This window comes from Toxotes jaculatrix, chromosome 9, assembly GCF_017976425.1.
Source record: "Toxotes jaculatrix isolate fToxJac2 chromosome 9, fToxJac2.pri, whole genome shotgun sequence".
NCBI lineage: Eukaryota > Metazoa > Chordata > Actinopteri > Toxotidae > Toxotes > Toxotes jaculatrix.
The window spans coordinates 7,699,443-7,843,158 of record NC_054402.1 but is presented as its reverse complement, the minus strand read 5'-3'; the positions used below and the strand labels follow the sequence as shown (position 1 = coordinate 7,843,158).

Genomic DNA, 143,716 nt, shown 5'->3' with positions numbered 1-143,716 from the left:
TGAACAGCTACTGTGAGAAGGAGAAGGAGAGCAAGAAAAAGAGATGGAGAAAGAGAGGGGAAGGACACAGAGAGGTGCACAGAAAGCAAAATTAGGTGAAAGGTGAAACAAGCCCGAAATAGAGTTTAAGTCTGAGAGCACTGGAAATAATACTGTAGCAACCTAAAAGGAGAAGGGCAGACAAGGAGAAGTGAGTTCATCCTGAGAATGGATGAAGGGTGAAGGAGAAAGACAGAGCAGAGTGTTGGAGAAAAAAAAGACAGCCTATGGTGCACAAGCTACGTTTCGCTGCTCTCTGACTCCAAACACCCTCGTGGTGGTGTTGGTGGGGGTTTGAGGGACTGTATGTTGAACAAAAATAGCTGCCAGGCTGAATGAGCGCATTACAGTGTTGCAAGAGTGGTCTGCACTTTAGGTGATCAATCAACCCAGAGGAAGAGATGTCCACTTTATAACCATCAGTGGCCGGAAATGTGAGCAATGAAGAGCAAGACAGCATTCTAAAAACCATTACACAAGGCTCTTGTCCATACTGAAAAGGCCTGGCTTTCTCCTCTCAAACATATGGGCCGGTGCTATCTCATTAGTTTTATGCAATGCCTACATGGCAGATGAGACAGTGTAGTTCATCATCATCACATCAAACTGGCAGGCCTGCGAGGAGTAAGGAATACAGATAAGGTTTTGGAAGTAAAAGGATAAAACGGCACGTCAGGGAATATTTACCCATCGCCCCGGAAATGTCTTGTGATCCGACACCATTAACAATGACTGTCAAGAGACACGTTTCCTGACAGAATATTCCCCTGGAAACATGAGCTCTTCATCCCAAAGCCTTCCTCATATGGATGCGATTTCATTTTGTTGTACCTCTTGAAAATGAGAGCTAGTGGCGAAAGGGGAGTGGAAGCACACATTCTGGGACTGGGGGAGATCCAGCTGGCAAGAACTCACAAAGCCGACACAAGGACAAAGCTCCTGGCTGCGCTGGTATGGCTTTCAAACAGGACAACACACTCCTGTGCCAAACAGCCCTTGGCAACATTTTGGAAACCACAATGGCAGCCCATTTGTAATTTATTTACATGTCTTTAAATTTATTGTTCATGCGTATGCCCTTGACATACACTTTAAGCTACAGAGGTAGTGGAGGCAGATGTGGTAAATTCAATTTCATTAAGCCTGGACGACCAGGATACTGTATTACATGTTGTGTGTTACAGGTCACCTCTGAGAGAACAACAGAGTTACTCAAGGAAGTGGTGAACTTAAAATGGAGGCAAACTTAACTGAAATAGGCCCAGAGTTGAACGTATTTCATGTGTGTATCCTCTTTGTGGCTTCATATTGTTCATTTACTGACATTCCACACCAGTGTGGGCAAACAAGATGCTGGCACAGAGGTGTAAACAGAGCCAATCAACCAGAAAACGAAATGGAGAAACTTTCCCAGAAGGCAACGGAGCCAATTATTTGATATTTCAGATCAACTGCAGCTTCAGTGGAGGCTGGTGTGGGAAGTATTCAACCAGCGTGGCCAACAAGCTGGTGTACACTGCGGAGGATAGAGCCAATGTGTTGCATTGTTATTGTTTCCCCCACAAACATGTCCTTTAGTTCAGACAAACCAGCTTAATACGGTTTCATCCACCTAAATTCTGTTTCTGCTTTCACTGTCTTTAAAGCTTTAGCTATTTCTTCAGTTCTGCTTTGAAGAAATAAAAAAAAATCCAAACCAAAAGCTTTGCACCTGGTCAAAAGATGAATGCATGTCAAATAAATTATAAGTTTGTCATCTCACTCTGAAAGACCTCATGGGGGAGCATCAGAAAACAGAGAAAACAGAGAAGCATGTGAAAACCCACATTTTTCTGATCTCATTTCATCAAAGAAATGTCAGAACCCGGGGTAATGTTTAATGTAGTACACATTAAATGTCCCTATAATAAATGCTCTTAGCCCATCGTGCAGTGATGACATCAAGTTTTGCTCCGAAAACTGTAAAGAGTTCTTGGTACTTGTCCCTACAATGACAGACAAAATTAGACTCTATAGATCCCCTGCTGACCACAACCTTCCCTTATGGCAATGAATTATGCTGCGTTGAGCTGTTTCAAACCATTTTTTTTTACATCCCTCGGGTACACTACACCTCATAGGCCCACGCCTCCTCTGAAACAGCAGCAGCTACCTTCTTGTACACTACATACTGTCTCAACAAACTCCCAGGAACAGTCAAAGTACAGGCCTGTCGTGCATCATATTGTTTCTCCTGTTATTTCACCTTGAGTTTCAAGGACACAGCCGCTCAACGCCTTCTCAATAAAGTATAGCCTATATCCTCCGGCCTCGAGTAGCTGTATCTCTTGACATTTTTATCAAGAGTTAAAATGATTTCAATCCGCCTGACATTCTCTGTGGGTCAAAGCAATATTTTTGAGAGATTTCAGGCTTGTTTTGGAGCTATGCTTCATCACTGCTTCTCCTAATGTGACTAGTGACGTTATTTTGGCTTCAAATGCTGCAAATCAACCTTTAGTACCTTTGTTTCTTGGATCACAGCAGTTCTATTTGATTGATTGTCTTGAAAGGGCAAAAGGCTACAGTTGTCAGTGACATAAACTGGGCCCACATTTGCAATTCATGTTACTAAATGGACAAAAGGTCACGGTCTACTATTCATAGTTTTTGGCCCTAACAAAGTGATGAATCTGAGTCCTCAAAAACCACTTCTTGTCATCAAATTTTCCAGCTTTTATTCTCCAACAAAAGCATTACTGAAATTCAGCTGCTCTTTTGTTGGTGATGTAGAAAAACATCCCTTTATCTTCTCCTATTTTGAAAATAACACTATACTAATTGGTCCTTTGAAAATAGAGCACCAAGGTTTTTATCAGGTATAAGTGAAATTAGATCACACTATTCTGCTTTTGGCATCTTTACATTGTTTTCCTTCCAGTGTTTAAATGATTTTGAGATTTCATTTTTAAGCTACCATTGGCTTGGCAGCTGGCTGTATCATAAGCCTATTAATCCCTTAAAGTCAGTCGCACAGTGTGTGAATTAGACTGCCTCAGACAAGGTTCTGAGATCCGAAACAAAATCCTGGTGTCAGAGCCAACTCAGTGCACACGGCCATCACTGAAATCTGTAAGTTCAATCGGGTCAGTGAGACAGCCTGAGCCAGGAACTGAGCCCTTTCTGACATCTGCAGATTTCAAACATATTTGTAGTTCAGTGTAGAGGCTGCAGTGCTTTTGCGGTATGCGAATGAGATATAAGGCAGATTTGGAGAACAATGAGCAAAGCCAACGAGGGTTGGCAAGATAATAAGAACATGAAACAGTACACAATCTATGTATAGCCATGTTAATGGGACTTATTATTATGGGACTAGTAATCAATATCTGTTTTTTCTTTGTAGTAAACACAACCATTGCAACCTGCATTTCCAAATCTGGCGTCTTGCCTTTATTGTCTGAGTTCACACAAAGTCTAACTGCTGTGATCTACTCTTCTTTCTCAAGCTCCAAATGCATCACAGTGACATGAGAAAGTTAGATGTTAGGTTAGTTTCTGTGTAATGTACCAAACATTTCTTGAACCGTCCCATACGCAGATCAGGCGTCTCACTTTTGTAAGCAGAAGTCTCTCGGTTTGAAAAAGTCCATTACAACTGACTGGAAGAGGCCCCAGGCTTCCATCACTATCCCTAATATTTAACTGGTGCTGGAGCCAACCAGTTACCCAGTCACAGGGCCTGTCAAAACAAATGTCAGAACATAACTGCCTGTCAGGTGCAGAGAAGAAAGAGAGAATAAACGAGGACACAAAAAGCATAAATTAAGAGCACATTATTGTGGTTTCGGGAAATACAAAATATGTAAAAAGGTACATAAAGTTCTTGAATCATGCCTGTTTAAAACAAACGTTTGATTTCTTAGGGTTTCCTGCTCTGCTTGGGGGAACCCAAAAAAGATAAGGCAAGGCTCAGCAGGGGGGGAGGGGATCAAAATCCCTAACAACCAAATCCAAGTCAAGAATCTTTTAATGTGTGAACCTCCCGTCTGTGCCACAGTCATTTAGAGTCCGCACCGCTGCATAACTAAGACAAGAAACTACAGCGAAGGCAGTTGTTTAATGTAAGCAGCACAGAGATCTCAGGCTTTTGATTTATGAGCCAGAACAGTCTCATACTCTCATACTCAGACGCTAACTCTCTGGCCTGTGGAGAAAATCTGGGTCTTTGCCATTAGCAATTAACCAGCTCTAGAGCGACTTGTCCGTAGTAAACAGGGAGGAAAACAGCATTATAATTGGCAAACAACAACACTAACAACAATAATAGTTATTGTGAAAACTTATTCTTTCAGTCAGGTCTGCAGCTAATGAGATAAAGCGCTGATAAATCCTTTCAGCTCTAATCTATTTCATGAGACTGAGGTAAATTACAGGGAGATATTAAGTGGATGTTTTATTTGAGGCAGTTCAAAAGCCCTGGCTGCTCTGGCCAGACACTCTTCATTAGTGGACAACAATAGGAGCAGAGAAAACACAAAAGGAGGATGATACTGAAATCAGACGGTGAACCATGAGGCTCCTTTGCATCTGGTGAATTTGCATGCATTGCCCCACCAACTGTATGCCTCATTTGCTTGAGATTCGGTGAGATTTGATCATATCTCTCGGCACACATTTCGGTTTTCCCCCCACAGATCTTTATTTCTCAGCAAGGTTCTCGGTTAATAAGAAGCGAACGCTGAACGTTTCAATTATCAGGTGTTTTTTTTTCTTTCCTCTCTCAACTTCCCCTGCCTGCCTTGACATTTCTTTTCTCGTTGTAAGTGATAGAAGACAATACACTGAACAGCCCACTGAGCTTCCCAATTGTGTCACTTCCAATTAGCCCTTCAGAGACATCTCTGCCCTTTGGCTCACCAGCATTCAAGTTAAAGGATCTGAGCGGTGCCCCTTGTATTGTACCCCGCCTTCCCTTTGCGCTCCCTCCATCTACATTCATGTGTGTCTGGATTTGTGAGTCTACGAAAGAGAGAAATCACAAGAAAGATAGACAGGGATTTTTTAATCCCATAACCAAAAATAGCAGCTTGCTGTAATGCTCTATGTATGGGGCTGCTGTGAGCTTAAAAGGAGCTCTCCTTACATAAAAGTGCAGATTTCTGAATAAACCAGGCTGCCTTCACCTTAATCATCCTCCATATTTTACATCATTAATACTGATGTTCCTAAGTAGCTAAGCCTTTTAGAACTAGGACATGGCACGTTGTGGTGGTCCTCTGAAGATTCATCCTTCTGAAAAACCTGGCAGCTCTGTCAAATCTGCCTACAACCTGCTTTTCTGTCACATCACTTTTTAAAGCCAAACTGAAGTGATGGGGATTGTAAATAGCAGAGTGGTGAGCCACAGTATGCAAGCAAACGTTTTCGAGTTAATGAGAGGGCTGGAGCGCCGCAGCTTCTTAAACTAGGGCAGAGAAACTTGCAGCTTCAATGGAAGCATTCCCTCAGACCTCACGTCCCAGGAGAACACATGTGCAAAACCAACAGTACACATAAACAAAGCTTGTGTCGTGCAGAGCTGTGTCCACTTACTATAATCAAACAAACAAAGAAAAAGACATTTCCATGGCCAGAGCTGCAGCATATACAGAACTCTATTTTTACAAAGAGAAAGAGAAAGGGCGTGGGTTTCTTTTCAACTTTTAAGAGGCGCATTCTGGATCAAACCCAGAGCAGAAAATTGCACTGGCATATTTTGGGCATGCTTATAGCCCAAATGGAGCTCAATTTTCCATCATTTCATCAAACACACTTAAAACAAAAGATATGAATTGATGCCAAAAAGTCTGCTGCACATACGAAAGACAGAGTGATGAAAATTGTTGGTCAGGGTAAAACAGACAAAGGTATTATGAAACTCTGAAGCGCTGCCCTGAAGAATTTCTTCTTCAACAAATTTAATGTTCATCTATATTTACAATATGTGAGCCCATTTAAGTTTGTTTGTTTTAGTGGGAGCAAAGCCTTAATTGACCGGAAATGTGCACAAAATGTTGATATGTTGTGAAATGTACGTGCAGAACTTTTTCAGACATCTTATAATAAATGCACTGTATTCCATTCCGCAGCGAGCAGAATGCTGTGAGTGTTGCGTGAACCTCAGTCATGAGTTACAATAAAAAATGTAAACATCATTCCAACATCATTAAATGAGTAACATGACCAACATCTTACTGCAAGACTTTTCATTTCCTGTGGAGACTGGGTATCTGACAAAACAATGGCTTTTCTGGGACAACAGCAAGTTTGTTGCCAAAGAAAGCTTGGCCAGAGGTTAAATTTGCAAGATTATCAAGATTTCTATGTTTCCTCATTCCATCACCAATGAGATTTTGTTTCATGAACAACACTTCTGTCGAAGAGTTCAAGGCAAATTTGATGAGAAGTTAATTACAGTCATTAAAACCTCCCAAAATCTATACAAACATCTGTGTCTTAAGAGTTAGAGAGAATCTGTATTCATTCAATGCAAAGCAAGGAATATTGAATATGTAATCTGACTGTTAAAAACTTCAGATCCTCTGCACTGTACTCCCACCAGTCAGATAGAAACTACCCACTGACCACACTGAGAAGGCAGTGTTAGGGCTGGTTGGATGCACAAACATACACAGAACAACACAAAAAACGTAATCTTACCTCCAACAAACTGGATGCCTCCAGCCACACGGCCAATAGTACGTGAGATGAGGTCAGAGATGCAGCAGCCCATGAGAGCTGTGAGCGCCACCAGCAGGAGAAGGCCGCATCCCACCCCCGTCACCACCGTGCAGATCCTCCACTCTGGACTTGGGATGCCGCTGAAGGATGCGTAGCGCCCACACTGCTCCAGCATCACAGTGGCCTGCCTCTCTTCATCCCTCACCGGGTAGGAGCACCGCCGAAACGTGCCAAAGGACACGGGCTTGTCCATCTGTGTCCCCAGTAGCCAATAGGGCATGAAGAAGCCAACACAGGAGGCAGCAGCACACAGGAGGGACAGCAGGGCCCAGATAACACCCGTACATGTGAGACTAGATGCCATGGTAAACAGTCTGTGAACGGTTCACACACTCACTGAACTAACAGCAGTTATATGAGCAGTCGCTGTGTTGTGGGAAGCCTTGCAGTGAGCATTTAACACTAGCAGCCTTCACCTTCTCAGTGACTCCGAGTCCCTGTCAGGAGGAAGAGAAACATCCAGACTGAGCACTGACAGGAACATCATCTGTGGGAACAAGTTGTTGGCTTTTGGAATGATGTGAAAAATCACAGATGGAAACCAGAAACCTGTTCCCTATAAATGCAGCATTAACACAAAAACTCAAGAACCACAGATATGAAAGAATCCAAGTAAGAGGGACCTTCAGTAATAACATGATCAGTCACTTATGGCTTTATGTGGTTTTGTGACTGGTTGTTGCTTAGTTAAATCTGTTTTTCTGTTAAGTCCTTTAAGACTTTTCCTGAATGATGAAGAAAGCAGATTAATAGACAAACGAAAACTGCATATGGTTCAATAACAGGCATGTTCATTCAGCACAGATTCAATACAGTTATGATTTGATTAATATGTAATATTACAGAAATTAACTGGATTGATTAATAATTAAGTCAAGTTTGATGGGTTGAGGGACATGATCTCCATCTTACTTATTTCTTTAACGTCTTTATTTTTATTAGTATATAGAAATGTTAACATATTCAAAAAATTCTGCATCGTAAATGCAGCAGTGAATATGCCTAATAACAACTAGTATATTCTGTATAGGCAGCCTATTATTGGAACAACGGATATTATTAAGTATTGCTGCTGGGAAATTAGTTTAATTTCGAGAGCAATGTTAACTCTTCAACAAACCAGCACTAATGATGACACACCACAGCAAAACTTCAAACAATACAGCCTATGGCAGGGTGTGGGTCTATGATACCATATGAAATATCCATGAAGTACCACAAAACCAATGCAACATGGACATTTAGTTCAGGAAACTCACTATAAGTCGCCGCAGAAACAACCACAACAGGAACACGTAGTGATTTTTCGTTAGGGGTGACCTCAAGGAACACGCCGTATCATCGCAGTGTTCCCACTGTCGGAATGTGCATAATGTAAACAGGGCAAAGAAAATGAAAGAAAAGAAGAAAGCTTACATGTTGGGAGAGCCTCGGAATGAGGTGCGCTCGGTGTGCACTGAGAGGATATTTCCATCTGCGGACTCCAGCTATGTTGGGTCTCAACGCAAACTTTTCTTCAGTCGAAGAACAGAGCAAAGAAATGCGCCCGACCAAAGAATGTAAATCGAAAAAGTGACTGCGGAATCCGTTCACAAATCACTTCCTGCTCATCAATATATTTAACCGAGGCGATGATCAATTATTCACTCCTGTGCGGTGCAGGGACGCGCGGCGCTGCCTGACTGGACTCCTGTTTCCACATTCCTGCTCAGAGAGAGAGAGAGAGAGAGAGAGAGAGAGAGAGAGAGAGAGAGAGAGAGAGAGAGGAGGGAGAGGGAGAGAGAGAGGGAGAGAGAGAGAGAGTGAGAGATGGGCGGGGAGGGGGCGAGTCCATGAAACACTCTCGGGAGGTGACCATCAATCACACAAATCCCCACCCAGGGGCTGGACTCAACGCTACTATCATTCCCTGCATGCTCCTGATGCATTCATGGACGCCTCGTAAACTGCGAAAGTAGTTTTGGAAATGCCAATCCGGAGTCTAGTAAACACCAACTGAGTTGCTTTAGCCATGACAGTGAAGGGCATTAAGTGATGGAAGTATTAATGAAGTATAGTATCAGTGTATGGTAAACAATACTATCATTAATCTTTTACTTACAAGACACTGAGATGACTCAAATACAAATTACATGTCATGTCATTTGAAATTGAAATTTAAGATGAACCTTTAGAGATCAAGTCATGGGTTTTTTATGGAGCAAAGTGAAAGGATTGGTATTGCTGTAATTTAACATGGAAATTTGTTTTGGGGTTTTGTTTGTGCTGATGTAATATGGGATTCAAAGATTTTGCAGATTTTATGGTATGTTATCTGTCTTTGTATTTAACATCTTGAGACAATATTGGAAATAATCCATACTGTGTTAGAGTGTTGATTAAACAAGTTGTTATTGTCTTTTCCTGTTATAAACTGAATGACTCAAAACCACTACAATCTGTAAATTTATGATGTATTCGTCATACCCTGAGTTTGGATCAAATTTGTGTTAGGTCAAAAGCATATATTAGAAATCAACTATCTTTGAATGTTCACATTTTTTTAATACAGTTCTCCAAATGTCAGTTACTCATTTTGTCCCTTTTTTGGTGTGCACTGTCAGCATGGTTTCTGTAAGTAAATTATGATTAGACAGGCAATTTGTTATTTGGGAAATCACAGCTCTAAGTATTCCCTCTTGCATGACTGTATAGAACTAAAGGATCACCTGGAAATAGTATATTATATGAAAAACAGATGCAGTTACAAATTTTGACAGAAAGTTGCAATTATTGAGTCATTGAGCAACTGATGAATTTCCAAGATATAAGTGATATACTACTGGCTTAATTAAAAAGCAGTAATTTATAACAATAATTTTAAAGGAATATTTCCAACAGCAAGTGAACGCAGCATTGCTCTCTGCCCTCTCTCTCTCTCACACACACCCTCTGTTTTAAATATTTTCCTGAGAGAAGACAGAAGTAGTAAAAAATTAGTCAGTTTGGCCTGTAAATGCTGTAATCTGGAGATCTCATTAAGTTATTCGTCTCTCTTATCTTATATCTTATAAAAGTTAATCTGACACATATGCCGAATTTATAAACTATAATTAAATGAGCCACTTGAGCATATCTGAGCTCTGTGTGGAGAATGTGACCTGTAAAGCCATTAACATGGCGATGTGCGGTATTGAAAACTCAGAGGAACTCATAGTAAAATATTAACTCAAAGGAATAAAATCATTTTAATGTTTGGTTTACTGTTTTTCCAGTTGGCTAAAGGAATGAGCTGGAAACCAATGAGAAAATATATTTGTGAGATATCATTACCATCATCATCGTCGTCAGCATCATCATGATCAGTCATCGGTGGCCCCGTACCTATCAACAAAAAAAAAAAAATAATAATAATAAAAATAACAACTTATTTGAGCAGACGTAAATAACGCTGTAGCGGAACGTTGTATCTTCCCCTTTCAGTAAGCGCGCTGGCCGGACGTTGATTTCAGACGGACCAAAACATCTTTCAGAAAAGTTGACGTGGACGTGTTTGTCTACAATGGCTGATATTAAAGTAGAAATGTCCACTGATAGCTCGATTGCAATTCAGAATCCAAATGCGCCTTCTCAACCTAATAACCCGCTGTCAAGGAAGCTTAACAAGATACTGGAGACGAGGCTTGACAATGACAAGGTAATGTGGAAGAGGTTAGCTTCTTGCTAGCTAGCTGGCCGTAGCTAAATCTGTATGCTGGCCGTGTTTCATCTGGAGAATCAAACTCCCAGTAACGACAACTAGAACAAAATGTTAATGTTATTAGCAGGTAACAGGTTGATGCAGTTGATTAAGTGTGTACTGTGTAGATCCGATGCCGACTTTTATTTGTAGCCCCCATCAGGAACAGTTTACCCTGCTAAAACACGGGTGGTTTAATTTAAGGGAACGTATGCTACAAATGAGAAATGTGGGCTTTATAGACTGACCAACATCACAATGTCCTTTTCGTGCTTTCAGGAGATGCTGGAGGCTCTGAAGGCTCTGTCGGTGTTCTTCAATGAAAACAGTTTGCGCACCAGGAGAAACCTTCGCGGTGACATAGAGAGACGAAGCTTGGCAATCAATGAGGAGTTTGCACGGATATTTAAAGAAGTTAAAGAGGTAAGACATAGCTTTGCCAGAAAATACAGTTTATTACCGTTTACCAGTTTATTACAAAAACGAAACATGGTGAGTGGGAAAACATTTATAGACTATTCATAAGGTGCATCTTTAAATTCCTGATTATAATCATAGACTGTATAAGACATGGACGTAGCACCCGTGACGTCACCCATTGGTTTCGGGGAGTCGGTTTTGTGACCAATTGGCATTTGAGCTGCGCCATCTTGGATTTTAATGGGAGTACTCTACGGGTCAGCCGGGGTCAGCCGGCCGAGAACCCGGCCACTTAGCTCGGAGCAATATTTAATATTTACCGGCTTTCACCGCTGCCTCCATCCACTATCCACTTACAGCAGCAGGCAAACAACAGCAGCCGCTTACTGACGGAGCTGCTCTGTCCATGCAATGTCGGACTTTTTAAACAGAAAAATGAGACGAAATAAAATTGTAGCCGAGTATTCCCGCAATAAACGGACTCTGAGAACACGGAACACACCGCAACAGCGTTCCTAACATTAGCTGCTCCGGTCTTCTATCTGTATCAGCAGCGAACATAAATCGGCAATTAAGTAATAAGCCAGCGGCAAAATATGCTAATACATGCTAATTAGTGCAAACATCCAGGCAGACTAGTGAGAAACTTACTTACCGAAAAAAAACAGACTCCTTCGACGGTCGGTTAGTACAGTGTACACTAGGGGTGTCCAAACTGTTCCACAAAGGGCCGTGTGGCTGCAGGTTTTTGTTCCAACCAATGAAGAGCACACAGTTTGACCAATCAACTGTCTGAAGACTGAGATCAGTTGATTAAATGAGTCAAGTCAGGTGTGCTGCTGCTTAGTTGGAACAAAAACCTGCAGCCACACGGCCCTTTGTGGAACAGTTTGGACACTCCTGGTCTACACTACAACAAGCTATACTGTCACAAAAACCTTTCCGAACATTGGCAAACAAACACGGACACTGCAGCCCCGGTCAACCGCTGGAGGTAGCCGGAGGCCTCTGGATGTAGCCGCCTAGCCCAGCCGATGCTTTAGCAAAGAGCTAACTGCCAGTGCCTGTCTATGGGTCTGTCACTAAAGGTAACCACGCCCTAATTTATATAAGAATTTTAAGCCTAAATAACACTAAAATGGTTGTGGTACAAAAAAATCACAGCGGTAAATATGCCTTTTTAGGCTGTAAAGTTGACTATTTAAACATAAGGGTCAATGGAGAATTGCTCACTTCTGGAGCCAGCTCCCAGCGGCAGCCGAGGAACTGCAGCTTTTTGAACGCGGAAGTGATCCTCACTGCTGAAACCTACAACTCCCCCCTTGATTATAATGTACGAAACAGCACAGTCTAAAGGGTTGTGGTGTTTAAAAAAACAAAAAAAAAAAAAAAAAAACATTAAAGTGTACATTTCCTACCAGCAACTCTGATAGTGTGCTTTTCTGGTGACATCCACCCTCTGATCCACGCTAGTATAAGTTTTTTGAGAGTGGCGTGTAGGATATTTGCAAAATCAAATGGCTGTAACAATCCCAGTACAAACATTGTTGTGTAAAGCATGGTTTGCCGTATTACAATAGGACTGCTTTATCTATTAATTCACATTTTCCACAGGAGCTTGAAAGTGTTCATGAGGATGTCCAGGCGATGAGCACATGTTGTGAAGAAATGACAAACAGATTAAAGGTATGGTAATCATCTCCACGTCATTAGAGAATTCTCCTGTACATGTAATTATTTAATAAAGCCAAGTACACTGAGAGCTTTTTAGCAGAGTATTCAAAACAGCAGTAGAGGGTATTTTTGGGAGTATATTTGTGTAGTCTTCGTATTAGCATTAGTGTGGATCAAATGTGGGATGTTTATCACTTAATTTAGGAGATTTTTTTTAAATGTCTTGAGAATTTTATGTTTGCCAGCCAGCTTTTACAAAACAAAGTAACCTTTCCTCAACAGGCTGCAAAGGAGCAAACTCAAGACCTCATAGTAAAAACCAACAAGCTGCAAGGAGAAAAGTGAGTTAAATCTAAATCTAATATCTAAAAATGTGTGTGTGTATTTACGTGGGGCCTGGATGTTAAGCTTGAAACTTCACATGTACATTTGAAATAAGACTGACAAGTCATAACATAACAAGTAGGTTAGGAAATCTCATTAAGATTAAAACACCAATTCCTGGCAACGCAACCATAATCTGCTGTTGCTATAAAAAGTTGTTCCTCAGTCTGACTGTAACTAAATTGTCACCAAACTGTAAAATAAGACCATATGACAAGGGTGCCACCCTGAACTTTTAAACTGGCATTTCAGAATGTCAGGGAGATCACAGAGATAGAATGGTGACTTTATTCTGAATTATCTGGAAAAATTTCATACCACCATTTCTACCCTTATCTGTTCTGAAGCTACAAGTCATTTTTGAAACATGTCACATACGTTGCTGATAGGCATCTTTGTCAGTCCAAAGCTTGATATCATCATTTTACTCTGCCTGGTGTCTCATTTACACAGATAAATGATACTTTTTTCTATTCAGGCAAGTGCCCAGACAAATATCATGTCAAGCAAAGCACAAGGCAGGAACAGCATGGTTCACTTTGCAAGTGATAAGCTTTTTATTGCACTCATGTTGTTTTATGAAAATGAGGCCTGGCTGAATGTGTTAGCACTTGTTCGTCAGTCGAAGGAGATTTTTCCATTTCATCATAACCAAGCCTTTGAGATAAAAACGGTATACCGATACTGATAAAATATTTGCACTAAAAACAACATAACCCACCAAGTTAAAACGCTAACTGAAGAATAGATTTCTAACCTGTGAAATGCTGCTTCTCTTTAGTGTCAGAAGTTGGAGAGATTCGGTGCAGGGCAGGAGGAGCCTGCAAGCACATCTTTATTTTTGATGAAGATGGATGAATGATTCATGTAGTTGATGAATATTTCTCTTGCAGTTGTCTATTTGCATAAGGGGGGCCAGCAATCATCTTTAATGGAGTTTGTTTGTTTTATTTGTCATGTCCTATGATGTTTTACCTAAGATACACATCAAAGTGGTTCCTGTTGACACGGCAATACTCCCTGATCTTATTACGGCCAGATTATTACAACTGGAAGGCAACTCATCAGGGTTTTCTTATATTTGAGTGTGTGCATTGAGATTTGCTGACAGCACAAATTAAGAGCCATCAGATATGCAGATCCAATATATACAGCGCACCATGACTTAAAATCATGAGTGGAGTCAGTGTATCTTGGGGACTCACCCATTCACAACTCTTGGAATACTGATGGATGCCTTTTTTTTTTCTTTCTTCTTTTTTTTTTTTGATCGAGAGCCTGCCACTAAATTTAATCTAGGTATCATTAATCTATGAATTTGGCTGGCAGAGTGTTGACAGGGATATGAAAATAAAACACCCGCTCCTGTTCACTGATGGCTGGGGGTTGGGGTGTGGCGTTCATTAGCATTTCTGGCGGCTGTGACATCAGTGCTCAGTGACCTATGCGAGTTGACATGGAGGCAGGGGCACGGGCAAAGATAATGTAGATTTCTGGCAAAAGACACTGCTGACAGCTGTGATGTACCACAGCAATTCCATGCTCTGCTGGTCCATCTTCAGGACCTCCTTGACAAAAAGGTGACATAGGAGGGGAGGCAGTGAGACTGAAGTGTTTCGAATCTGAGAGCAGTGAAAGATACCAGTGGAGATAAAGCTACCAGTGAACATGTGCAGGCAATGAATTAATAAAAGTCATATAGCTTTGTGCCGTTGTCTTGTTGAAGGTAAGTGCTCAGAGGTTTTACATGAATGCCCTTCTGAATGGCCTCCCGCCTTGTCTTTTTCTTTGCATAGTGGTCCCATCGGGACCTGCTGTCCGTCTGTGTGACATTTTCATTCGCAGAACCACAATGACCCCACACCCAGATGGGATAGTGTCTGCACGCTGGGCTTTGACCTTGTCTTTAGCAATTTTGTCTCAGATGAGCTGCCAGGGGAAGTGTGCACTCAAGCTGTCCTGCTTCAGCCACCTACTAGTCAGCCCACTGCACCACACCATTCCAGTCTTCTAGGTCATATCTATTTCAGGTCACACAATCCTCTGCAGCCACAAGCCACTGTCTCTTGTTTTTATTTGTCTGCTGTTGACACTTCTTATGGTCAGGCTAAGATTTGCAGCATAATCTCACATTTTGTGCTTATAGGGCAGCTTTGCTGAGAGAGTAGAGTCATTTTCAAAGCTCTGCAGGTTCCTGATGCGTATTTACCTGGCAGAGTAGACCTGTCCTGAACTGTTTGCTACGTTATCTGCCAGTGGCACTGTGTCATTTGTCAGCTTTAATGAAACTGAAAGGAAAGGCGTTTAGCTTACAGTGTGCAGAAGCAAAGGTTGAAGGGGCGAGCCAAAGAGAGCAGACGACCTGTAATTGTCCGCCGGATTTCAGACGTGCTGCTCTTTTGTTTTGGGCTGGCGCTGTTCAAAGCCTCTGTCAGCAAGAGCATTGAATAGGTGTTGTGTGTTGTTCCATAATGAAGTGTAATACTACCCACCTGTCCTGCTCTGTGTGATCTTTGCATTAGCGTGACATGTTATCACGGTGAACAAGTTGAGACATCTCACAAACGGATGTTTCTGTGGACTTTGACCTCATGAACAGCTGCAGCTGAAGGGATTGGACTGTTTAATTCTACAGCTACAGTATTACTGAGCTGCTCAGGCAGCTACATTAGGCCTACATGGCTGCTTTCCAAAGTGCAATGTAGATAAATTTAGTAACCACAACTAAGATTTACTTGTGACTGCCCTTCATTTCACACATTAAATCCTACAGCTTATGATGAATAGTCAGGCATGAAGTGCAGTGTTAACATTCAGACTATTTATCCTGAAAATGAAGCAAATGTTTTCAGTATGACTTTTGTGTTGGTCATTAACCAATCAAGAGCTCTGAAACCCTTGAGAGAATGATCCTAGACATCAGAGTGTAAATGACAAACCTGTGTAAAATGACACTTGAGCCTTATTAACACTCAGCTGGCCGTTAATGAGGGTATGGCTGCGAGTACGCCTTTGTGCTGTCTGATGTGACTGGCTGCGACTGCACTCTGTGATCACTGGTGCGTGGCTAACTAACAGCATTGTGAATGCCAAATTTCCACGCAAGTCTTTGAAATGGCCCCTAATAGGTTCTAATGAATAATCGACCCACATGGTTTACAACTTATGAGAGGGTTGGACATTTGTTTGTTACAAAGAGCTGTTATCTCCTTATCATTTGTTCTGTATAATCAACAGCCAGTTTTCAAAATAAAAAATGAAAGATGTACTGTAAATCCCTTCAGTGAGGTCAAATGTTTAAGTCTGCTATTTTTACACTGTATAATAAGTAGCGAGCTTGGTTGATGTTCACTGATCAAGCTCTCAGTTTTTCTACACTTGGTGCTGCACTATTGACTCGGCTCTGTGAGGTAATTAAGTAGGTACTGGTAATTTCAGTGTTTTCAGTTTGACAAAGCTGTTTATGAGACTGTGCTGTGTTATATTGCTTTAACGATTTCTGTGCTTGAACGGACAAAATCGCACAGTGGGTCTTGTTGGGAAATCTGAGCACACATGCAGACAACACACAAACAAAGAGACAGATCGCTGACACTGTGACTTGTCTTCAGCCCATCATGTAACATTATGAAACCAGGATGTAATTACCAGCTGAAACAGCGTGACTAGTGTTGTTTTCACCTGTCTCTATGTATATGTGTGTGTCATCAATGTGGTCCTGGAGACACCCACTGTAGCAGGAACTATCACAGTGGTGGTTTTAAGTACTTTGGCAGGTGTTTATATATGTGTCTGTCTTTTTGTGGACAGACTTTGTCACCATGTTAGCATTTCACCAGTGCAATGTGTACTCAGTACCCACGAGTACTGAGTACTCATCGGTTGAAGTATCAGCATTTTGACTGGCGGGCTGGTTTTAGTAATGCCATCGCAAGATGGTCTCTAGTTTATCTTGGCACTTACTTGAAGTTCATCAAGAAAAGCTTACATCTTGACAGCTTACACCAGGAGTTTATTTTCCTTTGAACCACTAGCCCAGAGCCTCTACATGTTTGCCTTTATAGTATGAGGTTGCCATACTCACTGAAGTATGTTGTCTCTCTGGAATTTGGTAATTGCAGTCTTGAGAAGAATGTGTCATGTCCTGACAGTGCTGTAGACGACGTTCCTGCTGCTCCATCGTTCCTTTGCTCTGTTTTGCTCTGCTGCTGCAGCTCCAACAAACCCCCTGTCTTCATTTTGTACAGGCATGTGCAGCCTGTCTCGTTGTTGTCATTTACATCAGGGAGGAACAGGTCTGTCACTCTTGGCCTGGACATGAAAAATTGGGGGTATTTCTTATCTTCTTGAGGTGAATACGTTGGACAGTTTGCCATGTGAGAAATAGTGGTGCCAGGTGCTCCCGTGTCTTTGTCAACATGTCCATAGACAGAAACTTTAATTACTAAGGGATTGCGAACAATTGCTGCCTTAAAATGAAACTCACAAGGTCATGTTTTTGACATGAGAAGTTGAATAAATTATATAACTCCCGGTCAAGTGGTTTAACTTTTGGACTCCAGAGTTTGAAGTTTCTCTTATGAGGTCATGAACACACCATCAGTGTCAATTCTAGTCAACTTGTCTAATAAATAGTGACCAGGACCTCATTTGATACCACTGGGGCTTAAACGCTTCATCAGTGGCATGTTAAATGTGATATGTCATACAGTTTGAGGCCTTTAAGACTATTAGGACCATCGGGTGGCCAATCAGTTTTATGTCCCTTCGAAATGGTATGTGGGAACTTTTTCCCCCCAAGATTCAATATTGTGCATGTGTGTGTTTCTGCCTTTTTTCCTTCCTCTTCTAAAGATAATAACTCAACAACCTTTGATGATAGAAATTCCACAGTCTCTCTCCATAGAACAGATGATCCAATTAGATTTTTGTTAAAGTTTTGTGAAGAAAGTCTTAGATACAGGCCAGGACCCAAATGCAGACGGGGGAGCAGTGATAAACAGTTTATTTCAAAAAAAGGTGAAGACAAAAAAGGAATGAATGAGAGCAGGTGATTTCCCAGGCGGTGAAACAGCGTCAGCTGGGCGGTGGCGGATGAGCACGAAGGGGATGAAACCAGAGGATTCACGGAGAATGATGGAACGATCTGGCGATTATAGATGGGAAAGCGGAGCCTCTTATAGTCAGGAGGTAGGACTGATTGCGTCCTGATTGCACACAGGTGAGAGCAATCAGCCTGAAGGTGAGGAGGAGCCGCCCTAGAATCCTCGCCTGTGGAACACTCCCACACCAATGACACACACCCACACCGACACATCAGAGAAAAGAAAAGAGAAAACCCCAGAGAAAGCCGAACTGCCTCATGACAGTACCCACCCCTCAACGACCGCCTCCAGGCGGTCCAACCAGTTTGTCAGGGTGCGCAGCGTGGACGTCCCTGATTAGGTGTGGGTCCAGGATGAGGGACTTAGATATCCAGGAACGCTCCTCCAGACCATAACCTTCCCAGTCCACCAGATATTGCAGGCCCTGGCCCCTGCGGTGGACATCCAGCAACCGGTGAACAGTGAAGGCCGGCGAGTTATCCACCATGCGGGGGGGTGGCGGGGGAGCAGTTGGAGGGCTCAGAGGACTGGAAGAGACAGGCTTCAACAGGGAAACATGGAATGTGGGATGGATGCGCAGAGATTTGGGGAGTTTAAGACGAACAGAAACAGTCACTCCCAAACAATCTGGGAGACAGTTTTTTTTTGAGTCTACTTTGAGTGGAATGTCCTTTGTGGATAAACAAACCTTTTGACCAGGGATGTATTCTGGAGCTGGGGTCGGGGACGGTCAGCTTGGCGTTTGTAGATGGATGTGGATTTGAGTAGCGCTCTGCGAACATCCTTCCAGATGCGCCGGCATCGGTCATACTGAGCCTGGACTGATGGAACTGCCAGGTCTTTTTCACCGTCGGGGAAGAGGGGAGGCTGATAACCTAAGGAGCATTGGAAGGGTGACATACCTTTTGCAGAGGAAACCAGGGTGTTATGTGCGTACTCAATCCAGGGGAGGTGTGTAGACCAGGTGGAGGGGTGATGGGAGCAGAGACAACGAAGAGCAGTTTCCAGATCCTGATTGGCACGTTCAGTTTGGCCATTTGACTGGGGGTGAAACCCGGAGGTGAGACTGGATGTGGCACCAAGGGAGCGGCAGAAGGCTTTCCAAACTTGTGATGTGAACTGGGGCCTCCTGTCTGAAACAATGTCCGAAGGGATGCCGTGGAACCGGAAAACGTGGGAGATCAATGTGTCAGCAGTTTCTCTGGCGGAGGGGAGTTTGGGTAGAGGGATGAAGTGGGCAGATTTGGAGAACCGATCTACAACTGTGAGGATGGTGGTATGGCCGTTGGAGGGAGGTAACCTGTTGGAGGGAGGTAAATCCCAAATAGCTATAGACTTTGTCTATAGCTATTTGGGACCATGGATGTTGAGGGATGGACAAGGGGAGCAGTTCGCCAGCAGAAGACCGGTGGGATGACTTGTTCTGGGAGCAGGCAGAGCAGGCGGCTATGTATTCACGAGTGTCTGTTTCCATGGAGGGCCACCAGAAGTGACTACGGAGACGGAGAGGGTTCTTTTGAGACCAGGATGACAGAAAAGTTTGGAATCATGGAACCACTGGAGGACGGAGGATCGGACAGTCTGTGGGACAAAGAGTTTGCCGGGAGGACCAGTTCCAGGGTCAGGCTCCTCCAGCAGAGCGGCACGCAACTCAGTCATGAAAGGCCAGGTCAATGCTCCTACGACGCAGGAAGCTGGCAAAATGGTGTCAGGAGTGGAAGGTTTGGCTTCGGAGTCAAACTGGCGGGACAGAGCATCGGGTTTGATATTTTTAGAGCCAGGTCGATAAGTGATAGTAAACCTGAATCGACCAAAGAATAGCGCCCATCTAGCCTGGCGAGAGTTTAGTTAGACCGTAGGTATGCTAAGTTTTTATGGTCAGTCCATACCACAAATGGCTGCTCGGCGCCTTCCAACCAATGTCTCCACTCCTCCAATGCCAACTTCACTGCCAGGAGTTCTCTGTTGCCAACATCATAGTTGCGCTCAGCTGGGGAGAGACGCCTGGAGAAAAAGGCACATGGGTGAAGTTTCTGGTCTGTGGGAGAGCGTTGAGAAAGAACAGCCCCGACCCCCACATCAGAGGCATCCACCTCTACCACGAACTGGCGGATGGGATCGGGTTGGATCAGGATAGGCGGGGAGGTGAATCTCCTCTTGAGCTCCGTGAATGCCTCCTCCGCCCCGGACGTCCACTGGAAGGGGATGGAGGAAGATGTTAGTTTGGTTAATGGTGCTGCTATGGTGCTGTAGTTCCGTATAAAGCAACGGTAAAAGTTAGCAAACCCCAAAAACCTCTGTAATTGCTTCCGGCTAGACGGGACAGGCCACTCCAACACAGCCTGCACCTTGGTGGGATCTGCTTGTACCTGGCCCCTCTTGATTATGAATCCCAGGAAGGAGATGGTATCTGTGTGAAACTCACACTTCTCAGCCTTGACGTAGAGACGATTCTCCAAGAGTCTCTGGAGGACCAGGCGAACATGCTGATGATGCTGGAAAGGATCCTTGGAGAAGATGAGAATGTCATCCAAATATATAAAAACAAAATGGTTAAGAAAATCTCTCAGCACATCATTAACAAGGGCCTGGAAAACTGCAGGTGCATTCGTTAAACCAAATGGCATGACTAGGTACTCGAAATGGCCAAGAATGGCCAAGCTCTACCATCTTCTCCAGTTTGGAGAAGATGGTGGAGCCACTGAGTGAGTCAGGGTCTGTGAGGTGGAAGGGACAGGGCTTTGGCTTTGCTGAAAACTTCGCTGAGATCATGATACTCAGTGGGGACGGACGAAAGATCTGGAGGTGGAATGGTGGCAGGAACAGGGAGACTTCCTGAGGGGGGTGGGGGGAGTTAAGACAATGTTGATGACAGTGAACCGACCAGTTTATTATTTTACCCGCTGCCCAATCAATGTGAGGGTTATGGAGCTTGAGCCAGGGAAAACCAAGGACCAGTGGTGTAAGGGGAGCAGAAAAAACCGGGAAACTCACATGTTCGTGATGGTTACCTGAGAGTATCAGGTGAAGTGGCTCGGTCTGATGAGTTATTTTGGCCAGTTGTTTACCATTTAAGGCACAGACAGGGATGGAACCGGGGATAGGATGAACCTTAATACCGGCCTGGCGAACCAGCTCAGAGTCCAAGAAGTTTTGTTCTGCCCCGGAATCGATCAAGGCACAGAGGGGGATTGAGTGGTCTAGTTGAAGAGAAGTCTAGGGAGATTCTGCTCGGAGGTGTTGTTGCCCACCAGACTCCCTCTTTGTACTGGTGGGCTACGGCGTTTGGGCGAGTGGGACAAGAGGAGATCACATGACCGGACTTTCCACAGTATAGGCACTCACCTGCCTTTAAACGCCGCTGTCACTCTTCAGGAATGAGACGAGATCGGCCCAGCTGCATGGGTTCCTCAGAGGAGATGGTAGGAAGCAGAGAAGAGGGAGAGGTGTAAACAGGTTGATCCATATTGGTTGACTGACTAGGAACGGGTATCCGTTTGGCTCGGGAAGGAGGATTAGAGGCTCGCTCGCGTCTTCTCTCTCGGCGCCGGGAGTCTAGGCGAATAACTAGAGAAACCAGTTTGTTAAGAGAGTCAGGTTCATCCCTCGCTGCTAATTCGTCCTTCAATTCCTCATTCAAACCAAAAATGAATCCGGCATGGAGTGCCGCCTCGTTCCACCCCGCCTCCGCTGCCAGAGTCCGGAACTCGATGGCGTAGTCAGCAGCTGGCCGAGAATCCTGACGGAGAGTAAGAAGCCTCTTGGAGGCGTTAGCGGGAGCATTGGGATGGCAAAAAACCAATTTGAATTCTGTTAAGAACTGTGAGAAGGTATACCTGGCCGCTCCTGTTTCCCCCAGGAAAGCCTGAGCCCATACTAGCGCTCTCTCCCTCAGCAGACCGACGAAGAAAGCAATCTTACTCAGGTCCGTGTGATATGCCACAGGCTGCATCAAAAAGAACTGCTGGCATTGTAAAAGAAAACCCTTACTTTTATCGGGATCACCGGTGAATGGTTCAGGCATGGGAACCGGAACATCTACCGGAGCCGGGCTGTCGGGGAGCGAGGAAGCGCCAGCTGGAGTTGAAGACGGAGACTGAGGATGAATCTGTAGAGCTAGGGACTCGACCTGGTGTGCTATCTGGGAGAGTTGATGTCCAAGGGTTTGTTGTTTTTCCATGAGATCTTGTAGAATCTGGCTGTGGTGTCCAATGAGGACGCCCTGGCTGGAAAGCGCCAGCGGAAGCTGCTCCATGGCCGCTGGGTCCATTTCTCTGGCCAGATTGTTCTGTGAAGAAAGTCTTAGATACAGGCCAGGACCCAAATGCAGACAGGGGAGCAGTGATAAACAGTTTATTTCAAAAAAAGGTGAAGACAAAAAAGGAATGAATGAGAGCAGGTGATTTCCCGGGCGGTGAAACAGCGTCAGCTGGGCGGTGGCAGATGAGCACGAAGGGGATGAAACCAGAGGATTCACGGAGAATGACGGAACGATCTGGCGAGGATAGATGGGAAAGCGGAGCTTCTTATAGTCAGGAGGTAGGACTGATTGCGTCCTGATTGCACACAGGTGAGAGCAATCAGCCTGAAGGTGAGGAGGAGCCACCCTGGAATCCTCACCTGTGGAACACTCCCACACCAATGACACACACCCACACCTACACATCAGAGAAAAGAAAAGAGAAAACCCCAGAGACAGCCGAGCTGCCTCATGACAAGTTTGCTGCATAAATTTGCATATTACTGATAAAATCTCCTTTCTTGAGACAACTGTAGCTCGTCCCTCTACAAGAGTTTACAGACTTCGTAATGATATTTGTCTATCTAATTTGTGTGAATACACGCATGTTCAAATGAAAATAGTATCTAATTTATGCATCACTCAGTTTAATTAAGTAACCTCATTAGCATAGCTTGTTATTTTTTATATATCATTGTAATTGTGTTGGGATATCAGGTACCCAAGTGCCTCTTGTTTTAATTTGTTATCCCTCAGTAGTGTGATGTGTTTTCTCTTTCTCCAATCAGTGCAATTCATCCTATCAGCTCATTCAATTTTCACCTCTCTGTTTTTGAAGTTCGGTGTGTTTTTGTACACACATGTTCAGGGTTTAGCAGTAACAGGCAGCTCTAATAAAAAAAAAGTAATTGTCTTCTGTTACATTAACTACATAATCTAGTGAAATGAACCTCAGAAGGTGTTTTTTCGGTGAAAGCAGGGGTGTTGTGTCTCTAAAGAATGAAAAATGTAAGTTGTTGTCATTATTGTTACTGTTTACTGTTGTGATGATGAAGTGAGGTTGCTGTAGTGAAGTAAATGTTTAAAGTAAGTTACCCAAGCTAGGCTGTCCTCTTTGTGTGTTGCAACAAAAACTCACTTTACAAAACACGTAAAGGGCAAAGACGCCTCGAGGTCCTGTGCATGAGGCTCAGTGAGTTGTGCAGAGAAATACTAAATCATAGAATCCTGTAACAGATTTACAGCACTTTACTTTCAGCTGACTGAGCACTGGTAATAGCTGCGTGAGAGACAATGGTTAGATAATCTTGGGTTCTTCTCCTCCACCAAAACATCCTGGTGATTTACTGATCCTGCCTTGCCTTCACATGGAGGGAGAGAATATAGACGAGGCGGTTTGGATGGAGGGATTGGGACAGGGGGAGGACTCGCTGTTGTTCTGCTATCCCATGACAGAGTTCCCCATTTGACTGGGGCTGTTGCCATGGTCACTATTGTGCTGAGACGTTTATAGTGACACCGATAGTGATCACTCTGCTGTTATTGATAGTGACAAAGCCTGGCCAGTATCCGGCTCTGTATTCTTTTTGTTTGTCTTGTCTTCTTCTCTTCATTTTCTGACTGCTGCACATGATATCTTTTTTCGGTGTCCCACCCTGCTGTCTCACTCTCAAAGGTGTGTGTGTGTGTGTGGATATATGTATGTTTGTATGTGTGTGAAAGGAGTATGACTGCCATCTGCTGTAGGACCTCGAACATTACAGCTTATCAGATTATTGACAACATGCATTATTTTTAAAAGTTACAATAAGAAAACACAGGGGGATGACAACATACAGTATTAAAACTCAATAATAAAAGACAGAAGGAAAAATCTGGACACTTTTGTGAGATAAAAGTCCATGAGGGCTTTGAAGACAGTCAAATCACATCACGATGACTTGACGGTAACTGAGAAAAAAAAAAAAAAAAAACTAAATGGCAAAGAATTATAATGAGAAAACGATTCTTTATTAAAAAAAAAAAATTAATGGGCAATAATGACTAGTGAAAGAAATGACTATATTTATATCTTTCTGCTCAGTCACCGCCTGGAGGTGAGAGCTCAGGTTGCTCAGGCATTCCTTGCCAAGTTCCAGCTATCTCATGAGGAGATGGCCACACTGCGAGGGGCTCGGGATGCAGCCATTACTGAGGTAATTTCCATTATAATGTATGCTAATGAATGAAATCTTGTAAAGAGGGGTACAGTGCATTTTTGATCTTTTGCCTAAAATATATGTTGCCTTCTGTATACCTGCTTCCTGTACACCAGTATATTCATTTATGTGCCATTCAATTTCCTAGGATTTCTTCAAAGCCCTCAGCCGAGTGAAGCACATCCATGAGGATGTGAAAATTCTCCTGCGAACCAACCAGCAAACTGCAGGGTAAGGTGCATATATGACTACGTAGTTTTCCTCTGTGCTCCCCATGCTCTGATAGAACAAAAAGAAAAAACGTGTATCTTTCATGGTGATTCTATTCTTCTTGTTAAATTCATGGAGTTTATTTTGAACCAGAAAAGTGAAACAGTCAAGTAGGAAAAAAAAACATCCAGGTCTGGTAGGTCATGAGTATGTAATGTGTGGTTTGTGTGCTTGTTCCAGGTTAGAGATCATGGAGCAGATGGCGGTGTTACAGGAGACATCATATGAGCAGCTCTACCGCTGGGCTCAGAGTGAGTACAGTACACAGAGTTAATACCACGAGTACACTGAAAGATAAAACTGACTTACTATGACCTTCTTTGCGCAAGGCCTCCACACTGAACTTGGTTGACTAAGCTACCGTATTTTGTCAAGTTTACTCGCATTTGTCCCCAATAGATTGCTAGTGTTGGATGATTTGTTTTTGTTGTGTTTTTTTTTCATTGGATAGAACCAAATACAAAACTTTCAAGTGGGCATGAATATCCAGTAATTGCGTGTATAAGAGTCATTTGAGAACACATGTGACTCATAACCTCTGACTGAGTTTTGTCAAAAGAATGCAGGAAACCAAAGTTATTGTTAATGTTTTGTCATCGAAAATGAGAATGGAAATATACCATTTAGATCACAGAAACCTCATTTGTGTAATTATACAAGAGCAAAATATAGAGCATTTACTAAATTATGAGTTTCTCTATAGACTCTTATTTTGCTGTGATTTAGATTTGCCAAAAGACCCAATTCCATAAATTTGTCAAGCAAAAGTTTGGTATCGGTGAAATGAGAAAGTTGTAAGTTATGATGTTGTTTTGTATTTTCTCTGCATGTAGTAAAAGTTAATTTATTTAGTCAAGTGTCTTTTTTTATATGCATTTGCCAGTTGTTTATGAGAAAGAACTACATTTTCACAGAAATATTACTGCACATTGTTTAGGGAGGACAGGCTCTTGTATTTCCAGCATTAAGTAAGATCCAACAAGAGTGGAGTGTGTTTAGCCATTTTCTCCACTGTCTGGAAGATTGGCCACTACCTGTTCATTGTTTGTATTGTCTGAAGTACAAGTTAAGTGACTTTCTAAGGAAAAGCTCATAGGAAAATATGGTTGAAAATGTTCTTGGTGCTTTGATCTGCTTCTTGCCAACAGTCAAAAACATTTAGTAACAGTGAATGGAGCGTAACACAAACATACTTACTAAAAAGTTATTATTTTGCTAGTTAGATGAACGTCCTACTCCTATACACATTACATTGACTGTATTTCCTATGCTGTTTTCTGTCTTTCCACATAGATGAATGCAGGGGACTGACCCAAGAGACGTGTGATATCAGCCCTGTTCTGACTCAAGCCATGGAGGCCTTACAGGACCGACCTGTCCTTTACAAGTAACATATAAACACACACTCACAAACAGAAACTTATTTATCTGCATAAAATACTGTATGGTCTGTCCCCTCATTTATCTTTCTGTCCATGTCAGTCAGTGTTCACATTTTTCCGAAGAGCACTAACAGCAAAAAGTAGAAGTCAACTTGTGTAGTAGTGGATGTTTTTAAATGGGCCGTAAAAAGCTACAGGCATTACACTTCACTGATACAGAAGTACATGCTTGTTAAATTCAAAATGAAGTGACAGTTATAAGGCTTTATATTTCACTGTGCTGCTGTCTTCAGTGGTTACTTGCAGGTGAATTGTGAGAGTTTAAGGCTGAGGAGATTCTTGTCTCAGATGAAGAAAAGAAAGAGGTTCTTGATTAGAAAACATCAGAAAACAGCCTGAAGCTACAGAAAATGTCATCACCACCCAGCCATCAGTAGAAATTACAGATCCACAAAAAAATCACTGTCAAAATACATCCCCAACAATCAGTATTGTAACAAACCGCGACCGCAGGTTTCTGGCAAATACTGTATAAGGAGCACAGCTTGTAGGTGTATATTTATCATGAATTGAAAGTCTTTAATTACTTTGAAATGCCTGAAGTACATATCAAGTACTACTAATCCCCTTTACTCACAGTCGTTTTAAGGTAAGCACAGTCTGAAATATAAAACATATAATGAAGAGAAGAAATAAAAATGTTTTTTTATTTGTGCACATGTAGAACAAAGAATTGCAATGGACTCCCAGATTTCCTGAAGCTTACTGTGAGTTTAACTTAACAAAACAAAATAACAGTGGAGCGTTTCACACGTTACCCCAAAATGTGTTTTCATGGCAAACCCTCCTTCTGTCAGTCTGCATTCTCGGAAATGCACCTGTCTCTGTGCCCAGAAAGTGTCCAAGGTCATTTGCTGGCTGGGGATGTTTAGGCTGAGAGAGTGGAGACCAGCATTCCTGGAATCTTAATTCAGCACTATCTTCTGTTTAGTCTGTCACAGAGCCTGCCACCGCCAAGTAATCAAAACAACCTCAAACTCTTTCCTTTTGGAAAAGCACCCTTCATTGTTGATGTATGACAGGGACTGACCTCCGACACACAGTTTGCACAAAAACACTGTGACTGCCATCTTTTCACATGAGGTTGAATGTTGCCTTCTTTCTCCCCTGTTTGGTCAGGTACACTCTGGATGAGTTTGGGACTGCGCGCAGGTGTGCGGTGGTACGAGGCTTCATCGACGCCCTCACCCGTGGTGGGCCAGGAGGAACTCCCCGCCCCATAGAGATGCATTCACATGACCCCATGAGGTAATCAGTTCTGTTATAATGTGACATTTCCTTTCTTAAATCATACCTCAGAGCTGAATATTGACATTGCTTAATGTAATAAACATAGCCAGAGCTGGAGAAATTCATGGTTGCTTCTTTTATGTTTTTCCATTAAGTTTGAGGGTATGCTGAATAATGAGTTCAGTGTAGTGTAGCTCAATTAATGAATGTCTGCAAAATCAAAGAGAATCCCCACTTAAAAATAGGAACATCTACATTTATGCATTTCAAAAGACAAATGGCTTGTCAAACTTAACAAGTAGTAATTTATCTATTTATAGAATCATTAGTTTCACTTTTAACAAAAAAATTAGATTATATCAAACTTTCAACTTGCTTCCTGTTTGCATGTGCCTACAATTAGAGCTGATGAGTACAAATACTGTATATATATTTTGTAAAAAGTAGTTCCAGACAGTTTTGCAATTATTATTGGATTTGTGTAACTCTGCATTTTACAGGAAATATTGTTAAATTCCTCAAAAACATTACTATCCCTCCAATAGATACATCAGAGTGTTCTACTTCACATCTGTTGTATGATTGTAATGATCATATTTGATGTCATGATTGTCACGATCCCCAAACCATAAATCAGTCAGATTTAATTTCATACTCCTGAGAGTATTACATTCGAAAACTCAATTCAAGATCATGTTACATGTCTGTTTTGTCAAGGAGTGCCTGAGTGTGAGTCTGTGTTTCCTGTTGGACCACATTCTCTTTCCTCTTCCTCCTATGCCCGGGAGCCAAATGGGAGATTTTCCATCCAGCCATGTGTGGAACACAAAATCACCTCCACTTTACAGGAGGCATCAGCAGTTCTGAGAACATCAAGTTCTTTCTCACCTCCCTATGTCCTCACTCACACACTCACAAACACACACACTCAGGCTTACACATAATAATTCAAGTTTAACCTTGCTGTTTTCCACCGTTATGTAACACCAAAAGCTGCGTGTGTGTTTGTGTGCGAGGGGAGTGAAACACGATGACCCATGCCTCAGTGTAGCTGTGGTCATGGAATGGTAAGATTAGCCCTCGGGTTGGCCCCACAGCGGCGTAGTGTTTAGTACGGACTGTTTTGTCGCTCTTTCAGGTATGTTGGGGACATGCTGGCCTGGTTGCACCAAGCCACTGCTTCAGAGAAAGAGCATCTAGAAGCTCTGCTGAAACAAGTCACTCTGCAAGGTATGATGCTTCCTAAATGCTAATTACACAGTGTGCAAGGCTCCATCGTCTGCAGTTCATTCCATGCATTAAATTGCAAATAGTGTGATTGCACCTATAGTTTTTTTTCTCCTTGTTTTTTTCTTCTTCTTTTTTTTAATCTTACCCTTATTCAAAATGTTTGCTTTGTTGCATCTTTTGATTTGGTGTATTTTAGGTGAACCAGGGCATGTAAACAAATATCACATGGACTCACAAGTCTTTGTTTATTGGAATGAGTTTGGATAACCTCATTCACTTGGCAACAATTGGAGAGCGTGAACAAATCCAATTCTAGTACATTTAGTTCAGGCCGATGGAGTAATCCTGTGCTTGTTTCCTTAATTTAACTTCTTCGGTTCTCAGAGCAGTTAAGAATTAAGACAGCTCAGTAGGGGCATCATTTGAAACCAGGGTTTGCCCCTGGGGCATTTTGTTATCTAAGATATAACCAGACTCTCAGATGTCATCATTCATCTCCCTTGTAGTAGTTTTCTGTAGTAAATTTTTACTATCTTCTTACTCCTGATAAAATGTGCAGTGAATGATGGCATTGCTGCCACCTGCCTAAACTAAAAATAAATGATATTCTCAAAACAGTTGGTGTAAAATAGTCCTGACTGTTTGTTTGTGTGTGTTTCTCCTTATGTCAGGTGTGGAGGACAACATGCAGGAAGTGGTTGGACACATCACTGAAGGAGTGTGCAGGCCGCTGAAAGTGAGCAACCAAATTAGTTTAAGAAGTAAAAAAAAAAAAAAAAAAAACATAAACACTGAACAGCTTTGTTTCGTGTATACTGAGGCCTGTCATGTTCTTTGGATCTGTCTCACAGGTTCGGATAGAACAGGTTATTGTTGCTGAGCCAGGTGCTGTCCTACTTTACAAACTGTCCAACCTGCTTAAGTTTTACCACCACACCATCAGGTATTTTAGCTCATGGGGTAACAATAATTCACAATGATTTGAGTGGTTGATTCATTGAAAAATTGATTATCTAAATAATCTCTATATGCAGCCTTGTTGACTAGCCTCGTCGATCTTTTTCTAGCTCTATTATTGGGACCAGTGTGGCCTCCTTGCTTATCACCATTGAGGAAATGCACGTCCTCAGCAAAAATATGTTTTTCAACAGCCTGAGCCTTCATGCAAGCAGACTCATGGACAAGGTACAGTGTGAGGATTTTTATTCCTCAGTATTGCTCTTGTCCCTTCTCTGCTGTCCACCTGGTGCCATTTGCTCGTGCAATTTATTTAGAGTTGGTTTATAATTTATGTGTAAACATTTAGTTGTCCTTCTTATCTGTCTTATTCAGACAAAGTGATTCAGTAGAAAATTCTTTAAATCCTTGACAAACAAAAATGAGAATAAATCAGACCTGAGCTGAGTGTCCCTAATAAAATCCACATAAACAATGAAAGATCACGTCAAAGTAAGTGACTGCAAACAATACGCCATCACCTAGGGAAAGAGATCGAAGAGGAAGCATTGTTTTTAAAATAGAGAAGGTTCGCAATGTTCTTTCATAAAAACGCTTAAATGACAGTGCAGAAGTTCAGTATTGCACCCTGTGGACACACACTGTGTATTTCAGCTCTGCATCTAAACCCTCAAAGACAACAAGGCTATTTCTGAAGCACTTATGCTTGTAAACAGTTTCGGCCTGCTGGCCACAGCATCGAAATGGCGCTAGCTGCCAAAAAACACCAGACTTGTTACCGTTTAGTTAAATTGGCATCCAAATATACCTCAGCACGAGCAGGAGCTCTTCCACATTACATGCTTGCTGTTTACTGATCAATAGCAGTTACAAGAATTATCCCTGTAGCTCGGTGTTAATCAAATTGGAGGCCCTCAGGGTTTTGGTGTCAATTCCAGCTAATGCCAGGAACACAGCCTTCTCATAATTTGTTCTATTAGGTGGACAAAGGTGGCCGGGCTCAGTTCTGTGTTGTATATCCAGAAGCCAATGAAATCAAAACCCTCTTCATTAAAAAGCTCTACTGACTCTGAACAAGCTGAGGCTCAGAGTAGCAGCAGGAAGCAGTTGTATATTCAGTCCTATCATGCTGCTCATTGGAGATGTTTAAGGCGTTGATAATGTTATGAGGACCGTTTGTCTTTGTGAAGATTGCAGCCCACAGACTACTAATCTCTGCAAGAATAACTGTGCTATTTTGCTCCATCTCCAATGCCTTGTCTTCTTATGACCCTGACTGCCTGAGCAGGTGGAGCTGCCACCTGCAGACCTTGGACCTACAGCCTCTCTCACTCAGACGCTGTCCCTCCTCAGGGAGGTGCTAGCCTCCCATGACTCCTCAGTCGTACCTCTGGATGCCCGCCAGGCTGACTTTGCTCAGGTAAACACACATTTCCACAATATGATCAGATTGAGAGAAAGGATGGTCCGTTACCGTTTCTGTTAAAACTATAAATGTGTTCATTTTTGTTTTATCGCCTGCTCTTAAAAGCCACTGCTGTTCACTCATCTCTTAAGGCTCTGTCTCACTTTGTCTCTCCCAGGTGCTCTCTTGCATCTTGGATCCTCTCCTACAGTTGTGCACTGTGTCAGCCAGTAACCTCGGCACAGCTGACATGGCTACCTACATGGTCAACTCGCTGTATGTCATGAAGACAACACTGGCACTCTTTGAGTTCACTGACAAGAGGCTTGAGATGCTTGAGTTCCAGGTTTGCCTTAATTGCAAAAATCTAGTAATAACACACAACACCTTAGTGGGAGAAGACAAACTGAATCATGAAACACTATTGTTATCCAACATGAATGTTCAGCTTACAGTCATCACATTGTCTGTGCACAGGGGTATTGTTCATTAAAAACAGTTAATTGTTCTTTTTCTTTTCATTAAAACCCACAGGGCCCAAATCTTTTATTAAAAAGATTTAATTTGCTGTTTCATAGAAGGGTGCGCATCATGTATTGTTGTTCATGCTCAAATGCGCCATCTATTCCTCTATTTTTAGCACGTCTTTTGTAATTGAGCACCACAAGAGCTCCTGTGGAAGTTTCATTATCAATAGCGCAGTGATTCTCCATTAACCACAAGTACCATTGGCTCACAATGCAGGCTTGGACCGGATTTTAAGCCGCTCTCTCCCACATTTTCTAGATCGAGGCTCACCTTGACACTCTGATCAACGAGCAGGCGTCCTACGTGCTGACCAGAGCCGGCCTGAGTTATATCTACAGCTGTGTCCAGCAGCACAGTGCTGAACAGGTCTCACATGGCACATTTAACCACACTTTCACATTCACTCACTCGTGAAGTTACAGAACTGTGCATTTTATCCTCACATCTCTCCTGTTAGACCCCATAATTGCCCTCTTTATATATCATACAGGCCCTGAGACTATTGTTTGCACTACCTATTTGGGCTTTACAATGGCTATTGCTATGGTTACCACATGACTAATTTCTTTATTAGGGCATAATAGCATTTCTGTCAGATTTTCAGATGAGAAAAGGACAGAGGGAGGCAGATCATATTATGTTCTATTAGAATATATTAGCTTGTGCAGAAGTGTCCTGTGCTGATGCCCTGCAGCCTTCCTCTCTCTTTGTAACACACTTTGCCACTGGGCTGACTGAGACCCATAGTTGTGGTTTAGCATGTGAGTCCTGAAACCCCGGGTCATGTCAGGACAAACCACACCCTGCTGCTGCTGCAGCTCAATTCAAAGCTCAATCAAGAACCGTCATTCTCCTGCAGACTACTTCTCTCCTCGGGTGGTCTGTCTTGGGTTTTCCTTAAATAGTCTTCTGCGTGAAAAGATTAAGTCTGGCTGTCTACACTCAACAGCATCCCAGATGTCAGCGACTGACAAGGATCCCCAAGTTTATTTTAGGCTTTTCAGGTTTACTTTCACTATCCGCATAACATTTTATCCCTGTAATTTTCTGTGATACATCAGATGAACAAGTCAGAAACGAGAAAACAGTGATTAAAACAATGCTGTTCACTGGCTAGCAGCTAGCAGATGAGTTTGTAGGCTCATAGTGTGTTTGTTAATGTGCCCATATCCCTATAAAATCACTCCAGGCACTGCAAAGTTGCTTTGACCCTTGCACTGCCTTCTGTTTGCAGCTTTTAATGTTGGCAATTTAGACGCTTAAGCTTGACTTAATGTTGTCATTCTGGATAATCAGTGTCAGCTAATTGCCTTAAAGGTACCTGCTGTTGTGTTCACAAAGTCAGTCACGTATTTACTCTGTCTAGTTAACATCAAGATTGAGGGAGGGAATTTCTCTTGTTCACAAGTCAAAGCTCACGTGTCCAAGCTCAGTTATTGAAAAAAGTTCAATTATATTATTTTTTTTCCCCAGTAAATCCTGTCAGTTCTTTTAATTTATGCTGATTTATAAACCAAAGTCACCAAATCACAAGCATCATGAATCTCTTACTCTCTTACTGACTTCAATTTACTTTACAAGAAAGGAAGTGTCATGTATTTATTAAGTAAAATGTGACATCATGATACAGATCTTAGATCACCTCGTTTGTTTAATTGAGGCTAGGAAAGAGTGAACACTGGGACCTTCAGGTAGATTCTAAGTTGACATTCACTTCTCTGTCAGGGTCCTCTGTCCCTCCTCCCCAGCATGGACAGCTCTTCTGTGAAAGCAGCAATGGTGAGTTACACCACATGCATTAATAAAGCAAATTTTCCCGCAGGGAACAATAAACTGTCACTTACTTGCTGCAAAGATGCTTCTTTGACTTATCACGCCCTCAGGTCCAGTTTGATCGGTACCTGTCGTCACCTGACACCCTTGTGATGCCACAGCTCAACTTCCTGCTCAGTGCAGCCATCAAGTGAGTTCTTCTCCCTAATGGCGAAAGTAGCTCTCTCTCTCTCTGTTCGGGGAAAGTATAGCGTATATGCAATACTCAGGCTTCAAGTTAAATGTTTACCACATCGCATGGTGTTTCAACAGGGTAAAGGCCATATTTAGAGTGATTAAAAATAGAACGGGAGCGTTGACCGAATAATGTTGAACAGTCATTAGTTTCCCAGATGTAATATGATCATTACTGCATTCCAAACAAAACACTCGACTAAATGCACAGTGAGTTTGGATGCTAAATTGCTAAAGCCACCAACACATTGAGAGAGCGGGCGGCAGGACCGCCTGTATTTGTCTTACTGATCAGAAAATGCACATGCTTTTAGCTCAATCCAGCTGCTACATTGGAGGGCTCTTTCTATGAGTCACGTTTACTGGGAAGTGCAGCAGGCTTGAGGAGCACTCTGTACCTCAGGTTAATGTTCCCTATTAATGGACATGGGAGGACTGATGGGCAGGACGCCATTAATTAGCTTCTGGTCCATTTCTCACTCACACTCATTCCCTGAAATCATTCCTCCTCTTTGTCTTTTTCTCTCTCTCCCACCATCTCTCACGTCTGCTTCTCTGCTCACCTAAATACACAAAAACACCCGCCAGCACTCTGAAAACACTCCTGGAGAACACAAATAATGGGAACCTACTCTTAGACTCCCTTTGTTTCACATTTTGTGTTAGTGCACTTGGTGTGGAGTAAGGTGTTATACACAGCACTGTGGTTCTGTGTTCTCTGTGGGCCAATTAAAAATATGGATCTCAAGAGCCTGAGTGGGATACGGCCGAGGCGCTCCCACTGTGTCGTTGAGTCCTCTCACTGGGATCTTCTGGTCCGACTGTTGCATCCTCCATTCGTATGACACTGCAAGAAACAGTCGCATTATATCCTTTTCTTAACTTTATGGTAGTTCTTTATGACAAAACGTTAAAAAAATTCAACAAAGAAAATAGAGCTGCAACTATAATAGAATGTGATTTTTCATTTGTTAAATTTTTTTATTTATTTATTTTAATGGATTAAGGGTTTAGAGCACCAAGTGACTTCTTCAGATGTTGTCTTTTGTCTGACAAAGGGTTGCAGCTGTAAAAGAAAACAACGAAAATCCAAATGAAAAACAAAGATGCACCGTGATTGCGTAATTAAAACTTCTGTGGAACGGGATCCAGAAACCCATAGAATCAGATGCCCACTTTACATGTTTAAGGTGGTTGAAAGGTGGTTGGTTGATTAAAGGGAAAGCAGTTGTGTCATCTTGCTAAATCGTCATGTGCTGCTGAGGCTGACACCTGATGCTTGTGCATTAATGCTGTAATATGTATCCATAGATGGCAGTGTGCACCACAAACTGACACTCTTTGTTTTTACTCAGCAGGGGCACACAATGGTCACTGAACAAAAAAAAGTAATTAGGACAAATTCTTACTCATGGCTGAATTATTTCAGCTCTTCACTGGTGACTAATTACAGTATTGCTCTGCTTGTCTGATTAAGGCTCAAAATGCTGGTATTTAAAAGGCCCGTTCACTGTTGTTACTTTGTTGTGTGTGTATTAAAATCTGAAGGGTTTCATCTGTTTGTGCAGGGAGCAGATTTTCCGACAGTCAACAGAGCTGGTGTGCAGAGCCTATGGAGAGGTTTACACAGCACTGACCAGCCCAGCTAATGCCTACAAAGACCCAGAGAATCTGGTGCCCAGATCCCCTCAGCAGGTTCAGACCTTGTTGTCCTGAGAGACGCTTTTGTCACACCTGGTTGATCTCAGAAGCACCAGGCGAGCTCCAGCACTGGACAGCCTGCAGGTTATTTAGAGCGCTGTGTAATTTGTACAGTATAATAACACAAATGTATATAAAAGAGGTTGTTAAGGTGGGGTTCTTTGTGGGAACTGTGGGATGTTGGTCACTGACCTCAAAGAGAGACATGTCTGTATATAGAGCCTCCTGTGTGCCAGGAGGAAAGAACATTATATGTATATTATCCTTTTACTTTCTGTGCTGCAGGCAGTCGGCTTGTTTTTCCCTCTGAAAAGCACATATGTCTCCTCCTTTCTGTCTGTTTTCACATCGTGTTTCCTGTTTGGGGTCCATAATTGTACAAATGCACAGTTGTGCAAATGTACAATTGTCTTTTCATCGAAAATATTGAACTGTATATAAAACAAAGGGATACACTGAATTAAAGATCCTTGTCTTATTTTTCCACACTTAAAAGTGGTCAGGAAAAATTCATCCACAATGCCAAGTGGAACCTCAGAACCTTCAGCACAAACGTTATGTTTATTTTAATCTCAACTGTTTTGAGCTGTAGGGATAAAATGGAAAATCTGTCTTACCATTTCGTTTTGGCTTTTCAAACAATGTCTACCATGCTGACTAAGATGTGAAAATAAGACTATAATGAGACTGGATTTAGCCATTTACCATAAAATCTACCTTTAAATGAATCTTTGGCCATTTAAAACCCATTATGGTGTCAGGAGGGGGAAATGTTTTTCTTCACTATTACCACACTCTTAAACCCCACAGTAATTTTTCACTGTGTCCACATATCCATACAACCTTTCTCACCATGTGCTGTCTTTTGTACCGAATAGGCTTAGTCTGTTCTTTAGATAATGCAGTGGTGACTTGGATATAAGTAATATAGCATTAGCCACTGGCCTATTCCTTTACAATAAAGGTATGCATAAATTGCTTAAAAAAGCTTTGGCTTCACAAGTACATACTACACAGTAGATCCCAATTGTTTTTTTTTTTCATCCATCTCAAAAATAAACTCCACAGCACTGGACAGTTGTGACATGATGGTGTATAATATATCAGTGAAAATCTGACAACACACAGCCCACGTAATCCCCAGTAAAGCACTGCTGAAACAGTAAAGATAAAGTGAATATTGATCCGGTCTGTTGTAATGGTCTCAGGCCTGAGAGGCAGCATTTCATTTCTGCTATCTGACATCAAGGTTCATGGCAGCAGGCCTGATCCTGGCAGCACTGCCAGCACTGAGTCCCAGGATTTCCCCAGCTCACCGGATGTTACTCAGATATCATTGGCCAGGACATTGAGTACTGGGAATAAATGGAATTCCACAAAGTTCAGCATCTGGACGGCACTCTTAAGTCCTTTAAATAGACCGCCTCTCTCTTCCAGTTCTGCTTGGCTCCGGTCTGATACAAGCTGGATTCTTGAGTGTTTTTACTCAGCACTCTTTGGCAGAAAGTGGGATGATGTTTGAAAAGCAGGATTATTGAATAACAACACACTGTTCTTGTGTGACAATACACACAGGCCGCACCTTCAGAAACTCGGCTGCACATCAGTCGTGTGTGAATACATGCGGACCTGCACAGTTCAGCAGGTGAGGGCTTTTTCCTGCCGGTGGCTGTATTAATGAGTTAGCAGATGCGAGAGGTGATGGAGTCACCACTTAGAGGCAGGTAGTGGTGAGCAGGGTGGCAAACATTCATCCCATCATTCGCTCCATATGACAGCGGTCACCAAGCTTTTGCCCGCTGAAGCATGAGACCAGCAGGAATCTGGGTTAAAGGATAATAGCAGCAATATTGAGTTTTTTTTCCCCTCTTGCACTCCAGTAACTGGTGGTAAATGTTGATCCACAGCTGACAGCTTGAGTCTTGTCTATTGCCTCAGCAGAAACTTTGAAAGGAAAATTACTCAAATGAATGCACAGCCATTGTGGAAATGGCACAATCATACTGCGTGCTCACTGCGCTGATTTTGCTCTTTCTCCTCGTTTTTGCCTAGAAATGTCATGTGTTGCTTCCGCGCTTTGAAATGACTCATCGTTTCCTCAAAGTAGGCTTTGGTAACTAGTAGGAGGGAGGGTTGTGTGTCACAACATAGTGACGATGTTCTACTGCATCACATTTAAGACAAATTTTTTTCTCAGATACCCAGTAAAGGATAAATTCAGGGTGAATGCAGGGTGTACACAGCCTCTGAGTTCTGCTGAGGTACATCTAAAACTTTTTTTTTTTTTTTTTTTTTTAATTGTAGTAATGAAGTTGGCACCGTCAGCATTTTCTGAAAACTAGACTGTGGATATGCAAAGATTCAAATTAAGTAGTAACCCTTTTATTGTGATAGAAAGATAAGCTTCACTAAATGCCAGCATGAGAAAGTGCCTGTCCTATAGATTCCACTCCGAGTAACTGAGTCAGAAAATCCTGAAACTAGTTTTTATGAGCCTGGATGTACCGACAACACTGCATTTAACATTGGGAAATTTATTTAAGTTATGAAAACTCAAAATACTTTTTTTTAAAGCGTACCTTCCAGTCCATTTTTCATGAAGTTACATGTTAACTAATGTATTTGCAGTGTGAAATGGTTGTTGAAGTGTTTCTGATCATCTCCAAATGCATTCAGTATCTAACATATCTAACTAAATTTTGAACAGTAATCAAGCACAAGACTTTTAAATTTGATTTATCAGCTTCTGGCAAGTACCCACCCCAAAATCAAAAGCATGTTCTCACAGTTATAAAATCTTCTGTTGTGGTAGACATGAGCTCTTCCAGCTTTGCAGTTACAGATTGTCGATGCTCTGTGACAGTTATGCGGAAACAGAGGAAATTTACAGATACACGTGTATGTATTTTCTGGATACATCTGGGAAACTGCTTCATGCCACATAAAGGCGGACATTACGGTGCTCATTCTGTGGAGCTCCCAGGTCAACCGTCCCTCAAGTTAACTTCCATTTTGAATAATTTTACGTCTCTGAAATAGCAAAATACTCTGGACAAGCAGTATCTTATAAATGAAATGGTAGTTTGTTTTTTTTAAGAAAGAAATTTAGAATGAGCAGTACAAACATCTAGATTTGTTACCTTGGATGGACAAAAACAGCAACCTCTGGAATTTGGAAAATTCTAAGCTTAGAAAAAAAAAAACCTTTATCACTACCGGTATGTTGTTCTACCAGAGACACCATGGTTTAGGCAAAATGCCTACTTCTACTTTCCAGCTGTAATCTTCCCTCTCGGATAACATCCTGTCCGATAGGACAGGAAGTTGTTAGGAAATCAGTGACGAAGTAATGGACTTTGTGCCACTAAACTATAAAGTGAGAACACTGTAAGGTGTATAGTGTTAATGTGTTATCTGTTTTGATTTGGCTCTTCATTTCACAAACTGTGCTGTACTTGCAGATTATGGACAGTTGCATCATTCCTTGCCCCCTTGTTAAACATTGACAACAAAAACTTTCTGCAAGAGGAGATGTGTTTACCCTTGGAAACGGAATTATTGTTGTCGTTACGTGGTCTTAGTCAATACTTGGAGAACTCTTTGCTACTGAATTTCATCACTTCAGCCAAATTCTTGGTTTTAATTAAGCCACTCATCCCCCCTCACACCTAATATCTCTTATTAGGCCCATTAGAAAAATTAGACGTTAGTTATGTAACATGCTCTCCATGCAAGGTGCATTAGTTGCTTCAAGCACAGGGCATGGCCATCTATCTTATTATGAAGCCGAAATATCTCCTGCCTCATATCAGACCTACTCATAATTATTTCTCCACGTTGCTTTTGTTATTTGGAGAGGTTACCTTATGTCAGACCTCACTCTCTTTGGAGGCTATTATGTAATTTGTCTATTAGCACAGGAAGGGAGACACTGTGAAGTACTGACCTGAAACACAAGAGCACAGTAATTAATTTTCTTTTCTGATTCTCTGCTGTTGCCAGCGTCCTAATCAGCATTTCATTCAGTGCACTCAGCACAACACAGGGCTTCACAAACTTCAAAACTGCCTCAAAAATCAGCATTTGCTGCTCGTGATTTTGACACATAAGACAGTTATTAATGCACGTCCATCTGACACTGCTATTGACAGGCATACTCCCTGGCTGACCAGATGCATGTCCAGGTGGCCTGATAAACAAAGCATATCAGAGACGCTAACAACACAGTGTTTGGATAGTTGTGGGATGAGAGGAGCGCACTGAGATGACTGGCTCTCTCCGGCCAAAGATTAGCCAATGATGAAGCTGCTTTGCCCTCACACTGTTGGAAAAGGTTGGACCCCCCGATGGTGCCCCAGAATGCTGGTACAGTATTGCGTGTGGCTGCAATACTTCATTGTGTAAGCTTTTCCTCCCAGCAGAAACATGTTTGCGTTTGCTGGTATGAACACTTTGTACAGAGTCCTGGGCCGAACACAAGCACATTCAGTAATTTCCGAATTGTGTCACTAATGGCCAGATTTGTCCTGTGTTGTTGTTGTTGGATTTTAGTCACCCATGAAAAATGTCATGCTGTTTTTTGTTTTGTTTTGTTTTTTTCCTGCATAAACATGAAATCTTATACAAAGTTGTCTGCAGCACAAAAGTGAGAATTTTGAATATGATAAAGTTTTATTGGAGCCTAGTGGCAATCAGAGATGTGCATTTAATTCACTTGTGCATGTATTTACTATGTTTATGAATGAATATTTTAAACTGCAGAACATTTACATGCTTTTTTTGCCAAACCTGTTAAAGATTGCCAGGTTGGCCACCAACACACGATCAAATCCATGAACCTGAGAGACAGACAGACCTATTCACACTAACAGAATAGAGAACAAGAACATGTAACAAATTCACCATGACTAATGCCTATGTGAGTAATCCAACATGCTGTCAATCATTACTCACACAGAGAGCACTGTCTCCACTCTCATTGGTCTGAATGCGGCCGTGCTGTGCGCTTCTTCAAAGCACAGTCCCGTGACTCCCATCCTGAGGAGGAAGAACAGGGCCGAGTTGTGTGTGTGTTTGTGTATGGTGTACAGGAGAGGAAGAAAGGCAGTGATAATATGGACGGGAGTTGCTCTTGTTGCCAGGGTCACGGCCAAAGACCCGGTCACCCCACTTTCATGTGTCCCTGCTCAGGGACAGTAAACAAACACGACTGTGAGCACAGGCTATGGCTGCGTTACACACAGCTCTGTTTTGAAGTCATAATGCCTGGATGGTGATGCAACGCCAAGAGGCTGCGATCCAGTCACAGGTGGCACCGTCCGCACTGCTTCTGCACGCCCATCGCTGTAGTGTCACTTTAAAGTTGAGCATCTATTTTTCTCATCCTTAGATCAGTTACACCACCCTTATATTTATATTTATGATAAACAGATGAAATCAATGATTTGTATAATGTCACATCAGCAATGTTAACTCTTTCTTAAAATGTTCCTGAGAAGTGACCCCTTCAACCTTGTAGAGGGAAACTGCTTCACTGTACTTTTATTTCAGAGCACCCTAGAAGCAGGTAGCATTCACACAGCAGCTAAGGGAGTGGCCTAAACTGTCATGTATCCTGTTTAAAATGCAGGTTTGAGGCCATAGAGCCAGTTTTTAATTTATTTGGTTAAGACTTACTGAGCGAAAAGGGACCTGTTTTGGTTTTCTATACGCACAGAACTTTCAGGTTTAACAACGAGGAAATGAATATGAGAACTACAGGCGTATTGTTTCAATATTTCTGCTTTCAGAGAAAGAACACAAGGAAAGAGAGAACACAGACATACAGCTGTAGTGTGTGTGTATGTGTGTGTGGTGGGAGGTGTCAGGGTGGTTGCACAGAAACAGCACTAGAGGCCTGAGAGGGGAAGGAGAGAGCCCCAGTTACTGAGTAACCCAGAGCAGCAGTTCCATACTCACCTTTCCCCTAATAGCCCTTCACCTTCCGAACCACGTGAAGTGGGCCTGTATGCTGACTCCCCATAGTGTGCACTCTTAACACACACGCACCAAGAAAGCTTAGCCAGTGACAGAGAATCTCAGCACACACACACACACACACGAGCATTAAGTAGAAGTTTCCCCTGACAGCAGAACAAGTAAAACAGCAACAATTTAAAGGCAGCATGTGTGTGATGACATGACCACAGTATGCTGCATCTGTCAAGATTTGACTCGTTGGTCAGTACTAATGACTCTTACCATGACCATACTGTGCTGAGATTACTGCGTTTTAAAACTCACTTTCACAGGCTTCAGGGCCCTGACACACCAAAGCATTGGGCGCCATGGGGCCGTGTGTAGTCGATTGTAGTGTTTGCTGTGTGATCAGCACAACCGGCTTTAGTCAGCCACTGGCAGATTGAGCATTTTGAATGGAAGTAGGGGCAGTTGCTGTTAGCATTTAGTGAAGTTTCTCCATGTTATGCCTTCACCTTTACTTTTTCCACAAGCAAAAGGCCGCGGGCACCACAACACCATTACAGAACAAAACTTTATGCTGCCAGATGCACCTTTTTTATCAGATGGATTTGCTATTTGTGTTCTATGCTCAGAACACAAATTGCAAATCTGTCACGACTGTTTAATCAGATTGACTGTGGTTTGCTGTTTGCTTTGTTCATCTCCCTGCAATGTTTTTTGGAGAACACGTGCAGAGTACTGAAAAGTGATTTCCTTTTATGCAGGAACAGAATGCACATGCATATAGGGCAGTCAACGGCTGTAGCATTTGCTGCGTGTTCAAGTTCAACTTTTAGCAGAAGATTTGTAGCGATGCGTCCTATCTCGGCTGGTGTTTGTCAGTGCTTGGTCTTGCAGGTTTGCTGCATCTCAGGGTTGAAAAACAAAGCCCAAACTTCCAGCTCCAGGTACTCCCATGTTCACTGACAGATTACCATTAGAGACCAAAACCACAAAACATTACAGTTGTGAATGCTAATAAACCTGACAGACAGGGTTATCATTACTGTGACTGTGTTTTGTTTGGGTTTTTTTTTTTTTGCTATGTTTCTTCTTCACTTTCTGGATTGACTTTCTCATTAGTTGTCTAATCTGTATTTTCAACATGTTACTTTACTATTTGTTTCACTTACATGTCATCTTAAGCTATAGAGACAAAATTGTTCTGTTGCAATACATTAGTGAGTGGTAGAGTTTTCAGAAAGGCTCATGCTGCTTTTAAAGTAAAACCCAACTGAACTTTTGGGAGCACAGACTACAGTTGAATATGGTTGGATGTGTGTGGGAATGTGTGTACCACTGTGTCAGCAGAAAGCCACTCCTTCCCATTGTAGCAGCTGAATGAGTAAGATGTCAATGGAAAGTATGAGTCACTAGACCTACAACTCACAACAATAATATTTAGCATGAGTAGGGAACTCAGAGCAGTCTGCAGAAGGTAGATTGGTGATTAGTGGCTTTATACGCAGACTGGGAGTGGCAGTGACAAAACTGCTGGCCTGACATCATTAATCCATCCCAACCCACACACTCTCCATGCCAGACTGGTAAGGGAGGTACCGACTGAAAGACGGGCTGCTAATTCTGTCCAGGATGAGGAGCAGAACCAGAGTGATCCAGATCAGCCACACTGAAACCTTTGCCCGTTCCCTCATCGCATGGGTGTGACTGGAAGCTTTTCTGGTAATGCCCTGTCTCAAAGAAAAAAAAAAAAAGAAAAAAGAAAAAAAGGAGTGTGCTTTCTCACACTGCGGATCGCATTCTTCTTAGTCATTACATACTTTCTTTTAAGCTATTCAGAGAGCAATGAGTGACAAAATTGTATTTGTCAAAATACAGCAGAAATATTAAATATATATATATATATATATATATGTTTCAGCAATTTGGCTAACAGGTTTTACAAAAGAGCCCAGTCGTTGTTAAGACAGTATCAGATGACTTCTGTTCTGTTTTTATGGAAAACTGGATAAACTAGCCTTGTTGAACAGAACGGTGGAAATGAGTAGTCTGGATGAGGAACTTCATTATGTGACCGCTGAAAGCTCTAAAACTTTGAGTTATATTGTAATAATATAGTAATAGTTTGAAGTTTGGAGAAAAAAACTGGAGGTTAGGTTTTGCATAATCATTATGTCAAATTACAACATTTGTGTCAAAAGACTTCAGTAGTTTTCACATGAGTATTGTGGAAGCTATGAAGAAACTGGATAGTGGCTTGAATTATTACACAAAATATGAGACTTTTAGAAGTATCTGAAATCTTTTCCTTTATGTCGAGCCATTCTTTTGGTGGTTTATGAACCTGCTGTCATTTATACATACAGACTTTTTCCCCTTAGAGATGTGAAGTGCAAAAACAGCACAGCAGCAATTTTTTTTTTTCCAGCAAAAGTGAAAAACAAAACAAACCAAAAACAAAAAAACCTTCACAGATGACCAGTTTATAGTTAATGGGACTCACATGCAAGACTGTCAGCTGTAGCAGTGGTTCAGCTCCTCTCCTCTTGTCGTCACAAGAAAAGAGCAGCAATAATTATTCACCAAACACAGCAGAGAATTCCTTACTATCTCAAAATAATTTGTAAAACTCAAATCCCATGACAACAAACAAGCAGCAAAATTTGCCTTGAGGGCCAGTTGGAACATGGCAGAAAAGAGAGAAAACTTCTATCTTTGTTTTTAATTTATCAAAGCTATACAGTGTTCTTGTTTTGGAAAAATTACAGAATGCTTTTATTGGCCTTTCTTACACGCTCTTTGTGAGATAAACACTTAAGAATTTAAGCTGCACACATCAAATTGAGCAATCATTTAAATTTACAAATCTGCCCATGAATCACGACTGCATCGGGGCTGAAGCTCAAGTTCGTGGTGTTGACTCAGAAAATGAATCATGGAACCTGTGGAGAGCCCAGATCATCTGAGCAGCTGTCCCAACAAGCCGGGGGCCGGGGCCAGGGCTGGGGCCAGATTGGGCACTGTTTTCACTGAGGAGGGGGCGGGGGGGGGGGGGGGGGGGGGGTCTGAAAACTTTCCACAGAATGCTTTTTTAAACCGTCACTTTCAAATCGTGGAAGCAAATCTAATCCATTCAGAGAAAACAAGCTTTGGTATTTAACCTGAGAGCACAGAGGCAAAGAACGGGTGTTATTTTGGAATGACTGGCATGGTGGGTAAACTCTCCAGCCATTTCCTCCCATTCATATGCCTAAAGGTCTTGACTTTCTCTTAAGTGATATCTTGGCTCCGACATATGAAATGCTCCAGATTGATCAAGAAGTAGGAAGCTGTGTTTGACCTGAAATAGGAAATCGCAGTAGGAAGTTAGATAAAATTCAAGAATGGAGGATCAAGCTTTCTCAAAACACTTTTCCACTTGTCTTGCGGTTTGATTTATGTGGATTTGTGCTGTTCTTGCCCTCAACATCCTCAAAGGCAACATGCCCAATTATTTAAAAGATCTGTTTTCAAAGGTTTTGTTTCACAACCCTCACTTTCATTAGAGTTTAGTTAACCTGTTAGGCAAAGTCTAGTCTTCTCTCAGAATGGAACATGATCGCTATGTTATTCTTATTTTGCTGAAACTCTGCAAAAATCCTGTATTTGACATTGTGAGTCTAGAAGCTAGTTTCTAATTACATTTTTTGTGTGAGATGAAAGAAAAAGTTGTTTTGAAGGTATAAATTATGGTTGTCGTGGAAACAGTGTGTGATTTTAGCTTGGCGCTCTCATACGTGGGTGGCCCAAACATGTGAGTCAGCGAAACAGACCACTCAGATTGCATCTGCTGTCACGATATGAGAGAGATCGTGAACTCTATCTATTTTTTATTCCCTGAAGAGCGGGCCATATGGTCGAGCCTCCTCTCTGCTGGTGCAACCCTCAAACTGGGTTGTTCGCTTCTATTTTGTCCAGGTTACAGCTCAAAGATGGAGAAACATACTGAGTCAAATGAATCAGGAGCAGGAATATGCTGCCTTATGCGACAACAATAAACAATGTAATCACCCGAAAACGGCGGCATTTGCTGCATCGGTGATCTGATAATTCAACTGATCTGTGAAAGAAGCTGAGGAGGTGGGTCCCAGTTGAAGCTTCAGATTTCACCTGTTAAAGTCACTTCAGTTCTGACGAGTAGACAGAGTTGAATATGAGGAGATTTTCCTCTTGACTGGTTCTGCACAGCAGGGTGCAATTCAACAGCAGGAAATATTTTTCATGTAGTAAAACATTGTTTTTTTTATACAGTTGTGACAAAGCTTCAACACAGAAACGTCTGCTGAAGTGTAGTACTCTTCATCTTGTCATTATTCTTTGGATACGGCTGAAAGCCTAGATAACCTAAGATAATTATAGGCTCTCAATTTAACATTTGCAGGTACAGGTATAGTCATCAGAGGATTCACTTAATATGTGGATGGAAATTGGCTATGGTGATTGACTTCTCACTTCCTTTTCGAAGCACAGGTTTGAAATTGGGTACTTCAAGAGCATGAAAGTCTTCAAAGTGGCTTTAAAAGTGATCAATATTTTACGAAATGTTCTTCACATTCTTTAATCAATCATAATAAGTTCTATTTAAAATCTCCATCAAGGAAACGTCTTGGGTGAAAGAATGTGAAGGAAACACAAACCTGTTGGAAGGCCTGCTATGGAGGCAAGTCACCTTTCACTTCTTTTCTCTAGACAGTGAAACGACTGGGCCGCTGATGAGCTCAGGGAGTCAAACAGGCACCTAGGCCTTCCACCTGCTCCCTGGCTCAGGCACCTATGGGAGCAGGTCTGGATCACACCTTGCATGCAGAGCTTTGGCCCCAGGAGATGCCAGGCTACAGAAGGCCTTGTCCAGACTTGCCAGCTTACATTCAAACTGACTCCCACTGTACAGGTCAGGCCTGTTTTCTTCTGTCTAGCCCGGAGCCTTGTATGGGATAATTAGCAAACTTTCAAGGATGAGTATAACATTGGATTAACTGTAACACCTGAGCCACCACCACACTGTATGTGATCTTGTGTAAAGTGTAGGTGAAACCGGTCTGTTTAAAGAGCAGAGTATTCTACTACTTGGTGGTTTCTATTTGATTGTTGTCAAGTAAACACTGTAAGTGCTCATGTGATAGTAGTCACATGATAGTGGATAGTAAAGTGTATTAATTTAGATAATTCTGTCTTTGAAATTAGGGTGAAAACATCACAACTTTTCAAAATAAAATTTTCTTCTAAGCGCCATCAGGCAGGGTTTCTATACTATTACTAATGGTTATTAAATAATGCTTTGATGGCTAAATAAATGAGTAAATGGGCATAACTTTATACTTTTTAAATCCATCAGGTCTGCAGTTATAATAGCAAATAGGATTTACATCAGCCAAAAAGATTCCTCACAGCCTGGGAATTTGAAATGTCGCTTTTAATGGTTTATTACTGATCTATATATAACCCCTTTATAAATATCTAACATTAATAAAGCTGTTTGTTGGATAAAGTTATAACATTTTTTGGAGTTGCAGGTGTCACATAAAGCAATTTATAACATTACATCCAGTTGCCATCCCCATCACAACATAGAATACTATGAGTTGCTCATCCAACAGCCACTTATGACCAAAAAGCCATAAAGCAGCCCCCACATGTCCTCCTGGATCCTGTGTGGCAGCGTGCAGCGTACAGCCTCCCACTCTTTCAAAATCCACCTGATGCTGCATTACTGTGTTGTATTGTAGCTCCTCAGGAGGCTCAGGCCTCTGGGGACTAATAATGTCTGTCATGCATACTGTAATAGCCTCACAAATCCAAAGGTGAGAGGCATTAGTGAACCGCCCTGACAGATCCTCGCACAGCTCGTGCAAGAGTGTGGCTGCGTTACACCAGGCCTGTGGGCATCAGCTGGGAAAACAAGCTGAGACTGATAACAGATCAGGCTCACATTCCATCCTGGGCTGTGCTGAGGGACAAAGCAGACCACCAATTCTCACACACAGTGATAGCGGTTAGCGTGGGAGTAAGGGCGAGGCCTAAAGAGGCGCAGGGTTGACGGGGTTTCACAGAGCTCCTCTGCTTTGATATGTATCTCATGTCATGGACAGGTTGCAAGCGGCCGTGTGAATGCCTCTGTGAGAGGAGAAAACAAAAACATAAACCTCACTGGCTTTATTCGGTGTCAATTTTAGTCTGTTTTTAATAATGTGCGGAATGGTTTGACACTGCAAGGCCCAGGTGCTGACAGCTCTCCCGCCGTGCTGAGCAGGCTCTCTGGGTCCATGCTGCGCAGGCCTGGCTGGGCCAGGCTGGACGGCTGAGTGCAGGTTGCCCAGCAGGCTGTGTTGTCTCAGCCTTCAGCCAGGGATGATAGATGGAGCTGGAAATGCTCCCAGAGAGGGGGTGAGCACATGTGTGGCAAAACGTGGCAGGTGGTGAGCGCTGACTTGACAGCAATTAAATGTACAAATCTTTGATTAAGCTCATGGGAAGGCAGTCATTAGCAACACTGAATCGGCTCTCCCACAACACATAACACACACATGCACAGCCTCCCTTTTTCTCACGAACATACACACACAGTTACACTTTTTTCATCCTGAGTAACACTCACGCTTTCTGATGTGCTCTTGAGCAAGGCACTCAAATTGTCAAAATTCAGAGATTAGTTAAGAGCAAATAAGTATTTTTTTTTTTTTTGTCAAAATCATCAAATTCAAAGATGTGCTTTTAAATTGAAGAGAAAGTTTGTGTTGCTTAAGATGTACAATCTTTAAAAAGCTTTTCTCTCTTCATTATGCACCACAGAATAATAGCTTTCATGCTTGCTGAAGTATCAGTGACAGAGCCAAACATAAAGAGCTTTACAGAAGAGTTCAGTGGGGCAACAAGAGTGGTTTGACAGCCAGTTTCAAACAATTATCTAGGCCACTTGTTAGGAACCCGAAACCAAAAATGAAATTTTATTTTCATCTATTGCATTGTAATAGATGAAAGAATTATTAGAATTAGAATTATGCACACGGCTATGATGAGTACTGCAGGTCAACATTACACATAACTTCCAAAGACTTTAGGGGTTAAAATGTCCATGTATGTTTTTGTATGTTGCCACAGACATGTAATAAATGCTGTACCATTCAACCATCACAGCACTTTGGGTGGATATAGTATATATAGAGAGCTGTGTGCTCTCCACAGTGTCCTTAGAACTGTTCCCTTGAAATGTATGTATGAGGTCATATGAGGTCCATGGCCACGTGTGCGCACACACAGTTTTGTAAGTTTTATAATGTGGCTTCAATCCAGTTTCGTCATGGCACAACCGTTACTATCCCACATTACTGGTTTTGGAAGTTGATGGGTTGTGAATGAAAGTGAAAGCAGAGATTCTTTCGCTATGATAAATTGGCTCGTGGCCCAGCTGCTCCTCTTTGGTGTAGAACTTCAGTTGGCTCAATGTTTAAATCCTATTACCTCGTACTTGGGTTTATGCCAAATTATTGATTGTTTTATACAGACAAACAAATAAATAAATAAGTTGTTAAGTCATAATTGATCTCTCCTGGATAAACTTCTAATCCCTGATTCAGTTGTCTCTGGTAACACGGTTAAATCAATCCACATATGACTTGGTGAATTATAACTGAGAACTCAGATTTAAAGAAATGTAAGTTCTGTGAGAGGCTAAATTCTCTTGAGTTACGCTCTAGTTGGCAAATCTCTTTACCAGGAAAAGGTACATCCATACAGCACTCTCTCATATGAGGAAAAGGTGTCACCTTTACGTACAGTGTATCACACACCTAACAAATCCCTTTAGAGTTGTTTTCCTGTGGGGCTTAGAGTGGTAATTGCCATCCTCTCCCTGGCTCACTAATGAGAGCAAGGTCATTCCCTATACCCAGGCTGCCTATCTCACTGTCTATATCCCATAGTCTCATTGTCTAGGAAACAGAGGAATGCTTAAAGCTTTGCACCTGACAAGCCTCCACTGAATTCGATCGGCTCTCAGTTGCAACACAGGATTACTGTGTAAGTATAAATCACAGCTCAGAGCGATGTAAAGGCTTTTAAACGTCACAGACCAACTCAACATATCTTTTACAAAAACAGTGCACAGTTTCTATATTTTGGTGGAAAATCAACCATTTGAAGCTTATTAGAATACTGTCTAGATAGTGGACTAATTTCTTTTTAATTTAAACTTAAAATTGCCCGACATTTTCTGCTACAGATTTCTGATTTGGTTGAATCTTTGAGGCCTTTTCCTCTTGATCCTAGATGCCACATTTTAGAATAAAGCTATTCATCTTCAGTGGCTGTCGAGTGTGCTGCTCTGCTCCTTTCACGGGAATCTGTCGCCGTGGTGATGTGAAGGTGCTCCCTCCCTGCCAGAGTCAGGAGAGACAGAAGCACATCCCACTGGACCAAATCCATCCTCAGAATTACACCAGTTGACTCTTCGTGATACGATAATGAGAGACACAGAGCTCAGTGTGACACTGTTACAGGACAGGTATACCATACCTGCTTCTGATTTAAAAATAAAAATAAAAAAATAAAAAAAATGAAAAATAAAAATGATGTTCCATGTTGTTGACATGTTAAAGCCAAATGTTTTTACAGAGCAAATTTTAGAAATCTAATTTTATAACCCTGATAAATCAGAAGATATTAATAATAAAACTGGAAAGTTTGACAAAGACATGTTATGGAAGCAAAATAGCCCAATATCTCAAAATTGACCAGTACATGAAAAAACCTATAGTGTATCCGTCACCATCACCAATGACAATATTCTAAACACTTGTGATAGGATCCCTTTGTGCGAGGATAAATGCTTTCCTGCAGGATGCAGAGTAGATTTTATGTTTCCAGAAGCAGCAACACTTGGGAGAAGAAATATTGTTGCCATCTACACTGAGTAACATTATTTCAACATGTTAAACCTTTTATTAGCTACAAAGGTGCAAAACCATGAGAAATAAAATTCTGCAACACAAAAAAAGAAGTAGATTATCACTCTAAAGCAGCCATAACTGATAAATTATTATAAATTATAATAGCCCTGTGTCAAATGGCTGCAAAAATGTGACAATGTGGAAGAGGTTGCTTGTAGTGATGCACCTATAGAGAATGAATTTTATGATGGTGATGATATTTTGATTATATTTTTGTTTTGATGGAGTCAGGATGTTGCTCTAAGTCCTAGTCACACCATCATATTGAGACACTTCTTGTCGTATCAAACAATCAATAGCATTTCCTGGGTCTCTCTTTATTTCCCCATGTTTTCCTGCTCCTCCCCTCTTCTAAGAATACGCTAGCTGGCCTAATCACAGGAACCGACCCAGGCTGGAGGTGCATGCCTTTGCACATGGCAGCACAAATTAAAATGTCTCCTGCCGCCCGCCTCTCTAATTCCCTGGCACTATGCCCTGGCCTGTCCCACGAATTACAACCAGACCTCTCCATATGGTGCAGTCAGCATGGGGCAGGCCAGCTTATTGACATGAGCTCCTCCCTGAACTCTCTAAGTCAATAACTGAGTTGCTCAGAACACACACATTTGGCCAGCCACAGAGAGCTAACTCCATAACATTATCAGGAGCAATAGTTGAGGGATTTGGAGAGGATTTTTTGTCCCTTAGCTAAAGGAGCCTACCGGTCGATACCACAACACATGCGTTATATAGAGAAAGAATCAAGAGTTTATCCAATCCTGGACCGTTTAATCCCCTATGAGCTGCACAGTGTGATTCTTGGGCAAGGGTCTCTGGGTCATTCCCAAGTTTAGACTGAAAACAAAAAGAGGCTGGATTATTTCCAATGTGCTCTTTGGCTTTTAAATCTCAATTTGATTGTCTTGCTCACAGTTAATGGTTTCAAAGAGTTGCGCCCCCACTCCTTTTCCCTTGCTATAAGCTTGGTTATTGAGAATTATTATCTCTCAGACACTGAAAGAAGTGTAGGTTACACATAGATGAACTGTAATGATTCCGATTTTTTGGAATTGGCAACTTGCACAACGCTGTAAATAATATGTTTACATTCACCACAGTCATATCTATATTTATAGCAAGATTCATATGTACATCTACCACATGTAAATTCCTATCCTTAGTGCCCCTCTAATTTATATTATATTTATATTTAGACTATACTTTCTTTTTTTGAGCATCTCACACAGCCAAAACAAAATCTCGTTGCACTGTTCTTCTTCTTCTTCTTCTTCTTCTTCTTCTTCTTCTTCTTCTTCTTCTATTTTCTTTTCAAGCCTTAATCAATCCATACAGGGGAATTTCCCATTTTGATTTGGTCATTTTGGTTATAGCTATTTTGGTCAAATCAGAGTCAGTTTGAAAGCAGATGTAATATTACCATAGCAACAGTTCAGAGTAGGTGGCATTACCTGTATTATAACAGCAGATGGTTAGTTAACAAGCGCCATTATAGAATTAAGAATTTAGAACTGTTTTAGGCAACAAATTGATACTTTAGTGACAATGTCCTGATGTGGGCAACAATAGAATCAGAAAACAGACAAAGAGCAAAGGCCAAATTAAACAGATCAGATAACTGTGACTCCAAACTACACATATTCATACATTTTGTGGTTGTAAACATTTTGTCTTTGAACATTTTTAACTGAGAGCAGTTAGTTTCAGTGTTCATGTCTGTAACAAAACATAAACAAATTTTATAGCCTCTTTATCCATGTAAAACCTTCAAAAATAAAAGTTTAGACAATAAATTTGAGGATGAAAGAAGTGAGGGGAGGTTACAGACCGAGCATTTAAACTTAAATAATTGATAACTTGGAATAAAAGCGTTTACCACAACAAAGCTGAGCCAAAACAAAAAAATTTGGTTGCTTAAAAGATGGAAAAAGAATCTATGCTATAAATTTGAAAAAGAGGGTTTTGGTTGCCATTTCCTTTGCTTTGTTCTCTGCTGGGTGTATCACTGGTTGATTTTTTTCACTTCTGTTATGTCTGCTTCTCAGCCATGTGCAGATGAAGAAATTAGACAAAAAAAACTGAGATTCAGACCATTTCTGTTTACTGCCTGAAATACAGTCACATTGGAATATTTCTCTTATTGTATGAGAAATTGTATTGAAAAAACAATAAGCTGAAATCCTGATGTGTAAATTCAAAAGAATGATTCAACAGACTGTGGAGTAAATACAGTGAAGAGAAACCTAGAGGCCGAGGTGACACCCCCAAACCAAAAACCAGACAATGATGCTGTTGTTGACTCTATTATCAGAAGACAAATCTTTGACCGCAACAGCAATGAGACAGCTCCTGCGGTTGGAACACAGACACAGACTGCCTCCACCTGCAACTCAGTGCCAGACTTTTCCAAACACACATGCTGCTTTGTTAGGATGCGCGATCTGTGTTTGTCAGCCGCATTGAGTGTTGTTGATGGTGTTGTTTTCAAATGTCCTGCTAATACTTGGTTCTCACCCACACGTGCTCTGGATGCAGATTATTAGGCTGGGGCTCAGGTAACCGATATGTTCCTGGATAAAACGTAAACAAGCATGAAACACCTTATGACACACATGAGTAGAGGGGACACACAAATACACTAATGAATAATTTCATCACGGGTTGAATGAGCACTGCTGCAGCAGGATACCATATCCTATTCCCTGCCATTGATGAGTAACACTTTAAAACTCATGACTTATGGCAAGCTAAAGCCAGCCAGTGATGAATACTAACATGTGTGTCCATTTGCTGCACAGATAAAACCGAACGAAACTCTTTCACTAAAAAAATCTGACATCTTGATAACAACAAACTCAAAAAAGTGTCATTCTCAGGAGCTAAACAGGCCAGTCAGCATTAGTTAGGATGAACAGCTTTCTCATTGGAAAACCAGAGAACCGCAACCAATAGTTGTCAGTCATAAAAATATCCTGGGGTAGCTCCATCCACAAAAGAGAGCAGACAATCTCTGTGGGTATTAAAATGGGACTGAAACATGCAAATGAGTGCCATTGTTCCAAAACCAGAAAACGTATGGGACCCTGAGCCACAACCCAGCAGAAAATAGTTACAGCATCCTGTTGTTTCTGAATTTTAGTCTCTGTGGAAGTGTACAGCTGCAGTCTGTTCAGAGAAATTTTGAATTCACTGCTGGATACACACACACACTGTTGCCGATAAAGTTGGCATTATTTTGTTTTCAGATACATTCCTCTTTTTATTCCTATTTTTACATATCAGTAATCACATTGTTACAATCATTTCATGAGAAGAGGTAAAATATATTTTATTCCAACTTAATGGGCAACAGTATATATTAGAAATGGGACAAATGTTTTTCTTTTGGTTCTCTTGTAAGATGGACTGCATGCTGTAGTTCTTGGGAAAAGAAATGGTAGATTTAATAGGTGAAAGTCAAAGAATGATGGTTCTTTCCACTGGTTAAAGAGATGGCTGCCTTAGTGAATCCCTGGCATAATGCACAGTTATTAAAAGCTATTGCCTCTGTGTCTGAAAGGTGCTACACAAATAAACCTGCCTCACCTAACGCTTTCTTTCTTCTTTCTGGTGTTTTACTTTATCCATGTTTTTTTTTTTTTACTTTTCCTCTTTTCTCTCCCCTTTCCTTTCTTTGTTGTCTTAATTTTACCATAGAAACTTCAATGTTTACATCCTGTGTGTCTTTCAAGAAGACCTTGTTTATTCTTGAGAGTGCCGGTGTGTGACTCTCTTACTATCATTCTGGAGGAAATACCATGAGTCGCGTGTCAGTCGCAGCTAACCACAAACCCAAGCTGGGTGGAGAGGGGCATTTTTCATATAAATCATGGAATATGGCTGTGGGCGAGCCATTGCCAGGCTGAGTGAACAGCCATAAATAGACTCCCATTGCATGTAGTAACAGCTTTGAGCAACACAAAGGCAGACTGTAGTAACCATTGCCTGTGGTATAGCCGGGAAAAAGGGCTCTTATTGTTTCTGTGTGTTGCCGAGTTGGTCGTAAGATATTACCAGGCTGTCAAGTTTAATCCATGAAGCATTAGAAGTGAACCTTTGAATCTATTTTGAATGCTTGAAATTCCCCGAATTTTCATTTCAGTCCTCTCCTCCCAGCGTCAGACAGTATGACAGAAAACTCCCTTAATGAACCCCACTTGAGATGTCAGGGACCGGCAGCTCTGGCACACTTTGGTCTTCAGCAAAACACTTACTCACAGACCCTGCTCTGTCTAGCTCCATTTCCCACGATTTCTTACATCACATGACACAAATGGAGCTCGCGGGGATATACATCTAGTGCTGCAATGATAGATACTAAAATAATGTCAGAGGTGGTTAACGAGGGCTCCTAGAGCAGGAAAATGTGACAGTACAAAGGCTGCAAGGAGCAGAGACTGATGTGGAATGTAACTAACCTAGAAACTAAAGTCATATGGGGCTAATCGGTTCCAGCAATGCATAAATTACAAAGGGAGCAACAGTGATGGTCAGCAGCGCGATCAGAAACAGTAAAGATAAAACAGAGAGTGAGAGAGAAAGAAACGCTTAAGTGTGTGTGTGTGTGTCATGCCGGTTGGGTGTCTTATCAGTGCTGCTGGAGAGGTCAAGTCAGGACACAAATCACACCCCCAGGCTGGGCTGTCTCCTCTCAACTTACACAACAGTTGAGCTACATCTGTTTCTCTTTTACTCTCTCTGTCTATCTGCGTCTTTCTCTCTTTGTCTCTCTCCCCACTCCTCAAATGTGGTGTTTCATAATGACGTTAGTTGGCCCTAAAGTGGAGTTACTTCGGTACAGTATGATGTGATGTAGTGCACTGGAGTGCAACTCCAATTCACAGGCTTTCCGTGGAACAAGGAGGAAAAATGAAGCAGGCTTATGTTTAGCTTTATGGGTTATTTAGCACAAAGGTCACTTTAGATTAGCACCCAGAGATAGCACTTGGGATCATCAAAAGGGCACTCATTCCAACCATAGGGTTACTTGGGGGCTTACCTGTGGGGCACATGGAGCAACCAAATCAGCACTTGGCCTTGAAGAGCTCCTATGCCAACTAGAGGGGGACTAAGGCCAACCAACGGTGGATTTGGGTCAACCGGGACCAACGAGAAGGACACTTGGATACTAGAGAGGCATGTGGGCAAACTGTGAGCACTGTGCACAACTGCAAGGACAATGAAAGGATTTGGATCAACCAGGAGTTCCAACCAGAAGGTCACAGAAGCAGCACTTGAGCTTGTCGAAGGAGCAACTGGAGCAACCAAAATGGAACAAGACTGGAAGAACACTTGGGCCAGGCAGAGCAGCACTTCGGCCAACTTAAAGTTTTAAGAGGCACTTTGGCACATAGAGCCACACATTTCACTGCATCTGACTTAAGACAATGTTAGTCTCATTCTGTCTCATGGATCCAGCAACAAAACTTGATGACTGAACTGTCCAAATAGATTTTTCTTAGATTTGTAACCCTCTGTTCAAGCTGAGACTTTTCTGTTTACAGGGTATTTAGCTATAAAAAGAATAATTGGTCATCAAATAAGACTAAGAATATGGGTAAAACAAACAGGTAAACAAATAAAAAAAACATAACAGATAAACTGTCAAATAAATGAAAATATGTTAAATTCTGCTGGGTGTGCACTGGGCAGGCTCAGCCGAGGCTGGTAACTACCCAGGGATTCTGTCATCCACGTCGGCACTTCACTAGTTACAGGCCCCATTGCTTGATGTCTTTTGGGCCCAAAGTCTCTCTGAGACTTATTTGTGCCACACACAAAGCCCTGGAGACACACCTCCAACACACACACACGCACACACACACACACACACACACACACACACACACACACACACACACACACACACACACACACACACACACACACACACACAATCACACATGTTCAGGCTTGCATGATAGCTGGAAAAGGTAAGAGTGATAAAGTACAGTAGACAAGTAGATAAGGCTCAAAAACTGGGCTTGGTTCACCTATTTACATTTTAAATTGGTTCAGTTGAATTCATTTGAAATATGTTTTGTTACGTAATAAAATCCTTGAAGAATGTTCTTTTCTAGCCCAGTTACACATTCAGAGTCCAACAGAATTCAGACTGAAAAGATATTTTGCAAACTAAAGCAGTGTAGGTGTTACTGAACTAGGACATCATTGGATTTGGTCCAGAATGTCACTGATTCTGTTTGGACGAGCTTTCTGATCCAGTGTAATTATTTACTTCCCATTTTGTTTTACAGCACAGGAGTGTACTGGCCCACTGTACAGTATTTAGCTCTTAACACTTTTCACTTTATGTGACCAAAGGTTTGCATGACTACAACACATTTGTCCATTCACAGACCTTGTTGTTTTGTGACTTGATGTGTGCTGGTAAGCCTCACTAGAATAGATTTGTGTTTTTGATCCACAGACTTTGTATTTAATTCTAACATTTATTCCCCTCAGATGATTTATGCTTTAGTTGTAAATAAGTCTCTTAAAGACATTAATACATGTTTTTTCTTATATCCAGGAATGCTGTTAGAGTGTGAATGCTCAAACAAACACACTGTTAATGGACAAGTACCAGGAAGTGTCAGATTTGACTATTGGCCACAGTATTCTAGCATTGAGAGGCTTGTGTTTGCAAATATTGACTCAACTGTCCCACAAGGGGAATGACAAGAATTATTTATTTATTTGTTTTTTATAAATATGCTTTTTTATTTTCTTTAACTCCTTGTCTTTAATTTAAAATAAGAGCACAAGGATACACTAGTTGGAAACCAAAATGCAGAACCACAAATACAGCTAAGAGTGTGAACTCCATGGCCTCTTACAATGTCCTCACACTGCATCTGTGTCCTGACATGGACCCAACCGTCTAACCGCATTTTGCCTTCTTGCACCCAGGGGAACATAAGGATCGCATATGCCTTTGGCAGGAGTCCACACCCACATTCCTCAGCTATGTGCTCACAAGCGTGCTCTCTGCCCCCCTCTCCCTCCTCCCTCCCACTTCGCTCTGACACCAAAAACTTGGCCCACATTGCTGCGCGCTGTAAAGAAATGCAAACACTCAAAATTTTTCCTGGACACAGAGGGAGCTGAAACGTACAGTGTGCTACTTTTTGAAATAAGTTGGGTCTTCCAAGCTCTCGTCAACATGCTACTGGCTAAACTGACTGTTACAGCATGCATGTGGATTGTGTAGGTTTCTGCAGTTTCTCGGATGTGATTCATTTTAGCTACAGTAATGAGATACAGACAGTCATTTCACAGTTCTTCAGTGTGAAGTGCAGCCTTATAGGAAAGAGGAGATAAAATGGTAAAGTAAGAAAAAGAGTTGAGCACTGGAACTGGAACTAAGTCTTGACTGCAACTTCCTAAGACCCTTTCTTAGCCAGAGCTTTTTATGAGACTAGTCCCCTGTGGCTTGTCTACTTAAAGGTTATCTTTTACTTAAAAGTCAAAGTCAAAGAGTGGGTCCAGAGAGGCGGTGCAGTTTGCTGTCTGGGGTGACTGGGTTCAGTGGTAGGGGGTGCATGGTGCGGAATGTGGCTGTAAGGAAAAGCCAGGAGGAATCATTATAGGGAAGAAATGAGACGCCAGAACTGGGATGGAAGCACACCAGTAGAGATTTTTCAGTATTTTATAAAACAAGCCTCTGCTCATGGCTTAAATCTCCTGTTCTGTGATCCTTTATCCTAATGTATCAATGTGTACTTTCTAGAGACTGAAGGGAAGACTAAAGTGGAGAATATACTTATTTTACTCTGCATACTTTCATTTTCAGATTAAGGGATTATGGGTTAAAATGGCTTTTGCCATCCAGCTCCTGACTTGTTTCCTTCTACTACAATTGTAGCCAGTGCTACACTATGTCAGATCCTACTACACTTTGCTAATAGTCCTCTGCAACTTAACTAGCACACTTAAGTGTTAGTACTGTAGGTCTTATAACACCACATGAGTCACTTTGACCTGGAAATGTCAGTTGTCTTGTTAGTTGGGATGAAAATGTGACCTCAGGCCAGACAAACTGTTAATCATGTCCTATCAAGTGAAAGACAGTTTAGATATTAGGGTACTATGGTCAGCATTAGAGTAGAAAATAAAAATGAACCAGACTGGAGTTTTAGGTATCCACTAATACAAGTCACTATAAATCAGCAACCACTCTGGAGGCAGGAATGGTTGGTTAAGCAGTAGCTTATTTTATGAAGCCCAGACCTTTTGCTAGCCAGAGATCAAGAAAAAAAAGTAGCTTCTTAGCTTAATTTAAAATAACCAAATTAACCTATAATCCTCTGGTTACTTTATTATAACCTTCATACATAAATGTATTGGGAAAAGTGATGATTATTTTTACATATTTATATTTCGATTAAGTAAATTCAGTAATTACCTGTCCCCACTCACTGATGTTTTAGACAACTAACTAGGTTACTATTTATATGTAACAAAATAATGTGGGCTCAAAGGGACACATATTAGCTTTCTGAGCTCTCAAGCTCATTCCATAGTCTTTTTCACTGAATGGAGAGAGATTATATCTTTACCTGCGGAGCAGCTCCGCCTCTAAGACATGTTTGTACCAAACCAAAACTCCAAGGTGCTCATATCAACTTCTGCATGCACTTCTGCACCTTTCTCACTGCTGAATGACACATCCGACACACCTTTAACACAGAAGTACATTTATTCAGGTCTTAATACATTAATATTGAACAAGTTACATATTCTTATTGATTGCAAATCACACAGCACAATTCCAATTTATTCCTGTATACCTGTATAAGTTAAATGTAACAGATTTCTATTTTAAAATATGTATTGGGTACTCTTCCTCTTGTTATGAGGAGCACTTTGTTATAAAATGTAAGTAAAAGTGCAACATCTTTCTATTCATAAAATTACAAAAATTGGTCCAGAATCTGCGTTCTGAGCAGGACTTCTCTGACAGACTAAATATTGTGTTTTTCATTTTAAAAATGCAATATGTCTTAACATTTTTTTTCAGTAATTTGCTTTTTGATGCTATTTTCTAAAAACTGTAGCTAAATACAAGAAATACAACATTGTCAGTTTACAAAAGCTTAGCATATCAATCACTGCATCATCTATTTTCTAAATAAACTTCATTTTTTCCCATATAACTATCTGGAACATAGAGTTTTGACAACAACAACACCATAATATCTCACAGCGCTATGTTACAATAAAATATCTCTGTCATAAGTTCAAAAGAAAAAGAAAATATAACAATAGCAACATAAAATTAAGGAATACAATGCATAGATTCAATCATTTAAAAATGTAGAGATATAATTTACTTAGTACAGCTCTTTTACTTTTAGAGTGAACCCTGTGACACTGACTACATGGATTCATTACAGTTTATCCTGACTTGAGTGACCGGCACAAATATATATAATTCTGAACATATCACATGATAAAAATGCTAAATATATCACTTTAACTTCAAAGGCAAATTTGGCTATAGTACATTATGGCATGTTTGGGTAAGAAAAGGCAACACCTGGCACCAAAGCCAAACAGCAGCTTCTTTAACGGCTTCTCTGCAGAGCCTTTTGAAATGTTAAGAATTTCATTTTACTCTTCTTCAACCTGCCCGCTCCCTGGCTTTCTGAAAATCGGTGTCAGCGGTGACAGATCATGTGCCATTACTGGTCTGAAGTATGCAAGTTTTCATTTCTACCAAACACCAAAACTGAAGAGCTTTCCCCGGTGGCTGGAGGTGAGCTCATTAGTAGTACAACTTCAGGGGGAAAAAAAACCTGCATACTCAGAGTCTTTGACAACACATGATCAGGCACACATTGACATATGTGGTTTCTGTATAAATTAATCAATAAACATTAATGTCGAATAGGCAGTTTTCAGTTTTAGTTAGTTATCCCTAAGCCACTTGGTCTTTCAGCCACTGAACCAGTTGACTTCAGACACCATCTTCACAAAGGTCGCCACAATCTTGTACACTACTTGTGACTCTGCACTAATAAGTCACTGACAGGCTGACAAGCTCATTGTTAGTACAGCAGTAAGTGGGAAAAGCAAGTCAGAGAATGCAAATGTACAAGCTAGATTAGATACTTAACACTTAGTAGTGCTTTTCAGGGGAAACTTTTAAAAATAATCAAAATAAACTTGTTATTAAAAGGGTGATTTGGCGCTATCAAGCTGTCACGTGTTACCATTATATCAAATGTTTAAAAAGACACAGAGATAGGAAGAGGTAGGAGGGGCAGAGTGAAAGTGGAGTCTCATTAAAAGCAGTAAAGCTGATCCTACTGAGGGTATCAGAGGGTTCTTTTGGACAAAAAAAGGAATCACACTGTACTGATTAAAATCAGTCACACTAACCCTTCGAGACAAAGAAGAAAATTAAAAAAGTTCTGAAACTGAACAGGGGACAGGCTGGCAACTCACAGTGTCTTTAACGACAATCTCTAGCAGGTCTTGGACTCAGCCTGGATGTGAAAGCAACAGTAGCACAGAGAATATCTTTTATCCAACCTGCCTTGACCTCCTAACATTGACAAAGCATTACAATAACAATCTACCGTCGCTCGCTTCTTGTGAAAGCAGGGAACTGAAAATAAAGAATTCACTGTACTTTGATTCAAGACTGCTGGATCTGAATATCTTCTGGACCTGGACCATATACATTTACAATATAAAACCCTTCAAGCCTGCAGTCGTTATCTACTTTGTTAGGCACAATAAATAGGCCTCTGTGGTATTAAGGTTCAGAGTGACGAATGACTCAGAACAATTCTGATGTCTGAGTGCAGGTTATGCACCAGCATAAATCTGTATTAACCACAAATAATTTAGGTCTCAAATATATACTAAATCTAGTCAATACCTACTACATTGTTTTTAATATACATTCTTAATGTATGTACAGAAAATCAGAAAGTATATTACGATTTTACAGCCTGACTGAGAAGGATTCTCAAGCACAGATCTGTCCACTTGACACGAGTTTAAAAGAATCTGATCCAGTTTTCTCTGTGAGCTCATTTCTGCTGCCTTAATTTTTGCTTCCCCTCTGTAAACACTATTTACAGTCCTATAAAATAAACTACGAGACCTGATTTTACAAACTGTGTGATGACATTATGTACATTCAGGCAATAACAAAGTGAGTTATATGTAACATCATCTGAGGATCCCTTGAGAAGTCTGTTACTTTACATCATGTCAGTCCACAAACCCATGAGCCAGATTACCTTCATGTTTCATCTGCAGTGGTAATAAATTATCACTACACTGTACATACGAAAAGGTTGATTGTGGAAACACAGTAAACAGCATGGTATGAGTTTGTGCGCATCTACAGATTGTGCTGCAGCTGCTCCTGATGAGATGTAGTTGGCAGTGTCACTTGCAAAAGTCGCAGACATAGTTTCTTTAACCTTGGTGAGTAAACCAGAGACGTGTGTTTCAGTTTGGCTCTTACATTAAGGCAAAATGTTTGGCACTTAGTTTGTACAGAATATTTGATATTTCAAAAATAATTTCGATTTCATCTTCTTCAGTTCACGGGGATCTAATGGTGTTGCGTCCTCAGCAGATCACAACCAGTCTCAGTCTGCTGAAGTGATCCGAAAAGTATTTTTGAAACACAAATGTCGATGGTACAGAAACTGCAGATGATGTTGGGATGAGGATTAAGCATCCTACGATACATTTTTTGTCTCAATAGAATTCTGATTGTGTCTTTTATCAAACAGTAACAACAACAAGTTAAATGACAGGAACTTTTTTTTCATACTACAGTTTCTACCCTGACACCCAGCTGTGTGTGGTGGTCTTCACACCATGGGGGAAACCTTGCTGGGTCACCATTGGCTCAAAGTTGAAGTCCAGCGAGTCCCCGTCCATCAGAGTGTCATGGAGGACTGTCTCCATGTCAAACTCAAACTTCTCGATGGACATGTCGTCCAAGTCACTGGGCAGCTTCTCTGGGTGTGAGGGTGGTGGCAGGCCTGGTCGACCGTATCCGTTGGTGTTGAGAGGGCAGAAGCCACCAGGCATGCCTCCCCCGCTGAGGTGGCCGGAGAGGCCATAAGGCATCTGCATAGGGCTTTTGGCTGTAGGCAAACGCGTGGTGCCCCCACTGTGGCTCAGGGACATGAGCAAGCGGCCATTCATAGCTGGTGACGTGGCTTGGCTGTGCACATTGTGGGGGTGAGTGTGAGAGAGACCATGCAAGTGACCGTTCCCTCCTCCCATGAGTTTGGCTGCATGCTGACTGCTGCTGTACGGTGGCAGCATGCAGCCTCCGCTGGACTGAGACACCACAGTGTCGACTGACGGCATGAGCTCGCCGTGCTGGTCTGTATCTGATGTCAGCAGCTCCTTCAGAAGCCCTGCAGGGCAGCTGTACTGGCCCATACTGGGCCCAAAGCTGGGCTTGCTCTCTGGCAGTGTCTGCAGTGGCATGGAAGACAGGGTGTTCATTCCTGCTTGGCCATACACACACTTGCGATACTCCTGCTGAGGCTGCGTGGCCATACTGGGGGAGCTGTAAGTGGGATACCCAGGGCTCGGCTGCATCATAGGAGAGGGGGAGGACTGGGAGGACCCAGGGGTTGTCGCCCCTCCTCCAACCTGAGAACTGTTGGGCGAAAGCAAGTTCAGGTTGTCCAGAAGGTTCTCCATAACATTCTCAGAACTGTGTCCCAGAGAGCCAGTCATCTCTGTTAGGCTGGGTAGTGTGGCTGTCATTTTGGCCCCAGGTGCTCCTGGGTAGCCCATATGCACGTCTGCCTCTCCAAGATCGTCTTCGGGCATGAAAGGTGAAAGGCGGCCACTCACAGTGCTAGCGTTGGAGCTAGTCCTAGGCCTGAAGCTGCTCCAGGCATCAAAGTCATCATTGCTGTGGGAGTTGGGGCTGCCAGGCCACTTAGAATAGGAGCCTGGGCTGTCTGCGCCTCCGTCAGGGCCGCCCTGCAGGGACAGCTGTGGGGAGACAGGGAGACAGTATAACATATGCTTTGGCCCAAAACCACTGGAAATAAAACACAGGGCAGGGTGATACTAACAAACCCCAATACCAAAATAATCTTGTCAAATACCATGCTCATAATGTGATCTTAGGAATGGCCACTCAGAGGATGTTTACAGGCAAGCGGATTACATGAGAAACGACCCCTTAGCAGTGTGGATATGATTACCAAACACAAAGAATCTTTCTTAGTTAATTTCTTTCAGATCTAACAGTCTAAGAGGTTTACAAAATTGCATTTGTTAATTGTAATGTAGCCTCTAAGACCAAGAAAAGGCAGCATTTATACTAAGAATATTACCAAAATCAAGTATGATGTTTAGCATGATATACTGTGAACACAGAGTGAGTGATACTTTATGAGAACATTTATCAAAACACTATTAAAATTAGTTGCTTTTGTATAAAAATCAGCAGTGGGCCACCCATGCACCTTTTTGTAAATTTAAAGAATAAGTGGAGAGACAGTGGAGAAAAAAGAAAACATTAGCATGATTCAAAAATGAAATATCCTCTTTCTCTGAGCACAAAATCATTAGATGGATCCTTTTATTTTTATTTTTTTTACCTTTTTCTTAGCTGCTCTTCCTTTGCTCTTGATGAACTTGCTGTTGTTGTCCATGGAGGCTGCTCTGCGTCGCGGGGACTTGCCGCTCTTCCCACCCTCTGGATTTAACATCCACCACGAGCTCTTCCCCGTCCCCTCATTCTGGACGCGAACAAAGCGGCTGTGCAGCGACAGGTTGTGTCTAATGGAGTTCTGGAGAAGAGGGAGAAAGAGAAAATGAGAAAAGCTTGGTGAGGAGCCGACGAATGGAGAGATTTGTGTTTGCCCTTTTCCCAAAACACAGCAGATCTGCTTTAGCATCCAAGTGCAAATCCACCTGTACAGGTGGCTCTCTTTTAAAACACGCTTGGCTTGACAGCTGACTTACAGAGGAGAAAGGGAAGATTTTAAGGTCACTCAACAATCTAATGCCATTTGCTATTCAAAGAAACACATGTGCACAAACACACACACACAATAGGTGTCAATACATTTACTCCATGAGCAATACATCCTGAACAGAGCAAGGATTAAACTGCAGACACTCTTATCTCCAAACATACTGTACAAGTGGGCCTTTATTTCCTTTACAAAACAGAGGGGCCCATTGTACAACACCATTGTACCCACACTCACATTCCACCTGACTACGTGTCTTGTCTAAACCAGCACAGAATCAAAAGGAGGAAACAGACTAATCTTTCCTCCTTACAGACACATTAGTTCTGCACTCTAACGTTGCTTAGTGACACCCCCGGTGGAAAAACTAATTTTTGTGCAGGAAGCTAGTGAAGCATTATTAAAACATGGCAAACAAAAGAGCGAGAATATTGGGCAAACGTCTGCTGAGCAAACCACAGAAAGTGAGACACCATTTCTGTCCTACTTTACTGCTTTACTGGAACTGCCACTGTACTGGGACAGAACCTTTCAGACAGACCTCATTTGTTTTTCAGCCTGTTATAATTTTCAAACTCTAACTCAGCCCAAACTGTTGTTTAAATGACCATTTACCCTCAGAGAATAATTTACACTCTAGCTCTGTTATAGCCCGGCTTGTTTTGTGTCCGGGCCATAACATGAAGTAATGAGCCTTGGCCAGACATTACTGTGCATGCGTAAAAGCTTGTTGTTTTGGAAGAAAGGCTGGAACTCCCGACACACACACACACACGCAGAGCTTAGCGTGCATAGTGGCTAACGTCATCAAGCCTGTTCCTGCTGTGAGTCACTGCTTCACATCTGGTTCACAGTCTGCCCTCTGCTCTGCCTTCACCTCTGCTTCTCCTAATCTCGGCCATCTCCTCTCACTCTTGACTCGGAAATCTCATCCCACTTCACCGCTATTATTTTCATTGCTGATTAATTTCTGAAGAAGGTAATCAATAAGTTGTTTAGTCTATGAAATTCTCCATAGCTCAAGGCAATGTCTTCAAATTCCTTGTTTGTCCAAAACTGAATGATATTCTATTTACAATGACAGAAAACAGAGGAAAGGACCTAGTTCTTGCATTTGCAAAAACCACCCGTTCAGTCGCAGAAGACGTTTTCACAGGCTGAGTTGGACTCTTCATTAGAAGTTAACTGATGTCAATGTGTAAAACTGGCTGAGTGCCCCTTTAATCAGTTCAATTTCTGACAATCATCTGATCAATTAATTGACTAATCGGCTCCATCAAATACTATTACCTTACATTTCAGCCACAAAACCCTCTTTTGTTTTCCTGTCTATCATTTTTCTTTGACATGTCCTCCACTTCTCTACTTTCCCTTCTGTCCACCTCTTTTCCTCTCCTCCCTGGAGGACCTCAGGCTCTAGGGCACATGAGGGCTCTCCTGAACACTGGCCCTTCACAAATGAATGAAATTACCTCTGAATCAAATGACCCGACTGCCTCAGCCAATAGTCTCGGGCTAGTTTGCATGATCTGAGGGACGTGACAGCCCTTCCCTGATTAGCCTAGCAAATGCCCCCCCCCCCCCCCCATCGGTAACTATGACAAAAGGCAAGGAGTAAAGTCTGGTCATGAGCCTCTCTTTCCCATGACCACTAAGAGTTCTGGTAATTTCAGCTGTGCTGCAACAAGGAATGACTGCAATGTGAGCGCAGACGCCGGGATGTCCTGTTACAGCCCTATATCATCCTGATGACAGGAAGGACAAACTCACAGCTAAAGTCTCCACTTCAGAGGCTCTGGCTTCTATTTTGGCTTATGTCACAGTCAGAAATCTGGGTGTTGTGATGATCTTGAACCTTTTTAAACCAGTTTAAAAGTCCTGATGTAAGAGAGGCAGTACAAGTGAAGGGTCGTTAGAAACTGCACTGATGGGAAATACCAGAACTCGGTTTGCTGTGTGGGGAGTGTGGCTGAGGGTGTCTGGTGGGGCCAATGGAAAAGCCTCGTCTCCCCCTGTGTATGTGTATGTGTATGTGTATGTGTATGTGTGTGTGTGTGTGTGTGCGTGCGTGCGTGTGTGAGAGTGCTAGCTCATGCTTTCAGTGGAACGGCAGTACGACAAACAGCAGCGGAGTATGATGTTGATTTTGTTGCTCACTCCACTGCAGCCAGTGATATTGTGGTTTGAAAACACACGCGATTGGGAAAAAACACACGCACATGAACACGGTCATACGCAAAGACACACATGCATGCAGACATACATAGAGCCTTCTACATTTGCTAAAGCACTTTTTTCTGATATATTTGATTTTATTTATTTATTTATTTTTTTCAAATTCAGAGTCAGTTTCTTTTGAATCCTGCGACTGTATGTGACAACAATTTATCTCTGGCTGCAGTGCACAGGAATCTTAACATTCCAGCTAATCACTGTGTGCAAAGTTCAATCGTAATCACAGCCAACTTGTTAGTATCTCTTAGGAAACAGTAAAGGCAGGATTCCCAGCCAGGCAGTCATCACAATCAACATTCCTGAGCAAGGTTACAAAACCCCCGATTTCACATAACTGAACTCTGATTACTGCTGCTGGAGGACAGTCCTATCTTTTGTTGTATAAAAATATGACAATAACACTGTCCTGTCTCAAAAGAGCCTTTTTGTATCTTCCCACAGAAAATGCAACAAAATAATGGGACAGTTTAGACAGAGTAGCCTGCACCCATAATATCAACACAATAGCTAACTGACAGCTAATAATGAAGAGTTACTGTGAATGATTTTTTTTATGTGATTTTTTTTTTGTTGTTGCACTGAGGAATGTAATTATAACAAATGATGTGACAACAGGCAGTCACCTGGCATTACTGTTTCTCTAAAGGCTAGTTCATGTAGCCGGAGATAATAAAAAGAGTTTTGTCTGTTCTGCCTGAGTCCACCACGAGGAGCACAACCTCCATCCTCTGAGTCAACAGAACAGAGCAGCACTGGCAAAACATGAGGAAGTGACCACATGAAAGTGGACAGTGACAGGAAGCAGAGCTGACTTCCTGCCTCACAGGAAACATGGCGGTCGTGAGGCAGAGAAAAAGGCATGGAATGTGAAGCCGCAGCATCGTGAGCCAAGTGGACACCGCAAATTTAGCTTTCACCCCCTCCTTCAACCCCCCCCCCCCCCCCCCCCCAAGCCACTGCCAGGGAGTTTATGTTTAGCAACAGGCACTAATCCCTGATGTCATACTATATCTATTAAATGAAAGTAATGCTCACTTTGTCTTGTGACTGCTGAAACTGAACTGAAGTGACTGGACATGTCATGACTCAACAAGTGGCTCAAGTGTGGGCGTCTGGGTGGTGTGAGCGTGTGTGAGCAGGAGAATGTGTTTTGAGTGTAGGCTGTTTAAGAAATAGAGAAAGAGGGGTTGTGTGTGACGGAGTGGGCATGCATCAGTAAAGAACACACTGTGCTGGTTTAAACTCCGTCACTGGCAGCACCACTGAAAGGCCACAGTGTTCGGTACATCACCTTCTCCCTTTCCTCTCCTTCCTTTACTCCTTCTCTTTATTGCTCGTCTCCTCCCTCTTTTAATCTCTTCTCCTTCCTGCCTTGTATCTCGTCCCTTCTATTCTCTCCTCCTCTCAACCTCGTTGACCTCTCGTCTCCTTTCCTCAAAAGGTTTCCTTCCTTGCCTTCTTCTCTCCTCTCCTTCTTGCCATGTCTTCTGTCATTTCCTTCCTGCTCCCACATCTCCTCTCTCCTTCTCTGTTTTCCTTCTGTCTCCTCTCCATCTCTGCTCCTATCCTCTCCTCGTCCACCTTCTCTTGCAGGCGCCAAGTACCTGCAGAGGACTGAAGACGGTGTAAAAGACAGGTGCTGGCGCAATGACCCTGGTGCTGACACTGTCATAGCTGCTCAAATGTCAACTGATCTAATGAAAAAATCCCCAGAAGAGTGCAACACCACCTACATGCAGGGCTGCTTTGAATCAAGTGAAGCCACAAGAGAAACCTCAGCTGCAAAGGCCATACAGCTGTAGGTAGAAAGAGTCTGCAGCAATGCTCCCTCCTCACTGACTGAAAGCGCGCAGGTACAAACTCACACGCCATCAGCTCTCTGAGCAGTTTCACACACAGTTATCAGAGATATGGAGTTGATGAAAGTGAAAAAAAATGTGGTTTCCCTGCACTATTTCCACTGAACTCATTAGAGAAGCGGTGCTGTCCTGAACAGACGTTTTCACCTTTCATTACCTATATTTCAGCCTTGACAGTAGGTGTATTCTTGCACTGTAAGTAGTAATTTTCTGTGTAATGTCTGCGGCTGTGAAGAGGACAACCTATAGAGTAGGTAGCGCAGCATTCCTAACCGCCAAACTAAGTAGCCCTAAATCTGTAGCTTGGTCATGTCTGGAGCTTTGTGCTGAGTCCGGCTGAGTTAGAGCAGTGTGGTTAAGACAGAAAACGTGTAAACCTGTTATTAGGCTAACACCAGCTCAGCAGGTCTGCCTGCTTAACAACAGCATGGAGCTGAGCACACAGCTCCAGGTGGGATGGAGGGGCAACAAGTGATGGGGGACTACCACTCACTGGGATCACAAAGTAATCAAAAGATACGCTCAAAGCAGGTTTTTTTTCCCCTCCATGTCAGATGAACTTCAGTGATCCACAGGCTGATTACAACTGATTCCATCAGATTATGAAAGCAGGTTTGCTAAAGATGGTGTATTGTGGTACTCTGGCCATTGTATAAGATCTAAGTAGCAACACCTGGAGCCAGGGAAAGAGCAACACAGACATGAGCAAGAAGGAAGAGGTAATAGTTATATATTATAAAAGCTGACGCAACTACAAATAGTTTTTAGGTGCTGAGAGAAAAGTGTCTGTAGCACAGACTGTCAAGTACCGAAAGCTGCCATTGAGCATCTGGTCAGATTTGTACTCTTATGGGTTCATTCTTTTATGAGTCAGTTTCTGATTTGAAATTTTAGAGTGAATTTACTTGCAGGCACAGTTCTCAGAAAAAGAAGCTTGAGTTTTTCTTTTGTTAAAAAAAAAATTTAGCTTTGAAGGAAAAGATTTTTTTTTTTTTGTCCCTCAAAGTAAGGTTTCTTTAACCAAAAAAAAAAAAGTATCTGAGGTATTGGCACCAATTTCATAAAAAAGAAATAAAAAATTCAAATATTTTAATCTTTATAAACCAAATTATATCAAAAAGCTGTGTCAAATTGAATTTGTTTTTCGAGGGATTTCTGTCTGGCTGTTTAATGAAGGAGATTTCTGATTTATTGGACATCAACAGTCAATAAAGATAAAATGAAATTACTTGAACTGCAACTGCACCTAAATTTTGCCTTAATTTTCTTAGTAATTCAATATTTATTTCTTTATTTTTAAAGTTTGAACTGGCATATGATAGCTTTACAGTATTTATCTATAGGGTGACAGCTTTAGCGTTGTGTTGTATTGGAAACTAAAGGAAACTGACAGAATATCAATGACTCTGTTACAGTCTGGGCGTATTGATCTTCATGCATGATTAGCTAGACACAACTAATCTCTCTCTCTCTCTCTCACACACACACACACACACACAAACACACACACGTGTGCGTGAAAATAAAGGATTACACCTTCACATTACTACATTTACAGAGCAATCTGAATAGCCTGTGATGACTTCATGTGTTTGCAGTTTGATAGGTTATCATCAGCACCAATACTGAACTGACCAGTGATAATCACTGACCTATTTACAAAAGTCAATACAGCAATGATCATAAAAGGCAGTGGAAATAAAAAGCAGGGCAGAGGAAATGTGAAGCCTCGGGCCTTTTGATTATTTACACCCTCGGTTTCATTAAAACAGTCCGGAGAAAAGGAAATGATTGTTGCCATTAATGTTGCGTAGCAGCAAGCAACACAGCACAGCGCCTCAGGTTTGACTGGCTGGGAAAGCACAAATGTGTCACTGTTAGCAGCGATATATAAAGAAATCTGTTTTACCACAATTTCTGTTTTTAAAAAAGTCTCAGATTAAAAATGGAAACTGACCCTAGGATATGGTTCGGGCCAGAAATAGGTTGTTTCTGCCCTCTCCCTTCATCCCGCCCCCTTCCTAGTCTTCTATTCCTCTCTTGTCCTTTTCACTCGATCCTCTGGGATATCATGCACGAACACTACTGGCCACAGCTGATCGCACACTCGTGTTACAGCAAAAAGGGTCCCTTTCTCACCTTCTGACGTCAACTTCCAATAATTCAATTTGGCAAAGAGAGGGGAGAGAGGAGGCCCCGGACACAGAGTGCTCAGTGTGGAGCTCCTTAAATTCACTTTAGAGTTCTATGAGTCCAAGTAGCAGTCTATGACTTCCAGGAAAGTACCTCTTCAAAATGGTCATTATCAGATGCTGAGTTATATGACCATTAAAAAGAGCAGATGGAAAGGCAGAAAACGCAAGTCATGCAGAAGCAAATCTGTCTGCAAATGTATTTACTGACGGCCTCTTGGCAGGATCTCCTTTTCACAATCCTCTGCAAAGAATCTGAGCGCAACCAACTGCCCTCCCTCCCAGACGCACACAGCTGAACTTGGAAGCCTGAGTGGATGGTGATTGATTACGCTGAAGATTGATCGGTCTCACAGACGCTACAGACAAATGATAAATAGTCTGTGAGTGGTTTTGTGCAGACGGCGAGAAGCAGCAAAGCCACTGACACTCTGGGATCTTTCATCACTGTATGGTAGTGTGAGATGGGTGGCAGAGTGGAGGGGCTATTAGCGAACTTCCTGCTGCTTTGTATCCGCACAGGAAGAGCTGGCCAGTCCTGATACTGATCCCACTGATGCCTCTGGTTTCTATGCAGAACGCTGCAAAATGAGGCCCCGGTAGGTGCAACGTAAGGGACTAGCTGAAGAAAACAGTGGGTTCAAGAGCCACCACTTCCTAATCAAAACTCTGTAGTCTGACTGGGCAAAACAAGAGGAAAGAGGAAAGAGGGGGCCCTTGTCCAGGTAGGCTTTCCCAGCAGGATTACAATGGCAGATAAAGCTCCTACTGTACATCTTAGAAACAGTTCCCCACTTAATATTTGCCCTCATTATGGATCCAAACAAACAGGACTTGGTGAGAGAATAATAAATCATCTGTTATTTCCCTCTAGTTTGGCCAGCTCTGACATGTGGACATTTGGACTCCTCAAGCTGTCCTTGGGAAGCTTAAGCTCAGTCAAGCTAAATAAAAACCCCTCAGAAATCAAGTATGTTTTTAAGTTCAAAATAATGGCCAAGTTGTCTATTTGCATTTGTGTCATTCAAGAAATGTTGATGTTAAATATGTAATGATATGTCAAAACTGACTCAAAGCAACCTTTAAGTAAAAATTAGTCATTCAATTGTTTTACACGTGATTAACTTTTAACCGACCCATCAACTGCTTTCATCACTAACTCTTCAAAAGCAGCGTTAGCTGCTTTCAATCCTTACACTTCACATGACGCTTCAAACCATTTCAGTGCTTCAACTTCAGTTACTCTTAGAAAATCTTTTCCAGGCAAAGAATTAATGTACAACCTGTTTTGAAAAGGTCTAAAGACATTTGAAACGAAAGCAAGCACGTGTACTTTTCTACAGAAAACTGTTACTGCTTTAAGAAGAAAAATCTAATATATTCGGTTTAACCACACTGCCCTGATGTCACCTGACCTGGAAAGCCTTTAAACATTCGTGAGAAAGTAACTGACTGAGTGATTCACATTACATTTGTATTTTTGTACATATGCTGTTTATAATGGCTGTTACGCATACTTTTAAAATAATGTCCCAGCAGCATGTTAACAGAAATCAGAGCTTGGTGTTTACATGCTGAGCTCTCTCTTGTGCTTCCTGATTTCCTGACTCAGACTTAAGCAGCACGTAGCTCATGTGTACAGACAGGGACCGGGTTGTGCTGGCAAAGCTTACCATGCAAAAATATGTGCATGTGTTGCTATGTGCAACACAATGTGAGTCTGTAAATGCACAGAGCTGTGTCTGTGGAGCGGGGATATTTTTCGCCTCTGATCAGCAGAGCGGCTGGGCTGGGCCGCTGCCTGCTCTGCCTGGATAAAGATGCAGTGTGTGGACCACTGCTGGGTGCCTGTGTGGCGGCCTGCGTCCATAGGCCTGACCCACCACGGGACGGAGGGTGGGGGGAGTGTTTGGGGGGTTATATTTATATGCTTGTTACCCCAGTTCAACCTGGCAAACACGGGGATATCCCTGAGTTGTTTTTATGGCTGGATGTTGATTCCAACAATAAGTGTCCACTTGGTTCCAGAGTTGAGCGTTTTTCTCACTGGTGCACTTCTTTTTTGTGTTGTTTCATTACTCAACAGCACTGAGATAAATCAGTATACTTTTAAACTGTCTTCACGAAAAAGCTTTATACCAACAATATTTGTTTCAAAAAATAAAAACAGTTAACACACTACATGAGTCCTTGCTCATGGGGTTCACCACGGGTGTGTGTGTGTGTGTGTGTGTGTGGATGGAAATCAGCAGAACTGCAAAGAAGAAGAAAAAAGTAGGTACTTGCAAAAACATCAAAAGAAAATCAGACACAAAGAACCACACAGTGTTTGCATACTGACTGTTCTCAAGAGTGCAATCTGAAAACACCGCAGTGATTCCTGTTGAGCACCAAAAATGTCACCAAAATTGAATAAGTACATCACTTTCAGGCGAGCGCTTGAACAAAGTGAGGAGAAAAAAAAAAGGATTGCTTTAAAGACATACTAAGAAGTATGTCTTTAAAGCAATCCTTTTCTTTCTACTTTCTTTCCTTTGTGCAGGTAATTTGCTTGTACTGTACAAGACTGAGCAAGTAACTGGCTCCAAGTGTATTTGGTTGAGGAATTGCTGTTTAATGATGAAAGAAAATGGTTTAGTTTTAAGTTCTTGCTGCCAGTTCCTGATGCTTTTAAGTCCAGATTCTTATTTATGAATAATGTCCATTAAGTAGTCTGTAAATCAGGCTGTAACGTACTTACCTGTTTGCTGGCTCTAAAATTAGCATGACTCATTCTCTGCCATAAAAAAAACAAAAACTGTTTTCAAAGAAAAAAATGCAAAAGAAATCTTATGAGACGTAGTGGAGCCATTATTGCCCTTTATCACAAAGTAGTTTTTTTTTTTATCATGGGCTCATTATGAAAAGGAAATAACAGTGACACATCACAAAATAAATATATAATAAATAAATATATGTGAATCTTTATTCAAGTGAGCAAGTATTTTAACAGAAACGGACAATGACAGTGACTCTACTCCTGTTGTCATGGTTGTTTTAAAAAGACATCTTCGTGTGTTTCGAAATGCAAAGCAAATGTTCTTTAGCATAAATAAAACTGCTGTGTTTAACACTTCTGTACAATTGCTTTCTGTTATTATCACTAGTCGTCATAATTTGGCCTTGTTGTTACACCAGATTATTATCTGGTTGTTACACCAGAACCATTAGAGGAAACACATTCAATATACTGTAAGTGAGTTGCTGTGCTAAATAAAAGTCTGACAAGGACAGCCGCTTTGTGCGATTATGTTAATTTTGATACCTAAAAAAAAAAAAAAGCTGAAAAGCTTAAAAGTGTTGTTACAGTTTTAATTTCCTCTGGAACTAATAGATCAGTATGTCTGTCTACAGAAGTGATGCTCATTCAAAACCTACTCCAATGAACGTTGAAAAACCTTTCTGGTCGCAGTGAAGGCTCACATTTTAGTGAGCAAATGTGACATTAAACCAGGGCACCAAGACCTGGACTTGGCATCCCAATCAGAGGGGCCATTATAAAGCTGGCAGGCATACAGGTCAGAACAGGAGGTGCACATGAGTAAACCAAAGCTTCACTCCAGCATTTACTCTATTTAACTGACGTCCATACAGTATTTTTTAGCTGATTATGAGTGAACCACAGAGTGATTACCACAGTAGCTCTATATGAGTGTTGTGATAAATGTCATAAGCAATAAAACTGATTCATTTCCCAAGTCTTGAGTGGAGCTGAGGGGAGGAATGAAAAAAAAAAAATGAAGGAAACGCTGGAAGAGGAAGAAGCCACTGAATCTGGTGTCACGCTCCGTGTTACTTCCTCTCCTGATGACATCACTACCACGGCACTGCATACCTAAAACTGCTCTCAAAGCACCCACTTCCTGTCAGGCTGAAACTTGCATCTCTTTCAGAGGTAGAGGAGCAGGTGGAGGAAGAGAGAGGTAATAGATTCTAGAAAAGGAATCATTCATACCATCATTGCATCCAACTGTATGTGCTGATGTAGAAAATGTCATATTTAATATATTAGATGTTGTAATGGCAAAGGACCAGGATCCTCAGATCACCGTATTTCTAGATTTTTTTTCTCTTTTTTGTCATCAAGAGAGCTGGAGAGAAATGAAGAGTTGCATAACACAGATGATATAAGCTCAACGTTGTTTAAGCTCCAGCATTAGTGCAAAATACAAGATGTGGGCTACTAGATGCACAGGTGCAAAAATGACACCATGATAAAAGAAGGTCAAGAACTACAAACAACTTCATTTTACTCACACAGCGAAATTGCAACTGTTTCTGTTTTGGCTTGACTTTTGATTAAAGTCTGTTATATAACATATCAAGATTAAACTGAATAAAATTCTAAATGACAACTTCTTTAAACAATGGAAATAATAATTCTGGATTCTTATCCTCCCAAGACACAATCCTGTGTTGTCAGACCCCATCAAGATTCCTTTCTTCTTTGGAGTCTCTCTTGTCAGTTGATTTGATCAGAATGAATGATTAATTCAGAGAAAACTGAGTCCTTGTGTGGCCTCATGTGTAATCTGCCTGACGAGCAATGCTGCATTTCCTAGAATCCAACACAGGAACCTGAATGAGGAGCCACACTGGAAACTAAAGATGACACCCTCAGACCGCACAGCGCATCTACGGTCAAAAACTTGCATGTATTGATATCTAGCAGTACTCCAGACAAACATAAATACTCTCAGAAAACTGCATTTTAGTCAGTCTCAGCTATCGTGCATGGGGAAAAAATAATAACGTCCCACATTTGCATTGGAAGTTGCGGACAGAAATCAATTTTGGACTTAAAGCAAATTTTTTCAATCAGGTTTAGTCTGTGCAGTATGTGCTAGAAGAAGCTGATGTCACGTGAAACGTAACTGCTGGTAACCTCTCCTCTCCCCTCTGTGAGGGTGTTTCTTTTATAAACACTATGTCAGCCAAGAGCTTCGCTATACAACACAGACAATAGTGCTGCACTGTTGCAACACAAGTGCAAACCTAAACTGAACACTCCTCAGGGCGGTTTGGTTATGTGTTATGCACTTTGACCTCGAAAGAAACTATTAGTTCCTGTGGCAACAGAAGCGGGGGAACCTGCTGTCTGACACACACTCATAACAGCACCTCTGATTAAAGTGCGCATTTAAATTTCCACTCATGCCAGCCAGCTACAGAGCTCCAGTGAGCGTTCATGTATGCGATAGAGGACCCGAATGTATGTGTGATTGTGTGATAATGCCAGGCCAGTCTGACAGGCACCGTGCATAATCGCTTTAGGGCGGGAATTGCACAACAATGTGGGTCTGGGTAATGCCTGTGGTTTGGGGCCCTCAGCAGTGAGCAGTCCCGTAAAAGTGTTGCTCTACTCACTCCCTGTGTGTCTGCAGCCACGTCTCTCTCTCTCACACACTCTCTCACACTCACACACACACACACACTATGAGAAATTGATGGGGCATCACATTTTTTATGTGTGAAGAAGCGTTGCAGGCTTTCACTTCTCACTTGAATGGTGAAATTATTTCAAATCCATACAACAGTTCCTCTTCTCATACCATAAAACAATGCTGAGGTCTTCCTGTTAAGCCCACAGGAGATTTTTCCAATTTTCTGACTGATGAGAAGTTGTGATGGCATTCTGTGAAACTAAGTGCCATGCCCGGGCAAACCCACTGCCACAACAGACGATCACATGCTCTCCTCCCGCTACTACCAAACCCGCACTCTGAGAAACAAAACATTCTGACTCATCCTAAATGACTGTTTACCTGACTGTGGAGCTGGATGTCAACTCTATCTTTTCGACTCTTGTGTAAAGCGCCCTGCATGGGCACCTTTCCTCTATCCTGCCGAATGGGGCTTTACTCTCTGCTGGTATCTTTCTGTATCACTTACATTCTGTGCAGTTACTGGACGCTACACTCACTCAGTGGTCTGTCCTCTGGTCTACAGCCAGAAAAAAGGACTGACAAAACAAAACTCTGGCAGGAGTGCTGTGGGGTTGTGCGGTGCCAGTGTCTGAGGTGGGTGGAAACACCCGTGTACACATTTGACATGATTTGTTTGAATTCACTAAATGAAAGGGGCACTTTGCAGGGATTTTCCTGGGTCCTTTCCAGTGAGATAAAGCTAAGTGTAAAGTTATCAGCTGTAGGAACAGCTATGTCACTAACAGAGGTGGAAAATATCAGTTATAGTACTGTGTGTTACTGTACCTCAGCTCAGGAAACATAAAGTTTTAACAGATCATGCTCTTATTAAGAATGTTTAACTTCCATTTTATCTGTTTCAGAGAAATAGTGTTGCAGTCTGACAGTCAGTGGCAGTCACTGGGCTTTGAATTTAACAAATCTTTTTTAAAAAGCAATGTAAAAACCATTCAAATAATACTGAAGAATAATGTAGATAAAGAAAATAAGTAATCTAACTGAAAACCCTTGAGTATTAGTGAATATTCTTTAAATCTAAATGAATTCAGTAAGGAATTTTTAAAGGATTCTAATTCAACAGCTGAATGAAGAAATCAAATTTTCTTTTTTTGCTATGACAAGCGTGGAAATTCATCACAACATTTCTACAAAATCGTAAAATGTACTAAGAAAGAATTCAAAAGATGTTTTTCCCATTTGTCTAAAATTTCTCACTGGTGTAACTGGCTCAGATTGGTGCAGCCAAACAGACAGACACACAGGTCCCCAGTGTGGTATGTGTCTCATGGCTTCTGTTGTTGTCTGTTGGCAATGCTGTTAAAGGTTTACAGTGAAACTATGACCCAGACAGCACCAGCATATGGAGTCAATTGTCAATACACGTTTGAGGTTTAAGTGATGTGAGCACTGTGGATCCAGCCATTCTGTAGCTATGTACCACAAGCAGATATAAACACTGGAACAACACGTGATATCCCTGCTGTGCCACACTGACCTGCTTTCCTGCCTCTACTTTATTTCAGTCTGTTGACATCTGAGTCAGTGATTAATTTCCTAAAATTTTTCTTGGTAGAGGGAATAAGAGACACACAACAACAGAGAATACTGACCCTGACGCTGAGAGGAAAACAAATGTGGAGCAGAACATGAAGGAAGGCATGAGGTTGTGAAATAATCTGCAGGGCTACTAGTTTCACACTCTTGCTCAATCAGTGTGAATGAGCACGGTTACATCACTTTGAAAATGACAATATTTTTCTCCTCATCTGCAGATTTACTCCATGCTGAGCCAAAAGCACATAAGCAAGTGGGTCTAAACTTAAACTGTTTTGATCATTTAAAACTTGAAAGATGTAACTTTCAGTTTTTGGAACTTGTGATGGTCTTTTCCACTTTTTTTGACATAATAAAGACTCAACAAAAAGTCAGTTAATGGAATAAATAATATGTTAACTGATACTGAAAATAATACGTTTGGCAGTCCTATCATCAACCAGGATATCTTACACAGAGCAGAATAGAAACTAACAGGTAGTTTTCATCAATACTCACAGCTGCTTTTTAACACCCGTGGTGTGCCAGCCATGGTGATTCAGCACATCAAAGAACTAAGTGATATGAAAAGCGAAGGGGGAAAAAAGGCCGTTGTAAGGAGATACTGGATTAAAATCAGCTGGGGAGAAAAGGAAAGGCAGAATATCACGCCACAATAAAAAAGATATAAAAGCCTGTGCTGGAATGTTCCCTGTTTGTCTGTCTGCCATCATGTCTGTGCATCTGCCAGCAGCAGGGCTTTAATTATGAGGCCCAGGTTATGTGCACACACACATACACGCACACACAGGAGACTAGCGTCCCACATATCTCTAACACAGTGCCTCATAGTTCCGCTGACTAACCAGTGGCACCAGACTTTGGCCTGCGGCTCCCTGATTCCAGTAAATGTCTTGTTATGCAACACCTAACAAGTGTCACCCAGTCTGAACTTAGAGCATTCTGGGCCTCTGCTGCTCCCTCTCTCTCTTTCTCTTTATCTGTTAATTTTTCTCTGAAGACAGTGAGCGGTTAGCCCCTTGGGATTTGGCCGGGGGGTGGGGGTGGGGGGTTCACTGTAACTTCAGTAACCCTTCAAAACACTAAGTGTGGCCTGCTTTGTGCAGAGGCAGAAAACCAGGAATGGAGAGGCAGGCAGTGCAAGCAGGAAATGGGGAGGAGGGTGAGGAGAGCTCCTCCAGCTCTTTGCCTGAGAAACACAGCTGCCCCTCATGTCTTGGGGCAATGCCAAGGTTGGACTCCTCGACTGCCTCAGGGGGGTGAGAGGTGTGCATCTATGTGTGTATGTGTGTGTGCTGAACCAGTAGAAACAGGAGGACTGCTGTTCTGTCCAGCTCCCTGTCCTACTAATACACATTCAGACCCGGAGAAACATGCAGTTTGTAACTGGTGATAAAGTGCAACCAGCTTTGCGCTCACTCTGGATTAGAACGCCTTAATTCTTAGCTTCTATATGTCTTTATGATGTGTTCCTGGTGTTCTGTTATTTTAGATAGCAAACAGCAATTACATACAACTCTGCATCATCACATGCAAACCATGCAAACACAGAAGAGCAATCTGACTCTACATCATTATCAATCAATTAAACTAGAGAGAAACATACACAGCAAGACAATAAAAATCTGTCAACTGCTAGAGATTTTGCTGCACCGCTGATACTAATTGTGTCACTCCCTTTGATATCGCCGCTTGATTTTGACACTGTACAATGTCCCGCCTTTTTTAAAAAAAAAATCGAAGGCATCTGCATCAGGATTGCTTGCTTTTCTTATGTGTTTATGTTTTTCAAAAAATGATTAATGGCAGATGTATCATTTTCAGATTTTTTAAACTGTCAAGTACCAGTATCCATATCAAACTAAAAAAAAAATCAAGTCAGGTTAGAGCTGGGTTCGTGTGGTTTTGTTTTCTTGAAATTTTTGAGACTAACATGGCCATGAAGTAACTTATCCCATCCCAGAGGTCACAGCAAAAGACAAGATGAAGCTTAAAAATTAAGAGATGCTTCACATTTTCAGATGGACTCCTCAACTGTCAGTGTAACTGAATTAAAACAACACAGATTGTTTCATGAATACGAAAATCAATCACTCATCAGGTCCCTGGGATCCATGACTTAGTTATAAAGTCAGATTAGAAATTCCTGTCCTGTATTCCAAGACATACAGATCCCACACACACACTCATTTTCTGACCTACTGCACAACCTGCGATACCTACAATGTTTACTGTAAGACTAAGTGGGATTGGAGTCAATGGGTGCATTTACATGGTAATGACCCACGTGTCACTTGCTGTACAATCTACTCAGACCTACGTGTTTGTCTGCTCCAGCACAGTTTGTTTTGAGGTCCGTGAGAGTGTTTACCAGCGTAGGCTGAGGAATTTCAGGTCAAGAGAGCGCCGTGTACAGAGAAAACCTATGACCGAATTGATCTCGATACTGACATCAAAGAGCGACTGAGCCATCCAGCTCCACCGGCTGAAACCAAATATTTATCCTGTGGTGACGTACGTATAGTAGAGAAATACAAGAAAGAACAGATTTTTGGCAGGTATGCCAGGACGTGTGTGCACTGTATTAATGCATGTGTGCAATTTGTGTGTGTGCTGCAGCCTGGAACTATTTAACATTATAACATTTTGCAGAGTGAAACTGGCATATTAGAAATAAATAACCAGCTTTGCAGAAAGGTTTGGTGATACATAATTTGTGCCATCTGTTCTTCTTCCTGTTGGATAGAGTTCTGTGCCAGGGCCAGTGTCCATTCCACTTGGAGAGCTTCTCCAAGCTGGTCCCACCTGGCACAACTGTCCTCAAAATTCACACTGTCGCAGACGGCCTGAGAAGTGTGGAGGCTGTCATGACTCAGTTCAGACACGACCGACTGTGGAGGATCAGCAGCGCTGTGAAACAAGCTCGGCCTTGAACAATTACAGAGCAGACAGCCTTAATCATAGATTAATGAAAACTTCATGTGCTTCAGGCAGTTCAATTCAGGAGAGCCCCTTCTGCTCAGTGAGGTCACGTGGAGAAATGATCCTTGATAACTTCAGAAAAGATTGAGCCAAAAGTAAATTACATCAAAGTGTCGAACAATCACCAGTGCCTAAAACAAAACATTTGTATTGTGACTTCTGTCATTGAGATCTGTGACTTATAGCACAAAAGAAGCCACCAAAACCTTCGGCTTGTCTATGACTTCAACGAATCAATGAATCGGTGAAGTGTTTCCACAAACCACAGAACAAATTCTCATTCTGAGCATTGTTTTATTTTCTCATGAAGGTTATTTGGTTTGAGTCTTTTTGTTTGAATGTCTACAGTCATTGAAAAGTTGGTCTTTGAAATAAAGTCTGCCACACAATTTCCATATTTTCATGTTTCCAATCAGTCATGTCACCTCAGTTGAGACAGAATGTAACAAAGCAGTCAAAGATAAACAGCTATACTACGATACCAAAATAAAACCCTGATTCAGTTCAGAAAAAAATGTTTTCTCAAATTTTACATGGAGAGAATCACAGAGTTAAATACTGACTGATTAATGGAGCAGGGTGTAAGAACTGACTGACGTTTTTATCAGCCCTTCGAGGTGAGCATCGGGCAGTTGTTGACATGCTGTCAAACCTACATTGATTGGGGAATAATGTTTTCCTGAAAAGTCTGCCTTGCAATCTGATTATGTAACTGGTAGGTTGTTGTCTTCGGTTACTGCTAGACAATTTCGATTTCACACCAAGTCTGTCCAGTCAGAAAGACAGGGAAGATGCAGTGGTGGCAGCAACAGAGGATGAGATACAAGAGGTTGAGGAATGACCATGAGGGAGCGAGCGAGCAGCTAGAGCAGAGGCATCAAAAGCTGAGTTTGAGGAAAGAGCGGAGGAATGTCGCCAAGAGAAGATGGCTGCAACACAGTTTTACAGCCTACTCGAAGTTACTCGCAGTTACTTCTTCTTCATTCTTTCACCTTAAACTGAGGGCAGACTGGACTCTACAAAGACTCACTATTGCCTCTTGAAGTTCAAAGTGGATTTTCGATCTATGCAACACAGCACATAGATGTCTTTGACATAATGCCAAAAATGTTATTTCTTCATATTCTCTTAATAATCTTAGTTAATTTTTTTATGTTTTAAACCAAAACACTTGCGTAGTGCCCCTTTAATTAGACTGTCTGAAAATAAAGTTTTACATCCTGGGCCATGAAGAAGAAACAGGACAACAAAAAACACATGGCTGGCCAGGAAATTACCATTTTACATTGTCATGTTTACCACAGAGGCATTCTCTCCTCAGCCCGCCCCAGCTCATAAGCAAGCTCGCTCTGAAGGGACAATGTGTGATAGCCCCCCTATGTGGAACCGAGGGGAGCTCTATGAATAACTCCCCTCGCACCAGTGAATGGCACTTTTCTTTCCCACAGTATTACTCAGCCTACACCCCCAACATGGCAGGATAAGCAGCGAGCCCAGGCGGTGGCTGAGCGCCCCTCTCCAATCCGCCAATCACACAAAAACTGTTAAAGGGACGGAACGACGGTGAGAAACTTCACTGTTTATTTAGATGCATTAATGAAGACACTGAGACGTTCACAGTCTCTGCCGCTGTGACTCTGGTGCATGCTTTACTAAGTGTAAATGATCTACTATTGTAGGTAATGATGCTGGAGACCAGTAACTCATAATCATTTGTCTTAACTACGCTCTGCTATATGATAACTTCCTAATTACACTGTAGCCAGTGAGCACCACCAAGAAAGTGTTGACCACAGCTGTGTTTTCATGGTCATTGAGGGGATGATATGACTGCTGACAATCATGTGGCCAAATGAAAAGTCTATTCTCCACAAAAATGCTGATTACATCACTACTAATATACATGATCATCCTAACTTTTAATGTCAACAGCAGTCCTATTTTTTCTGTTGATTCTCCACAGACTCAGACTCTACGTAACTAAGACACTGTAGGTGTTTGTGCTTTGAGGTGTCACCGTACCACACACTGCCTATAGATTATTTACTCAAATCCCTGTTAGCTTCCACAAACTTGCTAATAATTATCCTGGAGTCCTCACAGATGTATTCAGTTTTAATTTTCCACATTAATGCATCCCTTTTTGTTTTATTTTATGAATTAACCAGACGTATTTGGGATGATTTACTGCTCCTTGGAAAGCAACATCTTTGCAAGCAAAAATGTTGTTAATTGAAAGCAAATTCTCGTATAAGACACCCTAAACTGATGCCCATAACAGGGACACACACACATTACACTCAAACCTTGATTTATGTGCCACTCTGGTTAATGGAGAGATGTGAAAAGCACACTTTAACTTAAAAGCACAGATGCTGAACCTTTTAATGTATCAATGCTTGTGATGAATAAAGGAAGGGATGTTGCTTTTCTTCAAATGGACAAACCTACTTGGACAATATCACCAGCCTAGCAACACGTCTGCCCAGCACCTGCTTTGTTTACACTGAAGGGGTTTTTCCATTCTCATATAATTTCATTGACAGGACTACATTTGACAGCTCAACACGCATTTTGTGCTTTTTGAAAACGCTAAGATCAAATCATTGAACTTGGTGCTGCTGAAAACTCAACTTAAAAAAAAGTTTAAAAAGCAAAACTGTTATCTGGCAAAATAAGAAAGTTGGGACTTTTTAAATATATCTTTCTATGTGATTCAGTAAGAACTAAAAAAAGAAATTCTTGCTGGCATTTGTGACTTACATGAATGTTTCATCTCTCAGCACATGACTCAAATATGGGGACAGGGAAAGACAATAACAAAAAATACTCCACAAATGCTTTAAATTTCATCAGCAACCCAGACAGCATATAACAGAGGGAATCCGTAATAAATCTCTCACTGTGTGACTGCAGACTCAATATGATTTCCCACTGGGAGAGTAGACTGTCATCAATTTATTGTCAGACACCACTGAAACTATGCGTCTCCAAAGAGAGGTTTACGCCCTTCAATAGTGTTCAGTGGGAGGGCCGGTCACACCACATCAGAAATTTTAAGTCCCCTCTTGTGTAATGTTTTGGACAGTTTCCAGGACACATGAATGCTTCTGGTATCTCCTTACAACACAGACATCCAAATCTCAGTTTCATTCAAGGCACACGCTAATATGGAAAACTGTGAATTAGCCTTAAAACATTTTTAAAATAACAACAGAGAGCAGAGAGCTGTCTCAATCAAACTCGAAGCAATGGTACATTCAGGAACGCAATAAGGCAAATAGAAAAAAAAAAACCCCTGTTGAGTCAGCAGACTCATATAAATCACATACTGCAGGGAGAAGTCAGATGACTGTCTAAGGTCACGGTAGCAATTGTTCAGTTTACTGAATTGCCATGAACTGGATGGATGACAATGAAGGGAGACATAGTCTCACAAGACCATGAATAGCAGCAAATGATAAACAACAGTCACTTAACTCATGCATGCTCCCTTTTTCCATGTAGAAAAAGTAAGGATGCTGTGAAAATATTAGCAGAAGTCTGTGTAGGAAATCTCAGTGATAACAAAGTGGACGATGATAGATGGTGAAGATAAAAAAAAATAAACAACCCTGACCAAAAAGGCATTATATAGTCACAATAAACTGACTATCAAACACCACCGAGAAGCCAGAAAGCCCTGGAGGGATATTACAGTGATACCACAGGAGATAAAAACATAGCATAAAGCACAATGAAGTCCCTGTGAACCCACTGTTGAGCACCACGGACACACCAAAATTCTCCACTGGAAAACTTTGTTCAAGAACTGGCACAGGCGACTGCTTTATCAGGCGTTAGCAGCAGCCATCCATGCTGCTAACTTCTACCACACACACACACAAACACAAACACAAACACACACACACACACACACACACACACATAATGGATACATGGATAAAAGTATCAAAAGAAAGAAAAAAAACACAAACGTACCTTCCATCCTGCAGAACTGTTGCTGTCTCCTTTGTCCTTGAAATATGGCACACTCTTCACCATCCAGTCATAAATCTGAGACAGAGTTAGTCGGTTCTCAGGAGAACTTTCGATAGCTTTGGTTATGAGGTCTGCATATGACATATTCCCCCATGCGTTTCGCCGGGAGGAGCTGCTCTTCCTCTGGGCAGCGGCGGCAGCTGCGGCCGCGGCCGCCGAGGACGACGAGCCGACCGGGGAGGAGAGCAGAGGCACCTGCTGCTGCTGCTGATGCGGGAGTTGCGGGTTCGGGTGCTGCTGCTGATGCTGCTGATGTTGCTGCTGATGTTGTTGCTGCTGCTGCTGCTGCTGCTGTGGAGGTTGCTGGTGGACGCAGTTCTCCTGACACTGGAAGTCGGTGCACAGGATGACAGGCTTCTGCTCCGTGAAGTCCTCGGTCTCCTCCAGCAGGCTAAGGTTGTTGATAAACTCGGCGTTGCCGGCGGGCTCCTGTTTCACAGACGGCACCGGCGATGACGTGTTGGAGTCGCCCGGGTTGATGAACTCCGGTCGGGGCAAGGGCCAAGTGCAGGACCGGGGCCGCGGCAGGGGCTCAAAATCTGGGTCGATTTCCACCAGGTGTGGCTGCTGGGCCGCTTCCGCCATGGTCGAGAGGTGACGGAGCCAAGTGTTACAAATTCATGTAAATGCGGCAAAACTGTCGCCCCTGAAAAGTTGCAACTTCGCCGTTTAAACGTGAACGAACACAAGATAAATTTGTCCGGGAAAATAGTGCTCCGCCTGGGCGCAAACTCTACACTGACATTTACATCCCAAGCCGGTAGAAAAAAAAAAGTCTGAGTCAACAATGATTAAAAAAAAAAGTATGTTTCTAAAAAAGGCCTTTCATGTGAAAAAAAAAGTTGTGTAAGTGGCCACAGTGTGTTGACCCGCTGGTTTGTTTTTGTTATCCAGTCGTAGTGATGATCAGCCTGCGCCCCGTACAGCCTGTTGACTGTCTGTGTTGTACAGCATGTGAGGACTTACTGGAAGTATCATTTCGCAGCTGACACCGCCCACATTTGATTGACACCAGAGGAGCACCAATGAGCGGCGTCGAAAGGCTTGGACGAAAAAAAAAAAAAAATCCTTGTTTTCATTCTTTCGCCCAGCAAACATCTTATGGGGACTAAAAAACAAAACAAAACAAAAAAAGAAAAAAGAAAAAAGAAAAAAACCTTTTTTAAAAAAAAATCCCCTTCTGTCAGCCGTGTTTCTTTCTCATAGCAAACAATGTATCAGCTCACCAGTAAATAATTTCAAAGTTAAACGCAGTATATTATTTTTACACATCAGGTCCAGAGAGTGAAGCCCATTAGCCTACTTTTCCCTTACATTTATATCATTGCTGTTTGTGTTTGATGTTTACTAGAGCAAACTGTAATGTCATCTTGCTTGACCAAACTACATTTATGTGAAATCAGCCTAATAAACTCACATTTTTTTCATGCGCTTCTTATACTTGAAACTGAAACACTGAAAGAACCCCATACTAGTCGATATGAGAAGATTTTAACAGATTTAAAATTAATTTTCCACCCAAACAAATAGCACTGATGTTGCTGCTACCCACAATCTGAGCATGTAATAAGTTAAAGTATAGACTTTACAAAGCCTTTACAAAACCTCAAAACAAATGCTTAAAATACTCATAATAATGATAGAGTTGAGATTTTTTGAGGGAAAAAAGATGAAAAGATTAAAAACATTTTTGATTCAGACACGAGGAAAGAATGGGTCCACAAACCAGGTTCAGTCTTCTGTTTGTAGGTCTACCGCTCCTTTTTTAATACACAGTCAATGGATGTACCAGAGGAGTCTCCCTGTCCTCAGCTAACTATGGAGTATACTGGCATCTCGTGGCCACTGTTAGGAATTACAACCACAAACATCATGCATCGCATCTCTTCCGCATTTACAGCTCTTCATCTTATTTGGTCAGCATGGTAACGACTAACACCATACGAAAAGACATGGTTGATTTTTCTTTAATCATCGGAGTATTCTTTTTTTTAAAAATCCGGTTTACTTCAGATACTCTGTGCTGTAACTTCTCAGCTGTCAAAATGAAAGTTAATAAACGCAGTGTGCCTTTTTTCTATCCATACAACAGTGTCAAGTCAGTGTGAGTTATAAATAGAAAAGGCACAGTTCATCAGTTTCAAAATAAAGCTTTCAAAGTTTCAAAATAAAGCTAATTACCAAATGTGTTTTTAATTGGATGATGCTTCAAAGCAAAGTTAGATCGAAGATTAAAATAATAATTAGACAATTCCCCTGCGGGAAATTGCGAGAGTGGTGCGGTGTGCTGTGCTGTCCCATTCACTGTCTGTACTGTTACTGTAAAGCAGAAACCAAAATATATCCATGACCTCTGTAAATGAAAGAATGATATGGGGTGGGAGAAGAAGAAGAGAGGGAGCATAGGACGGATAGAAAAGGGTCCGATTCACAGAGGGGAGAGGAATGATAAAAGTGGGCTAGTATGGAAAATCACTGTAGGAAGGAAAGAAGGGAGGGAGGGTAGAGGAAGGATACAGAAAGGATGGGTGGATGGGGGTGGGGGCACAGAGGGGTTAGGAAAGTGAGGAAAAGATGGATAAAATGAGTAGGAGACCTTAAGAGGAGTTAGGGAGGATAAAGGATGGAAGAATGATCTTTGATCTTTGCACACAGACCAACTGACAAGTTGCGAAAGTAAAGTAATGGCTGGAAAACCCTGAGTGAAAGGGATGTTCCCTGTAAATGGTAGAGGCCTCGGCTGGGGGGGCCTGAGTAGTAGCAGTCCACTACCTCTAACTCCTGACCCTGAATGCCGACGGGTTCCACCGGTGTTCTCTTCCTCCTGAAGTCTTGTCCACATTCAGGAGCAGGTAGTTTGCCCGGGACCACTCCACATAGTCTCTGATCAGTGTCCTGTACTCGGCTTCCTGTCCATCTCTAATACACCCCAACAGTCCCCTAAAAACTGTCCACAACATGCTTTAGTAGAGGATTTATTCTTTAACATGAAGATACTGTGAATCATTTTACAAATACTACTGATTTAATGCATATGTTCATAAATGTTCCTGTTCTGCTGATTCCACGTTGATCACAGTTTATGGCTTATCCAGTTCTTTGCTCACCTATGGGAGAGTAAAAATGTCAGATGGATGACTTTAACGAAGAAACACATTCATTTCTGTTCTTTCAGATTTTATACTGTAGATTCTAAAGCCAATTTGTATACACTAAGGCTATAACAACATTTTTTAATTATTATTGATCCATATGATTATTTTGATTTTGATTGTATGTGCTCAGAGACCAAGGTGATGTCTTGAAATTGTTTATTATGTCCAGGAAACTGTCCAAAACAAACAAGATATTGGATTTACTATCAAATGTGACAAAGGAAAGACAGAAATCTGTGAACTATCACGTCATTTGCTTGAAAAATGTTATGACACACAAACACATACCTCCGCTTGGGTTGAGTGATTTTTGCAGCAGCATCTTCAGCTCTGTGTTCTGCTGCCTCAGACTTTCAGTCTCAGGGACAAGCTCAGAGATGTCTGTGAGGATGGACCTGGATCAACAAAAAGCATTTTGAGTACTGATGGATGTTTGTTTTCTTTGTGTATATGTGTGTGTAGCTGTTACTAACAGGTATTGCTTTAGTGAGCTCTCTGCTGCATCCCAGAGTTTGATTTTGTCCTCAGAGATGATGTTGCCCATACTTTCCCAGTAGGCTTTGTCTTCTGACCTATCCCGGGCTTCTACTCGCAGAGAGCTGGTCTGTTGGTGACCTGAGCTTTCCCTTAGAAAGCACCAGGAACACATTAGCATCAATATTCCATCACATTTCACATTCAAATCACACATTCAAATCACACAAACAGTCCAGATAACAACCGTAGTACTGCCTTTGTTGTCATGGAGACACATACATAAAGGAGAGTGATGCTCATAAACAAGCGGTTGTAATGAGGATTGGTGTGTGTCTAACCTGGATCTCATGTGCTGCTTGAGGAAACTTTTAAGAGCAGGAAGGACATGGTTAGGATCGTTGAGGTCAGAGGTCAGACTGGACGTGGAGCTGGTTTCCACTGCCTCTGCCTGTTCGCTGGATTGACCTGGCTCACCACAAACATCCTGCAGGCAGAAAGAACAAGATGCAGAAATAGCAATCATCCACTTACGATGATCTTGTTTGTCAAAGACTCAAGGCTGTATTTTGCACAAGCTCATGTCTAAATGGAAACCTCTCTGTTGAGACATCCATCAACTGCACTCCTCATCTTTCTCCCTCCTCACCTCCATCTGCTCTCTCTGCTGCAGTTTGTGCATTAATAAGAAATGAGCCAACTTGGGCACATCCTTGTCGCCAATGCCGCAGGACTGCAAGAGAAAACAAGATGTCTGGTTGTTCACGATCTGTCCAGCAAAACACTGATGAATTACACCCACTCTTAACTGGCGGTCCAAGTGAAGCAGCTGATAAATGCTGCAGTGTCTGTAACGGCTGTGGTGTATTTGTGTGAGGAATGAGTAGAAAAATAACTGGACATGAGCTCACACAGAGGAGAGAGCCCAGCTTCACAACTGTCTGTTCATCCTCCTCCAGGGGAGCCAGCAGCTTCAGGAGTTTAACTTCCATCAGGAAGCCCTGAAATGGAAAGAGGTGACACTTTTGGTTGAAATGCTTGTCATGCTTGAGATTTCATGTCAGGTGGTATCACGTAGAATGTAGAACGTGATACCACCCACGTTTGTACATTAAATATGAAACTACGGCCAGGAGATAGTTAGCATGGCTTAGCATAAAGAATGGAAACAAAGGGAAACAGCCTGGTTTTGTCCCAAGGTTAAAAAAAATCATCCACCAACACCTCTAGATCTCATTAATGGGATTATGTGGAAATGTACTGTCAACATGAGGTTATCTGGCCACCAGGGGAGATTCCAGAGCATTAAACAGAAATATATGAGTAGTACTGATCTTCTCATTTAACCCTAAGGAAAGGCAGTGTATTTCCCAAAATGTCGAACTGTTCCTTCGTACAGACAAACTCTCACATATTACTAGTGTCCTGTGCCCGTGTTTGTTGTACATATATTTATGATTTTCTAAAATTGTGTACTATTTTTTTGTACAAACTTCTGATTAATAATCTTTTTCTCTCTTTAGTTTCTCACCGATTCATCACACAGCAGCTCCATCACTTGCTTCAGTGTCTCCATAGACAACTTCTCTTCCTCCATCTCTGCATCACTCTCAATCTGCACTGCTCTCCCTTCCTTGCACATTTCCGTGCTGCACTGCGAAGCCTTTCCAGTCTGACACAGCTGGGAGACGGCCTGGTGGCCGGGCCTACGGGTCTGTGTCTGAGGCTGGATGGGACCGGAGTGATCCATGAAGGCCATTGGTGGTGGCTCCCAGTCTATGCCAAGGTGCTCCTTACAGATCAGCGAGTCCATTAATAAAGCCCTCTCAACTAGCTGCTTCACCTCTTCTTCAACTGTTAGCCACATCTCCTTAAATTTCCGAGCATCAGCATGTGCAATGTGCCTGCATGAAGTAAAGAAGGGTTAGATGTGTAAAGAAAAGAGAAGGCAGGGAAAAAGATGCAGGTATAAAAAGAAAGCAGTTGTACAGTATGTCAGCATTACTTTAAACTGAGAGGGTAAGTATGACTCACTTGATTTTCTTCTCCAAACGTTCATTTTTCTGGTTGCCTTCTAGGAGTACACACTGGCTCTTCTTAAGCTGTTTCATCTGACTGGTAGACTTCAGGTTTTTGAACACAAAGATGTCGCTAGAAACAGAGAGTGAATTAAATCAATCAGTTTTGTCAAATTTGATTTTATTCAAAGTTTTGTCAAATAGTGTCACAGTGTGTGTCAAAAATCTTTACTACCTGACGGCCCTCTTCTTTAACTGGGCTTTGTTGAAGGTGTGTACTTTTTCCTCGTACTTCCCCTTGATTTGTTTTGGCTTTGTGACCATGTTGGTGCCCTGGACCTGTTGATGCTCTCTCTCCAGAACCTGCAGAGCCAAGAATCACCACCACTACCTACCATATTACTGGTCTCCTGAGGCTGCTATCTAGCATTTTCAATGTAAATTAACATCAAAGGAAGATACTGGGTTCATCAGGAGAACATTTTATCAACCTGCGCTCACAGCACAAAAGCTTCACTCAAAGAATAAGTTGGTGGGGTGTATCTTGATATTTGTGCAAACCTTCAGCTTTGCAGCCTCAAACATCTGCCTCTTCTCCATCCTCTGTGACTGCCTCTCTAGCTAGAAAGTGATTACATATCATTAGATACACAGCTGAGAAATATAAGACATAAGATTTGAATGAAGATGTAAGAGGACTGAAGCTTGAGTCTGCATGTGAGTGTGTGTTGTTGTTATTTTATATTATTATGTTGATCACTAATGCTGTCAGATCTCTCTGCAGGTTTGTTATCCTCTGAAGAGTGATCTGCTAACAGAAGAAGACAGTTTCAATTCAAGCTGTGGCACTGCTGATTCTATGTAAGTGTGAGTACATGTCAAAAAATTGCACTTAAGTAAACTAATGGCTCATTATAATATATTCTGGTATATCTGGCACATTACTTAACATTATCACTCACTTTTAGAGGTCATTAAAAATATATGGTGAAAAAATATGGCTCTTTATGTTATCACATATAAAGAAAAAAGTAATTTTAATGACAATGAAAGTAATGAATGAGATTACAGAGGAAATGGACAGGGAAGCGTTTAGAATGAAAGCAAACCATTTCACTGTCCTCCTCCTCCTGAGGCAGGCTCTCCCACGCCTCCTCATGGACCTCAGCTCTGGGGTCTTCATCAGCCTCTCGTGTGGAGACCCTAAAGGTACACACTGTTTAGTAGCTGTACTTTAAAACATAAATAAAAGCTGCAGTGTATGTAATGTATTAATGCAATGTATTAACCCATTCGGCCAGTAACGTGAGATTATTATTACTACTACAGATGAAAAGTCCATGCTGCATGAAGAATGTAACGATTAACTACTTCCTTCAGACGTTAGGTATTCCATATTAAGAATTTAGCTACAGAAACGTTAAGCTAGCTAGCTGAGTTACCCTTCCTTAGCCTCCTGCTTTCCGGATAACTCAGAGGGTTTCGACGCCTCTTCTGGATTCTTATCAACGTCTTCCATATTCATATTTTGCTGTGTAAAAGATTTCTGTCGAAAATGGCCAAATACTGTGGTGATGGAGATCGCAAAGAAGTAGAGTCACTGTACCACGGAGGTTTTGTTTGTTTATACGTTGCTATGGCGACAGGGCCACGAGTAACAAGTGCTGCCTTCAAGTGTCGTGACATCGTAGTATTTTGGGCCTGTCATGCCAAAAAAAGTCCACAGAAATATTTTATTGTCTCTGTATTCTTCAGTACCTAGTCAACTATCACTTTATTGTTGTTTATTGTATTTTTTTCTTTTAACATCATTACTAATTTTAGAAATACTTAAACTTTCGTGATTGCACCTTGCGATTATATTTGTGTGAAAAGCAAGGGGGGAGTTGCAGGTTTCAGCAGTGAGGATCACTTCCGCGTTCAAAAAGCTGCAGTTCCTCGGCTGCCGCTAGGGGCTGACTCCGGAAGTTAGCACATCTCCATTGACCCCCATGTTAAAATAGCCAACTTTACAGCCTAAAAAAGCATATTTACAGCGGTGATTTTTTTGTACCACAACCGTTTTAGTGTTATTTAGGCTTAAAATTCTTACATAGATTAGGGCGTGGTTACGTTGAGTGAAACCTCCATAGACAGGCACTGGCAGTTAGCTCTTTGCTAAAGCATCGGCTGAGCTAGGCGGCTACATCCAGAGGCCTCCGGCTACCTCCAGCGGTGGACAGGGGCTGCAGTGTCCGTGTTTGTTTGCCAATGTTCAGATAGGTTTTTTTTTGTGACAATATGGCTTGTTGTCGTGTAGACTGTACTAACCGACCGCCGAAGGAGTCTATGTTGCAGTTTTTTCGGTAAGTGAATTTCTCACTATTTTACCTGGATGTTTGCACTAATTAGCATGTGTTAGCATATTTTGCCGCTGGCTTATGACTTACGACCGATTTATGGTGATACAGATAGAGGACCGGAGCAGCTGATGTTAGGAATGCTGTTGCGGTGTGTTCCGTGTTCTCAGAGTCCGTTTATTGTGGGAATACTAGGCTACAATTTTATTTCGTCTCATTGTTCTAAGTGGATAGTGGATGGAGGCAGCGGTGAAAACCGGTAAATATTAAATATTAAACATTTTAATATATTATTATTACTAGCATTATTTTTTATTATCAATAATAATGACAATAACAATGTTTTTAACGTTTTCATATATTTTATTAATATGAAATAATAATGATTGTTTCACAGTTAAATCATAGGCTAGAAATAAATTTCCCCCCACAACTCCACCAATCCCTGCAGCTCCACCTAAACCTCTCTATCTGAAACAGTCATGTTTAAAATACAGTTATATGCTGTGTGTCGCGATCGAAACCAATGGGTGATGTCACGGGATGTTTTATACAGTCTATGGTGAAGAGATGATGCCAAGGTTGTTAAATAGCCTCAGTTTTTGATATTTTCAGGTTTACATCATCTTTTGAATCATCATGGCTCCACATCCTGTGATCCAGACAATCATCGACTTCACAGCTGGAGCGATAGGTGGGTACACTCAGCAGTTCAGACCATAGAGCCTCACTGACTTGGGAAAACAAAGTAAAATCAGACCTCATGGTAAGTCAAGTTATTTTTCAGTGCACATTCACAAAATGTTTGCCATTCAAATGAGAACAAAAAACTAAGAAGAATATGAACAGCCAGTACAACCTGTCCAACAAGCAGTTTAAGCAGTTCAGCTCTTTTTGTTCAGCTCCACCAACAATTATATTTAACTGTAAAGTAAAAGTAAAATTGTCTCCTTTTTTTTAAAATGATATGAATAATCACAAATTGGATCTGCTTGGAATTATGCTCCATACTCACTCCAAATCAAAAACCCCAGTACACACAGATTGTTTTTTTTCTGTTCTGAACTTGTATCACAGTTTCAGCTTTTCAAACTCCTCAATTTCATTGAAATTTTTCAAGAGGGACAAGTCAGCCTGAAGTGCAGCTGAAATTCATGTGCCAATCATGTACTGAGCTGGCTGTCATGTGACCGAGTATCATATGACAGTTGATTAAAGGGACCTCACTGAAAAATTATGGTAATGACCTTCTCAGGTCACTTCCTGTGACTGTAGCTCACAGACACTGTGGACTGTCACTTCTATGATGCTTCACATCATAGAAGTGACGTTTACTGTGTAAACAGGCTGTTTTACATGACTAATTTTTCTATGTATTTATATTAGTACTGCTCAGTTACACAACAGTGCTTTTTATACGTATAAAATTCTTTTGTCATTTCATCTCTTCTCCTCTTTGTGATCTTTTTCTTTGTGTATTTTCCCCTCTCCTGTGTTTGTTAATTTGTTTCCTTTAATTCCAGACAAGATTTTTGTTTAACTAAAAAACAGTGAAATCCTTTTTACACAATTTAAATGTCGGGAGAAACTTAAATTGTAGGGGGAGACAGGAGCGTGATCACACATCATCCTGTTCCTGTACCACCTCTCGTGTTTCATGACTTGGATGTCACCTATTGTTAATTCATAACCTGAACTCAGCAGGTGTCAGACTCCTGGACATGAATGTAAGAGCTGAACTATAAGCTTTCCAATACAAGAGCCACATAGAGGCTGGTTCACATTACCTGTTGGCACTCATTAGGTGAAACCAAGAGTCACACACCGAGTGGGAGTATGAGTTTATGTATGTGTCTCTGGCTCATGGAAAGCAGCAGGTGATGAGGGAAGGGGACAGACCACACCCCGCAGGGAGCAGAGACAGGTAAACAAGTGACACTCTGCTTCACTTGCACCATCACATAGACAACATACTCACTAATGATCTCAACAACGTCCAGCACAGCAGAGATGGTTACGCAAGGTAAACTTCAGATCAACGCTTTGGACAACATCGAAGGTAAATACTTTTTATGATCTTACGCTTAATTGTCATTTACTTTTTTACGCAAAAATGACATTGATGAGATCCAGCTTCTCAAATTTGAATATTAAACTGTAAATTGAATACCTTTTGGGTTTTGGACTTGTGTGTTATAAAATAAGCCACAGTATGTGTATGTCACTTTGGCCTCTCAAAATTGTGTTTTGTGTTTTTTTTAACCATATTCTAACATTTTACAGACTAAGGGTAATGAAAATAGTTGCAGATCCACACTACCACCCTAAGAGTACACAGTTTTTTTTCTTGACACCTCTGTAAGTGATTTTAAAGTTGTTTTAGCAATAGTTTAGTATCTTTACACAACACTCTGTGACTCTGGTGAATTTAAAGCGATGTGACTTCCCTTAGCGATTAATTACATCATTAATGACAGGTGTGGCTCTACTACACCTCACTGCCTGATTGCATAAATGTTTCGTGCCACCTTTAGTAAAAGGTGCTGTCCCACTGCACCATATTATTGTTTAATTTTGTGACTGTGAAATGACTACAACAATCTTTGGTCTGGACTGAAATGCCCACGTGTGGAACAAGAGTGCCATGGAAAATATGCAAAGTACTGTGCCTCTGTACTCCAGTACAAGCTTTTAAAGTGTTTCCCACTCTCTACAGATAAAAACTCAGGGAGACTGGGATGCTTTGGTTGGCTGTTGGTCATTGCATCCCTCCTGTTTATAGCAGCAACCTTCCCCCTCACAATATTTATGTGTGTTAAGGTACAGTATATTCTCACTGATGTATATGACTGATTAACATTACACCAGTATTTGTTACTGAAATCTGTAGCACAAATAGGTGTCTTTGTATTGGACTTGCCGGGTGTCTTTTTGTCTGCATTCACTTCTCTGTTGTTGTTTTTTTTTTTTTTGTTTGTTTGTTTGTGTTGACTGTTTTATGACCATTTTAAAATTCCAACCAAGGTTCATCAATTTGCTTCATGAATTTCTGACAGGTATTTTTGTTTTCTTGTCTCAACCCCAGTGACAATTGGTGCAGTCTATACCTTTTAAACTGAGTTACAAAAATTGATTATTGGCCAATCAAATGAATCAATAAGAGATGTTTTACACTGTGACTGCACTCTGAGACAAACCACCATCAGATATGGAATGAAAATGAGTGGCTCCTATGTCAGGTCTAACCATTACAGTCAGGCATTTGCATAAAGTAATTTTTTCCCCTCCTTTTACTCTGATTTATTTTTGGTCTTTCTTGTGTTCTTTGTATGGCTGGTTGTGTTTCTAACATCCAGATAGTAAAGGAGTACGAGCGAGCTGTCATTTTTAGACTCGGCCGGATTGCAGACAGGAAGCCTAAAGGGCCAGGTTTGTCATTTAATATGTTACATATGTGACTGTAATAATACAATTATGCTTCATCTTCAGATACTATACAGTTCTGTTCCATAATGGAGCTGGATAGGACTTAGACTGTATAGTTCAATGCTCAGTGAATGACTGGCACTTTTCTTAATTCATCCTGTTATATTAAAATTTTCAGTCAGTCAAGTGTTTTAGATTTAATTTCTAAAACACTTGACTGACTGTGACTGGTACATGAAATAAAAGCAAGACCTTTTGTCTTTCCAGGACTTTTCTTTGTTCTGCCCTGCACTGATAACTTTGTGAAAGTTGATCTGAGAACTGTTTCCTTTGACATCCCTCCACAAGAGGTAAGTTTTTTTTCCCACTTTTGATCTGTTAACATCAAATGTGTGAATATCATTTGTATCTCATTAATAATCCTGAATAAGAACCTTCCATCATCTTACTGATAAGCATCAGAATCATAATTGCAATGCATTTTTGACCTTTACAGATCCTAACCAAAGACTCAGTAACAGTGTCTGTGGACGGCGTGGTGTACTTCCGCATTCACTGCCCAATCTCCTCCGTGGCCAATGTGTCCAACGCACACTCATCTACACGCCTGCTGGCTCAAACCACCCTGAGGAATGTACTTGGTACCAAAAACCTTGCCGAACTGTTGTCTGACAGAGAGGGCATATCACTCAGCATGCAGGTGAGGATAAACTGTGAGGTAATAAGATTTTTGGGGAGCTGGGGGACAGGAGAGCAGTGGGAATATTCAGTTTAGTAACTATAAAATGATTTAAAAGAAATGGTTGAAAATAAAATCAAAATTCATTTATGCTCTCATGGCCTCCACATCAGTTAAACTTATTTAAACTTATTTCTGAATTTGTGGGGACTACAAAACACATTTTTTTTAAGCCTACATTCAAACACTGAAGTCAGGTGTGCCTTTTTTTAATGTATAAAATGAGAGTGCAAATTATTCACCAAACAGCTTCTGCAGGTTGCTGCATGTCTGTGCAAACAAACAGTAGGAGTTTAAAAGTCCAATATTTACATTATTACCCTCCATATTTTCCTTACAATGATTTGTTTGCATTTTGACCAGGTGCAAAATATGTGCGTTCATTATCATAAAGTTCATTAGCACAGAGGAAAATCTGGCACAACTGCTGATATGGTTAACAAGACAACACAAGTTGTTATGGCTACCATGTTAGCAAATATTTGCCCCTTTGCACATCCAGCAGCAGTCATTACCATCATGTTTCTAACCAACTGGTGAATATAGGACTGCTATACATTCTCATTTTTCTCACTTTTTCTGTTGTTTGGTACTCAGAGCTTGTTTGCATAAAGCTGCTAGCCGCTTCTGCTGAAATGATGAGAGGGTGAGCTTGAACCAGAGAACAAATGAAGCACAAAACCAAAATGAGTTAATGAAAGGTCTAAAAGGCTCCTCAGAGCTAATAGTGGTTTTCTGACTGCAGCCTTTGTTATTCAATGTCCCCTGCAGGAATCTCTGGATGAAGCCACTGATCCGTGGGGTATTAAGGTGGAGCGTGTGGAGATCAAGGATGTGAAGTTGCCACAGCAGCTGCAGAGAGCCATGGCAGCAGAGGCAGAGGCCAGCCGGGAGGCCAGAGCAAAGGTGAAGAGGGCGATGGAAGATTTAATTAAATTTCCTCCTCATACTTTTTAACCATTAAAAAGCAAGAATGCTAAGAGGGAACATGATGATCGTCTGTCTGTGTTGCAGATCATCGCTGCAGAGGGAGAGATGAAGGCCTCCAGGGCTCTGAAAGAAGCCTCTCTGGTGATTGCTGAGTCACCCTCTGCTCTCCAGCTGCGATACCTGCAGACCCTAAACACCATCGCAGCAGAGAAAAACTCAACCATCATTTTCCCTCTGCCTATAGATATGTTGCAGAATTTCATGCAGAGGAAGTGATGAATCTCACAGCCAGCAAGTCCTAAAGGAGCTAAATCAAGTCAGATTTGTTCTAATATTATTGTTATACTATTATTACAGCTATAAGCTTCAGTGAAATCTCTTTAACATAGATTTTTTTCTATTTTTACTGGGTCAGAAAAGAGCTCTATATCGTAATTATGTATTTATCCACTCCCAATCTCACTTTTGTACACTTATTTTCTTATTGTGATTTAATACTTAAATACAAAGTGCAACATATACAGTATAGACGTTAGTGTCTTATCACTGACCACAATATTTTATCCAGCTAAGCTACAGTCGCAGTTCCTCCGGAGGACAAATAAATAAAATAAAGAAATAAATATATGATGCACAAAAGATGTGAAACAAAAATAACACACATTCTTATAAAGTCATGCTTTCATATAAACATATCCGGTGGATGAATTTCTGAAATACTGAATGCAATCTTTACAACAGAATTCCTGTAAACGACCAGCAGACATACCAACATCCAAGTGACAAACTTTCTCTGACATTGAATGAAAACTGTAAACAAAACCTCTTATTCTAGTGAGAAACAAACATTCAGTAAATGAGTAAAAGGTCATGTCCACAGGACACAGAGGCAATCAGTGCAATCAGGGTACCTATGGGAGAGAAAGATAATTTCCACTTCCTTTCAGAACGCAGTAAAATCCACCAACAACCAAGTTAAACATAAGCAACCTGTTGTCCTCAATGTAAACACAACTCACCTACAAATTCATGTTTGAGCAGATTTCCATTTATGTCTGGGGAGGTCATATTATTATAATAAAGCAATAATTCTTCAAACTAGTTTCATACATTTGCTGACAGCACTATGCTCTTTAAAGTATTTATACGTATTCTGTACATCCAAATAATTTTATGCAAAGGACAATAAAACAGACAGTTGAGCTGTGTGGTTATGTAAACATGAGGTTAAGTTTAAAAAAAAAAAAGTTTAACCAAAAGACTACAATTACTGTAATACAAAACAAAAGGTTATGGCAGTAGCTTCCCTTTGATGATTCATAATTTCCAACCCCTGAGATTATTCTCTACAATGAGGAATGAGGTAACAGTTTGCAGCTTTATCAAATTTAGTATTTTTTTTCTCAACATGGAATTTGCCAAAAGCCAATTGGATCTGGAAGCCATAATGGTATGTTCCATCACATTTGTTCTCAAGGTTTTCTGTGACGAACACAGAAAAGATAAACAACTCCAGTTAGCTGCAAGAGCAATGATAATATGCACTTAAAGAAAGAAAAACAGATCGTATGTTAAACTGTATGAATGCAACAGAATGAACAGATGTAGGATTTACATGTGTTCAAGTCAATACATTTTGGCAGGAATTGCTATGTCTGCACCATTTATGGCTGATTTTGCAACAGTTAACTCCAGACATACGACCGTTACAGTACACGATGAACTGCTGTTTAATGATTTTGTCTTTGGTGGTGTCTGCAGATCCTGCACTTTTGTTTTGTAGGAAATGGTTTTATGTTCTTCACCTGACTATAGGTGAGGGGCACTAACTCACATGAAACATGTGAAAATAATCTGAAATGTATAATACAATTATTTCTTGATTTCATTTTACAAAATCCTGCTTACCTCTTGTTATTAGACACAAGAGTTAACTTGTGTTGCCCCTTCACCCTTCCACTCCATTTCGTCACACTGTAGGAAATCCTAAAGTAAAGTTCATTGTAACTGGAAGACAGAACATGCTTTAAAGAGAGCAATACATGTACAGTTTTTACAAATTATAATCAATAACCTTGCTAAACTATGTTGGCAGTTCCATGGATTTTATAAGTTCTTTTGTTGTTGTAATCCTCCTAAATTTCAGTCAGCGCAGATACTCAGTTGTTGAAGGACAAAAGATGAATGGTTGAGGTTAGATGGCTTGGTAGTCATTCATACACTCATGATATATTAAATATTTCGGCATGAAACAGCTGACATGCCCCAGAGAAGAATCGACACCTTTGAGAGTAACTTACTGTAGGTAGTTTTGTGATTTTACTCAAAGTATTGCCTGTGCTGCTGCTGGTGGGAGAGACTGGACAGCAAAGGCGCTTCTTGTGTTCATTGTTGCACTTGATGTTCGCTATGTTCCATTCATCCATCATCCTGAGCGCTGGATGAGAAGGTGGAGATGCAGATGGAGATGAAAACATGGGAATGAGGCACTGAGACTCTGATCCTGCTCTCCTACACCTACAATGATCAGGCTTTCACCTGCTGCAGCATCGCAGCGTGTTTGCTTTGTGGGGCGTTCATGTGGAATACAAAAAGAGGAGGGCAGAGAATTCCCTTTTGAACAATAAGAGTAGTGATCATTAATACAATTCTTTAGGTCAGAGATTAAAATTCCTGGGGTTTGACTTTGGAAATGCATCACATGAACCAGTGGCATCTTCCAAGAAACAAACTTATTTGTGTCTGTCCATATACACTGTGTAAAATCCTACCCTTTTAACTGAGAGGAACATTCAACAAAAAATTTTTTTTAAAAAATCAGGGCTTCCGATGCCTGATAAAAGAAAGCGTTTGATACAAGAGTTTCCATTGAGAGTGTCATTGATGGTAGGAGTGTGGGCGGGCAGGGGAGCCTTGTCCAGAGGGGGGCCGATGGATGGGGGAGGAGCTGGGGGACATGCGAGGGCTCAGCTCGCCTGTCTGAAGACGCCATAACAGTTCCTCATTAGTGCGACTCAGCCGCTTCTTCTCGTTGCTTTCTTTCTCCACGTGCACTTGCAGGTTGGCATTCTCCTCAGAGAGTTGTCTGAGGAATGAGAAAAAGTTAAAACATGAATTCCATGTATCAGTGCTGTAATTCCTTTTCGAAGACAGAAGTCAGAAATTTTCAGCTTCAAGGTCGTAGTTATAATCCCAGTCCGTTATAATAATCCTGCATCCATAATCCTCCTGTATGCTGAAATATAAATTCACTCCATCTGGTTTTAACCAGGTTTTAAATATGCAGCTGTGTTCATTCAAACTGACCTGGACACAGCAAGGTTCTTGTCTATTCGTTCCTTCAGGTCTTCATTTTGCTGCTGTAACACTTGCAGTCTCTCCTCCAGGTACACATTCTTTTCAGCCTGCTCAAAAACACAGTACAAAAGGTGTACAACATTAAATTCTTCAAATGATGAAATGAAAGTCTATAACAAGTGAAACAAGGAAATGCGCTAAATGACATTTGTCCTGACAAACATATTTGTCCTTTGTCAGCCTACATTGCATGTTAGGTGCTGTTGGAATTTGTAAAAAAAAAAGTACAACTTCTATGTGAGTGTCATACTTCACTTGACTTCACATATAAAACAGCTTGAAACAAGCACCAGTTTCCTTTGCCGCAAAACAAAAGCAGAAATTTGAAGCCTACTATTTTCTCCAGTTCTGAAATCTTCAGCTCCTGCTGATGAATTTGTTGATTCTTCATCTCCAGAACTTCTTTTAGACTCTTCAGGTCTTCCTCAATGTGTTTGTATGGTGCCAAAGCATCCTGCCAAAACCAGACATTAGTGAAAGCCACCATCAGTGTTTACAACCAACAAACACTGCTTTTCTTTCAGTCAAGATGTTGTCCTGTAACGTAACATGCAGCACTCACCACTATCTGCTCATCTGTGCTCCTGCGAAGAGCTTCCTCGAATCGCTTGGCTCGGTCTCTGAGGCTTCTATTCTGAAATGTCAGCGTGTCCACCTGATCCTGTTGACCACATAAATATTCCTGTCCAATTTGTACTAACCACAAAACGTCTCATATGATGAATATGTAAAAAAAAAAAAAAAAAAACATATATCCTTTAGGAGAACTATTAACCTGCAGTGACAGCCTGATCTTTTCAAACTCTTCTTCCAGAGACTTCCTCTGCTGTTCATGGGCCATCTTCAAATCTAACACATGAAATAATATTTTATTACCTCTCTTAACCTTGAACAGAGCAAGTCATTAATGGAAAGCAACAGGTTTTAAATGTGGTGCTTACTCTTCACAGTCCTGGCATGCTCCTCCTGCAGAGTGGCCAGTGTGTCATTGTGAGCCGTCTCCATCTCCATCAAGGACTCCTCATGGTTCTCACTCATCTCCTCAATCTGGGGCCAAGGACTTAGACTATTAACAATCACTATAATAACTTGATACCAGTGATGAACTGTTCAGTGTTACACAATACACAAACACACACACTGATACATGCAAACACACGAGGGGTGTAGTAATGGATCATGTAACACTCTGTTAGTGTGTTACATGGTCCAACATACACACACACCTGCTCTTGCTGTTTGACCCGTAGCTCCTTAAGCTCGGCTCGTTGCTGGGCCTGCAGGCTCTCAGTCTCAGCCATGTGCTGCGCCTTCAGCCGCTCCTCCAGCGCTCCCAGCTCCCTCTGCTGCTGAGCCCGTAATCCCTGCAGCTCAGCCTCAAAACGACGCTCCAGTTCCTCCTTCTCCTGCTGCAGTTGCTCCCAGTGTGCAACACTGAAAGCTGGGACACAGTGTGGAGAGTTTGTTTCACTGAATTCAAATTTGGGTCACATATTAAGTACAAAGGAAGCAATTTTATTTCAAGATAATGCACCAAAAATAATTTAACAGTTGTACATTTCTGCCCGTTTATTTGAATGATTTAAATAACAAAAAAACAAACTATAACTCCTATTGCTATCAGAGTTTGTTCTAAAGTTTGAATGTCAAGAGAGCAGCATTTTTATAGTGTCTGGAATATGGTGGTCGATGTTGGACCAAATCCAGATTTCCATCAACAGACCCAGGGGTCACTCCCTCCTGTCCTTTGCGGTAGTATACTGTATGATGTGATGTGCTGTGAACTGGCAGGAGTGACTCACTCCTTTCGCTGTATCCCACTTACCCACTTCATCCCTGATTCTGGCAAGCTCCAGGGACAGTTCCCTCTCTTTCACAATGGCACTCTCGCTCTGAAATGCAAACACATCTGTGAACACCTCTGAACTGTACAAATGCATTTCTTACAAACAATGATGAATGTGACAGTTTTGGAACAGATTTAAGCTGCTGAAGAGTACAACTGAAACAGGACTGTGTGATGCCAGGTTCATTAGGTACATCAAGCTGAAACTAGTGCAACAGCCCTCCAAAAATATTTGTGATGGTTATAATGTTCATTTTTTGTTAAAACTGATTTCAGGGACACGTTGACTCAACTTAACATTTATTTTGGAGGCTGTAGTTTGTGGTGCTGTTGAATTGTATTACATTATGCCAGGGGGTGTCATTTATTTAAATCTGAGTTCAAACCCATAAACTCTTAGGTGACACTGCTGTCACTTTAGGTGATGCTGAGCCATTGTGCTGCACTTTATATATATTTATATAGAATATTTTTATGGCAAACCTGAGCAACTTAAAGATGAGAGAGGATTGGAGATATTTTGAACCCAAATTGTTAGCAGGTAAATGTGCATGAGAGGTTTATAGACCAAAAGGACGTTCTTACTACATTTACATCTATATTATCTGCTGTTTCTTTCACTAAAAGTGTTGTTCCACCACACATGGTTTGAATATGACTGCACTTGTACCTTGTAACAACTGTCATATGTCTGTCTTATAACAGCTCAGTTAGAACCTGTTTTTACCAGTCAGATGGTGCATTTAGCAATAACCACAAACCACACTGTACCTTTCACAGACCAGCACTTTTGATTCCCTATTCCTGATAAAAATAAGCCTTTTCAGGTTTCTGTTATCCAAGATGCACTGTCACATTGGTTGAGGCCATGATTCACTGATAAAAATAACAACTGAAACGCTATGTGATAACTTTGCACAGTACAATGGACTAAATGTCAGAAGTCGCAGCTAAAGTCTGTTGCACTTAAAGACAATAAACAGTAAAAAAAACTTTCACTATCACTAGCCAGGGGTCTCACATTAAGCTCAATGCTTCATAGCAGCACCATGTAAAAGTCAGCTACAACATTTTTAAAATTAAGTTTTAGATTTTTCAATGAAAAATTCTTCACACAGAGCTTAAAGGCTCCTCCAGTATCCACCAGGTGGTCCTCACGATATGACATCCTCAGAGCGTATCTTACTCACAGAGGCAGACACACTGGGCAGTTAAATGACTATTGATCACAACTTTAAACATGCAGTAAGATGGCTACACTGTTTGGAGATAAAGCATAGATCACAACGCTTACGAGAAACAATGAAAGAAAGAGAAACAGAAAGGAGCAGGTGAAATATGTATGAGACGAGCAATGATGTCACCCTCTAAGAGGTTTTACTTGGAACATACAGTCATCAGGGAGAGACTGCAGTGACCTCATGAGGGATGAAAGATGGTCAGCGGCTTTTCCATTTCATTTCTTACTCCTCAGCTCCACCTCTGCTCCTACCCATTGTTCCCCAGTCCTGCCCAAACGCCCCCCTATTTTGATCCCTAGGGAACTGTGTGTGACATGCATTCTAATTTTCCAATTCAGCTAATCCATTTGTAAGGCTGCAACTAATGACTGTTTTATTTATTGATCACACTGTTGATTGTTTTTGTTATTCTCAGATTGATTGTTAGGTATATAACAAAAAAAGTGAAAAAAAGCTCATTACTATTAATCAGAGTCCAGGGTTTGAATTGTCTGACCAACAGTTCAGAACCCAAAGATTTTAAATTAACAATAAAATAAAATATAAAATCCTGACATTTGAGAAGCTGGAACCAGCTAATGTTTGGCATTTTGTCTTGATAAATAACAAACGATGCAATGGAAGGACTGATGGATGATGGATGATCAAAAACTGATGCCTATCTCTTTCTATCAGTTGACTAATTGTTTCAGCACTGTATATTGTACCTTCTGGAAAAGAATATACGTGGCTTTTTATAGTAAGGGTGCTCAGCCTTGAAGAGATACTGTAATGAGTCAATTAACCTCTCCAATGTCTGCACCCACGCAATCAGTCCAGTTTCAGTGGGACCATAAAATCCTCCCCAAGAGCAGTAGCTTTTTTGTTTGGACTTTTTTGTCTGTAGGAGATTCAGGCTTCATTGAGCACACAGGACGCTGTAACTACAGCACACATTTTACACAGAAAACTGTCTACCACGTGATTTCTTGCAGCTGAGAAATTCAGCAATATCAGGTAAACATGAGAATAATGTATAATAAGTGAAAGTTCTCCTCTACAGTCAGTGGAATGCAATCCCCAAAAAATACAGCAGCATATGTACAGTAAGAACACGTACAGACAAATAAAAAGACAACTGTAAGAATATAGCAGCAATAGCATGTTATGTAATGTCCCTGCAAACTCTAAGAGAAAAGAAAGGGACAGTGCGACAGACAAGCCTGCTTTGACTCAGCACAATCATGCACAGATTTATTCTCCGCACTAGCTCTGTCTCTAGGAAACAAGTGAACATAATGCTCATACAAACAGACACACTCAGACACCCCCCCTCCCCACCACCACCACCACCAACCACCAAACACACACATGCGCACAGTCACACATACACGAAGGAATCCTTGCTACTGAAACAAGCCTGCTGCCTGCAGAAGCTACTGCCTTTACCGTTTGGTCCAGACAGCGCAGTGGGAAGAAATGGAGCCTACAGCAGCAATGGCCCATACTAGGCTAGCAGACAGCAGCATCCCTGAGCCTGCTCGGGAGGCAGCAGTGACAGATGCGAGTGCCAGAAAGATACAGAAAGAGAGACAGAAGAGAAGGGGAGGGGAGGAGAGAAGGGAAGACCAAAGCCTCACCTCGTTTCTTGGTTCGCGACTGCCGTTTATCCCTGCTAGAACAAAGACTGCCAGCCCCAGCCCAGCTCTGCCTGCCCACCCCTTAAACCCCCGCCAGCACACCACACATGCACAGAAAGGAGCAACACACACACACGTGCGGTCTTTGCATCTTTGAGAAAAAATAAAAAGAGTGGAGCAGAAGAAGATGGGGGAGGGAGATGATCAATAAGAGGCCAATTATGTGCTCTGTTACTCAGCTCAGGGAAAATAGCTACATGCAGTAGCCATATATACGTATCATATCTACATATCACATGTACATATCAAACCTACACATGCTTAATGAAAAATTATTTATTCTAGATAGATCTGACTGAAGGAATGATATCCAAATCGTAGCTTTGGATGTAAAGTTTCTTGCAAGAAATTTAACTGCCCAGTATAACTCCATCAATATATAAAATTTTAAATTTGGTGATGTTCATGCAAAAGATCATTAGTCTTTTCTTTATTTCTATATTTCTTCAGTCAACCTTGTGCATGCATTTTACCCTCTAAAACCTCCAAGACCTCATCAGCATATGCTGTCACTGCTTGTACATGTCTCAAAACACGTGAGAGCTGAAATACAATATCTCACATGCATATCTTCCAAAATCTTCCACACACGTCACACCTTAGAGGGTATTCTGCCCGTGTCTGACAATCAGTCTCACTAAAAGCATGGCCAGGCCCAGGCAGGCAGCTCTGATCTCATTAACCATCTCCCACTGTAGAGTAGAATCTATGGGTGGGGTTAGGAAATGGATGCAATGCAACCAGAGGATCAGGCAAGGGCAAGAAACAAGAGCCTTTGAGAGGCAGAACACAGTCAGTCACAGCATGCGAGCACATTGTTTGCTTGATGTTTCTACCAAGTATGTTTGATTTTGGCAGTGATATATCTCATACAACAGCAGAATACGCAAGACTACATCAACACAGCTATTTGTAATAAATACTAATTGTGTTTAGATCCCATTGAGTTAGCCACCCAGCAGTTGTAGGGCTGACCCCACTTGAAATGCCATACAGCTCAATCACATGTATGTCCATGTACACTTTAATATATAAAAAACCATAATGCACCACACACCAGCTGCAAGAAAAAGCTTAGGAAATCCTCAGTATTTCCCCACAAACAGTCTTACTGACAAATCCTGCTGCTTTTGAGCTGCTTCCAACATATTCAAAAAAGAACAAAAGCCAGGTTTTAAAGCAAATGATTGGCTTTGTGGACAAAGTAGTGCTGACAACAAAAGCCAGATGCTACAGGTGTCATTTGTGCTGCTGAACACATTGTACTTTGTAGTTGCAATCTAAGGCCAGCAGTTTTAAAAAGCACTAATGTATATATACATATTAGGCTGGAATATGGGTGCAAAATGAATTTGTAACAAGATTAACCATGATGCAAACAATGCATTTTCCATTACAAGATTCTGTTTGTATGACTTCTAAAAATATTCAGCTGCTTTGATCCTATTACTTAAAAAAATAAGTCCTTTCTCAACCTTTTCCCAAAGCATACTGTTATGTTTTTAAATTTACTTCTACAATAGTATGTCAGTCTTTCTCTTCATTTCAGTCTGATATGAAAACCAACTGGCAGAGATATGAACCTTGGTTGATATGGGCGATACATCCATCATGATAAATGTTACATCCACTTCTATCAAGTTATGTTGTTGTTACACAATAATGCACTTACAAGCAAGGGCCGTTTAGAAAATTCATCCCTGCAGAACATCCAACTTTGTAATGCAAGAAAAACTCAAATGCATTACATAAATAAACTAATCTATCATGACATTAAAGCCTGCAGATACCTTTGGGATTCATTTCCGATAAGTTATGATCTTATGAATGCAAAATGCCAAATCGTGGGTGTGAGAGCTTCCTCTAACAGACCATAAAGGAATAAGAGAACAAGGGAATACAACACCTGCTACAGCCCCTTTTTTTTTAGGATTTAGGCTGAAGGAATCTCGACTCTCGAAGACTGCTTGCTTGTTATTCCAGCAGAGGTCTGAGTGCACAGTGCACCCTACCTTATAACAGAAGTGCTGGGTAGTGATGCTGAAAACATCCAGGCACAGGGAAGCCTTCTTTAACTGGGCCTGGAGGCTCTGTAGCTGCAGTGCCTGCTGCTCACAGCGCTCGCGGAGCTGCTGGATCAGAGCCCGGTCCAACTCCTGGGCCCTGTCAGTCCGAATGGAACCATGGGTTGCTGTCATTCGCCCACGAACTGCAGAAACAGAGAGCAGAAGTTGAACAAAACATACTGAAATATTTTCAATAATATGATTGGTAAGTTGAATCGCTTTGCATTTTGATCTGCTGAGCACACATTATCCACTAACTGTTCACTAACTGTAATGTAAATGCTGACCCTCTAACATTGTCCATTGTCTGTATTATGCTGCATGTCTTTCTCCCCCTCTCCTCCATTCCTAGCTGTCCTATCTTCCTCCTTTTCCTCCTTTCACCCAGCCCGGCCATCGGCAGGAGGGTCCCCCACCTGAGCCAGGTTCTGCTCAAGGTTTCTTCCTGTTAAAAGGGAGTTTTTCCTTGCCACTGTCGCCTTGCTCTGGGGTCAGGCTCTGGGTCTCTGTAAAGCGCTTTGAGACAATTTTGATTGTGGAAGGCGCTATATAAATAAAATTGAATTGAATTGATTTGAATTAAAAAATGTCATCTGGGACTCTGGAAACAAACTTTCTTTAACCCTTTTACTCTTCTTTATTATTTTTTGACATTTATTAATGTGCGTGAAAGAAAGTCATAGAAAAATTAACAGAAAAACAACCAACAGCTTAATTGATCATTACAGTACTCATTAACTGCACCTCTAACAGCAACACCAAATGGCTGAGCTACACTGCAGATAATATTAGCTCTTGGTTCACTCTCTCATCTTACACACATACACAAACAAATTAACTACTGATTGGTTGGAACCTCACTGGTTTATTTCCTCCCACATTGACAAATGGTCTTTCCAGCTCACTGTTACTCAAGTCTGCTCAATGCTCACACCAATCAGCAGCAATTTCCTCTCTCACCTCAAAACACTCATGCTGGGAAACGTATGAGTGCTTTATGTGTGCAGTATTAAAGCTTTTATCACCGTTACTGGAACTCAGTACAGGTTAGCCTGTCTGTCTGGTCTCTGAGCAAAGGACAAAGTGCTGACTTGTGTTGTGGTAACCTGACCCAGCAGGACTGCTACTGAAGGAGCGATGCTAGCATTACAGCTACTGTAGCCTGTTGCTATGACAACGGCAGGCTGCCATGGGTCTTGTAATGAAGTGTGGGGAGAGAGTGAAAGTGCTGGTAAATTTTAAAGAGACAGTAGAAGCTGCACTGCTGACTTCTGCTTTCTCCATTTGTACCACATGGAAACAAACCAAACACACAATATCAAGTATATATAGTGCTGTATGTACAAACAAACACACTGCAGTGTCACATATGACTATGTAAGACTCACCAGGAGACTGAGGCTTGGGTGACACCACTGCAAATCTTTTCGGGGAGGACTTTTGTGGCATCGCCGCCTCTGTGTCCTTCGGCATCTCTCTCCTAGAGGCTGTGCAGTATGGACAATGTTTTTATAATACACACATTCAAAATGCAAGAAATATACTTATTTTCTCTAACTATATCTAATTTTTATCTTTGCTTTTTTCCCTGTTATACAAATAAATAATAAATATTCTTGAGAGATTCTTCAGACCTTTAAAAGGAAACATCCATTCCACTCCTGCTGTAAACCACTGTTCAGTAAGTTACAGTGTGGTACAGTGACCACTAGGGGGAGTTGCTGCTCCACTTGCTCACACAGACCCTGTTGCAGGAAGCTGCTCCTGGCTCACACAGAAATACACCCTGTGACCACTGGATGGTGTTGATATTCCACATTCACTGCAAAGATGCCAACATAGGCAACAAGGTAGGCTACACAAACTAACAGCAAAGACACCCACATCAGCATAGAGGGATTATGTTGTATGGTACTATATCACTGCTGTGATGTAATGCTAAGCAACAGTTAAGATACATCACAGAGGGACTTAGTGTTTAGGTTCATTATGTTTCATTCTGTATTCCTTTTTATCTTAAATTAAACCCTGCACTGGAGAATTGAAATTAATAGTGAATAATAAGAGCACACTGTAAAGGAGCACACTCAATCATAATGCTGTTGAAACTGTATCACTGCAAAGGGAGTTGAGTTGAACATTGTGACTGAAAGAAAATAAATGATATGGCTGCAGGCTCAGCTTGACATTCATCTACTATAGCTCAATTTTAAGGGCTTTATTTTCTGTTAACACAGGAAAACTCATTTAGTATTCCTGTTTGGTCAGTAAAGTCCCTTGAGCTTTGCCTATGCTAAAAGACCACTGCACATATATACACAAACCTTAAATAAACACCTGCAGAGAGGGAACACCTCACTCACACTTCACCTCACAGGAATGAATACTAATGTGTGTCACAGTTTATCAGTGGTTATGGGTTGTTTGAGTGCTGTCACCTTCCCGTCTCCTATCACACACTTATACTTCTAATCTTAAGGGTCATTTGATCACCAGACAGAGTGACCTTGAATTGAGAATCATGGAAACAGCTACAGCACATGTATGTTGTGTCTGGAGATGGCATCACATGCACACAAAAGTTTTGGGATGGTTATTTTTCTACTGGCCAAGTGTTGTGGGGACGCACCCAGTGGGGAGCACCGCTGAGGAGGCAGAGTGCGGCGCTGGAGGCTGGGGGCGTTGGGAGGCTGAGGCCGGCTCTGAGTATGGGAAGCCTCACTGGGGGTTGCTGTGGCTTTGTGTATAGGCGTGTCATCGCTGCCACTGCTGGGATCTGCAGAGTAGGAAAAATGTCAGAAAACAGATAAAAACAGTCAGAGGCAGTCAAAATTTGGAAAGGTTACATTTACAGGGATGAAGGAATGAGGTTATTTTTTTGTTTTGTTTAAATAATTTGTAATTTCAAATAAAATTAAAGTACTGGGCAATAATTGGCTGCATGAACAAAGGCACTTGATCCTTCTAAATAGTACCTTACAATATACTACAAAAATAAGTATGCTGCTTGGCCTGGTATATTATGCTCTCATGGGATCATGGGATCCTCTATAGTCAGTAGTCTATATTTCTTTTGTATTGTGGGGATTAAGTATCAGCCATCTTTCCTTGGAGAGTAGTTTTCCTGAACTACAGAAATTCACAGAGGCTTGCTAAACAGTAAAATGGTGCAAACATCTTAATTATTCATAACAGCTGTTATTACGCCTCTAGCTTTCTGTAGCTAGGAAAGGCTTTGATCCATAGACAAACTGAGACTGTAGCAAGGAGTAGTCCAACAGAAAAACAACACCAAGAACATTCCCCACAAATGAAAAGGAACAACCATACAGTTGTTAAACACTGCCTGCTGTGTGGTCTTACTTTATAAAATTTCAACAGGATAAACTTATCTGTCTCTGTAGGATTCCAGCACTATACTGACAATTCAGCATTTAGGCTTACTTTCTCAGTGTCAGTGTAAATGAAGAATTGCAAACCAGATAGCTCTAATTACTTATCATGAAATATTCAACTCCTCAATCAATAACGGTGCTGACACATGCTGCACCAATAGGTAACTCAACACACTAAAAGAGGAAAGAATGACAGGTTAGTGCACTGAAAACATTATTCTGATTGAAGAATGGGTAAGTCAGAAGATGGTTCAAAGAGGCTGAAATCACAGATAAAACAACAAGCTGTTATAGGAAAATATAAAAATTCAGATTAGAAAGAGAATATTAAATCACTTAAGATGTCAAAATGCCCAGGGCCTGTGTGAAACCGCCAGTGGGATCACAGTAACTCTCCTCACTGCCACAGAGCCTGAAATCACCTGGGAGAGTCAGCAGAGTCAGCTTTTTTTTTCCGAAGGCATCTTATTGATACCGAGGCTGAGCCAAGAAGCTGATTGGCTGTGGGAGATGACTGTAGGCTGACTCACACTGCTAAATGCTTGTTTCTAGCCTGCGTGTACAGTACAAATCCATCCCCTGCTGTAAGCATCCTCTGGTCAGTGCTACACCAGCATGCAGCAAGGAGGACTCCTCTCTGCTGGTGACTAATTCACAAGATGTGACAACATACATGTTAAGAATATTAAATACACACATTTTGTTTTGCAATCGCAATAAGGCTTATCCTTACTATACCTACTGTCTGGCCTGTGTGATGCAAAAATTGGAAATAGACATTCAGATATCACAGGAATAACAGTTTATTTCTGTCAAATTAGCTTCAGCCAATTCTTTTTTTATCATCCAATTTGAAATGAATGAAATAAACATATGGTGCAAGATAAGACTGCAGCAGGACACTGGTGTGAACATTTGGGAAGTCTCATACAACAAATAAAACCACAAATAACTGTTTAACTGGATAATGAAGAAAAACACATGAAATAAGTTTTCAAGTATTTAGTGAAAAGGCAAACAGTTTTCATTAGGTCTCCTCTTGAGAATATTAGACAAAAAAACTAAATGGCTCACCAGAGGGATTGTACATAAAATTGTGTCAGGTGGTCTGTTTTTCCTGCAGGACACGGCAGGGACGGGATTGATCCACAGGAAAAGAGGCTTAATATTCATTACATGCCACACAGATTTGAGCTGCATCAACTGCTGTGAAGTCTCATTTGGAAATGGTACGCAAAGGTTAAAGTTGGATTATGATATAAGTATTTAGCACTTAGGAGCTACACCAAGTCAGAAAACAGGGATTGTTCAATCAATGTTACACATTTTTTTCTTGATAAACAACTTAAATAATTAATTTACTGTAAATCAACAGATTATAGTTTATAGTTTTAACACTAACAAATAGTGTCTTTCAAAAACCCAACACGCTGTAGCTCCAAACACAAAGGATTTAACTCTTGAATCTTGTCATCAAAGTAGCTCACATAACAAAACAGACACATGAGCATATTGTGTGCTCCCACTGAGCTAGCTGGGCAGATAAATTCGATATGTCATCAGCAGTCAGATGTTCAGTATAGCATTCCTCTACTCTGAGAGGATGTACTCACTCCCAGTCACAACGTTTTACTGGAGTGCATCCCCGGTGAATGTGGCTGCATTCACAGCATAAGGCGACATACTAATAGAGTGGCGCTGTCTGAGCCAACAGCCTGAAGGGAAACACTGCCATGCAAGCTGCCAGTCATGTATATACTGTCTGAGCTACTCCCAAGCGTTTTAGCGTTTTTTTCTGGTAGAGACACATCTATTCACAACAGCACAAGTAGGATTGCATTTTTTTGCTGAAGAAAAAAAAACAACACAGAATATTTCAAATTGTCTTACAAATTGAACAACTGCTCCTCAAAGAAGCAAACAAAGACAACAATGCCAATAACAGACAGAGCAGGCCACACTTACATGACTCCAGGTTATGATATTGAGTTGTGGTGGTTTTCTGAAGAATCAGTGTTAAAAATGGTACAAAATAACCAAGTAAAGTGTACATTGGAGCCTTGTAGGGGGGATTCTGAAGTTGAAAGAGAGACCATTATCTGACCTGACTGTAGTGAAAGTCTGAGGAGGAGATCCACAGGCTTAGAAAGAGGCGGGCCAGCGGTGTGTGGGTTAAAAAAAGCTTCACAGATTATCCTGTCATACCAAACCCTGACTCTCTGTTTTCGACACATAGTGCAGCCGCCGGCACCACATTTTCATTTCAAGGATTATAAATAGGGAAAAGAAGCCACAGACATGTGAAGCAGTTACTGTGGTTGAGGCTGGAGGGCGCACCCTGCATGAGACAGCAGCTGTTTTCTTCTTGTTTTTTTCAGTCTGAGGACCCCGTCTGCACCAGCAGCTAGAGGAATACTTTGAATCCAGCAGGTCAGATTAAGACAGTAAAAGAACTGAGCAGCGAAATGCAGCAGTCAGCTGTCCAAGAGTGGAACAAATGTGGTGACACTTGAGCAGAGGACAGCACTAACCCATCGTCATATCTGCCAATCAGCACAATCAGAAGAGACACTTGTGCCTGTGCACACAGACCAAATCCAAAATAAATATTTAGTGGTAACTGATTTTGGCAGTCAGCTTAGGTTGACTGAGTCCCTTTGTCTTGATAAAGATGAAAACACAGAAGGGAAGAACAGAATTTTTTACAGTGTGTCTAAGCATATTTAGACAGTGCTTGGTTTGAGTCAGCACAACGAATAAATGAATCTGCAGTAGCTCCATGATGGAACACAACACATGTATACTGCATTTACTATATTCAGTCAAGGCATGAGAGGTGGCATCAGATTGAACACCAGGGTGTGAGCCAGATGAAATGCTGAAGTTCACAAGCTGAGGAGAGGCAGCAGAGGGAGGAGAGTGACTTTAAGATCTCTTAATCAAAGCCTCTGTGGTGCAGCAGCTTTCAGCTCCTACTTATGATAAATGGATGAAAATGAAAGGAAGCAATGGCTGTTACTATAGTAACTGAGTATAGCAGGGGCAGCCACAACTGCTGGTGAACTAATAAGGAGATGTAGATGGGATAAAACATAAATGTGAAATGTCATCTGTCTGATGTCTGAAATATTTTTGTCTTTGGCTCTTTTTAGCTGAAGTAGCAGAAACTGTATAACGGTAATTCACTGAGAAATGTGCAGAGAGAGTGTGACTCACGCTGAGAAGGTCGACAGGGATCGCTGTGGCTGCTGTCATTAGACTGGTTGCTGGACACAGAGGAGACACTGGAGCTCCGGACGAAGCCAAAGGCAGCCAGACGGGCAGCTGGCAGGGCGGAGAAGCCTGGAGGACGGAGACCAGACTGGCCTGGTTTGAGCAGGAGGCTCTTGGGGGTGGTTTCTGGACCTGACCTCTTTTGCTCTCCTGGAGGTGGATGGGAAAATGTGCATTATTATAATATGAGTGGATGAATCTCCAAGACCCACTGAGACAGGGGCCACACTCTCTAATCTCTCTATTACTAATAACTAATCTCTGACAACCTTCATTCAGTGAGGAAATTGTATGTAAATACAGTAAGAGCGCACCATATTGTATGTGGAAGCTGACTAGATTATTACTAATAACGTGAGTAGGTAGAAATATGCAGTGCATGTTGGTTGGATGTGTGAGTGACATTGCTATCAACTGCTTTGCACTTCAAAGAGTTTAGGTGCCAAAAGCCAAGACTCATCCATAATCATGACAGGAAAAAAAAATGTAGGCAAATCATTCAGCAAGCAAAAGGAGATAAATTCTCTGCAGCTCGACAACAAGAGGACAGGATGTGCACAGAGCAGCAAACGACACAAAGAGAGGAGAAAGCTCTCATAAAATAATTTTCCCCAAAATTTCACTCTTATGCCAGCTGATCACCATCTCACCTGCAGAGTCCTGGAGGCCCTGGGTTGATGCTGAAGCAGACTGACTTGAGGCCAGGGCTGGCCTTTGACCTGTTTGCTGAACTCTCGTCTTGGCTGCAGGCTGTCTGGTAACCGCCCCTAACCCCAGCTGAGGCCTCAGAGTTCTGGGTGAGCGGTAGACACTGCTACCTTCTTGAGAAACAGGCTGGTGAGGGACATTACCAATAAAGTCAGTTCCTGTCACAACAATTTGCTCTCATGCATTGCTCTCATGAAATACAGGAGGTCAAAACAGTTACATACATGTATTCTTCTCTCTGGTAAAGAATTCTCTTTATTCTTTCTATTTTTTTTGTTCTTTAGAATTGTGGAAAGGGACATGCACTCTGTATGCACTGCTGTATGAAGCCACATGCATCAAAAGCTATTGAACTTGCGTAGCTTCAACCACTAATGATATCCAGTCGTGTTATGTGAATATGTCTAATCAAAAGTCAGTTTCTCACCTCTTGGAGATATTTCTCTGTCACGTCCTCATGAAAGCTTTCCGACTTCCTGCTCAGCCTTTGAGGGATGGTGCTGCTTGGAGGTTTCACCCCAGTCACAGCCATGCCTGAAGGACAGTACCCTGCCTTCTGCGTCTCCTGGCGATATTTGTCAAACAGCAGGTTGGAGGAACATAGCACCGGTGTGGATTTAAGTTGAGGACCAATTTTTGGATCTTTATGAGCTGGTGGGCTAGAGTAAGAGGCTAATCGTAATGGCTGAGTTGAGGCTTCACGTGAGGAATCTTGTGGTTTTGCTTGAGGATTTGCCCGAACATAGGTGATGATTTTTGGTCGGACATTTTTGGGCTTCTGGGGAGGAGAAGACCTTCTGGGTTCAGGTTCTTTCTGCTGGGGCATGACAGGTTTGGGGATGCCGCTGGTCAACAACGCTTTACCGGGTGGCTTGACTGTTTGACTTAAACCTCTCTGTGGGGAGTCACTACGCTCCAAGCTCAGTGCCCTGATACCTTGGACCTTGGCTGGAGAACCAGGCGGTCGTCTCTTGGGCGAACAGGAGGTAGTTTTAGAGGAAGTAGGCGTTGCTGGTCGACTAGGGCTTCCCCATGGCTTCCTCCTCTCCAGACTTGAAGAGCTGGTGGAGACTGTGTTCTCAAAAGAGCCCTGCTTTTTTAAAGAGTTATCAAAAGAGAGCTGCTTCTTTAAAGTGTTTTCAAAAGAAGGCTGCTTTTTAAAAGTCTTTTCAAAAGAGCTTTGTTTTTTCAGTGTGTTATCAAATGATCCTTGTTTCTTTATGGCTTTGGTTTGAATTGTTGACTGAGTCTCCTTTGTACCTGTTTTAGGTGAGCTGTAGTTCACACCAGGGGCCTCATCAGCTTGTGTGCTTTTATCCATTTTAGTGTTGCTTTCTTCATGTGATTGTTTTGTAGTGTGTAAAGCCTTGTGCTTGGTGCTTCTCCCTCGATCATAATCTCCCTCTGAAATGGTGCTGCCTGATTTATTTCTCTGGTTATTGTTCTTCCTGTGCTCATCAATGACATCCTTACATGGAACAACTCCATTACTAACGTGTGTCTGTGATACAACATCCTCTGAGTGAACTGTTGAATTCAAATTAATGTCCACATCTTTCTGATGTATTGTGCTCTTTCTAGAGGAGAGGGAGGGATGATCAGCTTGTTGAGAGGCCTTGTCTCCGGTGTTGATGGTGTTGCAAGTCAGGTCTTCTGAGATGGTTGAGTAAGGACCAGAGGCAATATGCCAGGAGTCTGCCGTCTGGGTCCTGTCAACAGTGTCCATAGCAGTGGCCATGCTTGAGATGGTGGACAGACAGGATAAATAGACATCAGTTTCAGAGCTTAACTCCATCCTGGCCCCCTCTCTGCTCTCAGAGACATGAGAGGCACTAGATTCCTGCTCACTGGCATGCAGAGTGGACTTTCTCTCTTCCCTGCTCTTATCATCTGTTGCCTGTTCTGCTGTGGCTTTGATGCATGATGAAGGCTGTTCAAGCAGTTCCTTCCGGTCTGCAAGCCCGACAAAGTCTTCTCCTTCCTCAACGAGGTACGCCTCCAGCTCCTGGCACTCCAGCATCTCAAACTCAGCCAGCTCAGGGTCGTCACACTGGGAGTCCGTACCCCAGATGATGACTTTGTCCTGCTCTGCTGTTTCAGTCATCAGCCCCGACAGCATGCCAGTATCATTCAACCTCCCGCCTTCCTCTGTCCGGATATCATTAGCATTGGCATCACCATCAGCCAGCACACCACCCTGCTGGTTGTTATTCCTTAACTCCTTGTCACTGAAGGGCTCTTCTCGCTCGCACATTTTGGAAACAGCTCTGAGTTTACAGCGCCCTCAAGAGCACTTTAAAAATCAATCATCCATGGCATCAGTTAAAAAGTATCCCCTGCCTACCCATCAAAGAGTCTTAGTGGCACAGCATGAACCAAGCACTGACTTTCACATTTCTTTCCGGTATGCCAGTAATCAGAACGTTGAATATCATGTTTAATTTGGAAGATGTGTCTTCATGACATCTGGGGTCCTTATCCTGGATAAAAACAGCAGATGCCAAATAAAAAGTTCAACAAAATGGCAGATGACTTGATGAGAAAGTATTTAACAGACGTAATCACATTCAGTGAAATGAAGTAAACACCACTGAGTCTCTCAGTCTACTTCAGTATATCTATTATATATATATTGATATAAAATAGGAAATTCCTTTAGGAAATTATATCAAAGGCTTCTTACTAATCTGTGGTATATTTTATGCTGTGTAACTGAAATCTGTGCTTAACTAGTAAAATACTATACTCTATGGAGAATATCACTACACATTCTATCATCTGTTCTCACACACGTGCCATCCATGAATGTATGAGTGCAATAGGGGTGGTTAATCTGTCCAATTTCCCGATTCGATTACCAAACGAGTATTGAGTTTCCATTTGATAACAGTAATCCAAAATTGAACCATTAAAAAAACAGTCAGCTGCTGAATCACTCAACTTCTCCCCACTAAACATCGATCTGCACGTCTCATGGACGTGCAGATCGTGTCTATATTGCGTCCGTCGGTCCATGACCAGTTCCGGACATTTACACGACGTGCAAACTAGGTCCGATATTTGGACGTCTAACCAAGACCCCACTTGGACGTCAATATGCAGTTCAACATTTGAACGTCGGACTAGGTAACGTTTTTGGAAGTTACGTGGACGTCTAAGACAGGTGCAGGAAATTGACATTATTAATGAATGTATTTTTTTTAATGACAAATATCAACATTCTTGTCATCAACATGATTAATGAATACGATTATAGATTATTTGTGATTAAACATTATTTGTTAGTATTAATTAATTAATTTATTTATTATTTGTTTATGTTTTTATTCATATATTTATATGGAAATGCAACTTGTTGGAAATTAAGCTTCAGAAAATAATTTCATGGTACATAGGAGCCTTGATTTTATAACTCTTATGATTTCAACCAGTTAACGCCACTCTGATTGGCTGAGGCAGCACGTCGTCATAAGCCAACCAGTAAACGGCACCCTGATTGGCCGAGGCAACACGCCAATCTTTTGGCGCGATTCTTCGAATTTCAACAACCGTCTGTCTCTCCGTCTCTGGTTTCATCTCTGTGGAAGTAAGTGGCCGCTCGGCTCTGTTCAGCGTACATCAAGAATCACCGTTTTCCACTAAGTTGAAAGTAAGTTGGTCATATTTGTTCATTTTATGTTCATTTATGTATTTATAGTGTTAGCTGTTCTAACTTTGTTGTTTTAAACTACCTAAAACTGCTGTGGCTACAATTGGCATTGCATGTCATCGTATCAGCTAATGTTAGCTAAACATTGGCCATAGTTTAAATGGAATTTGAATTACTTTTGAAAACGATTGTGCCTAAAAATATTCACGTTAGCTGAAGGATTAACGTGAACAAGCATTGTTAAGTCGCTAAGTCACTGCTCACTAACCAGAGCTAGGCTGGTAGCTAGTCTAAGCTAAATTCGCTAAGCTAGCGAAAAGAACAAGCTGCGAACTTTATATCTAGCGACTCCCTCACGGCGGGGATTGCTTTTTACATGCTAGCGAGCCACAAAGATATAGGCAGGTGGTGATGTAGATGTATTAATCCAGTATTGGTAGTGGATACACAGGCAACATATTTTTGCTTACAAATATGGGGACTTGGTGTACGTGTGCTGTCTTTAAAGGTTAAAAGTAATATTTAAAGTTCATAAGTTAAAAGTGTTAAAAAGTATAAAAATGTAAAATGTGTGTTTTCCTTTGGTTCATGGAAATTGTATCAGAGTGAGTGTCCTGTACTTTTCTTAGTTTTTGGAAACGACGACAGAGTGAGCGCTCTTTCTGTTAATGTTCCAATTCGCATCTTGGCCGCTCCGTTCCGTTTCTTCAGTCAATAAGTTTGGTCAGTAACACAGAGATGGGCTCGTAAAGTTGAATGTGGTTGCACACGTTTCAGCCAGGGAACGTACAGTCTGTAAGTATTGTGTGCGTGTAGTTTTCAAAGTGGTATGTTTATTGTGTTGTGTTGTTAGCATTGTTTAGTGGAGTTTGTTTGCTAGCCGCATTACATTTTGCGTAATGTCCTGTTGTTTAATGTATTTGTGTATGTAGTCACCGTATTTTTGCGTAAGGGTACGCGTGGTGAGAGCAGAACAGTATGACTGCAGATTTCCTTTACATATTTCTAATAATTTTTCTTTTTCTGCTCGTGCAGTTGGATTTATGAAATTTGATGACACAAAGGACAGAGGATGAAGCAAAGGACCGCAAATAAGTAGAGGTGGAGGATACACAGCAGTCACTCAGAACTGATTATCCATTGTGGAGAATGTTGTCACAGCTTTTGTGCATTGTCTTCTTTTCTGTATTCAGTATAATTGGTTTTGGTTGGATTTTACCTCAAAACACATTGTTTAGCACTTTAATTTTTATTGTTTTAAATTTCTGTTGTTGTATGTGTATGTTTATTTGTTGTGATACAGACCCAAACAAGGTGGGTGGTGTAATTTATTTTATTTTTATATTTATTTATTTGTATTTTTCTATTATTGGTAGTTATTGGCTATCACTTTCATTTAGTTTTGGCAGACAATCAAAAGTAAAGCATGTTTGCTTCAACTGATGAACACTGAAGCAATGTCCACATGCAAGCCATGAAATTCATGTTCCTTGTTTTTACTGATAGTTGGCATGAAATTCAACAGAAGTCAAAAGCTTTATTAGTGACATGTTTGTGCCAGTGATTGACAAAAGTAAAAATGGAAATAAGTGGGGGTTGAATTGTGATTTATTGTAAACCTCTGTGTATAACTGTAGTCCCATGTGTTTCCAAAAGGTGGAGGACCCGTTTCCTGTACCAGTTAATTTTCCTGTAGCTTCGTTGGCTCGGCAGCATTTTTAAACTGGAAATGCATCATACCTTTGTGCGTTTCCAGTTGTCACCTGCTGTTGTGGCAATCAAATGAAGCTATAGGAAAATGAATTGGAACAGTGTCCCACCTTCTGAAATGGGACTACAGTCGCGCACAGAGTCTAGAAGCAGTATAAAAACGATGTCTAAAATGAGTTTAAATTTGACCAGAGAACAGAAAAGACTGCAAACAAGATACTGTTAACCTCTGAGATCAAAAAGAAATTCCACTTAAATTCTGATATTTCAGAATATTTAATTCTGATATTTTAAAGGCTGCTTAATGTGTGAGGAACCTCTGCAAACAGAAAGCACTATTAGCACCAGACCATGTGATCTCTGCATGCCAGAGGGTATGAGGAACTTGTCAAAGTCTAAATTATACTGATGTCTAACTCCAGGGTGGAAAAAATATGTCAGTACCATGTGAGACTGACGTGACCTGCTGAGATCATTAGGGGAAGTTTTTTAAATCCTTCAAAGAGCTCAAGGTTGTCAAAATGAGTTTTTGGGTCTTTGTGCACATTGCACCACAACCTGGCCACTCATTACTGATTAAAAGATCTATATTTGCTAATTGCTGAAACAACCCTGTAATTATTACCAGCCAGCAGGTGTGTTCCTTTGTACTGATATTTAGCACAGGGGGTTTCTGATTAGGCCTATGCTATAAAATGGAAGAAACCAGCGCCGTTTCCATCTCGGCAGTCTTCCTCCACCTCTTCAGCCAAAAGCACATCGTAATAAAACATGTCTGAAATTGACATATTTCCTCAGTAGAGTCTTGTACAGTACAGAGAACCCTGACAGACTATCTGATCTCAGACAGCAACTCTTTCACAAAAGCACCTCACAAAAGAACCTCCACATTAAGTTCTCACCTCCAGATTTTATCATTGCTCAGTTCTGGTTGTCAAGTTCAGCTAGGTACCATGAATTAACCTCTAAGTTAAATAAATAAATAAATAAAATGCACCTGTTGTCTCTACTTTTTAACTTTTTTTCCACTTAAGTAGCGATAACAGATGCATATAAATTACATTTTATTCCACAAGGGATGTCATAAGGAACAAATAGCAGAGCAAAACAAGAAACGTGTTTAAAACAGCTTGGGAAGAAAGAGGAACTAAACTCTCTGTTTGTTCTTGTTTGACTCATCAGCCGATTAGCATGAAACCTGACTGACTAATGCTCCACCTCATCTTTTTGTTCTCCATTTATATCCTAATAAATTCGGTTACACAGCAGGAAACATCGTCTCGTTTCCCTTCTCATGAAAATAAATCTGTGCTGTAGTCTGAAAATAGTTTGCTACATGTTTAGAACAAGGAGGGGAAATATCATGAGCTACAAAACACATTTACCATGTTTTCTCTCTTATATTTCTGAAAGTCCACTTAACAAGAAATGCAAACCTGGTCCAAAGACAGAAGTGTCTGTTTGCAGCACAAGGTAATACACTACACTAAATGCTGTCTCAGCACCTGCACTGCAGCTCAAGTACCAATGAACAGACTCCCCTGCACCTGCCTCTCCCCTGCCTCCCTATCAGGTCTCACACAGTACTGTATGCTTACCGTACTGCTCTTCAACCAGAGAAAGCCATAAACTCCCTGTGGGTAATCAAACACCCGATGAAGCTCTGATAAAAATTCTTACATGTGGCATGTTGCCTGATGGGCATGACAAGAGATGATAAATTGGATAAATGAAGTCTTGTTTTGAAGAGAGAAGCTGCAATCTGGTAACAGGATTGGTTCTGCTGCAGCTGTGATTGCTTCTCCATCCCTTAAATTGATTTCCAACTCATCTATCAATGCAGTGCAGACCACTGCACAGACACAGTACTTCATATTACATTCATCAGCACAGTGGTGAAATGATGGATATCTTATCAACTTTAAAACTATGTTTAGAAATAATGAGAATAACAAGAATAAAAGTTATTCAGTGAATAAAATGAGGGAAAGGGGTACATGCAGTTTATTTGGGTATTCTCAATCTAAGCAGGAAATAACCAAAAATAGAAGTTAAACTAACACTAACATATAACATCAATCTCTTTCAGAACCCCCCAAAATGCAACCCTGCTCGCTTCAAGGAATCTGAAATGGATTACACCTGACTACAGCTGCCCTACTTTGGTATGTTAAATTGAGGTATCTTATTGTGGCTTTCTGTGGCTTTTCTCCGGTGCATTTCATAATTTTCTGCTTCACAGTCTCTCATGCTGGATGAAATAAAAGCTGTACAGAGATAATTAAACTTTTTAATTTATCTCAACCTCTTTCTCCTCACAAATCTCTCGAGAGCTGAGCGTCAGAGCCTGGGCAAGAAGGAGCAGGATGCTGCTAGTCTTACTGACGGAAACAAGTGCAGTACCAGTACCCTGAGTGACTGAAGTGATATTCCTCGCTTCCTTTACTACCCCATTTATGATTTCCATCTACACATCCACACTTCCATCCCTCTATTTGTTTTGATCTACATTCCCTGATTGTTTTACTGGCATGTTTTTTCCTGCTGCAACAGCTGATAATGTTCCTGTGGTGACGCTGTCAAGGCACAAGGGACATTGAGGAAATTTATGTTCACCTCAACAACATGCTTCCCTGAGCATGTTTCCCCATCCCCCACATTGTTCAGCAGCTCACCCTGCCACCTGCCTCCTGATATGAGGCATGATGGCGAGACCCTCATCGGGGCCTCTCATGAAATCTGTGCATCCTTGTGCAAGCGCTTGTACAAGTGTGTGCTGGAACAACTTGTTTTTCTCAGAGGCGCCTTCAGTTTTTGCAGTTGTACAGTATATCTGAAGCAGAGCATAGATCAAGGCCTTCATTTGTCCAAGAAAGCTTCATTTGATGCTTAAACCGGAATCCTCATGAAATATTGAGGATGAATGAAAATGGAGGCCCCGGTCTACCTCCCATTTTAATGCTTCAGTGGTTCTTACTTCTTTGTGTAACCAATCCAGGCTCACAGAAGATCATCTGTTGTTGTGGCTTAAAAAATAACAAAACTGAAAAATAACAAAGGTGTGTGCCTCTGATCCCTACACATGGAAGCAAACCAGGTGCAGCAGCAACATACATGCCAGGAAAATGTAAATGTGACATGCAAATGTAAATGTTTCCTATGTAAATGCATAAACATGTAACATCAACACCTTTTGTGTTAAATTAGCTCTATCACCAAGCTTCCATAACTGAGGCCTCATTGACTGTGGATGCTGCATAAATGGTCCTCACTGTCACATCTTACATAATCTAACAAAACTCAGGCCTTTTGGAAAACTCTGACTCCATCAGCAGAAATCTGTCACTTCACTATTAGTAATGTCCATTCATTAACTCCTGCTGCCTTCTTCCTCATTTTACAGGTTCTAAATACGAAGTAGTACGTACACACGATCCCCAAGGAGGAAAAAGAAGAGTAAGGACAGGTTTTCTTGCAGACACTGATGAACAAACATGAGACAGAGGTTACACAACATATAATCCAGGGTCTGACCCTACTACACACACACAAGCACACACTCTGAGGTGAGCACACCTATAGTGGTAGGTGAGCCTACCTTTTTTTTCAGCTTCGCTGTATGCAACAGCTATATTAGAATTTACACTCATTTAGCAAATGACTTGAAAATAACAACGTTGATACAAACACCTCAGATAACAGGATCATCCGCAGTCTCTCCAGCAGATGCAGCAGTGCCAATAAATCCAATTATCATTGCCGCTGGTCTGTGATTTAGATTGAGAGGCAGAGAGAGAGAGAAAACACCCGCCGTCCCCGGTGTGAAATAGCTATCCTTACCGTTTAAATTCAGGTAATCCACTGGAGAGGAGCTCGACAGTGGAGAGGACAAGAAGGAGGAGGTAAGCATCCAGGTTGAGCCGTGATGGAGAGGATACTGTCTGCAGCATCGCTGGAAAACAGGGAGGAGAGGAGACTCAACGCCCATGTCAACATGCGCTAAAGTCGCCCCCTGCAGGTGAAATTATTTATTGTTTCATTTTTCAGTGATTTGTTGCTACATGCAGGAATGTACAGAACTGAACAGAATAAAGTAACGACATAAAAAAAATGCAAAAAGTAAATCCAGTTGTTCCATGAATTCAGTTTTATCTACATAGGTAAGATATTTATTTGTATTGTTATACAGGGGTATAGGCTGCTGCATCTAAATTAAAGTTCCAAAACTTTAACAATTATGTCAGTTATGCACTGTCTACAATATGAAGGGTAATTTATTTTACATTTTTAGTCTGTCCAAACCATATTTTAACACATTTCAAGGCTATTTTCATGAATTCATCAATAATTAATTACATCATTAATAAATAAGAATTTGTCTGAACACAATGAAAAATGGGGGAAAAAACGGAATAATACAGAAAACAGTTACACAATGAAAACCATTTATGAAACATGCTGGTGTCTCAAAACAATCAAAGACAAAGTCTGTGGCTTCGACTTTCATTTATTTACAGGAGGAGCAATACAAACTGCAACCAATGGGAGAAGACAATATATGCTGAACAGCTGACCTTCACTGCTCTGATAGTGTTTATAACTTAGCAGTACTATAATATTTATACTTTAAATACTTAAGTTCAGCATGCAAATGTTTACATGAATCATGAAACAATCAATGTAAGTTAAAATAACTCAAAAGGGAGATGACATTCACCTCATCAATCACTCTGCTTGGTTCTTTCAAACAAATACATCATTTTACTGTTAACAGCTACAATATTGTTGGCACAGTTTGTATCAGTGTTATCTATTTTACATGTTTGCAGTAAAAGATTTTATAGATAAAAGCTGTTGGGTGATATGGTTACAGACAGACAAGTTAAAGTTGTATATGGGAAGTAACGTTTAAGCAAAAATGTATTTACATCAACAAACCCAAAACAAAATGTTGGAAATTAGCATTTCAGGTAATAATGCTTGTGATTTTATCTTAAGTTTAATATTATTTGACAATATCCAATACCCCAATGCAACAAAGTTTATTTACAAAGCTATCTACTATTTTAAACTTCAGTGCTATTATTAGAAAAATACACAGCAACTCTGTCAATAAATAGCAACGTTGCTTTAACATATAATCCAATTAAATCTAACAGAATTTGGCTTCAGGTTACATCAATAGTTTCTCTCAGTGGAACACAAATAGTGACAAAAGCAATGTATCATAGTGTTCATTTAAAACGGGACTCGGTGAAGAGATTTTTCACCTTGCTGCATTTTTAGTCTTTAGTAAACACACATAACCTCGATATGTTGCATTCAGATTTTAGCTGCCCTGGGAATCTGCACACACTCACAATCAGCTCTTATTTCCACGATCAGTAAAGAAACATCTGACTGACAGAGGCATTTTCAGATGTATTACTGCTTGAGGTATACTGTTACTGTTGGTGCAATATGCTTCTGAATACACAGTATGAGTTTTTGGTTTTTCAAAATAAAAGCGAGTAAAAAAAAAAAAGTGAGTGAGTGTCGCTTCGGAAACTGATGTTCAGTTTCATCAACTGATTGTGCTTCATCCCATTCAGATGTATGCAAACTAAAAAGTGAAAATGGCACACCGTGCGAAATTTCTCTTATATATATATTAAATACATACTTTTCAAAACCCAAAGTGTACATTATATACAGACAATACAGTATATATATATTTCACAACTGTAGCTGGTTGTCAAGAAATATATCTCTACAGGCTTAACATTCATTTGGGAAATAGGCACTTAAAATACATCCTGTGAAGTATCTGTTAAAAACGTTCACATTAGCAGCTTTTTTTTTCTTTGGCTAGTTAAAAAAGTGCAATTCCCTGATGGAGACAACACTGGTGTTTGTGTTGTGGTGTATCTATGGTAAATGTTTGCCGTGAGGAAACCCTAAATCAGCTAGAAGACAAATCCATGTAGCGTTAACCTTTTCACAAATTAGTCTAGTGGATTTTTTTTTAGAGAACTCTGCTGTGTTTCTCAGAGCTACAGAGGTAATGTATAAAATAGGCACAGAGGTTTTTGCTTTCTATACCTTTCCTCAGTAACAAAATGCATTGTTTCTACACAAAGAAACAATGCGTGCATGCACAAAGCTGTACCTTTGAAGCAAACATAGAACTATGTGATGCTTCACAAAAGCCACTCAAGTGAAATTCCCAGTTGTTTGGGGATTATTATTTTCTGATTCTTAATTAATGCAATTAATAATAGTGTGAAATAAAGGATATGGATTTTAAAATAATCTTTCATGGGATTTGGACACAGTAGCCAGCACTGTGCCTACTAATGCAGCAAGACGAGTGGCAAACACTCACCAGGACATCTGCCAAATGCAAGCAAATTTGTCAAAACAAAAGATGAGCCTCATTTCATTAAACAGCTTTTGTAGTTCGTAACGTCTTTTCTGTAAACGGCCAACATATATAAATGTTGAGTAATTTCAAGCAAGGAAAGCAGTAACAAATGCTGAACTTCTAATATGTTATTACAAAAAAAAAAAAAAAACTTAAAAAAAAAAAAAAAAGAACGGGGCTTTTAATTTTAATATACTGTGGCTAAAGGAACCAAAATAAAGTTTTAAAAAAGGTATATATGTACTGTACATACTGGACATTTCTTGAAAAAACGTGCCTATCCACAGTTTCATTTGTTTTTAGTGAAATATCAAATTGTGAAACATACAAAAATTACTTTTTATCCAGAAAATAAAAAGTTTTCTGAACAAAAATCTTGGTTTTGAGACATCTGGAGATTCATTATGTCTTTTTTTCTTGTCTTTTCAGCCATCAAGCAATATTTTTGGATGGAACTAGGCAACAAATCAACATTCTGAGTGAAGGGGTGCATATAAGTCTCCATATGTCTCTTGGATTTGCAGCTATTTCTGAGAATTTATCACGTCATTGTTTGATACACAGAACCAGAGGGGATTAGCGAACCTCTCGTTTCCTCAGGAATCTTCGTCGTCGTCTCCGGTGGGATTCTGTGTGTTGTGTAGGAAGGCTTCCTTCTCTGTGGTCATGGGCTCGCCTTTTATTGTGCAGGCTGGTGTGTAGGTGTCAGATCTGGTCAACACGGCCTCCGCACTATTTCGAATGCCATAGCTAAAGTAGATAATGAAACCTAGAAATGGTGTGGAAATATTAATGCAAAGATAATATACAGTAGACATAATATTTGACATTGTTGTCCATTGTTGTCTAAAAGTACCTAAGACCATCCAGATGGCAAAGCGCAGCCAGGTTCCTCTGTCGAGCTGCATCATCAGGTACACATTGACAAACATACTAATGACTGGGACAAAAGGCAGCAGTGGAACCTGTGAGGAGGAAGTGTGTGTATTTAATATGTAATGACATTACAAATGTAGATATTGATTAATGATACACTCAGAGTATAAAGCAATGGTTTACATGGACCACATGAATAACAATTGAGAGGATAATGTTGCAGGAAAATACTTCAGCCTGGTGCCTGAGCAACTTTACATTTGTGGCAAACAAATTTCAAAAACCTGCAATGAATTTAAGGTTATTTCATATTTTCCAGGCAGCCACTGGGTTCTATTCATTCCATTACTACATAAAAATGTTCTAGTGCAGTTGCAAGGAGTCTGGCTGCTTTACCATACAGAAATAAAAGTGTTGAAGAGTTCATCATGGTGACACACTAAATTCAAGAAAATTTAAGGTTTATATAATGATTTTACTAATGAGCTAAAGTGAACAGAATGCAATCAACTTAAAAACATATGGTGTACTCTGTAAATAGTCTGCAAGAACAGTAATTAAACACAATTTGTAGTCTAAACGATGCATTTAGCAGGTTAGGCACAATAAATCTATAAATAAATATAAAATCTATAAATAATAGAGTCTATGAGAATAGTCTAAGAATAATGAAGTCTGAAGAGCAAATCCTCTTCCATTCATTGTTTGCTTGTTGACATTTGCTCTGTTCACTGTGTTTTACAGCTCTCACAGTAAAACAGTTTAACTACAGTAAAACAGTTTGCTTTTAACTCTTTGGTGAATAAACACACTCTACCTTGAAGGCAAGCTTTGCCTTGCTCTGTGGCTGTCTGTACACAATGATGGTGAGAATCAGACAGATCGCCATGATGATACTGAGGACAGACACTGACCAGGGTGCCTGCCCTCCTTGAACAGCTACAACACAGAAGATGCACACCAAAACACCTGAATGGAAAAACAAAACAGAAAGAAGAGAACATCAGATGATGTACTGTGTCAGTAGCCAGATGAATTATCCAGACACTTTCATCCAGTGTTTTCTAGGCTTTGCGTGTCTCTCACCAAGTATACTAGTGCAAATGTTGACAGCAAAGCCAGACAGCGGGGAAGGCTCTGTGTTTGAAGGTAAAAGGAGATTCTTGATGGTGAAGCGATCCTCTGGCTGTGGTAAAATGTCAATGTTCCCCTCGTTATAAGACTCAGCAATTTCAGGTTCATCCTGAGTGTTGGCCATCTCATAGGCCACACTGGGCTGTTCAGGCTGGTACCTGCAGATGGTAAAACAGACATTGAAACTGCAGAATTCCCAAAACTGCTGTTTTCCATTGTAAATATGCTACAAATGATTACTCTTAACTGTAATCGACTGTAACATGCATAAAATACAAGAAATGCATAAAATAGAAAAATGGCCTGTAGTTTGGGCTGACAAATCTTAGTACAGCTTGAGGTCAGTAATTTTAGTTGGGGAGGAGTTTCCAAGTTATTGCCTCTTTATCATTAAAATTTCAATTTGATAAACTCTCAGTGTCTGCTCTCATCCTCAGAGATTCCATGATCATGAAGATGAAAGACAAGGACTACCTGAGGACCAGCACACAGGCAGCAACCAGAGTATACGCCAGCAAAGTTCCAATGGACATGAGGTCAACCAGGTCCTTCAAGTCAAACAGGAAAGCCATCACAGCTGCAGGACACAAAGGAGAAAAATACACGTCAGCAAGATGACAGACCTCTTCACATTAATCCAACAGGTTAAACCTGCACAGAGCACATTTGCCACAATACAATGCAGATATATTGAGATTTTTCAATTTTAATAAAATCAATAATTTTCAAACAGCTCCATTTATTTACAGCCCTATGTGATTTTACCACCATCCTCCTTCCACAGGGGGGCACTGTTGCATGTGGCTTCATCTCATCTACCTACCAGACATAAGCCCTGCCACCGAGGTGGAGATGATGGGCGTCTTCCTCTCGCTGACACGTGCCAGAAACGAGAAGAGCAGACCGTCGCAAGCCATTGCAAAGATAATGCGTGGGAGCGGAAACATGGAGCCAAGGAGACTAAGCCAAGGATGAAGGAAGGAGGAGGAGGCAGAGATTTATAACTTGAAGAAAGGTTTGCAAACTCTCTCACACAAGGCCCCAACTGCAGCCATTCTCAGCCTGACATCCTGATAAACAACACAGCATGCTGTAGTCAGGATGTTGTGGTGTCAGATTTTTTCATGGCTATAACTAAAGAAAGAAATAGTATTTGCAGGACTGTCTTTACGCTGTGTGACCATTGTGGTTTTGGCTCATGTTGAGGCCATGTGCGCCAAGAGTCCTGTAGGGTTCTGACAGGAACCCCGACCAGTTAGTAGGTTTAGATCGTGATCTCACCTGCCACAACACCTGATGTTACGGTAGCTGTTAGAGGGGTTTTGGTTCGTGGGCTGATTTTAGCCAAACTTTTGAAGAGAAGGCCATCTTCTGCCATGGCCCAGATCACTCTGGGCATTGGGAACATGGAGCCTAGTAAACTAGTATGGGAAAGAGAGAAAAAAGCATGCAGTGCAAGTGAATGCACGCAGTTAGAGCAGGGAACAGGTGTTGGGACAAATTAAATATTTAAGAGTTCCAAGAACCCACAGTAATTCCTTTTTATGTAATTGCATCTGCATTTTTAACCTGTCTGTATAAATATATACATACACACGTTTGTTAGACTTCAAGGACACACTCAATGCATACAATGCATTTCAGTGAGTAACACAGAATGTAAACAGAAACTTTGTTTGTTTACAAGAAAACTCCACAGGGCAGCTTTGAGTAACAGAGCTAAATAACATCAGTCATGCACAAGTGTTTCATAAAAATCTTCTTTAAAGAAATGAAAACAAAGTTCACACTGAATGGATGAGCTCCAGAATCTGGAGTCATCTGGCACCCATGAAAACTTTTCAAGGATTTTGCCACTGATTTTTATTACTAAAGCCAGTTCGGTTTTAAGAACCAAGTTAAACAGAAGAGAATATACTAAAATTTTACACTCAGTGTACAGGACACGAATTTTTCACTCCTAAAAAGTGCTTGCAGAACAACTGCAAGTCCTCTACCACTTCTCGTGCTGAGAGGCAGTGGAAGAGCCTCTTACCTGGTCGACAAGGCACATAAAGATCCAAGGGCTACTGCATAAGTGGCTCCCTCCCAGCCCACATACTTAAAGGCCACCGGCAGAGGGCTGTTCTTGTCCAGCAAGTAGTAAGGCATCATCACAGTGAGGGCTGCGGACACGCCGAAGTATGCCACAAAACAGATAAGGAGCGAGGCCACAATCCCAATAGGAATGGCCCTCTGGGGATTCTTCACTTCTTCTCCTAAGGAAGGAAACATAAGTGGAGATGTCAGAGAATTGGGCTCTTGTGCGTTGATTATCATTTTAATGTCTTTCTTCTCACCTGTAGTGGCAATGCAGTCAAACCCTACAAAGGCATAAAAACAGGTGGCAGCACCAGAGAGGACTCCAGAAAAGCCAAAAGGCATAAAACCACCTGCACCAAGAGCTTCTTCTGATGGCATGGAAGTCGATGCACTGAAAGCAAAAGATAGAAACACTTTATTGTTTGAAACACAACTCGGCATAATAATAAAACAAGCTCTTCATTTCACTCACTTAAAGCTGGAGTTGTTCGTGGCATTGAGGATTTCCTCAGGGTTCAAGTTCCAGTTTTTTAGGTTTCCTTTGACCAAGCCAGAGATGATCACAAACAGCAGCACCAGTACATTGATGCAGGTGAATATTTTATTTACCATGGCTGATTCCTTCACGCCAAATACAAGCAGTCCTGCAAGCAGTTAAAAAAAGACGACAGACTCAATGAACGCCTATGATGTAAAAAAAAAAAAAAAACAAGAAACAAGATAAAACATTATAGAGATCTAGCTGAGCTGTTCCTGACCTGTCAGAGTGAGTATGATGAAGACAGCAAACATGTCTGGATATTCTGCCAAGACACCCGGGGCGTTCATGGTCATGTGTCGTTTGCAGAATTCCTCAATGTGCCCTCCAATCAGCTCATCAAAGGTTGCACTCCATGCTCTGGCCACACTCGACGTTCCTATGCAGAAGAAAGTATTTATGTAAACTGAACAATATCTGGTGAAGCAGTCAACTTATTTAAAGTGTCTCACCAATGACATAAGAGAGGATGAGGTTCCAGCCTGTGATAAAGGCCCACAGTTCTCCGACTGTCACATAGCTATAGAGGTACGCAGAGCCAGTTTTGGGGACGCGGGCTCCAAACTCGGCATAGCACAGACCAGCCAGGACAGAAGCCAGGGCAGCAATGAGGAAGGAGAGGACGATGGCAGGTCCAGAGCTGTTTCGGGCCACAGCACCAGCAAGCACGTAGACGCCCGCACCCAGCGTGCTGCCAACACCCAGGGCCACCAGGTCAAACGTGTTGAGGCATCGACACAAGCGGGACTCCTCCGTGTTACAGTCCACAACCTTCACTCGCAGGAGCTGCTTCCCGATGCCTTTTAACGTTGCCAGAATCATCCTGGCTGTGTAGCAAGAGATCTATAGTAGATAATGTACCTGTTGACATAACAAGAGCAGAATGACAAAGTGATGAGATCACAATGCATTTGTAAACAAAGAAAAATCCAGTTCCATGTAATTTCTGTTCAATATGATAAAATAGCTTAGTTGAATTTTCTGTTCTGAGCTGGACGACAGTGCCATGAGCATTCGGGCGGTGTCAGAAGACAATAATTAAAATGAGAGCATTACCACTTGTGTCTCATAGTGTTCAATCCATCAGCTTCAAACGTAATAGTGTGGACTTTGAATTCACATTTTACCAGTACTCAACATTTACTGAAGTGCAGTCTAACACAGCTTCTGGCTGGACGTTCATTCTACTTTAAAAGTAAGATTTGTTGTTCTCTTATTCGTTTACAATTTTCTGTCTTTGAATTCTGTTATTTCCTTCATCAAACAGAAATATGCCAAATAGTCACAGGAACAAGATCTTTCCCAGATACTGTGATGTGAGGCTTGTCATACTTTGTAACTCACCGTTATTATGTAATGTGAAAAGACAATGTGTTGTGTTTTCAACAGCATTAGCTATTAAATAATTTACATAGTGATATTTTATTAATACTGTGCAGGACATAATTGTGGTGGTCCGAGATCCAATTTCAAAGCCTCTAAAACAGCGCAGCAGAGACAGATATAGATTAGCCCAACAATGTAGACAAGTACTCACTTTCACAACACTATACTAAACAGGATCTTCTGTCTTCACTGATGAACTCAGTTATTCGTCTTTCAGTTAATAAATCCACTCAGCCACTTCCTCCAGAGTGCAGCCTCACTGTAGACTAATTTCCGTTCTTCAGATGAGCTGGGCTGAGAGAGACGTTTACAAGCGCTGGTTTGACATGTGACACAGACGCCTCTAAGAGTACAAACCATTCAGGTGTCCAGCTCACAAATAGAACAGTGACACGTCACATGGCCTCAGGACTCAGACACTCTGAGCAGCTGTGATGACAGCCATATTCCACCCATGCAAGACTGACTGACTCTGGCAGGCAGGCAGACCTCACCAGAACATCATCAGATTTTCACAAGTCCTAAAGATAAAGAAAACCCAATGAAACAAATGAGGCAAAAATGTTATGGTTGGTCATGCATTTATTAAGGGAAATTATCCAATATGACATGTCTGTGAGTGGCAAAAGTAGCTCTCAGAATCTGGTGCCCCCCCCCACACACACACTTATGCAGCAGTATGTAAAACAATACATTTTCAGTAACTGTTGATCAGTCCTGCACATTAATTTGGAGGATTTTTAGCCCACTCCTCCCTTCAACCCTGAACAGCTTCAACTCTGGGATGTTGGTGGATTTCCTCACATGAACTGCTCGCTTCATGTCCTTCCACAACATTTTTATTGGATTAAGGTCAGGACTTTGACTTGGCCATTCCAAAACTTTAACTTTATTCTTCTTTAACCATTCTTTAGAGGAACAACTTGTGTGCTTAGGGTCTTGCTGCATGAACACTGACATTGTCTCTAGCTTCCTTTATGGCCTCACAGACTATCACACATCCCGTCCCCTCTCGTCTTCCCCTGACTGAAAACACCTGACTCTAATTGCACTTTCAATTTACCTGCTTATCCCTGAGTTTCACATACTTTTGCCACTCACACATGTAATATTGGATAATTTTCCGCAATAAATAAATGACCAAGTATAATATTTTTGTCTCATTTGTTTAATGGGGTTTTCTTTATCTACTTTAAGGATTATCTACTTTAAGAAAATCGGATGATGTTTTAGGTCATATTTATGCAGAAATATAGAAAATCCTAAAAGGTTAACAACCTTTCAAATACCACTGTATCAGGAAGTTTGGATTTGAGTCGAATGTTCTTTCAAAGAAAATGAGATTAAAGGACTAAATGATTCATAGCTGTAGCTGAACAGTTTTGTGTTGTCTGTCAAGGGTGTGATGACCTGGAAAGTTGGGGTCAAACAACTCATTAAAAGTTTGATTAGACCAACTTGTGGATGCCAAAACAACCATTCTGAATGAACAAAACTTGACACTACAAAGGAAAACCAAAGGAAATCCTGCATCTGTAAACTAATGTGTACCTCTCACATAAGTCAAAAATGTCAACAGAAGCAGGGCATGAAAAACATTTGTCCTTATACATTGCGCAGGGTGGAACATTTGTCACATCACAGCCCGGGCAAAAGGGGCAAGAGCAGCCAGGGGTTCAGGACTCACCACAGACACATACTGTAGCATGCACATGATGTGACACTCAGTGGCTGAGCTAAAAAAGGAGGGTGGGCAGGAAAGGACCCTGCCCTCTTCTCAGCCAATCACTAAACTCACCATCTGTTCATGACACATGGGGGCATGTGGGTGAATTTGGAATAGCAGTCAGTCACATGCGCCTCATTATTTGGACGCAGGCAAAACACTTCTCTACTCCTTCAAATGTCTTTTATGGTGGCTGTGACATTGTTTATACGCATAAGGACGTAAACACAATCTCAATAAGACCTCAAACAGAAATGAATATAACGTACAAAAAATACATCTGAGGCCAAATTTAAAATCAGTATGACCTCAATCCACAGCAAACTCTGACTAGACAGTGGTCTTTTAGACACATGAAGTATTATAATATTTTCTGTGTGGCTCTATAACATTATATCTTTACAGTTGACGTGAACTCAGTCAAGCATTAATACTGGACCTGCATTTCTGTGTTGGATGAATTAATTTGATGCTGCAAATGTTACATCCATTACATACAACAGATGGAAATCTGCAGAACAACCTGTGTCTTGGAAAACACATTATCTGAAGATATGCAACTTGATATTTTTCTAACATGAATTTGAGAAATGCCACTGTCTGTCTTTGATTACAATTCTCCCTGCATGAATTTAAAAGAAGACAACAGCAGAGTGCCAACTGAGAAACTGCTGGGATCCCACTTGGCATGCAAAGTGTATTTAGCAGCACAACAAAAAGCCCACCTGCCCTTGTGGTGCAAGTGGGAATGGAGCAAACAAAGTGCCATGTGAGGGCGATCATAAAACAGACAGTTTACACAAGCCAAACAAACTTTCCTTTCCAGGGATTTAGACCTCAGTGGCACCTCTAGGGCCACAATGACCTTGTAACATTAAAGCTACAATTGACAAAACTAAACAGCTTCCATCTGTTATTAAAGGAACAACAGCTTCTAATATGTTCAGAGCTTTACTGAAATGTTCATGCCTTCACAGACAGAAATGCTTATTGCCCTTGTGGAAGAAAGAAAAAATCTAAATCAATGGCCCAAAATTACTTAGACTAAAAACTAAAACACATCCAACACAGAAATGCAGGTCCAGTATTAATGCTTGACTGAGTTCACGTCAACTGTAAAGATATAATCCTCCTTTCATGATGCACACAGATAAATGTCCACTGAGGCCTGACCATTTCATATACACGTATTATTTGACTGATACTATAACTGTGTATCACCACATATATAACTACATGTTACATAACATGTAGTTGATCGATATTGCAGTGGCTGCCTATGAGTTCAGACTCTGCTGTTTGCTTATGAAAATGGTCACATTTAAAGATACAGCACAAAAATATCTTTTTCAATCTTCATGATAACTATCATATGATAACTGTTATTTAGTATGTATAATCTCCAGTGCTTCTCTCTCTCTCTCTCACACACACGCACACAGTGCAGCCAATAATAGTATCATCCATGATGTAGATTGTGAGATGTTGACACCTTTGGTTTAAAGCCAGGTGCGGTGTCAAAAACAGTCCCCTGTTTGAGCTCAGCTGACATGACCTTGCAGGCTTCTCACTGATTCAGTGTTTACATTCTGTACCTTTCTCATGTACTTGTACTCTGTGATTTTAGATGAAGTTATAAATGTCAGGATGACACCAAAGACAGAACTGATTCTCAAAACACTTTTTGACCGGCATTTCACAAACGATAGACATGTATTTACATACTGTATGTTAATATGAGTGTGTTAATAGTTAAGGTGTCCGTGATTTGCAGGAACAGTCCTCAGTCTGAGATAAGTGTTTGACCACTGGCTGCCATAATGACCGTAACATTGCTCCTAAACATTAGAAAAAATCCCAAATAATTTAAAGTTTATTTGACAGGTGGTCACACTACTTATTTAAAATTCACAAATACCTGTTTGAATTCATTTGCATATGTTTTACGAACACTGTCCTGCCTAATTGGCTAACATGTCAGGAACATGTAATTTTTAAATTTCTTTTCTAACTTTTCTGCAGACATAATTGTTGTTCATTTCCAAAGCAAACTCAGCTGAAAACACGGAGCAGCAAATAAACACTGATCACTACAGATTTCTAATTTACACAAACATTTTACTGTGTGTGTACTGTGTGTCACTGCACAGTAAGTAATTAAAAATATCCCTGAGTGTAATATTTTTAATACCGCAGTCCAGCAGTACCACCTGTGACACTGCAGGTGGTACCCAGGACACTTAGCATCTATTTTTAATAGATATAGTCCTGGTTTTTGAAGCCTGAAACCAGTGCTGATACTTGTGGGTTGGAGGTGTCAGAGGCCAATGTGTTCTATGTAATTACAATAATCAGAACAGTTTAATGTTCAAAGAGAGTGTTAAAGCTAACTTCAAACCTTATGGTTTTTATCTAGGAAGGATCAGTCAGGAAGGTGTATTGAGTAGCCGACATGAAAAAGTAACAATGTCCCATTCTCTATCAGACTGAACGAGGATGGACTCTCTGTCTGTTGGGATGTGTCTAGAGGGTGTTTTATTCTGACCAGCTTTAAATTATAACACTGTTCTTTAGATTGAAAAGCATTTATTGATCTATTTCAGCAAATTCTGTGAATTTCTGGAATGTGTGGAATTAACATAAAAACCAGTGGAGATCAGATAAAAACTCCAAAGAGTTTCAGAAGAGGCTCAGTGAACGGAAGTGGAGGGATATTAAAGCAGTAACTCTGGAAGAACCCAATCTGATTTTAATAACTCAGACTTTTGCAGTCTTATATTAGCTTTAGCTGAACTTATTATTTTTGCAACAAGGGCTGTTTTGCCCCCCCTCTCTTACACTGGTATTGAATTAGGAAGTCCTGGCCAGTACCAGAGGAATGAATACAGAGACCAACAACACCTTCTGTTCATGTATACATGGACATGTACATATGGTAATGTTAGGACTGTTTTAAGACTGACTTGAAAAAAAATGAGCCAAAACTTAAAATTCATATAAAATAAAGTTGGCCTCTTTAGCCTGAAATGATCCATATGTCAACTCTGACATTAATATTCTGACACTGCTTGACATAAGTACAATGTTTACTGATCAACAAAATGTGTTTTTATGAAACTGATATTAACTGATATAGAGTATTTCTTTGATTTAGTTTAGTTTAAACTCTCCGTGCCTCTAATGTTTATCATAATATACACAGGGTTTGTTTACGTATGTGTAGAAACACACAAAATTGGGCCAAAATGCATTTGACTGCATGAAAAACTGATCAATGATATTTTGAGCAAATATCAAATTTAAATGAATATAACATACTGACAGCTTCACATAGTAATAAAATACATTCACAGCGTGTGACATGTTTAGTCAAAGTCTTCATCTATCTATCTACACGTATTAAGATTTGTATTTCCTTTTCATAATAGAAATAATAATAATAATAACACTAAACATAAGTCATGAAGTCATAATAACACTAGAAAGATGTGGGAAGTTCCATTTATTTACATTGTGGTTTCACGCACACCACTGGTGTAAATGACACTCCTGAAATGATATGGCGCTATAAAAGGCAATGTTTCCCCTCATGCTCACACTCGGTATTTTAAAACTTTGAACATCCACATAAAACGACTTCAAATTCCCCTTCAAATACTGGATCACTAGAGGAGATTTTTTCGACGCACTCGGCTACTTTAATCTCCGCTGGTATGAAGATAAAACTATAGTAGCTGCTCTCAGATGCCCTCAGGTTATGTTGCATCAGCCGGAGAGCTCCTTGTTCCTTTTCAGACCATGTGCAGTGCTTCCCCACGGAATAGTGCAGAATGCGCATGGCTCAGAAGCAACCACGCTGTTGCCCCCCCATTAATAACCAAAACCACAGCTAAAGCGTTACGAGTTCGTCGTTTGTTTAGAAACAACTATAATTTAAAAAAAAAAGTCTTAACTATTAAAACTTTAAAAGTCTTACCTTCTTTATGAAGACGCCAACCACAAACAGCTGCTGCCACAGTTTGCGCGACTCAATTCCTGACAATAGTCGCATGAAACGCTTTCATCGGCCTGACCTTTCTGACAGATGGTTTGTTGAGAACCACATACACGCGTACGGAGGTGTACCCCTTCGCACACAGTAGCATGTCCGCCCAACTGTATGTGGCTCCACCCGATTGTTAAAATAATAAAATGTTCCCTGTCCTGCAAGGAACACCTGCAACCATCAGATGACGCTCTTTGCAAACAAATGACCCACTCTCCAGCTCCTCCTGTGTATCCCTTTGAGGTGTCCTGGATGGTGATCAGACACAGCAACATGCCCTGTGGTCATGTCTTAATTTTAAATTTGGCTCTATATCAGTATGCATATGTGTATATCTTTCCCTGCTGCTTTTCCCCTCTTTTCATTGTTCCATACAAACATTCGCATTAATACAGGATGATTATGGAGTGCTTGTGATACTGCAAAAGTCTCAGTGTGGAAAAACAAAGCTTTTACGCTCCATTCTCTATGTTTCCTGTTGTGGCTGTGGAGCAGTACCATGTTGTGATCCTCTAATTTCAGCCTGATTCTTGATATATAGGTGCAAACTCTACACCAGGATGTGGGATTATCAGTATAAGGGGATCCGGCAGTCACCACAGACTGCCACGCCAGTCATAACTAAGCTCCATTCAAACCTGGGATGGAGAGATTCTTTCCAACTCGACTGGTAATTTTTAGGCCTTGCTGAAACTAACTGCAGAAGTTGTTGAGATCAGCTGGGTATTGGCTGCTTCATGATTCCCTTCTTTGCTTTGACTATAACTACTACATGTATCAAAGCTTGCTAAGACATAATTGGTAAGAGGAGTGCTGTATATGCTGCCTTATCTGACATTTCTAGATTTACGGATGACTGCTGCTCACCCTGTGGGCCAATTGTGGATTGCCTTGATAAATGGGAGTCAGTGCTCTAAGGTGATTTTGAAGTAATGCAGTTCCTGTGGGACTTGGAGAAGTAAGTACTTCATAAGAAATACTTGCACTCTCTCCCTCTCCACATATTGCTGCATTTTGCTCCTTTAGATACAGCATCTTTACATTTCTGGTGGATTGTTTCCCAGCCCACGCACTTAACCACTTTCATATACAACAGCCAGTTGATTCTGTGTTAATGCAGTTCTTACTATAGGCTGGTGTTTCCCAGCTCTGGTTCTTGGGAGCTTGAGCACTGATGGTTTTCATTCAAGCTGTTTAATGAAGACTGAATAGACATGAGATACCAGGAGAATGCAGTTAATTACCTTGTACAATAGAAAACAAGTGGCACTTTGGGTCCCAAAGATCTGCATTGGAACCAGTCACTACCAGTGCTCTGCATAAGCTGAAAAACTGAGTGTAATGACAAAAAGAATATCAGCCCACTCTGCTCTCTGCTGGGCCTGACAACAGTCCCATCGCATGCATTGATCTTCCCGCTTTCCTGCTCTGATTGCAGAGCGCTCCACTAAGACCGTCTGACTCAGGAACTAATGATCTTTACAATCATATCAATCACATTAGAAGTGAAGATTTAAATCAGTTTGACCCATGAGACCAAAGATTCTTCCTTCTCAAACATTTTTGGGAAGTTTGCTCGTTTGCCCTAGATGGAGAAGATTAATGTCTGTTTCATCTTCATGCTTTCAGAAAAGAGATAGCTTGATCACATGTTTAGCCTTGCTATAGCAACAGAAGAAAAAATATACACAACAGCAGTTCCAAAATAGAGCCTGTCTGTGCCTCTCGTGTATTACCATTACAGTCAAGTCACAGACCTAAGCATCATTTTATTCTGACACATAAATACCGGTTGATATTTGAAAAACAAACAAACAAACAAAAAAAGACTCTTTTACCCATCTGGAGATGAAAATATTCCACACAATAAATAAGATTTTTTTTTTTTTTTACCCCTTTGTCAAGTTACCGTACCATTTTGGGAAATGATATATGTCCATTCTCAATTTGTACAAGTGAAGCTAAATCAAGACGTTATATTTGTACTGCATTATTTTAATATTTTGAAATGAAATAACATTTGTGTGTGTGTGTGTGTGCTTTGGTTGTGTTAAACTAAACAAGCAAGGAGATATGTCATTTCTGGACAAGAAACACTGTCAAAACTTGCAAAATGGGTTAAAAATTGGGTCTTTGGGTCCTGCAGCAGGTGGAATATTTTTTTTATTCAGAAGGGTAGAATAGTCTTTGAGAACAGTGGTAAGTGTTATTATACTTTCTGGTATTTTCAAAGATCAGTGCGTATTTATTTTTCAGAAAAAAAAATTATGTTTAGCTCTGCAACTCAAATGTAATGGTAATTAATGAGAGGCACAAACATGGGGCTGCTCCAAAGCTAACTTATTTACATCTTGTATCCTCTGTATGCTGCTGTTTTCTGTTAATTTTCTCATCACTGTAAATAGTCTATTTTTGTTCCACACCCTTGTGTGGAACAAAAATAGAAACCAAGAAAATCATTAAGGCTCCAGTGATTTGTCCTTTCTAAGCGACCTCCAAACCAACTGAAGAAGTGAAGCCTTTGACCCTACAGTATCACATAGGAGGCTAAAACATTATGGAGGAAAGTGCCTTACCATCTTAGAAAGACACAGCCAGCTGGTCTTAAAAGGATCAGGTTCCATACTGTGTGCCCCAGGCAGTCTTATCTGCAGGAGCTGATTGTTCCTGAAAACCACAGGCTACCTCTCCTCGAAAAACAATGATGAAATGTACATGTGCTACTCTTGACTGTTGCACATATTCAGGAGTGAAAAGAACAAGTGTCTTCTTTTTGTAAGGTGAATGAAAATAAATAACTAACATTTCTTACTTCTTGGCATTAATAGTCTATTGTGAGCCTAAATGTACAGGAAAGTGACTCAGCACAGGTTAAAGAAAGTTTAACTCTTTACTTATGTTAAATCAAACCTGACAGATAAAGGACAGAATGGCCTTAGAGAAATTCTCTGAGGGGGACTATATGCTGTTTAAGCAGTTTTGTTCAGATACTGCTTGGTACTGGTTTTCCCTGCTGTTTGAACAGTCTAATACAATGCAAAGCTAGGGAAGCCTTGAGACGCCATACACAGTACAGGCCCCCTTTTATTCCATTCAGTGAGATTTGCCATTCAGATCATATTGCTTTATACTAGATTTTGAATGTTAATACTAAATAGCTGTCAGTGTTTGCTTCCAAAATTATTTGTTGGTTGTTTTCCTACTGTCCCAGCAGATAAAATGCCACATCACCTAACAAACATTTCACTAATTAATGTAATTAACTTTGCATTTCTAATTTCTAAAATGCTCATCTCGGGCCTAAGTGAGCATTTATCTGGAAGGCTCCAGTAACAGAATAAAATATCATCACAGGCATTTTGTTGCAGCAGTATGCATGGTGAAATCCCTCCCTGACTTGTACAGTCTCATGGGTCAGACTCTGAAAACATCATCTTTGTGCATGTCATAGCCCTACTTCTGACTATGACAATATTGGATTCTCCAGGACCTTCCCTCTGGGCATTTCTATTCTTGTGAACGCATAAGAAATACAAAGATACAAGACAAACTGTTACAACACAAAATATACTCTGTGCTTTCAGGGGTTACTTTTCAAATCTTCTCATGTGCAACACAACATATGTGTCCTGTATATTTCATGGCAGTCATATTCACAGGGGTTGCAACCACTCATGAAATAGCCATGTGTTGGCATCGAATACTGCAAAATGTGCAGCTCAGGTTTTACTGCAGTTGTTTCAAAAATGTGTTGATTTAACTAAGCAAAGTTCTGAGGCCGTAGTTTGCAGTGGTGTTGCATTATGCTGTAAGGTGTTTCTGTTATTTTGTCCACTGTGTGAACAAATTTGCATGGTAATTGGATTGGACTGCATTATATTGTACAAGCCATCCCCTGTGGAAGCACATGAATACTCATAAAGTAACTGTGGACTACCTTTGGATAAGGCCAAAGGTAGTTTGTTTTTTTTTTATCTGGGGGATGGGGGATTATTTATTTTTGGCATTTGCCTTTATTAGATTCTTGACACTGAAGAGACTGAAAAGTGGCATGAGATATGTCATGCGGGTTCAAAACATGCACCCAAACTAAATGAGTCACCCACACACCCAGGAGCTAGTTAGTGAATATGGGCAGGGTGTGAACCAGCGGCAGAAAAACCAGAGATTAAAAAAAATGAAATAGAAATAGAAATAGATAAAAAATCACTTCTGAACATCCCAAAAATGCAGCCTCAAACATTACTGCAAAATTGAATCAGCACCTTTGTGAAACAGCCTCAACAAAAGCTACATTGTGATCTTCCCAAACAGCTTTTCATGGTGCAGCTGCTATTAAGAAGCTGCTTGTATTGATGCCAAAGCACAAAGACACATAATCTGGTGTAAGTAGTGCAAAGAGTGGAAGCCTAGGAAATGGAAATTTAAGTATTATACTCTGATGAGTTGTCTTTCATCCCGCTTACATCATGTTGTAGGGAATCACTGAGGCGATTGCTCTGTATATTCCGTAACAACATTTCACAGTACTCCTGATCATCAAATGGAAATTGAAACTTTTAGTTCTGGAGTGCAGAGTGCAAGGTAGATGACTTCCTTTGTCATCGCAAAGATTTCATGGCTTGCCTTATTTAAGTCTAGTCCAGTTTTCTACTATCACAGGAGATTTATGACATTTCAGGAGGTTTTAAAGCAGCTCTAAAAGGAAAAAGTAACGTAAAGTGATGTTTACACTTTCAGTATTGGGTTATTCAGTATGTACTCGTGTTAGGAAAAACTGGTAAGGTATCAAAATTGAAATCAATCAAAATGACTTGCACACACAGGTGCAGGTAGGGAATCACAGTTATGTTTTACATGTTACTGACATTAAAGGTAATTTGATAAGAAATTTGATAAGAATTAAAAACGGAC

The 143,716-nt window shown here is 41.1% G+C and overlaps 7 protein-coding genes across 10 annotated transcripts in view; 2 read left to right on the top strand and 5 right to left on the bottom strand.

Annotated features, from left to right (window-relative positions):
* The window catches only part of LOC121186723 (LHFPL tetraspan subfamily member 6 protein), a 40,743-nt gene extending 32,243 nt beyond the window's left edge, over nucleotides 1-8,500 (bottom strand). The window contains exons 1-2 of the mRNA XM_041045497.1: nucleotides 8,218-8,500; nucleotides 6,721-7,238 (exon numbers count right to left, since the gene is read on the bottom strand). Of these exons, the coding sequence (XP_040901431.1) occupies nucleotides 6,721-7,105 (385 nt within the window). The 5' untranslated portion in view covers nucleotides 7,106-7,238; nucleotides 8,218-8,500. The remainder of the gene's footprint in view (nucleotides 1-6,720; nucleotides 7,239-8,217) is intronic.
* A 1,803-nt stretch (nucleotides 8,501-10,303) lies between these two features.
* cog6 (component of oligomeric golgi complex 6) lies at nucleotides 10,304-36,329 on the top strand. Its single transcript, XM_041047084.1, has 19 exons — nucleotides 10,304-10,477; nucleotides 10,799-10,942; nucleotides 12,554-12,625; nucleotides 12,896-12,954; nucleotides 24,426-24,537; nucleotides 24,689-24,771; nucleotides 24,991-25,061; nucleotides 26,104-26,197; nucleotides 27,372-27,500; nucleotides 28,621-28,712; nucleotides 29,384-29,448; nucleotides 29,564-29,655; nucleotides 29,780-29,897; nucleotides 30,958-31,089; nucleotides 31,253-31,420; nucleotides 31,861-31,968; nucleotides 33,328-33,381; nucleotides 33,486-33,565; nucleotides 35,178-36,329. The coding sequence occupies exons 1-19, from the start codon at nucleotides 10,343-10,345 to the stop codon at nucleotides 35,323-35,325; spliced, it is 1,956 nt and encodes a 651-aa protein (XP_040903018.1). The 5' UTR covers nucleotides 10,304-10,342; the 3' UTR covers nucleotides 35,326-36,329.
* A 22,647-nt stretch (nucleotides 36,330-58,976) lies between these two features.
* foxo1a (forkhead box O1 a) lies at nucleotides 58,977-85,541 on the bottom strand. Its single transcript, XM_041045787.1, has 3 exons — nucleotides 84,548-85,541; nucleotides 63,902-64,093; nucleotides 58,977-63,287 (listed from the first exon to the last, which is right to left on the bottom strand). Exons 1-3 carry the CDS (start codon nucleotides 85,190-85,192, stop codon nucleotides 62,106-62,108), a joined length of 2,019 nt encoding a protein of 672 aa, XP_040901721.1. The 5' UTR covers nucleotides 85,193-85,541; the 3' UTR covers nucleotides 58,977-62,105.
* A 2,090-nt stretch (nucleotides 85,542-87,631) lies between these two features.
* On the bottom strand, nucleotides 87,632-91,773 carry LOC121187355 (dynein regulatory complex protein 1-like). Its single transcript, XM_041046563.1, has 13 exons — nucleotides 91,697-91,773; nucleotides 91,364-91,457; nucleotides 90,816-90,875; nucleotides 90,490-90,617; nucleotides 90,271-90,387; nucleotides 89,768-90,140; nucleotides 89,148-89,237; nucleotides 88,896-88,969; nucleotides 88,771-88,798; nucleotides 88,578-88,723; nucleotides 88,236-88,388; nucleotides 88,051-88,157; nucleotides 87,632-87,714 (listed from the first exon to the last, which is right to left on the bottom strand). Exons 1-13 carry the CDS (start codon nucleotides 91,771-91,773, stop codon nucleotides 87,695-87,697), a joined length of 1,467 nt encoding a protein of 488 aa, XP_040902497.1. The 3' UTR covers nucleotides 87,632-87,694.
* Nucleotides 91,774-94,478: 2,705 nt separating this feature from the next.
* stoml3a (stomatin (EPB72)-like 3a) lies at nucleotides 94,479-99,221 on the top strand. Of its 2 annotated transcripts, XM_041046371.1 has the most exons (8): nucleotides 94,479-94,517; nucleotides 94,594-94,652; nucleotides 95,310-95,413; nucleotides 95,950-96,022; nucleotides 96,287-96,369; nucleotides 96,516-96,719; nucleotides 97,530-97,664; nucleotides 97,773-99,221. In XM_041046371.1, exons 2-8 carry the CDS (start codon nucleotides 94,604-94,606, stop codon nucleotides 97,962-97,964), a joined length of 840 nt encoding a protein of 279 aa, XP_040902305.1. In that variant the 5' UTR covers nucleotides 94,479-94,517; nucleotides 94,594-94,603; the 3' UTR covers nucleotides 97,965-99,221. The 2 variants fall into 2 exon arrangements, with proteins under 2 accessions (XP_040902305.1, XP_040902306.1); XM_041046372.1 differs by lacking the exon at nucleotides 94,479-94,517 and having other exon boundaries at nucleotides 94,549-94,652.
* A 1,344-nt stretch (nucleotides 99,222-100,565) lies between these two features.
* mtus2b (microtubule associated tumor suppressor candidate 2b) lies at nucleotides 100,566-117,507 on the bottom strand. The gene is made up of 14 exons (XM_041046559.1): nucleotides 115,681-117,507; nucleotides 115,196-115,379; nucleotides 114,489-114,695; nucleotides 110,507-110,653; nucleotides 109,266-109,364; nucleotides 107,824-108,020; nucleotides 102,871-102,937; nucleotides 102,272-102,486; nucleotides 101,987-102,092; nucleotides 101,821-101,894; nucleotides 101,608-101,706; nucleotides 101,380-101,499; nucleotides 100,995-101,095; nucleotides 100,566-100,773 (listed from the first exon to the last, which is right to left on the bottom strand). The coding sequence occupies exons 1-14, from the start codon at nucleotides 117,505-117,507 to the stop codon at nucleotides 100,566-100,568; spliced, it is 3,651 nt and encodes a 1,216-aa protein (XP_040902493.1).
* Nucleotides 117,508-124,895: 7,388 nt separating this feature from the next.
* LOC121187418 (high affinity cationic amino acid transporter 1-like) lies at nucleotides 124,896-138,860 on the bottom strand. 3 transcript variants are annotated; one of them, XM_041046646.1, is made up of 13 exons: nucleotides 138,734-138,857; nucleotides 133,389-133,552; nucleotides 132,098-132,506; nucleotides 131,866-132,024; nucleotides 131,580-131,751; nucleotides 131,365-131,498; nucleotides 131,061-131,283; nucleotides 130,307-130,446; nucleotides 129,500-129,602; nucleotides 128,978-129,183; nucleotides 128,709-128,860; nucleotides 127,872-127,980; nucleotides 124,896-127,784 (listed from the first exon to the last, which is right to left on the bottom strand). In XM_041046646.1, exons 3-13 carry the CDS (start codon nucleotides 132,465-132,467, stop codon nucleotides 127,612-127,614), a joined length of 1,941 nt encoding a protein of 646 aa, XP_040902580.1. In that variant the 5' UTR covers nucleotides 132,468-132,506; nucleotides 133,389-133,552; nucleotides 138,734-138,857; the 3' UTR covers nucleotides 124,896-127,611. The 3 variants fall into 3 exon arrangements, with proteins under 3 accessions (XP_040902580.1, XP_040902579.1, XP_040902577.1); XM_041046645.1 differs by lacking the exon at nucleotides 133,389-133,552 and having other exon boundaries at nucleotides 138,734-138,860; XM_041046643.1 differs by lacking the exons at nucleotides 133,389-133,552; nucleotides 138,734-138,857 and adding an exon at nucleotides 133,183-133,308.
* Between the last annotated feature and the right edge of the window lie 4,856 nt (nucleotides 138,861-143,716).

Excerpts from the sequence above, each read along its gene's own strand:
- cog6 (XM_041047084.1), top strand. The coding sequence starts at position 10,343 with ATGGCTGATATTAAAGTAGAAATGTCCACTGATAGCTCGATTGCAATT. Across the intron at positions 10,478-10,798 it reads CGAGGCTTGACAATGACAAG|GAGATGCTGGAGGCTCTGAA; the intron begins GTAATGTGGAAG and ends TCGTGCTTTCAG. Across the intron at positions 31,421-31,860 it reads TTGAGATGCTTGAGTTCCAG|ATCGAGGCTCACCTTGACAC; the intron begins GTTTGCCTTAAT and ends CACATTTTCTAG.
- foxo1a (XM_041045787.1), bottom strand. The coding sequence starts at position 85,192 with ATGGCGGAAGCGGCCCAGCAGCCACACCTGGTGGAAATCGACCCAGAT. Across the intron at positions 64,094-84,547 it reads ACAGTTCTGCAGGATGGAAG|AACTCCATTAGACACAACCT; the intron begins GTACGTTTGTGT and ends CCTCTTCTCCAG. Across the intron at positions 63,288-63,901 it reads GAAGAGCAGCTAAGAAAAAG|CTGTCCCTGCAGGGCGGCCC; the intron begins GTAAAAAAAATA and ends GTCTCCCCACAG.
- LOC121187355 (XM_041046563.1), bottom strand. The coding sequence starts at position 91,773 with ATGGAAGACGTTGATAAGAATCCAGAAGAGGCGTCGAAACCCTCTGAG. Across the intron at positions 90,876-91,363 it reads AGGAGGAGGACAGTGAAATG|CTAGAGAGGCAGTCACAGAG; the intron begins GTTTGCTTTCAT and ends ATCACTTTCTAG. Across the intron at positions 90,388-90,489 it reads TTAAAGAAGAGGGCCGTCAG|CGACATCTTTGTGTTCAAAA; the intron begins GTAGTAAAGATT and ends CTCTGTTTCTAG.
- mtus2b (XM_041046559.1), bottom strand. The coding sequence starts at position 117,507 with ATGTGCGAGCGAGAAGAGCCCTTCAGTGACAAGGAGTTAAGGAATAAC. Across the intron at positions 109,365-110,506 it reads TCAGCGGTGCTCCCCACTGG|CCTCTAGGAGAGAGATGCCG; the intron begins GTGCGTCCCCAC and ends CATACTGCACAG. Across the intron at positions 102,093-102,271 it reads GGGTCAAACAGCAAGAGCAG|ATTGAGGAGATGAGTGAGAA; the intron begins GTGTGTGTGTAT and ends CCTTGGCCCCAG.
- stoml3a (XM_041046372.1), top strand. The coding sequence starts at position 94,574 with ATGATCTCAACAACGTCCAGCACAGCAGAGATGGTTACGCAAGGTAAA. Across the intron at positions 94,653-95,309 it reads CGCTTTGGACAACATCGAAG|ATAAAAACTCAGGGAGACTG; the intron begins GTAAATACTTTT and ends CACTCTCTACAG. Across the intron at positions 96,370-96,515 it reads TTGACATCCCTCCACAAGAG|ATCCTAACCAAAGACTCAGT; the intron begins GTAAGTTTTTTT and ends TGACCTTTACAG.
- LOC121187418 (XM_041046645.1), bottom strand. The coding sequence starts at position 132,467 with ATGATTCTGGCAACGTTAAAAGGCATCGGGAAGCAGCTCCTGCGAGTG. Across the intron at positions 130,447-131,060 it reads TTATGTGCCTTGTCGACCAG|TTTACTAGGCTCCATGTTCC; the intron begins GTAAGAGGCTCT and ends TTCCCATACTAG. Across the intron at positions 127,785-127,871 it reads TGCCATCTGGATGGTCTTAG|GTTTCATTATCTACTTTAGC; the intron begins GTACTTTTAGAC and ends CACCATTTCTAG.